This window comes from Leucoraja erinacea, chromosome 14 (assembly GCF_028641065.1).
Source record: "Leucoraja erinacea ecotype New England chromosome 14, Leri_hhj_1, whole genome shotgun sequence".
Classification (NCBI taxonomy): Eukaryota; Metazoa; Chordata; class Chondrichthyes; order Rajiformes; family Rajidae; genus Leucoraja; species Leucoraja erinaceus.
The window spans coordinates 567,429-683,610 of NC_073390.1; the positions used below are offsets into that span (position 1 = coordinate 567,429).

Genomic DNA, 116,182 nt, shown 5'->3' on the forward strand with positions numbered 1-116,182 from the left:
TCTCTGGAGAGAAGGAATGGGTGATGTTTCGGGTCGAGACCCTTCTTCAGACGGTCTGTTCTGCCATTCAATCATAGCTGATCTATCTTTCCCTCAACCCTATTCTCCTACCTTCTCCCCTTAACCCCAGACATCCTTAATAATCAAGAATCTGTCAACCTCTGCCATAAAAATATCCATTGACTTGGCCTCCACAGCCTTCCGTGGCAGTAGGTTATACTACCATTATAGAAAACATTTGTTAGATGGCAGCTGGATTGTGTATATCTAGTCTCCATACGAGAGGATGTGTTTAGACTGGAGAGGGTGTAGACAATTGATCAGGTTGTTGCCTGGGGTAGAAGGATTGACTTATGAGGAAAGAGGCTGGGTCTGCTTCCCTGGAGTGGAAGAGGCTGAGGTGGGTCCTGAGAGAGTTTTATCCCAATGGTATTACAATCACAGCCACAGAGGCCGATGTCAGAAGATCCTTCCGGGGGGTGAACCCCCGGAAAGCGTCTGAACCTGGTGCTAAACCTGGTTGTGTTCTTAAAACCTGTGCAGACCAACTGGCTGGAGTTTTTGCGGAAATCTTCAACCTCTCTTTACTGAGGTATGAGATTCGAACTCGGAGAATGTCCGTAGCGGGTCCATAGGAGTTCGTGGATGTGTTGTAAGTGGCTCGTACAAGTAAAAAGTAACAATTCTTTTCATCACGAGTATTTTTTTTCCTCGTGGACATTTTTTAGTGTTAAACGTCATGAGTTTACCTGATTTCCTGAGTACCTACCGTTACTCGTACAAGCCGCTACGTGACATCCACGAACTCCTACCGACCCGCTACGGACATTCTCTGAGTTCGAATCATGGGGAAACCCGGGTGAACTGTTGAATGACCTTGTACAGTGGGACAGGCCCTTTAAGGAAACAGGCCGTTGTTAGTTGTGTTACAATCTCAACAAGACGGCTTTGAAGTTGGTACGACGGGTGGAGGAGGGACGGAGAGAGAGGGTTGCTTGAAGTTAGAGAAATCGATATTTATACCGAAGATAGACACAAAATGCTGGAATAACTCAGCGGGACAGACAACGTCTCTGGAGAGAAGGAATAGGTGACGTTTCGGGTTGAGACCCTTCTTCAAATTCATACCGATGGGTTGTCTGCCCAAGGGAAATCTGAGACCAGTTTCCTTTCTGATCGTCACTTTTTTGCGTCTTTCATTGATTTGTCTAGTTACCCCATTTGTTAACCTGCTGAGTTACTGCAGCATTTTGTGTCTATCGTCAGTTACTGCAGTTCCTTCCTCTACATGTAGGTATGTTGCAAAACTTACCTTCAGCGACGCTGCAGTTTTGCCGCTGCCTGTGAGCGCTACTTTGGCGCCTTTGAGAGGGGGGCGGGTTTAAAACACGATTTTCTCTAGGCTGTTGAAATCGATGTTGTTCAGCCTAGTTAGTTGCTAACGAAAAATCGCTGCAAAATTAGTTTGCTGCAGATATTTTTAAACTAAATTGGGTTATTTAATTGTAATAGTAAATTAAAAATCATCCTCTAAAGCCGCGAACTCCGACAACGGGACGGATCTCATGTAGGGGACAAGGCAAGATAGGTTGTTTATTTTTACATTAAAAAGGGCTTCTTAAGATCCCTTTATACAAAATTTTATGTTGCGAGTAGCTGACTTGGGGGCCCATTCAATCCTGCAGTATCTTTCATGCCATATGGGCTTCAAATTCACCGCAATGACAGTGTTCCACTCGCAAGCTGATTTAAATGGTCATTAATTTACAGCAATTGAACACTATATCCCTTCCATTTGGCCTATAAATTAATGTCAATGAGATTTAAAAATCATGTTTTATGGTGAATTCTTGTGTGAATGTTCTTTGGACACTTAGGCTATTTAAAAATGTTAATCTTTCCTTAAGAAATGGATGGATGTTTAGATCTAGTAATTGAATTTTGGAATTAGCTACAATTGGGTAACTAATTATATGCTTTAATTGCAGGTCATCCAAGTAAGATTGTTTAATATTTGTTTCAGAATGCTTCAATCTGTAATCTGAAAATGTCTTTCTGTTCTCTTAATTTTTAATAACGTTATGGGCTTTTGACTGTCCTCGGTCACAGCTTTTGTGTTAAGTCAATGGAAAAGCAACTAGATGCTAATTTCCGAATATGGAGATGGCCATAACTTTTTTAATACTGAAGATATGAAAGTGAATTGGGTGACAAATTAAACTTCTTTTTATGCTTTATCTGATGGGATAAATTGCAGACTTGATTTTTTAAATCTCAACATTTTGTAACATTGCTACTACATGATGTCTATCCAAAAGCCTTGCAAACGCCACCGTGATGTGTGCCTCGACCCCCACCCCCACCCCCAGCAGCAGCAACGGTCCTAAAGATCCGCCCGCGATAGGAGGGAGGGAGGGAGGGAGGAGGAGCCGGGCCCGGGGACGGTGGAAGCAGCAGACACTCGCAAATGTGTTGGCGCCGGAACAAGCGCTGGAACACGGCACTAACTAACGGTGGTCAGTGTGGATACAGACACGGCCCGTCCCTTCACCACCCGGACTCTCTCTCTCCCTCTCTCTCTCCATCTCTCCCACCTTCCCTCTCTCCACTGACGTCGACGCTGCCCTCTCCGTCGGGGTCACGGCGCGTGACGTCACCGGGAATGGTGGCTTGAAAGTGGCTGAGGTGAGAAAAGAAAGAACGGGAGAGAGAGAGAGAGATGAGATATATATATATATATATGTGTGTGTGTGTGACAGAGGGTGTGTGAGGGAGAGGGATGTGTGAAAGAGGGAGAGAGAAAAAGAGGGGAGAGGGAGGGAGATATAGATACAGAGAGAGGGAGGGGAGAAGGGGAGAGGTGAAAAGCAAGACAGTGAGAGATAGAGAATGAAAAGGAGGGAGTGGAGAAAGAAACGATGGTGAGGCAGACAATGTCAGGGTGTGAATGGGGTATTGGATATTGGAGCCACAACACGGGAAGGGCAGACTGGCAGCTCAATGTGCCAGCACACAGATGCTAAAAAGCAGTAGGGGTGAAGGTAGAGGATGACAGGGTCCTTTGAAGAGGGAGGACATAACTAATGACAGACACAAAAAGCTGGAGTAACTCAGCGGGATATGTTTTCACACAGAGAGTGGTGAATCTCTGGAACTCTCTGCCACAGAGGGTGGTCGAGGCCAGTTCATTGGCTATATTTAAGAGGGAGTTAGATGTGGCCCTTGTGGCTAAGGGGATCAGAGGGTATGGAGAGAAGGCAGATACGGGATACTGAGTTGGATGATCAGCCATGATCATATTGAATGGCGGTGCAGGCTCGAAGGGCCGAATGGCCTACTCCTGCACCTAATTTCTATGTTTCTATGTTTTGGAGATGTTATCTTGAGGGATGATCCAATGTGGCTGTATGGGTAAAACCTAGAAACGGGGAATGTTCACTTTCACTTGCTCCACAAAAGGCAGCAAGAATCAAAGGGGCAGATGTGTAGAAAGAGTGCAGATAGCTGTATGAATAATAATAATAGTGGGAGATTTCAACGCCCCTAACGTTGACTGGGTCTCCCATAGTGCAAATGGGCTTGGTTGAGATGGAATTTCTTAAATGTGTTCAAGAAACTTTCATGATCAATATATATAGGCACTTATTAGAAAGGGCACTGCACTGAACCTCCTGTTGGGGAATGAGGTAAGGCAAGTTTCTGAAACGCCAGTTTTTTGTTCAAGATTCCAGCGTGTGCAGTCTCTTGTGTCTGCATGCTTAGGAAAAATTTGAAGGGATATGCGCCAGGCACTAGCAAATTCGACTACCTCAATTAAGCACCTTGGTGGGCATGAATTAGTTGGACCAAAAGTCCTGTTTCAGTGCTGTATAGATCTATGATAGCTGCTTATCCAATTACTTTTAATGTAGGTATTGTAGGAATTGAATGCCTTGGGATTCTCTTTAATATTATCGGTCAAGGACATTTCATGGCCCCTTTAGCCTTCCTGATTCCCTGTCAATTCATGTTGAGTTGAATTTATTGTCAAATACACATTCGGTGACAGACAGGTAGATTGAAAATCTTGCAGCTGCATCATAGGCACATAGACTCAGACAACATATAATCCATAAATTATTCCTTAAGTTATACAAGAGAGAGAAAAGATAACGACTGTACAAAATAAGACATTGAATAGAAACATAATTAGAAAACAAGTCCTTGGTAGTTCCAGAGGTAGTCTGTCAAGTCCATTGATGAGGTAGGACTAGGGTTGTGCAGGTTGTGCAGGTCCGTTCAAATATCTGATAGTTGTTATAATGTAGCTGTTCCTGAACCTGGTGGTGTGGGACATGAGACTTTTGTACCTCTTGCCCGACGGTAGCAATGAGAAGATGGCACGGCCCAGATGCTGGAGATCCTTGAGGATAGATGCTGTCTTCTAGAGCACGGTGCAGGAACAGCTACATTAGAGCAACTAGGTAGGACCAAATCATCCTTGCCGACCAAGATGCTTAAGCTAGCCCCATTTGCCCACATTGGACTCGTATCCCTATTAACCTTTCCTATCCACAAACCTGTCCAAATGTCTTTTAAATGCTATTATAGTACCCGCCGCAACCACTTCCTCTGCCAGATCGTTCCATATACCATCCACCCATTGTGTTTAAAAAGTTGCCACTTAGGATCCTATTAAACCTTTCCCCTCTCATCTTAAACTTATGCCCTTTGGTTTTCAATTCCCCAACTCTGGCTAGGAAACTCCATACATTCACCCTTGGTTTTCCCCTTGTGATTTTATCAGTAAAATTACCTCTCAACCTCATGCGCTCCAGGGAATAAAGGAAGCTGAATAAAGTACAATTAAAATGTTTAAAATACATTTGGACTGGTATATGGAGAGGAAAGGGTTAGAGGGAAATGGGCTAAATGCAAATAAGACCAGTTCAGGTAGACCGGCATCTTGGTCGGCATGGATGAGTTGGTCTTTTTTTTACTGGTGACTATATGTGTTTCATTGGAAACAATCTTATTTCAGAAGAAATGTTTTTACTGAGTAAGTTTGTTTGATTAACAACAGCTAATGGGGATGGAGATTAATGAAAAGTAGGAATTTTTAAATATCTTTTAATCTGAACCATGGTGAGCATTTCTGATGCGTTTACTGATTTGCAGCTTACGTCGGACCGCACTCTGCAGCTGCAGCAATGCAGCAGGTGCATCACTGCAAGCAGCTGCTGGACCAGCTGCAGCGCCAGCGCATGGACGGCTTCCTATGTGACTGCACTGTCATCATTGGCCAGTTGCAGTTCAAGGCTCACCGGAACGTTCTCGCTGCATTCAGCAACTACTTCCGAGCCGTTTGTGGGCACTCGCTGGACACCGATGTTGTGTTCCTTGATCACAACCGCGTCAGCTCAGATGGGTTTCAGAAGCTGCTGGACTTTGTGTACACTGGCAACATCCACATCGATGGGTGAGAATTGTTTCTCTTCACCGATCGGGTTAGAGTGCAGGGTGATGCATGGTTCAAGGTTTGGTGAGAGTGGGAAGTTGATGCAGAGGTGCGTGATGCTTTTAATTACATTGACCATCACAAACTGCACAAATTAAGAACACAAAACTCAGCGATGTTTCTGTCATTGCAACTACATCTCAATCCCACATGCCAATGGAGCCGCTGGTTAGCCAGTCGTGGCACACACGAGAACAGTCAATAAAGCCTTCCGCATCAAACTGCACTGCTGGTGTCTGAGTGCGAGTCTGGTAATAAGGGTCAGTGTGTGGTAACAAGGGCCCAGTGTGTGGTAACCAAGGGTCAATGTGTGGTAACCAGAGCCCAGTGTGTGGTAACCAGAGCCCAGTGTGTGGTAACCAGGGCCCAGTGTGTGGTAACCAGGGCCCAGTGTGTGGTAACCAGGGCCCAGTGTGTGTGGTAACCAGGGCCCAGTGTGTGGTAACCAGGGCCCAGTGTGGTAACCAGGGCCCAGTGTGTGGTAACCAGGGCCCAGTGTGTGGTAACCAGGGCCCAGTGTGTGGTAACCAGGGCCCAGTGTGGTAACCAGGGCCCAGTGCGTGGTAACCAGGGCCCAGTGCGTGGTAACCAGGGCCCAGTGCGTGCGTGGTAACCAGGGCCCAGTGCGTGGTAACCAGGGCCCAGTGGGTGGTAACCAGGGCCCAGTGTGTGGTAACCAGGGCCCAGTGTGTGGTAACCAGGGCCCAGTGTGTGGTAACCAGGGCCCAGTGTGTGGTAACCAGGGCCCAGTGCGTGGTAACCAGGGCCCAGTGTGTGGTAACCAGGGCCCAGTGTGTGGTAACCAGGGCCCAGTGTGTGGTAACCAGGGCCCAGTGGTAACCAGGGCCCAGTGCGTGGTAACCAGGGCCCAGTGTGGTAACCAGGGTCAGTGTGTGTGGTAACCAGGGCCCAGTGTGTGGTAACCAAGGGTCAATGTGTGGTAACCAGGGCCCAGTGTGGTAACCAGGGCCCAGTGTGTGGTAACCAGGGCCCAGTGTGTGGTAACCAGGGCCCAGTGTGTGGTAACCAGGGCCCAGTGTGTGGTAACCAAGTGTGAGATTCAAAAATCACAAATGCTCTTGAGACAAATTCAGACAAAGAAGTGTTTTTATTAATTTCATATTCTGCAGAATAGGTGCCTCTCCTCTGATGTCCACTGGAGGCACAAAGAAAATGGAGATGCTTTCTATCTTTATACAGTTCATTTCATTATTATCACATTCTCATCCCTCCCCATTGAGCTTCTTCCAATCATAACATAAAGCCCTGTTTCCCACGAGAACGTCTGGGAACGCCCACCTAACGTCAAAGACACCTCCCCTATCATGAGAATGTCTCGGAAAGTCTCCTGACGTCAAAGACTCCCAAGGCTTCTGCTGAAGTTGTTATCTGTTTGCTACTTTATCTAGAATTTCTCTCTGTTCTTATATCGTTACTTTCTAATCTACTAGCAGTCTGGTTTCTGCCTTATTTCTTTCTAAGTTATTTTTCTATCCCTAGTCTAAATCAACTATGCCTGTTAACTCTTTCCTCACACAAGGGTCAATGTGTGGTAACCAGAGCCCAGTGTGTGGTAACCAGGGCCCAGTGTGGTAACCAGGGCCCAGTGGGTGGTAACCAGGGCCCAGTGGGTGGTAACCAGGGCCCAGTGTGGTAACCAGGGCCCAGTGTGTGGTAACCAGGGCCCAGTGTGTGGTAACCAGGGCCCAGTGTGTGGTAACCAGGGCCCAGTGCGTGGTAACCGGGGCCCAGTGTGGTAACCGGGGCCCAGTGTGGTAACCGGGGCCCAGTGTGGTAACCAGGGCCCAGTGCGTGGTAACCAGGGTCAGTGTGTGTGGTAACAGGGTCAGATTGCTGAAGAAGCTGGATCTGTACTGATGAAGACTTGAGGAATGAGGGGCAACCTGTTGAAGCACGAGAGCCTCAGGGGACATGACGTCTACATTGAAATGTTTCCACTAAAGATTCTGGAATGTAGAGGCATAGTATAGGATCAGGGGACAGAAACAGATGGACAGGAAACTCCACTCATAGAGTGGTGAATTCCTGGAATTCTCTACGAGGGGGGTGGGGTTGTAGAGGCTAGATTATTGCAGGGAGATAGATTTTGGAAAGATGGGGGCAGTAAGGGTTGTGGGAAGCAGGCACAGGAGAGGAGTTGAGGCGAAGTGGAGATCGGCCGTGAGATGGCTGTGAGGGCTTGAGGGGGCTGATGGTGCCCTGTTCCTACTCTGTGTCTTGGATGTTCCTCTGCAGAACAACCACTGTCTTCTCCTAACTTCAGAGTGGTTTCTCCCTCCATCCTCTTCCAATTCCCAGTTCTCCCATTAGTCTTACTGTCTCCGCCTACATTCTATCTTTGGCCCGCCCCTGACATCAGTCTGAAGAAGGGTCTCGACCTGAAACGTCGCCCATTCCTTCTCTCCAGAGATGCTGCCTCGCCCGCTGAGTTACCCATTTTGTGTCTACTTTCGATACTCTATATTAACTATTTTTGTGATATTTCTGCTTTCTATCTATTAGTTGCCGTCAAACCTGTGAAAACGGAAAGGAGTTTGATGTGCATGGTTGTCAGAACCACACATTGTGTCTTGTGTCGCCTATACCGGAGTGGCCCGATCACTCCTGTTTCCAGAGTTGTTTGACTGACTCTGTTGTGATTTATCTGTTGTATCCACAGATGCAATGCTGCCGCGATCCAGGCAGCTGCTGGTTACCTGCAGATGGAGGAGGTACTGAGAATATGTGAAGCAAAGATGGAGCCGCTTGTTAACCTGGACACTGTTGTGAAAGCGCCATCTGACTTGCAGGTGAATGCAGAGCCAGGTAGCTACTTCCCCTCGGCAGGGACAAAGGTGGACATTGTACAGCAAGGACCAGCATCATTGCTTGGCTGTGAAGAAGGTCTGTTGCCTGTTCCTCAAGTTGATTGTGATCTCAAAATAGAGGAATTACAATTACATTCAAAAAGCTTGGACACATTGTCAGGAAGCAGAGAAACAAAGGAAGAAAAGGCTGACCTCAACCTGATCCTGCAAGTGAGTGACATCAGTGAACTGAAGTGTACAAGACTTAAATCAAGAAGTGTCTGCAGCATGAGGAAACCCGAGAGGAGAGTGAATTATGTGAGCACTCCACAGTCAGACACGATCAACACTGTCCACCCATCTAATGCTGTTTCGCACTCCATCTTGTGTAATGACTATCAAAGTATTTTTACTGAAAGCATAATGGTTCAGAAGACAAATGGGAAGCAGAATCGGAGACGCTTGCAACGAAACGGCTCGTTATCGGAAAAGAGTAAATCGAGACTGTCCGGTGGACATGGCTGTGCTGAGTCGGAACACAGCAGGAAGCACCTGAAGCTGAGGCCCATCTGTACCATGTGCGGCAAGGTCTTCTCTGAAGCCAGCAGCCTACGGCGACACATGAGGATTCACAAAGGACTGAAGCCCTATGTGTGTCAGCTGTGTGCAAAGGCATTTACTCAATGCAACCAGCTGAAAACTCACGTCAGAACCCATACAGGTGATCAGCAACCAGGCAATGAAATGCAATTTACATTAATAGAATTCAAATTGCATATTATTGTCACTGGGATTCCAGTAACATGGATGGTAGCGTTTTAATACCAAATCTTCAAAACCAGGATATACCATCAAATCAAGGATGGGTAGAAAACAGTCAGTGTATAACATGGGGGATCAGTACCGCATGGCACAGGATGACTGCATCAAACTGTGGATCTGGCAACAAAAAATCAAAGTAGATTGGTAGATACACATTTGGCACCGTATTACCGGGGTACAATGGTACAGGTCTATCACTGTATTACACTGGCAGAGCATTAGTGGAGATAAATCTGTCAGTGTTTAAAATTGGGGTACAGTACTGGTGGGGATGGAATTGTTGCTGCATAACACTGGGGTACAGTACTGATGTAGTGTAGTCTGGACAGTAGCTATATAACACTGGGATACAGTACTGGTGGGATCGGGGCAGTCGCTGTATAACACTGGGGTACAGCATCAGTGGGGAAGAATCTGTCACTGCATTAAACTGGAGTATAGTACTGGTGGGGACAAATCTGTCACTGTATAACCATATAACCATATAACAATTACAGCACGGAAACAGGCCATCTCGACCCTTCTAGTCCATGCCGAACACATAATCTCCCCTAGTCCCATATACCTGCGCTCAGACCATAACCCTCCATTCCCTTCCCTCCATATAACTATCCAATTTATTTTTAAATGATAAAAATGAACCTGCCTCCACCACCTTCACTGGAAGCTCATTCCACACAGCTACCACTCTCTGAGTAAAGAAGTTCCCCCTCATGTTACCCCTAAACTTCAGTCCCTTAATTCTCATGTCATGTCCCCTTGTTTGAATCTTCCCTACTCTCAGTGGGAAAAGCTTTTCCACGTCAACTCTGTCTATCCCTCTCATCATTTTAAAAACCTCTATCAAGTCCCCCCTTAACCTTCTGCGCTCCAAAGAATAAAGCCCTAACTTGTTCAACCTTTCTCTGTAACTTAGTTGCTGAAACCCAGGCAACATTCTAGTAAATCTCCTCTGTACTCTCTCTATTTTGTTGACATCCTTCCTATAATTAGGCGACCAAAATTGTACACCATACTCCAGAATTGGCCTCACCAATGCCTTGTACAATTTTAACATTACATCCCAACTTCTATACTCAATGCTCTGATTTATAAAGGCCAGCACACCAAAAGCTTTCTTTACCACCCTATCTACATGAGATTCCACTTTCAGGGAACTGTGCACAGTTATTCCCAGATCCCTCTGTTCACCTACATTCTTCAATTCCCTACCATTTACCATGTACGTCCTATTTTGATTTGTCCTGCCAAGATGTAGCACCTCACACTTATCAGCATTAAACTCCATCTGCCATCTTCCAGCTCACTCTTCCAACTGGCATAAATTTCTCTGTAGACTTTGAAACTCTACTTCATTACCCGCAACCCCACCTATCTTAGTATCATCTGCATACTTACTAATCCAATTTACCACACCATCATCCAGATCATTGATGTACATGAAAAACAACAGTGGACCCAACACAGATCCCTGTGGCACCGCACTCGTCACTGGCCTCCAACCTGACAAACAACCATCCACCATTACTCTCTGGCATCTCCCATTCAGCCACTGTTGAATCCATCTTGCTACTCCACCATTAATACCCAACCATTGAACCTTCTTAACCCACCTTCCATGAGGAACCTTGTCAAAGGCCTTACTGAATGCCATATACACAACATCCACTGCTTTACCCTCATCAATTTCCCGAGTAACATCTTCAAAAAATTCAAGAAGATTAGTTAAACATGACCTTCCAGGCACAAATCCATGTTGACTGTTCCTAATCAGACCCTGTTTATCCAGATGCTTATATATATTATCTCTAAGTATTCTTTCCATTAATTTGCCCACCACTGGCGTCAAACTAACAGGTCTATAATTGCTAGGTTTACTCTTAGACCCCTTTTTAAACAATGGAACAACATGCGCAGTACGCCAATCCTCCGGCACTATTCCCGTTTCTAATGACATTTGAAATATTTCTGCCATAGCCCCTGCTATTTCTACACTAACTTCCCTCAATGTCCTAGGGAATATCCTGTCTGGACCTGGAGACTTATCCACTTTTATATTTCTCAAAAGTGTCAGTACTTCCTCTTCTTTGATCCTCATAGTTTCCATAGCTACTCTACTTGTTTCCCTTACCTCACATAATTCAATATCCTTCTCCTTGGTGAATACCGAAGAAAAGAAACTGTTCAATATCTCCCCCATCTCTTTTGGCTCTGCAGATAGTTGTCCACTCTGACTCTCTAATGGACCAATTTTATCCCTCGTTATCCTTTTGCTATTAATATAGCGGTAGAAACCCTTCGGATTTACTTTTACCTTACTTGCCAAAGCAACCTCATATCTTCTTTTAGCTTTTCTAATTTCTTTCTTAAGATTCTTTTTACATTTTTTATACTCCTCAAGCACCTCATTTACTCCATGCTGCCTATAATTATTGTAGATCTCCCTCTTTTTCCGAACCAAGTGTCCAATTTCCCTTGAAAACCATGGCTCTTTACAATTTTTACGATTTCCTTTCAACCGAACAGGGACATAAAGATTCTGTACTCTTAAAATTTCACCTTTAAATGTCCTCCATTTCTCTTCCACATCTTTCCCATAAAACAAACTGTCCCAATTTACTCCTTTTAAATCCTTTCGCATCTCCTCAAAGTTAGCCTTTCTCCAATCAAAAATCTCAACCCTAGGTCCAGTTTTGTCCCTCTCCATAATTATATTGAAACACTGGGGTATAGTGCTAGTGGGCATGGGTTTGTCATTACATAACACTGGGGTACGGTATTGGTGGGGAATGATTTGCCAGTGTGTAACTTGGGCATGGTACCTGCGAGAACATGTCTTTGTTGGGCGCAGTACTTGTGGGTGAAGACCTTTCACCGTGTAAGCAGAAGTTCAGGGACAATGTCCCTGGTGGGTGGAACTGATAATGATGGAACTGTTGACAGAGGGCAGGTCACCACATGCTTCCCAGTCTTTATCGTGGGGAGTCCCCTATGACTAATGTAACTGCCATTTACCAACCTGTGACCTCCACCTCAGGACACACTCCGAGTTCTCAAAACCTCCAGCCCAAGTAGTACCTGTGGCTCCACATTCACTGTTCTTTGAGAACTGGTTGATGCCATTAGTCAGCTGGTTTGCTCTGTAAAATGAGGGTATGTTCTCATTTTCTAATGAGAGTTTCTGTTTGCACTGGCTGCCTACTGACTGACTTCTGTAACCTGTTGCAGGTGAGAAGCCCTATCAGTGTGACATGTGTGATAAAAGCTTTGCTCAAAAATGCCAGCTAGTCTTCCACAATCGCATGCATCATGGCGAAAAAAAGCCATACTCTTGTGACGTTTGCAACTTGCAGTTTGCGACTTCCAGTAACCTCAAAATCCATGCCAGGTAATGGAGGTGTAACGCCTCATGTGAAGCTTGTGTTCTCTCATCGGGGCAGCAGAGCTGCAGAATTTCTCCTGTTATTAAATGCATTCAAGGACCTTTTCTGTTGGTTTTGGGATTGAACTATATATTAATGTATAAAGAAATATATAGCAAAGGATTACTAATTTAATTAAGAAATTAATTTGAAATATCTGGTTAAATATTAAATAAAATAGTTAAATATCTGGGAAATTCTGGGCTTCTGAACACGGCTAGAAAGAAAAGTTGTGGAACCACATACCATGGAATTAGGCCCTTCAGTTTGGTTTTAGTTTAGTTAATTATCACGTGTACTGAGGTACAGTGAAATTCTTTTTTGTTGCGTGCTATCCAATTAGCGGAAAAACTATACATGATTACAATTGAGCCGTCTACAGGATGAAGGGAATAATGTTTAGTGCAAGATAAAGTCCAGTAAGCGCTGATTAAAGATAGTCCGAGGGTCTCCAAAGAGGTAGATGGTAGTTCGGAACCGCTATCTATTTGGTGGTAGGATGGTTCAGTTGCCTGATAACAGCTAAGAATAAACTGAATCCCTGAATCTGGGGGTATGCGTTTTCATGCTTCCATACCTCTCACCTGCTGGGAGAGTGGAGAACAGGGAGTGACTCGGGTGAGAAACCCTTGATTATGCTGGGGACCTTACCAAGGCAGCATGAAGTGTAGATTAAGTCATTGGAAGAGAGATTGGTTTGTGCGATGGTCTGGCTACGTCCACAATTTTCTGCAATTTCTTACAGTCTTGTATGGAGCTGTTACTAAACTATTCTATGATGCATTTCTAGAAATTGGTGAGAGTTGTTGGGGACATGCCGAATTTCCGAGGCCTTCTAAGGAAGTAGAGGTGTTGGTGTGCTTTCTTGGCCATTGCTTCAATATGGTTTGTCCAGGACAAGTTGCTGGTGATATTTACTCCTAGGAACTTGAAGCATTCAACCATCTCTACTTTGGCCCTGTCAATGTTTGTATACAGCTTCATTTTCTGAAGTTGATCACTATCTCTTTTGTCTTGCAGACATTGAGAGAAAGGTTGTTGTCTTGACGCTAGGTTATGAGATTCTCAATCTCCTTCCTAAACTCCATTGTGTCTTTATTTGACATCCAGCCCACTACAGTGCTGTCATCCCCAAATTTGTAGATTGTTAGATTTGTACTCGGCTGCACAGTCGAGGAAAGGAGAGGGCTGAGAATGCGGGGCACCAGTGTTGAGGATTATCATAGAGCCATGATTGAACAGCACAGTAGACTTGTGTATGAAGGAACTGCAGATGCTGGTTATCTCTGTTTGCATTGTTGTTACCTTCTCCCAGCTAGCAATGATCTATTCTACATTATCCTTGATCCCCATTCCCTTTGCCCTGTTTTCACACCTTCACACTTCCTTATCTATCTATCTCCCTACCCCCTGACGTCAGTCTGAAGAAGGGTCTTTACCCGAACGTCACCTATTCCTTCTCTTCAGAGATTCTGCCTGTCCCGCTGAGTTACTCCAACATTTTGTATCTATCTTAGTTTTTTAACCAGCATCTGCAGTTCCTTCATACACAAGTCTACACCGCTGTTCAATCTTGGCTGATCTGTCCTTCCTTCTTAACCACATGTTCCTGCCTTCTACCCATTACCCCTGACTCCCTTGGTAATCAGAGACCAAACAAGAAATCTACACAAGGTAGAGGGTACTGCTAAAGTATTAAAAGAGTCTTTTAAAAGGAGGTAGATTCTCCTGGAGTCTAGGCAAAGGAAAGTATAATTGCAGTTCTGACCCTTAAAAATGAATAGAATAAGTGAAAAGAAAGGCAAAATGATCTGGTTCAGATGGGATGTATCTGATTATTGTGGGAAGTGAGAGAACCTGTCCTTCCAAACAGCTCTACATTCAGGGATTCTCACAACAACAGTCCTGGGAGGACATTCAGTCCTCAAGCTGGCTTCCAGTCACCCTTTTTCCATTGACTCCTACAACATATTCTATTTCACCTGCCTATCAATTCACCTTTGATCCCATTAGTCATTAATCCAAGAAAAGCTGTAGTTTACGTTAGTAAATCAGTCTGCCAGCTCATTACTGTGACGAGGGAAGAATCGGGAGTACAGGGGGACACTGCATGGGCATGGAGGGGTTGCACAATCTGCACTGGCAGGTTGAAATCAAGACTGCATCCAGGTCCAAGCTGTAAACAGCAGCGTTAGCTGCAGCACAACCATGCTATAGCAAATGTTGCTGTTTACAGCTTGGACAAAAGCAGGTGCAAAAGCTCCTAAACAGTCAGAGATAAGATTACCAGTCATTTGAGCAAATGTGGATGGGCTATAGAAAGACAGCATGGAGTTATTAGAGGGAAGTGATGTCCCTGGATAGAGTTAACACAAGTGAAGACTATAATTAGCAGGCAGTAGCAGCATGGATAGAAAACTGGTCAAAAACACTTGTGAGCAAATGAATTGTGTTCAGCGGGAAGTAGATATGTAGTTCCCCAGGGCTGTGTACATACAAAACACTTGAGTTAAGAGCACAAAAGGACCCCTGTACCCTGCAGGTCTGCTCCAACATTTATTGAGGCAACCGAGGGATGTGGTGAGGGAAAGTGTGTCTGACGTAAAGGCTCAGTCCTGATCATATTGAAGAGTGTGACAACCACCTGCTTACATCAGGTCAACAGAAGGGCCAAAAGGCAGGAGGTGTAGAACCAATACACAAGTGATGTGAGGAAAATCATTTTATACGAGTTGTTGGAATCTAGACTGCATTAACGGGGTTTGTAAATGCGGATGCAGTGCAGTTAAAACGGGAGCTAGATAAGTGTTTAAAAGGAAATAATTTGCAGGGCCATAAAGAGGGGACAGGTGGTGGGACTATCTGAATGCTCTCATTTGGATGAAGCATTTGATGGGTTGAATGGCTTCCTTCCATGGGTAACCTTAATGCCATTCTGTGACTAGCTTCTAGTTATTTAGTTATGGTCAAGTTATGATTAAATCTACTGACAGCAGCGTATCCTAGCTCATGATGCATGTACTGTTTTTTCTGGATCTTTTGTCCATGTCCTCTGTTTCCCAGTGCTCAATCCCAGTGGTTTGTTTCTCTGTCTTTGTTTCTCCAGGAAGCACAGTGGGGAGAAGCCATATGTTTGTGACCGTTGTGGACAGCGCTTTGCTCAGGCAAGCACACTCACATATCACGTCCGACGTCACACGGGAGAGAAACCCTACATCTGTGATACCTGTGGAAAGGCTTTTGCTGTCTCCAGTTCTCTCATCACGCATTCACGCAAACACACAGGTACCATGAAATGGCCATGAGATTCCTTATCCGTCCCCACCATCCTGCCTCGGCCCTCTATTCCCCTCACGTTCCGCACCCCCCCCCCCCACCCCCCCTGCCGTACCCCCCCTCACCTGCCGTACCCCCCCTCACCTGCCGTACCCCCCCTGCCGTACCCCCTTCACCTGCCGTACCCCCTTCACCTGCCGTACCCCCCCTCACCTGCCGTACCCCCCCCTCACCTGCCGTACCCCCCCCTCACCTGCCGTACCCCCCCTTCACCTGCCGTACCCCCCTCACCTGCCGTACCCCCCCTTCACCTGCCGTACACCTGCCGTACCCCCCTCACCTGCCTACCCCCCCCTCACACCTGCCGTACCCCCCCCCTCACCTGCCGTACCCCCCCTCACCGTACCCCCCCCTCACCTGCACCTGCCGCCGTACCCCCCCTTCACCCGTACCCCCCCTTCACACCTGCCGTACCCCCCCCACCTGCCCCCCCCTTCACCTGCCGTACCCCCCCTCACCTGCCGTACCCCCCCCTCCCTTCACCTGCCGTACCCCCCCTTCCCTGCCGTACCCCCCCTTCACCTGCCGTACCCCCCCTCACCCCCCCACCTGCCGTACCCCCTCCCCCCCCCACCCTGCCGTACCCCCCCTCACCTGCCGTACCCCCCACCTGCCGTACCCCCCCTCACCTGCCGTACCCCCCCCCCCCCCCCCCTGCCGTACCCCCCCTTCACCTGCCGTACCCCTTCACCTGCCGTACCCCCTTCACCTGCCGTACCCCCCCCTGCCGTACCCCCCACGTACGCCGTACCCCCCCCTTCACCTGCCGTACCCCCTTCACCTGCCGTACCCCCTCACCTGCCGTACCCCCTTCACCTGCTACCCCCCACCTGCTGTACCCCCTCACCTGCCGTACCCCCCCCCCTTCACCTGCCGTACCCCCCTCACCTGCCCCCCTTCACCTGCCGTACCCCCCCTTCACCTCACCTGCCGTACCCCCCCCCTTCACCTGCCGTACCCCCTTCACCTGCTGTACCTCCCCCCCCTTCTTCACCTGCCGTACCCCCCCCTTCACCTGCCGTACCCCCTTCACCTGCCGTACCCCCCCCCTTCACCTGCCGTACCTTCACCTGCCGTACCCCCTTCACCTGCCGTACCCCCCCTTCACCTGCCGTACCCCCCCCACCCTGCCGTACCCCCTTCACCTGCCGTACCCCCCCCTTCACCTGCCGTACCCCCCCTCACCTGCCACCCTCACCTGCCGTACCCCCCCCCTTCACCTGCCGTACCCCCCTCACCTGCCGTACCCCCCTTCACCTGCCGTACCCCCTCACCTGCCGTACCCCCCCCCTCACCTGCACCTGCCGTACCCCCCCCCTTCACCTGCCGTACCCCCCCCCACCTGCCGTACCCCCTTCACACCTGCCCGTACCCCCTTCACCTGCCGTACCCCCCTCACCTGCCGTACCCCCCCCACCTGCCGTACCCCCTTCACCTGCCGTACCCCCCTCACCTGCCGTACCCCCCCTTCACCTGCCGTACCCCCTTCACCTACCCCCCCCTTCACCTGCCGTACCCCCCCCTTCACCTGCCGTACCCCCTTCACCTGCCGTACCCCCCCCCGTTCACCTGCCGTACCCCCCACCTGCCGTACCCCCCCCCCTGCCGTACCCCCCCTTCACCTGCCGTACCCCCCCCACCTGCCGTACCCCCCCCTTCACCCCCCCCCTCACCTGCCGTACCCCCCCCCTCACCTGCCGTACCCCCCCACCTGCCGTACCTCCCTGCCGTTCCCCCCCACCCCGCCGTACCCCCCCCTGCCGTACCCCCTTCCCTGCCGTACCCCCCCCTTCACCTGCCGTACCCCCCCCCTCACCTGCCGTACCCCCCCCGTCACCTCCGTACCCCCCCCTCACCTGCCGTACCCCCCTTGCCGTACCCCCCCCTCACCTGCCGTACCCCCTCACCTGCCGTACCCCCCTTCCCTCACCTGCCGTACCCCCCCCTTCACCTGCCGTACCCCCTTCACCTGCCGTACCCCCCCCCCCCACCTGCCGTACCCCCTTCACCTGCCGTACCCCCCCTTCACCTGCCGTACCCCCCTTCACCTGCCGTACCCCCCCTTCACCTGCCGTACCCCCCCCCTCACCTGCCGTACCCCCCTTCACCTGCCGTACCCCCTTCACCTGCCGTACCCCCTTCACCTGCCGTACCCCCCCCCTTCGCCTGCCGTACCCCCCCCCACCCTTCGCCTGCCGTACCCCCCCCCTCACCTGCCGTACCCCCTTTCGCCCTGCCATAACTTCCCATCCCCTGTCCTACGTCCCCCAACTGTTGTACCTCCCTCTGCCCTATTTCCCCCCTGCCCTCTCCCTCCCCTACCCTATCTCTCCTCCCCTGTTGTATCTCCACCTCCCCTTCCCCTGTCATACCTCCCTACCTGCCCTATCTCCACCACTCCTCCTACTCTATTTCCGCTTACGCTCTTTCCCCTTGCCCACTCCTATCTTCCCCCCCCCCCCCCCCCCCCCCCCCCCCCCCTTCTCTATCTCCCCCTCCCCCCCCCTGGTATACCTTCCCGTCCCTTGCTCACCCTGCCTGATGTTTGCCTGGGGCCTGTGGCCTGCTCTCCCTCCCTTTCGCTTTTTCTTCCCACCCTCTATCCCACTTCCTCACTCTTGCTCTTGCTGCCTCCTCCTTTGTCCGCCCTTGCTCATCTCTGTCTATCTCTCTCAGGTGAGAAGCCATATAGCTGTCGCTCATGTAATAAGAGCTTCATTTCTTCAGGAGAGCTGAATAAACACACCCGATCGCACACAGGTACGTGGCACCAGGAGCCAGCTTCATGGATCCTTACGCAGCAGAATTTATGAACTTAGATAAAGTAGTTATCTCGAAGCTTCCCAGCTTCAGTTGGTAAATGAATGGCAGCAGTGGAGCCCGGCACTGGTCACACGCACGATAGGCCAATGTATTCACGTAGTTCCTCGAGCAAACTCAAAACTGTTTGTTTAGCCAGTGAATTGCTTTTGAGCTGTTACTGTTTGTAATGTATGGAGGAGACCCTGAGTGTTTACAGCCTGCTTCAGTGTCATATTGCCGAGCTCATTGCAACAACACAACTCGGCAAGGAGTCCTGGTCTTCTTCCGTATGTCTGAACAAATGGAACAACGAGTTTAAGATGAAAATTGGACAGAGCCTTTCAGGGGCATTGATCTACTGAAGGGTTGAGGCAGATTAAATATTGAAGGTTGTAAAATCCGGAGCTTTCTGGAGAGGGAGTTAAGTTAAGTATCCTTTATTGTCATTCAGACATTTCAGTCTGAACGAAATTATATACCTTGCAGTCATAACATAGAACAAAATAACAAAGCACACACTTAACACAGTTTAACATCCACCACAGTGAGTCTACCAGGCACCTCCTCACTGTGATGGAAGGCAAAAGTCTTAAAATCCTTGTCTTCTCTTAAGGAAGTTAAGAAGAAGCACCGTTGCAAAAATATTCATTTGACTGAGTTTCTTTCAGGTGAAAAACCGTTTGTGTGCGAATTGTGCGGGAACTTGTACTCTGATGTGAAGAATTTAAAGAAGCACAACAGTAAAGAGCATGGTGCGTACTTCCAGCAACTCATCAAATGTCATTGCAAAAGTCCAGCGTGTCAGGGTTGGTGCTTAAAAGCTGCTAATATGTCCCTTAGCCTAGTTTAACCCAGTCAAACTTCTCAACACACATAGAACTGCCTCTAGAAGCATAACCTAGTTCTCCGCGTCTCTTTGGCAACTTGTTAAATGAAGATACATTTTGTGATCACCCATTCATGATGAAGTCTGTCTGAATGACATAGGATATAGAGCTGTACAGCACAGGAATAATAATAATAATAATAAATTTTATTTATTGGGCGCCTTTCAGACATCTCAAGGACACCTTACATAGGTTAACAGGAAATATAAACATATAATCAGAATAAAATAAATAATAAAGACATCACAGAAACACAAATTAAAAACAGAATTCAGTCCAAAAACAAAAATCAAAAACACAATGTGAAGAGAGAGCAGCGGCAGCTAAAGCGCGCCAGCGTCCACTCTCCCTTCACGGCAGCCATCTTGGACAAAGACTAACAGGATTACCTTACAGACAAAAAATCATCCCCCCACAATGGATACCACTGTGGGGGAAGGCACAATGTCCAGTCCCTATCCCAAGTTCACCCCAAAGTCAGGCCTATTGAGGCCACCGCAATTGCCTCTACGGAGGCCCGATGTTCCTGGCCGTTCTCACCGGGTGGTCTTGCCCTGACGTCGGGAGAGTCCTCTCAGCGGCTGGGCCACCTGGAACGGCCGCTATCTAGCTGGAGACCGCGGCTTCCGAAGCCGACAAGGCCATGCTGGTTTGGAGCTCCCAGGCTCCCGATGTTGAAAACGGCGCCGCCTGCTCTGCGGACCCGCAGCCCGGAGGTGTTGAACACGGCGGTCTCAGCTCACCAGAGCTCCAGCGCGGCGACCCAGGCAAGGCATCGCCCGCTCCGCTCCGCGATAGCGCTCCAGCGCTGTGCCGCCACCGAGGCCGAGGTGCTGGGCGGTCCCCGCCAGGAAACGGCGCTCCAAGCCCGCTGGTAGGCCACGAGGACGGGTCGACGGGCAGCCCGGAGAAAAAGCTGCCTCACCGACCAGGTAGGGACCTAGAAATAAAATTACCCCCTACCCCTCACATTAAAAAGTCCATTTCTCCAAACGGACGAGACAGGACTAACTAAAAACATTTTTTTTTAAAAAGCGAGTTTAACGGACGGCTGCTGGTTAGCAGCCATTCCTCCAAGATGGCTCCTCCTCCTCAGGAACAGACCCTTCAGCTCACAATGTCTGTACCGACCATGATGCCTAACTACACTAATCCAATCTGTGTGTACTTGGGACATATCTCTTTACTCCCTGCATATTCATGTGCCCGTGTAAAATCCTCTTAAACCTTGTTGTGGTGTCTGCCCCCAACATCTCCCCTCCCAGCACATTCCTGGCACCCACCAATCTCTCAGTGAAAAACATTCTTGCTTCATTAATCTACTTTCAACTTTTCCCCTCAGATTTTACACCTTTACCCTCTAGTATATGACATTCTCACCCTATCTAAACCTCTCATAATTTTATATCCTTTGATCGAGTCTCCCGTCTCGTGTTTAGAATCTCAGTAAATTGAAGTCTCGAATGTACTAATGAGGGATGAGTTTGTGAGAATATTGCCAGGATTCCTAATCTTGTTTGATCTGTTTTCCTAACCAGCTGTGAAGAGGACAGACAGGAGCGATCCAGGAGCTGACTTTATTGAGCATGAGCCTCACGAGGATTCTGAGCTGAACTTACCGCTCAGTGTGGCTGCGGGAGCGGGAGCGGACCAGCAACAAATGTTGCTTCCCATGAGCGATGGACCATCACTATCCACAGAGCACCTACTGCGACCACCCACGTATCCAGAGACACAACTCATCTTCTTCCAGCAGCTCTACTGACTGTTCCTGCTCACCACAGACAGAGCAAGTGAGAGAGGAAAGAGTAAAAGGGGGCAGAAAGGAGAGGTGAGGCAAGAGAGAGAGAGAAAACTAGTGTTACGAGAGAGTTGATATCCGCAGAAGATAGAAAAAACATGGAGGAAGAGAGAGATTGGGATGAGGGGCAGAGTGGTGAGGCTGAGGGGGAGAGTGGTGTGTGTGTGGGGAGACGGGGAGACGGGGTGAGGGGGTGAGACGGGGTGTGGTGAGAGTGGTGAGGCTGAGGGGGAGAGTTGCGGGGGGGTGGGGGGGGAGACGGTGCGGGGGTGAGGAGATGGGAGGGGAGAGTGGTTGGGGGTGAGGGGGAGTGTTGGGGGGTGAGGGGGGGAGACTTAGATGGGAGTTGAGAGTGGTGGGGGTGAGGGGTGCAACTGATGGAGGGAGAGTGAGAGTGCTGGTAGACAGGGTGAAAGGGTGGGTGTGTGAGTGTGCAGGGCAAGGAGATTTCACCTCCAGGCTGGCTGATGAGATTGTCACTTAAAGCACTGGCTCCCCCCCACACCATGCACTTGTGTTGCTACTAAATGGTACGGTTGCAATGTGACTAGTTATACATGTATTTAGTAGACCGGTCTGGGCCAAGCAATATAATCACTGTAACCAATGACATTTCATTGTTCTTGAAATGAATGTTCTTTTATTACAGAGTAAACATCTGTCCAGTTTTTGTCTGTCGTCTTGTCTCTGGCATTCCTCTGTATCACCAGCTGTATACTGTATTTTCAGTCAAACTGCACTCAATACCCCACGTGTGGTCTCACGGTTTCTACAGCTGTATCATGATGTCCCAACTTTTGTACTCATTACCTATCGCAATAGACAATAGGTGCAGGAGTAGGCCATTTGGCCCTTCGAGCCAGCACCCCCATTCAATGTGATCATGGCTAATCATCCCCAATCAGTACCCCGTTCCTGTCTTCTCCCCATATCCCCTGACTCCGCTATTTTTAAGAGCCCTATCTAGCTCTCTCTTGAAAGCATCCAGAGAACCTGCCTCCTCCACCCTCTGAGGCAGAGAATTCCACAGACTCACCACTCTCAGTGAGAAAAAGTGTTTCCTCGTCTCGGTTCTAAATGGCTTACTCCTTATTCTTAAAACTGTGGCCCCTGGTTCTGGACTCCCCAACATCAGGAACATGTTTCCTGCCTCTAGTGTGTCCAAGCCCTTAACAATCTTATATGTTTCAATGAGATCCCCTCTCATTCTTCTAAACTCCAGAGTGTATAAGCCCAGATGCTCCATTCTCTCAGCATATGACAGTCCTGCCATCCCAGGAATTAACCTTGTAAACCTACGCTGCACTCCCTCAATAGCAAGAATGTCCTTCTTCAAATTAGGGGACCAAAACTGCACACAATACTCCAGGTGTGGTCTCACTAGGGCTCTGTACAACTGCAGAAGGACCTATTTGCTCCTATATTCGATTCCTCTTGTTATAAAGGCTAGCTTTCTTCACTGCCTGCTGTACCTGCATGCTTACTTTGCAATGAAGACAAGCGTTTCCATATCATGATGATGTTGGAATTGCGGTAAGTGGGCCAACACTAATAGCTACAGTGCCCTCCATAATGTTTGGGACAAAGACCCATCATTTATTTATTTGCCTCTGTACTCCAAAATTTGAGATTTGCAATAGAAAAAAATCACATGTGGTTAAAGTGCACATTGTTAGATGTTAATAAAGGCCATTTTTATATATTTTGGTTTCACCATGTAGAAATTACAGCAGTGTTTATACATAGTCGCCCCATTTCAGGACACCATAATGTTTGGGACACAGCAATGTCATGTAAATGAAAGTAGTCATGTTTAGTATTTTGTTGCATATCCTTTGCAAGCAATGACTGCTTGAAGTCTGCGATTTCAGTTACTGGGCGTCTTCTCTGGTGATGCTCTGCCAGGCCTGTATTGCCACCATCTTCAGCTTGATTTGGCGGCTAGTCCCCTTCAGTTTTCTCTTCGGTATATAAAAGGCATGTTCAATTGTTTCAGATTGGGTGATTGACTTGGCCATTCAAGAATTTACCGTTTCTTAGCTTTGAAACACTCCTTTGATGCTTTAGAAGTATGTTTGGGATTATTGTCTTGCTGTAGAATGAACCGCTGGCCAATGAGTTTTGAGGCATTTGTTTGAACTTGACCAGATAGGATGTGTCTATACACTTCAGAATTCATTATGCTACTACCATCAGCAGTTGTATCATCCATGAAGATAAGTGAGCCAGTACCTTCAGCAGCCATACATGCCCAGGCCATAACACCCCCACCACCGTGTTTCACAGATGAGGTGGTCTGCTTTGGATCTTGGGCAGTTCCTTCTCTACTCCATACTTTGCTCTTGCCATCACTCTGATATAAGTTAATCTTCGTCTCATCTGTTCACAAGACCTTTTACCAGAACTGTGGTTGCTCTTTTAAGCACTTGGCAAACTGTAACCTGGCCATCCTATTTTTGCGGCTAACCAGCGGTTTGCATCTTGCAGTGTAGCCTCTGTATTTCTGTTCATGAAGTCTTCTGTGGACAGTGGTCATTGACAAATCCACACCTGACTCCTGAAGAGTGTTTCTGATCTGTCAGACAGGTGTTTGAGGATTTTTCTTTATTATAAAGAGAATTCTTCTGTCATCAGCTGTGGAGGTCTTCCTTGGCCTAACAGTCCCTTTGCGTTAATGATGTTCCAAAAAGTTGATTTTGGTAAGTCTGTTTGGCTGATGTCTCTAACAGTTTTATTCTTGTTTCTCAGTCTCATAATGGCTTATTTGACTTTCATTGGCACAACTTTGGTCCTCATGTTGATAAACAGCAATAAAAGTTTCCAAAGGTGATGGAAAGACTGGAGGAAGACTAGGTTCTGAGAACTCTCTTCTATCTGAATTAAGGACCCAATTAAACACACCTGAGCAATTACAAACACCCGTGAAGCCATGTGTCCCAAACATTATTGTGCCTTGAAATGGGGGAACTATGTATAAACACAGCTGTAATTTCTACATGGTGAAACCAAAATGTATTAAAATACCCTTTAATAAAATCTGACAATATGCACTTGAAGCACATGTGATTTTTTTTCTATTCCGAATCTCAAATTGTGGAGTTCAGAGGCAAATAAATAAATGATGGGTCTTTATCCCAAACATTATGGAGGGCACTGTATGCTGACCCTGTGCCCGTCTCCCTGTGCGTGCTGTGATTATGTGTAGTGGTTTCACGACGGTGGGACAGGGAGGACGTTCTGCACTACAGTATACAAGGGCCAATGTTACACTGGAGAACTCATGTACATTCCAGCTGATTAACAGATTCAGCCTTGTTAGAACTGGTGAGATGATGTAGAGATGTCAATCAGAGTTAAACAAGCTCTTCAGCCCAAATGGCCCAACCTAGCCCCCAGCCCAGGTACTTCAACATTGTTGCTCAGGTGGAACGTGAATTCTACGGCTGCACCTGATTGGACTGGAGAAGCTGACGTGGAACCAGTATCCAGGTGGGGTCAGGTGAATGCCTCCGGTGGCTTCCAGTGTCAACATTGCAGAATATAGTAGAGGAGAAAAGGGGCCAGTATATACACTGTGGCAGGCTGCTGTTAGCAGTGGGGTTCAGCTGGTCTTTTTGTGGTAGGAAATATGGAATTCGCTATTTTTCCACAGGGTATCGAGAATTTTGTAGCACGGGATGAAGTAAAAAATGTTGGTCATGGGCCGCCATGCCAGGCAGTGTCACGGACGACAAGTCTATGAATTTCGATCTGCCTTACCGTGGGGGGCAACTGCACGGACCTGGTCAGAGCAGCTCCCTACAGATTTAGGAGTAATTCTGGAGGAACTCAACAGGTCAGGTCGAATCTGTTCGGCATGGACTTGTAGGGCCGAGATGGCCTGTTTCCGTGCTGTAATTGTTATATGGAGTACTCAAGGCCAGTGCTATTTGGTAAAAGGTGAAACACCCTACTGATTTGGACAAAAGTGATACAGGGAGTTGATTGTGGGGATTGCTGGGTGGTTTTCTTGGTGTTATGGTGGAATTGACTGATGTGGGGTCAGATTATAGGAATTATTCTGGTGGTGAATTCAGCAAACATAATTTATCCTCTGGGACCCAGGTTCTTGAAATGTTTTAAATAAAACATTACTTCAGCAGTATAAAACAAAATGAAGGAGGAACTCGGTGGGCAGGAAGTATCTGGAGGAAAATGCCGACATCCTGGTGAATCTCTAAATGATCTCCATTGAAACGATCCTTTCTAAAACGTGATGGGAGCTACACATAATACTCAGTGGGGCCTAATTAGTGCTTTGTAAAGTTGCAAAATGGTGTTCCAGCTTTTATATTATACACCCCACTATGAAGGCAAGTGTTGCTTGCACTGTTTTTACCATCATTTCTCTCTTTGCTGCCACTTGAGGGGAGCTATGGATTTGAACCACATTCCCTCTGTTCATTACCATTCTTTTACTGTATATGGTCTCACTGTTATTTGTCTTCACAAAATGAATCACCTCACACTTTTTACAATTGAATTCCATCTGTCAACGCTCTGCACAATTTTTTAATTTGATCTATAAGCTGCCCCAAGTCTTAGACAACCTTCCTCAGTATCGACACCATTAACTGTCATGTCATCTGCAAGATATTACTCGTATATTCTACGTTCAATATATTTCATAAATTGCACCACTGGTCACAGATTTACAATCAAATGCCAATTTTGTGTTCCTCCACTTCTGGAGGAACTCAACAGGTCAGGTCGAATCTGTAGAGGGAAATGAACAGACAACATTTTAGGGTGGGGCCCTTCAGACAGAATCTGAGGAAGACTCCTGACCTGAAACATTGTCTCCCCATCTCCCTCTGCAGATGCTGCCTGACCTGACTTAATGAATTCCTCGTGCACTTTGATTTTTGCTCAAGATCCCAGCATCTGCAGTCTATTAGCCAACCAGCTTGGCCTGATCCCAGGATTCCCAGATGCCGTGTAAACTTGTGGATACCTTCTCCTTGCTGTGATAATTTATTCTACAACCTGTCATTCAATTTTCTAGCAGCATAAAATCTACCTTAATTAAAGATTAGAGATGTACAGCACGGAAACAGGCCCTTCGGTCTACCTTACGCATGCTGACCTAATTGGCATTCTGGGATGGTCCTGTTTGCTTGCCTTGGGCCCATATTCCTCTGACCCCATAATATTGTAGAGGTTGCCTAGCTTGTCTTCTGACCTAACTGTTTTGAACACATACATCTGTGCATTTCTATCTATTTAGGTGTTCCTCATTGTCTCCCTCAGCTTGCTTGCATCCAACGCTAAACTACCAGCATATTCATCCTCTATGCTGTTGTATCCTGGTTCCTTAATTCAAATTAGTTTAAACTGCTCCCACACTGACAATCCGGTCGTGTTAAAGTGCAATATCCAATATTAATAGGTCCATCCAGTTCGAGACAAACAAAATAGACGTAGGTACTGAGCAGCCTGGGAGTATCTGTGGAAAGCGAAACAGTGAATGGTTCAGCGGGAAGACCCTTCATATCTTCCGATGTTGGGTCATTGACCTGTTCATACATTTCCTCAGTGTTTCCAGAAACGTGGTTATTTCCATTTTGCCCCGTTAGATACAGGAAAAATGTTCCTGATTTTGGGGGAGTCCGGTGCCAGGTATCACAGTTTAAGTATAAGGGGTAGGCCAATTAGGACTGAGATGAGGAAAAACGTTTTCACCCAGAGAGTTGTGAATCTGTGGAATTCTCTGCCACAGAAGGCAGTGGAGGCCAATTCACTTGATGTTTTCAAGAGAGTTAAATTTAGCTCTTAGGGCTAAAGGAGTAATTTTAAACTATTATAACTATATTATCGAGGCCTATAAAATATATATAGTTATAATAATTTTAAAATTACTGTCTCATTCCGCAACCTCTCGCAGCCCCAGGGTTTTATAAAGCAAACAATTAAAGGTATGTACCTTATTTTTACATTAAATGGGGCATATATATAACCCTATATATCAAATTATCTATAACGAGTAGTTCATTTTGGGCTTTTTATATCCCGCAGTATTTTTCTCGGCATTTGAGGGCACTAATCCAGCGCGATGCGAACGTTCTAAACCAGCGCTTTCACATGAACCCACTAGAAAGCCGATTTAAATGGGCATTTATTTACAGCAATTGAACACTAAATTCCTTCCATTTGGCCTATAAATTAATGTAAATTAGATATAAAAATCATGTTATATTGTGAATTATTTGTGAATAATCTTTGGACACTTAGGGTATTTAAAAATGTTAATCTTTCCTTAAGAAATGGGCTTTTGACTATCCAAGATCACAGCTTTTTTGTAATGTCCATTGAAAATCAATAGGGAACAAGATGCTAATTTCCGAGTATGAAAATGGCCATAACTTTTTTAATACTTGAGATATGAAAGTGAATTTGGTGTCAAATTAAACTTATTGTTATGCTTTATCTGATGGGATAAATTGCAGACTTGAATTTTTAAATCTCAAAATTTTGTAACATTGCTATATAAAACTAATAATACCTTTTGCGACCGGGTCTTGCAGCGATTTTTCGTTAATGATTTACTAGGCTGAACATCTGCGATTAGTACAGCCTAGTAAAAATCGCGTTTTAAACCCGCCCCCTCCAAACAGCGCCAAAATCGCGGACCTGGCTGTGGGCAGATTCCCAATTGCGTTTCAGGTAGGTTTTGTAACATACCTAATCAAGGGATATGGGGGAAAAGTCAGAATGGCATACAGATTTTGGATGATCAGTCATGATCATATTGAATGACGGTGCTGGCTCGAAGGGCCGAATGGCCTACTCCTGCACCTATTTTCTGTTTCTAAAACATCCAATATCCATACCCTCTCCTCTCAAACCCCTGCTTACCCCACCCCTTCTCAAGCCTCCTCGCCTTGCATTCTGTAACATTCATCATCCTCTTCTCCCATTCCTCTTGTCAGCCCACCCCCTCTCCCTTCTCCAACTCTCACCCACCCTCACCCTCTCTCTACCTAGTCTCCTCGTCTCTCTCCCTCTCTCCCCCATCGCTGCCACTGTGCCTTTCCCCACGGGAGGGCGCGATGCTCCGGTCGCCACGGAGACGCGATAAACACAGAGCCGCTTGACAGAAAGACACCGAGTGCTGGAGGAGCGTCGCCCGCCCGTGTGGCCACAGACTGCGGGCATGGAGACGAAAGAAGAGGTGGCGGGGAAGCAGAGGGGCGAGTGGTTGGAGGAGGGAAGGGGGAGAGGAGGGTGGCGAGAAGTGGAGGCATGGATCGACAGAGACACTGACAGAAAGGCCTTTCCGCCCATCATCCGGCAGAACCTGTCTACACTATTCCCATTTTCCGTCACTGATCTCAACCCTTCGATTCAAATGCTAGACTAGATATTTCTCAACAGCGAGTCTGTCTCCTACATTCCAAACACCTTCACGGATTCCCTTTAAACTTCTTACCCCTCTCTCCTTAAACCTATGCCCTATAGTTTTGGATCTTTCTGCTAATTTACTAACTCTCCCACTTCATTCTCACCATCTCTCTCTGGTTCCCCCATCAGCTTTCTTTGCTCCAGTCATAACAAACCCAGCCTCTCCTGTCTCCCCTGGAAGGCAACATCCTGAGGAGCATCTTGTATTCCTTCTTCATCCCTTCCTTTTCTCTTTGGGATTCTGTAGTCTAGTACACCGAGGTTCCTTTCTTTCTTAACATGTTGTTTCTCCCAATCACTGTGTGAGTCCTACCCTTGTTTGACCCCACACAGCACTAATCAGCAATACATTATATCTACTCTCTCTCTGAGTTTCTCCAGCATTTTTGTGTACCTTCGATCTTCCAACATCTGCAGTTCCTTCTTGAACACATTATATCTACTCTAGCCATTTACCAAGTGATCAATATCTTCCTGTAGCCCGCCTAACCCCATCACTATCAGCACCACCAGCTTTTGTGTCATTTGTACACTGATTCTGACATCCATATGCAAATTGTCAAAATATATAACAGACACTATGGGTCTTTGTGGTGTGCCATTGATGGTGGGTTTCCAGTGCTAGAAGCTGCCCTTCATTACAAACCCAAGCTTGATCCTTGTCCTAGATCCCTTTGGTTTGGCCAATTTCTCATGTGGGACTGGGCCAAAGGCTTTATTAAATTATATATGGACCACAACACATTGTGTCAATGAGGGGGTGTGTCAGTGAGAGGAGGGGTTTTGGGTAGAAGGGGATGGAAGCGGAATGGGGGGGGGGGGGGGGGTGCCTTGGGGGGGGGGGGGGGGGGGGGGGAGGGAATATCCGGAGGGATTGAGAAAGGGAGAGTGATAGAAGAGGAACATTGAGGGAGGTGGTGAGAGAGGTAGTGCCTTGCGAGGGGTGTGATGGGATTAGGGAAAGAAGGAAGGGCAAGACAATATTTACAGTCAAGGGATTGGGAAGAAACGAGGGAAGAGAAAGCTGGGGAAAGGTGCAGCTGAGCATTACAGGAAGGGTTTGAGGTGGGTCAGAGATTGATGAATGTGGAGTGGGTGATCCGGGGAGATTGTGTGGGCACAGCAGTGTTCTGCCATCACTCATTGTGTGTTGTGTGCTGTGTTTCAGTCCAGGATGAGCACTCCCAGTGGACTGAAAGCTTCCTACGTGGACGCGTGCAACGAGCTGGATCAGGCTGTCAACCCATTCATCGAGTCCATGGTAGACCGGGCAGCAAGGTCCTCACGGTCAGTTCACCCACCACTTGGAAATATTCCCTGGGCCCCTCCCTCAGTAACCCGGGCCCCTCCCTCAGTAATCCAGGCCCCTCCATCAATAACCTAGAGCCCCTCCCTCAGTAACCCTGGCCCCTCCCTCAGTAATCTGGGCCCCTCCCTCAATAACCTAGAGCCCCTCCCTCAGTAACCCTGGCCCCTCCCTCAATAACCTGGGCCCCTCCCTCAGTAATCCTCCTGGCCCCTCCTCAATAACCTAGAGCCCCTCCCTCAGTAACCCTGCCCCCCCCCTCAATAACCTAGGCCCCTCCCCTTCGAGCAGTAATCCAGGCCCCTCCCTCAGTAATCCGGGTCCCTCCCTGAATAACCTGGGCCCCTCCCTCAATAACCCAGAGCCCCTCCTTCAGTAACCCTGGTCCCACCTTCACCTAGGCCCCTCCCTCAGTACAACCCAGGCCCCTCCCTCAATAACCCAGAGCCCCTTCAGTAACCCTGGCCCCTCCTTCACCTGGGCCCCTCCCTCAGTAACCCAGAGCCCCTCCCTCAGTAACCCTGGCCCCACCCTCAATAACCCAGAGCCCCTCCTTCAGTAACCATGGCCCCTCCTTCACCTGGGCCCCTCCCTCAGTACAACCCGGGCCCCTCCCTCAATAACTCAGAGCATCTCCCTCAGTAACCCAGGTTCTTCAGTAACCGCATCCCCTCCTTCAGTAACCGAGTCCTGTCCCTCTGCCTCAAAAACATTCCTAACCACTTTACATCAATGAAGTACTATGTAATGCAGTTACTACTGTTATGAAAGGAAATATGGCAGTCAGTTTGCATTGTGTACAAACAAGTGAGTGGGCAAGTTATTATTGATGGAGTTGCTTGAGGACTGAACATTAGTTAGAAGAAATGGCTGAACATGCGCCAGTAAGATTTTTGGCAATCACCCCACCATGCAGCTCCATTGAATATCCAATGAATTACTTTAGAAATGTTAGTTTCTGTATTGCAGTGCTTCTTCTAGAACATATCCAGGTGTCAGGGGTTATGGGGTGAAGGTAGGAGAATGGTGTTAGGAGGGAGAGATAGATCAGCCATGATTGAATGGCGGACTAGACTTGATGGCCACATTCTGCTCCTATCACTATGAACTATGAACCTGGAGCCTCCCCCTCAGTACACCCCGGGCACCGTCTCGGATGACGTTTTAGGTCGGGACATACAGCGCAGGAACAGACCCTTCCGCCCACAATATCTGTGCTGAACCTGATGGCAAATTAGACTGGCCTCCTCTGCCTATACATAATCTATATCCCTCCATTTCCTACATATCCATGTACCTGTAGAGAGTGAGGCCAAACACGAACTGGAGGAACAGAATCGCATATTACTTTGGGCAGCTTACCAGCCCAGTGGCATAAATATTGATTTCCCTCACTTCTGATAGCTCTGAAAATCCTCCTCTCTCTCTCTCTCTCTCTCTCTCTCTCTATCCCTCCTCCACCCAGGTCACACTCGCTTCTTATTTTCACGCTACAAACAGCAAACTATGGCCTGTTTCATAGAAACATAGAAAAAAATATAGGAAAATAGGTGCAGGAGTAGGCCATTCAGCACTTCAAGACAGCACCGACCATTCAGTATGATCATGGCTGATCATCTAAAATCAGTACCCCGCTCCTGCATTTTCCCCATATCTCTTGATTCCAAGAGCTAAATCTATCTCTCTCTGGAAACATCCAGTGGATTGGCCTCCACTGCCTTCTGTGACAGGAATTCCACAGATTCACAACTCTGAGTGGAAAAGTGTTTCCTCATCTCAGTCCTAAATGGCCTACCCCTTATTCTTAAACTGTGACCCCTGTTTCTGGACTCCCCCCACATCAGGAACATTTTTCCTGCATCTACCCTGTCCCATCCTCTAATAATTTTATATGTTTCTATGAGATTTCTTCTCATCCTTCTAAATTCCAGGGAATACAAGCCCAGTCGACCCATTCGTTCATCATACGTCAGTCCCGCCATCCCGGGAATTAACCTGGTGACCCTATGCTGCACTCCCTCAATAACAATAATGTCCTTCCTCAAATTAGGAGACCAAAATTGCACACAATATTCCAGGTGCGGTCTCACCAGAGCCCTGTACAACTGCAGTATGACCTTGCTCCCAAACTCAAATCCTCTTGGCTTTCTTCACTGCCTGCTGTGCCTGCATGCTTACTTTCAGTGACTGATGTACACGCACACCCAGGGCTCGTTTCACCTCCCCTCCTCCTAATCTGACACCATTCAGTTAATAATCTGCCTTCCTGTTCTTGCCACCAAAGTGGATAACCTCACATTTATCCACATTATGTTACATCTGCCATGCTTCTGCCTACTCACTCAACCTATCCAAGTCACCCTGCAGCCTCATAACATCCTCATCACAGCTCACACTGCCACCCAGCTTTGTGTCATCCGCAAACTTAGAGATGTTACATTTAGTTCCCTCGTCTAAATCGTAAATATATATTGTAAACAACTGGGGTTCCAGCACCGAGCCTTGCGGCACCCCACTAGTCACTGCCTGCCATTCTGAAAAGGACCCGTTAATTCCCACTCTTTGCTTCCTGTCTGCCAACCATGTGCTCTAACTTTGCACATTAATCTCTTGTGCTGGACCTTGTCAAAGCCCAGATACACCACATCCATTGGCTCTCACTTATCCATTCTACTTGTTACATCCCCAAAAAATTCAAAAAGATTTGTCGAGCATGATTTCCCCTTCATAAATCCATGCTGACTTTGACCGATCCTGTCATTGCTTTCCAAATGCGCTGCTATCTTCCACACTACCAATGTTAGGCTAACTGGTCTATAATTCCCCGTTTTCTCTCTCCCTCCTTTCTTAAAAAGTGGAGTTACATTGGCTACGCTCCAGTCGGCAGGACTGCAAGAGTCGAGAGAGCAATGGAAAATGCATCCACAATTTTTAGGGCCACATCCTTGAGTACTCTGGGATGTAGACCATCTGGCCCTGGGGATTTATCTGCCTTCAGTCCCAACAGTTTACCTCACATCATTTTCGGACTAATGTGGATTCCCATCAGATCCTCCCTCCCACTAGATCCTCGGTCCCCTAGTATTTCCGGGAGATTGTTTGTGTCTTCCTTAGTGAAGACAGAACCAAAGTATCGTTTAACTGTTCTGCCATTTCCTTCTTTCCCATTATAAATTCATCTGTCTCTGACTGTAAGGGACCTACTTCACTGAAGATTAGTCTTCACTAATCTTTTCCTTTTTACATACCTGAAGAAACGTTTAGTCAGATTTTATTTTTTCCGCAAGCTTTCTTTCATGTTTTATTTTATAGGTGCAGGAGGAGGCCATTTGGTCCTTCAAGCCAGCACCGCCACTCATCGTGATCATGACTAATCGTCCCCAATCAATAACCCCTGTCTGCCTTCTCCCCATATCCCTTGATTCCACTAGCCACTAGAGCTCTATCTAACTCTCTCTTAAATCCAACCAGTGATTTGGCCTCCACTGCCTTCTATGCAGGGAATTCCACAAATTCACAACTCTCTGGATGAAAACGTTTTTTCTCACCTCAGTCTTAAATGGCCTCCCCTTTATTCTAAGATTGTGGCCCTTTAATAATTGTCTCCAGCATCTTTCCCACCACCGAAGTCGGGCTAACTGGCCTGTAATTTCCCGTTTTCTCTCTCGCTCCTTTCTTGAAAAGTGGGATAACATTAGCTATCCTCCAATCCACAGGAACTGATCCTGAATCTATTGAACATTGGAAAATGATGCGAATTTTACTCACCTTGGAGAAAGCCTTCCTTCAGCCAATCCACTCACTCGCTGGTCTGGCTGCTGCTGCTGTTGCTGTGATCTTTCAGTTCTCCATCCATATCAATACCCTCCCGAGTTAAAAAAAAAATCAAACTCGTGGTACTTCATCACGAGTATTTTTTTACTCTTGGACATTTTTCACAGTGTTGAAAAAACTTCACGAGTTACCGCATTTCCCGAGTACCTGCCGTTAGCACTACGAGCCACTATGAGACATCCATGAGCTCCCACGTACCCGCTACGTACATTCTACGTACTTACCACGAGTTTCTTCTTTTTTTAAACTCGGGAGAGCTCTTGGGTAAACTCGCATCGTGGGACAGGGCCTTTACCCTTTTGCATATCTTTCATTCATTGTTCTTTATCTCTCCACATCACCTTCTATATCTCGTGTTTCCCTTATCCCCTACCATTCTGAAGAGGGTCTCGACCCGAAATGTCACCCATTCCTTCTCTCCAGAGATGCTGCCTGTCCCGCTGAGTTACTCCAGCTTTTTGTGTGTATCTACCTATCCAAAAGCCTATTAAATACCACTTTCATATCTACCTACACCACCACCCATGGTTCCAGATACCGACCACTCTGTGTTGAAGCTGCAGTATAGAACCTGATGTGCACCAATAGCAACAACAAGAAGTCTAATGGAGAATTCAGGGTACATTTCTTTAAGCTAAGAGTGGTGAGAAAGTGGAACTTGCCAGCAGAGGGAATGCTGAATTAGGAGGACAGCATTTAAGAATGGGCTGAAGAGGTATGGAATTGAGAGGGAGTAAAGGGTCATACTGATGGATTTGATGGGGAGAAGGTTCAAAAGGAGATCAAATCCTGGTAGACATGTCGAGCATATAGCAGGCACCTTTCAACAGGAAAGTGTTGATGTACAGAGAGATGTTGGAGTGCACGTCTACAGCTCCCGGAAAGTGGCAACAAGTTGAATGCAGTAGTGAAAAGGGCATTTGACATGCTTACCTTCATAGGCTGAGCGATTGAGTACAACACTTGAATTGTCCTGTTGCAGCTGAACTAAACATTGGCAAGACTGCATTTGGAGCATTGTTTCCATCTCAGGCCATCTCAGTACAGGAAGGATGTGAGTGAGTGTACATAGAGTAATAGAGAGTGTACAGAAGAGATTCACCGCGGTGTTGCTTCGAACAAGGCTGGGTTTATTGTCAGTGGAGGCTGAGGGTTGATAATATGGAAGTTTATAATATAAGGGGCAGATATGGGAGAGAGAGTATTTTTACCAGTGGAGGGTTACATGGGCCTCAGTCGGTCTCTGCATCTACATTGGTGATTTCATCTTGTAGTCTATTCCTGCAAACTAAGTTCCCATCTCCAGCCTTCCTTTCCTGTCGCAGAGCAGACATAGACCTCTAATGCATAGAAACAGGCCCTTCAGCCCGACCTACATCCAACATGAGGCAGATTGGCTTGTTATTGCCCTGACTTTCTTCACACAAAGGGTGGTGGGTGTATGGAACAAGCTGCCAGAGGAGGTAGTTGAGGCTGGGACTATCAGGTACATGGATAGGAGGACAGGTTTGGAGGGATATGGACCAAGCACAGGCAGGTGGGACTAGTGTAGCTGGGACATTGTTGGCTGATGTGGGAACGTTGGGAAGAAGGGCCTGTTTCCACACTGTATCACTCTATCATTCTCTGACTATGACTGATGAGTTTTGGTCAGATTATCATTCCTTGACTTGATTTATGCACCTGTCATCTAGGTCATTTTATGACGAGTTCACACTGATACTTAATGGAAACTCGACACTGTATCCAGTGCAGAGACTGACAGATGATGATGCTGCCGTTCTGGTCCGCCTCCTGAGGCGTAACATCCACATCACAGGTCCGTGCTCTGAGATTAAGTTTCAATTTATTTCCTTTTGTGAAGTGGCTTCAGTGCTTAAGGGAGAACAAAGAAATGAAAGAAAAAGTAAACAAATGCTTCATACTTCCATCTTCAGGGACCAGAACACAACTCTTCAAAAAGTAAATATCAAAAAAATACAGATGTGCAAAAACTGAAATAAAAACAGAAAATACTGGAAATATTTACTGCCAGACAGCATCTGTGGAAGGAGAAACGGTTAATGTTTCTGATCAAAAACCCTAATCACATCTGGAAATGTGGATGTAAATGGAAATAGTTGTACTCAATATTGTGTCAAAGGTACACTACCTTCTGGGTGAAAAAATGATTTCTCATCCCCATAGATAGTAACTTTCTTATTTTGAGGTTGGCATCATAGGTCCCAGAAATCTCACATCCACTGTGTCAAACCCCATGAGAATTGTATGTGCTTATATTATGTCATTGCTTATTCTTCTAAACTCATGAATGCATGGGCCTTACCTACTTAATCTCTCCACGTGAATAACCTGCGTTCACGGAGCCAATATGGTCAACCTTCACTGCATCTGTCTCTCGCAATTCACACTCCCACCTGTCTACACCTTTCCCTTCCTGATCTGTCATCCAGTTCCCATTTCCCTCCTCCTTCCACTCATCTCCCACCCATTCCTATTCTGAACCCACCCTTTTCTCCGAATCCATCCCCTTCCACCAAAGCCCTCCTTCAATCGACATTTCACTCTTCTCTCTCTCCTTATCTTGACACCCTTTTGTCTCCATGTCTGTCATGATCTCCAGCTATCTGCCAATCCATCCCTCCCCTCACCTGTATCCATCTAGCACATGTCAGTTTTTACCCCTCTCCCAGCTTTATCCCCTCTACTCAATCAGTCTGAAGAAGGGTCCTGGCTTGAAACATTATCTGTTCATTTCCCTCCACAGATGCTGCCTGACCTGCTGAGTTCTTCCAACAGTTTGCATTTTGTTCAAGATTCACTGCGTTCCCTTTATTGTAAATACACCCCCCGCCCCTCCCATTATGTGTGGAGAACAGACTTATGCGCAGTATTTCTGATGAAGTCTCAAGTTTCAGATGAAGTCTCAAGTTTCAGATGAAGTCTTAAGTTTCAGATGAGATCAAATTGTAGAGCGGGCTTTGAAATAGAAAGAGTTTTCAACTAGAGATACTAGGAACTGCAGATGCTGGAATCTTGAGCAAAACACAAAGTGCTGGAGGAACTCAGCACATCAGGCAGCTTCTGTGGAGGGAGTGGGTGATGTTTTGTGTTTCCTCCGTGGAAGACATGCTGCCATTTGTTGTTTCCAGTTATTAATTTTAGCCTCACATTTCTGAGTCCCACACTTATTGAGCTACCTTCTTCAGACAAGCCAACCCGTGACACTTCCAGCAAAAGTGGTCATCCACACCGCATCCTGCATCTCAGGATCCTCTCTACACGGCCTGAGCTCCCTCTAAAACCTTTACATTCTAAAACATCCACATTGTACCTAAAAGGTGATCCAAGTAGAAAATAATTACTTTTGAATTAAGCTCCCAGTTACCCTTTAGTTTAGTTTAGAGATAACGTGGGAACAGACTCTTCATCCCACTGAGTCCGCACCGACCAGCGATCCCCGCACACTAACACTATCCTAGGGACAATTTACACTTATACCAAGCCAATTAACCTTCAAACCTGCACGTCTTTGATGTGTGGGAGGAAATAAAAGATTTTGGAGATCACGGGGAGAAGGTACAAACTCCGTACAGAGGATGGAACCCAGATCTCTGGCGCTGCAAGTGCTGTACCTCTACCTCTGCGCCACTGTGCCACACAATATTAACCCTTCTTAATTATAGAATATTAATCACACAACCAATCACCTTATCGTTTATTTAGCTTAATGTCAAACTATGATGAGGTAGAAATCCTCACCTGGAATAATTGATGAATCAGCTTTCTGAAAGTCATCTCCATCTCTGCTGCTCATCTCGGACCGTACATAGTTCACCCACAGGGCTGGATGCAGCCTCCTGCTGGATTTATCCACTGCCAGGCTTGGCACTGTCTTGGGGATATGGGCAGTGGGGATCATGCAAGTCCAGCTCTGGTCTGCAGAACAAATGCTTTTCAGTGCATTATTTTGATTCAATGATTGGAAATGAGCAGTGGGATTGGTCAGGATTTTCTTTCTGCCTTTCTCAAGGCAGAAGGAGGATTCTGGTGACGTCGGAACAGAAATAAAAAGCTTTCACAATGTTTAAGAAGGAACTGCAGATGCTTTCACAATTTTCACTTTTGATTCTTCAGGTCTCGATTTAAGATTCAATAATATAACGAATTGTGGAGCAGAACTAATTGCAAAATTTCTACTGGTAAGTGAATGGTTACTGTAGCATTTGTTCTGGTTTGATGTGGGGTATGTGGGGAGCACATGAAATTGTGGCATTAAACTTTCATTATTGGGACAATTCAGCAGCAAGATGATTAAATCATAAAAGGAAAGTCAAGAAAGTGCAGATGCTGAAAATCTGAAACAAAAACAGACAGACAATAGGTCTGGCAGCATTGTGGAGTGAGAAGATAGACACAAAATGCTAGAGTAACTCAGCGGGGCAAGCAGCATCTCTGGAGAGAAGGAATGGGTGACGTTTCAGGTCGAGAAAATTCAGAGAAAATCATTTTTTACACTGTGGTGAATCTGTGGAATTTTACTTCGGAGTCACGTGAGTGACTACGTGAAGAACCCGCCAGCACGCATGCGCGACATTGCGTTCACACAGATGCAATAGTGATGAACGGGAGTACAGGCGCTCCCGCTACAAGCCTGAAGGAATGGACCGTTAGGTAAGTACTTAGGTAAGGACGGTGGGCGGCGCGACTCTCGTCAGCAGCGGCCTCTGCAGTCCGTCTGTCTTTTTATTATTTTTTGTCTCGTTTTTATGTAGTTTTTATTATTTTTTTTGTCGGGGTATGTGTGTGGGGGGGGGGGGGGGGGGGGGGGGGGGGGGGGGGAACTATAAAAATCTTTCCCCTGCACGGGAGACCCGACCTTTTCTGTGTCGGGTCTCCGTTGTCGTGGGGGCTGAGCAACGTGGAGCGGCCTCCAACAGGAAAGACCTGGGGCTCCAGTTGCAGAGCTGCGGACTACTCACCTCACCGTCACGGGGCTGGCCGAGTCCGGAGCGGGTGGAGCTGTGGTGGAGCGCTGCTGCGACCCGACCCCCGGAGATTCGGAGGCTGCAACTGCGGGTCTGGCGGACGGCAACACCGGGAGCCCACGGGTCCCTGGTGGGAGACCGCTTTTCGGGGCTTCCGCAAAAGCGACTTCTCCCGCCCGAATTGCGGGGTTGAAGAGCACCTGGAGCGGGGCCTTGCATCACCGCCCCGCACAGCTTGGAATGGCCGCGGGACTTTGCGAGCGCACGCCGGGGCTCCAACAACAAGACGCGGAGCGCGACCTTGCATCACCCGGCGTGGCTTTAATGGCCGCGGGAAAATCACCATCGCCAGCCGGGGGCTTTGACTTTGACTCTGACATCGGGGGGGAGTGCAGTGGAGAGATAAGTTTTTTTGCCTTCCATCACAGCGATATGATGGATGTTTGTGTAAATTGTGTTGTGTCTCAGGTCTTTTTAGTTTTGTAATGTATGGCTGCAGAAACTACATTTCGTTTGGACCTCAACGGGGTCCAATAGACAAATAAATTGTATTGTGTATTGTGTACCTACAGGTTAACTCGTGACTTTGCTTCTCTTTGTTGCTCCAGGGGAACTGGAGACAGCAAAGCAGCACATAGGGAAGCGGCCCCCGTTCGACTCCAAGGAAGGAGCGTTCCGTCAGTGGAGGGGGGAGAGGCGGCACCGGGACCGCACACGCTGCGGTCTAGAGTCGGGGTACTGAGCCGATGCCCAGTCTACTAGCGCTGCCTGACCAACAGCAGCGGACTGGAGGGAAATTCAAATACCGGCCGGTAATCCCTGCATACTCCCGACAAAGAGACTCGCCGCCCGAGAACCGCAAAATGCCGCCTGAAAATGGCAGGCAGCCTCTAGCAGCAAAGCCAGCAACCAAACCTCGGGCTGGAGACAGACACGGAAGATAGACTTGGCACATCAAACGAGAACAAGTAAGTGTCTGTCCTCCAAGCCAGAGTAAGGTCATGGAGCCAAAAACTCCAGCGAGACTTGCCTCGGGAGCTGGGGCAAGTCCACCAAGGGAGCATAACACTCCCACTCCAGTGCACTAACAGCACTGGCCATCTCCCTTGTCGAGGGAGCGATGGCGACCAGGGCTGGGCTGGTCAAGAAGAGGGGTCACTGGCTGAACAACATCGGGAGTATGCTTGAGGTACAGGATCAGGAAGAGCTGCTGGGTGTGGCCGCTATGTGGCTCCACCACTAGCGAGATGGCTTTTCAGTCTCAACTGACGGCCAGCTTACTACCTGTTCTTTTCAAAAAACCTCTCCAAGACAGGTAGTCATGAGGCGTTGGATTTCATCACGCCTCCCCTAAATTGCATTTACTCAAAGTGCCCACCGTTATTGGGGGGTACATTGAGCATAGCTTTTTAAAACCCAAATATCTTAAATTGCATTTGATACCCCTGACGTCGGCTATCATTTTCGCATGCTCATTCCAGAGGGGCAGGGTAGTATGGCAAAACACCTGACCCTACTGTTCACAGATGCTCCGCAACTTCTCAGTAAGTTATAAAACCTGCCCTCAACCTAAAAAATTCACAGGACTGTGAGAACGCCGACCTCACAACCACAGATCCTGCTATCTGGCTAAGTTATCAAACCAAGCCTAAAAACTGGACGAAGTATCCAAAATATTCGGCATCAAGAGGGCAGGGACTGGAATGAGCACCACACAAAACCAGACAGCAGTGCCTCTATGCGTCCACCAGTAGGCGTCTACTTAATAGTACTGGTGAAAGCTCGGGGCCCGCTTGCCAACCCCCAGTAAGCCCTTTCAGGCCAGGGTCCAGAGCGGCCCCCATGGACAATGCGCCACCCCCCAACAACACCATCCCTACAGACAAGGAACCAGAAACCGAGGCGATGAACACACCACTAAACAACAGTGAAGACAGATGAGTATGGTTTCTACCATCACATAAAAGGTGAAGGGTTTGTACTTACAGGGGGGGTGGAAATCACACCTGGGTTGGGAACATTAAGAACTATCACACTTGGTAGTCATATACTAAAGTATTCAAGGATAAAAATTGAATTAAGAACCCATCCCTTCTCGGCCTTTTGGCTAAGATCAAGTATAATATCTGTTTTTTCAGTTTAATATCTGATACGTCCCTTATCTAGGGACCATATATTACCAGTTCAGCATGCACCCCAAGGGGTCTACCCTCCCACTAAAAAGAACATGAGGGACTAGCAAACTGGAAAATAATACTAGGGGTCATAAAGAAGCCTATATGAACCTTTGGTACCAACAAACCAAGATGATGAATGTCGCACCATCATTGACTTTACCACGTGTATTTCACCAGGTTACACACTTATGGAATATTATACTACTAACCATGGATTTCCTAGGATACTTTATGGTAGACATCAGCTTAAAAGATGCATACTATTCAGTACCCATTCATAACATTTCGGAGATACCTATTTACCTGGATGGGGTAACTATGGCCGTATAAATTATCGACTTTGGCTAATATAAGCTAAACTGTTCCCAGATATCCAAACCAGCCCTGACACTATTAAGGAACAAATCGTCATGGCATGTCTCTATGATATTAAAGACTACATATCCATGGGAATAGCTAATCACCAGCTTTAGCTACTATACTTATTTAGCCGAGCCTGTCATACCATCCAGATAGATCTACGTTGCCACCATCCACAACTATTGACTATCTGGTATTCAATTAACTCCACCCACTCATCTACAACATTGCCATAAGGAGAGTCAGCATATGACACAACCTGTAACAATTAATTCAATTCAATTCAATTCAACTTTATTGTCATTGCACAGATACAAGTACGGGTACAACAAAATGCAGTTTAGCGTCAGTCCGTAGTATTAGTGCAATATAGAAATATAAATACAGAATAAGCAAACAATGTGGACGGAGAGACTGGAGAAATCTATCGGCGGGACTCCGAGTTCAGCAATGTGATAGTGTTGTTGTAGAAGCTTTTCCTCGTCCTACTAGTACAAGACCTGAGGCTCCTGTACCGCCTCCCTAGTGGGAGGAGGGCAAACAGTCCATGGTTGGGGTGGGAGGGGTCTTTGATGATCTTCCCGGCCCATCTCAGACACCGTTTTCGGTGGAGGGCATCCATGGCAGGGAGCGGGGCACCGATGATGTACTGAGCGGTTTTCACCACCCGTTGTAGTGCCTTCCTGCCCGCTACGGTGCAACTGCTGTACCATACCGTGAAGCAGGTGGTCAGGATGCTTTCGATGGTACAGCGGTAATGGTATCAATCAACCAACCACACAACAGTGGCTAGAGTAATTGGGAGTTAGTAGCAGCCTTTCCAGCTACTTAACTTGAACCTTTCCATTAAAACTAAGGTGCTAATGTTTTAAACTAAAAACCCACACCCAGAACATGGTGGCAAATGGACTAATCTGGAGTCGTCATCGCTATAGACACTGGGCGTAAAACCTAGTTGGAAATATTGAATACGTTCTATTGGTAAAGCATATTATTCTGTAGTGCACCATTTTGCATGTTCGTTTATAAATTAACAACATCACAGTGGTGGCATACACCAACCACTTGGGCAGAATAAATCGATATCATGTGACAATTTATTTAACAATTGGTAACCGTAGGTCGTCAAACATATTCGACCATCAGCAAACTTACCTACCAGGTGAGCTAAATACTGTAAACAGACATATTCAACCAAAGTATTTGCTGAAATTACAAAGCAATATGGAACACCAGATATCGATTTCCCTGTATTTCAATTGAATCACCACGTACCGATGTATGTCGCATGAAACCAAACTTGAGGGAGTGGCAATGAATTCATTCCCGCTGAACTAGGGGGGAGGGGGGGGAAATCTAATCTATGTTCTCCCCCTTTTTGCATTTCGTTGTCTCTGTACTGTACACTGACAATGACAATTAAAATTGAATCTGAATCTGAATTTTTTCCTACCTCACCAGTCAGGCACTATGGCCTCATCAGTCGGGTACTACGCACATGCCACGATAAATTAAACTACTGGGTTGCAGAATTGGGAAGACCACTGCTGGGCCTGGATTTGTCAGACAGCACTATCGACACGATGACAGCATCCCATCGCATATCCACTAGGGAACTTACTTGGTGAACATCAAGAAGTGGGAAGATACTGTTCAAATACAGGAACTACATATTCAACTACAACAAAACCTGTACTGGAGTTCCTGGCAGGTCTTCACCACAATGAAGGACTCAGCTACTGCGCCATCAACACAGCCAGAAGTGCTCTGTCAGCCTACTTAACTCGGGCACCAGGACAACAGGCTACAGGGAATTTGGTGATCAAATTCAGGAGAGGCAAATCCCCCAGACCTAGGTACACCCAAATCTGGGATGTCAGTGTGGTCCTGGCGTACCTTAGGGGATGGTCACCAGCCAGGTCCCTCAACTGGAACAGCCTACCCTGAAGACGGTCCTGTTGATGGCACTTGTCTCAGCACAAAGAGTCCAGTTTCCTCCATCTATTACGATTGGACAATATGGTCTACTAGACCATGTTACATTTACCATTAGGGGCTGGTCAAACAGAGCAGACCAGGAACATCAGGTCTAGTCATGGAATTCCGGGCATACCCACCTGAACCACGGTTATGTATCATGACCCACTTATTGAACTACATCGACACGATAAGTAATCCTCGAGGGAGAGAAAAAGCCGTATGGGTCAGCCACAAGAAACCTTATGGTTGGGTGATGAGCCAAACTATCTCAAGTGGCTCAAGCAGGTACTGGGAGTTGCTGGAGTACATACTAACGTGTATAAATCTTACTCCACCAGGGCAGCATCCACATCGGTGACTAAGAGGATGGACGTGCCTATAGGCCACATCCTGGCTACAGCGGGGTGGTCTAGGGAGTATACGTTCCAAACTTTTTATAACAAGCTGCTGGCAGAACCTGTATCATTTGCAGAAAAAGTATTAGAATCTGCAAATATATAATTTAAGCCCGGGGGAGCATTTGTCTTGTTATTGTTGATAACACCATTATTGTTTTTACAAACAGATTCATGGTTGATTACGATAACATACTTCCTCCCTCGAATGACTTCGGCAGCGAGTGAAGTATGAACTGTTACACGGTTTGAAATCACAGAGCTTTAAAATCTTCACGTAGTCACTCACGTGACTCCGAAGTAAAATAGTAAGATTAAACGGGAACTTACCAGTTTGAAGTTTGATCTGTATTTTATGAGGAGTTACGATGAGGGATTATGTGCCCTCTGCTCCCACTCTCAATAATAGAGATCAAACTGGTATCTAAGCTCTCCTTTTCTTTACTATATTTATTTCCATTACTGTGCCTTTCTGTGATTACACACCGCTGCTTTGAAGTATGTCGCGCATGCATGCTGGACGGGTTCTTCACGTAATCCCTCATCGTAACTCCTCATAAAATACGGATCAAACTGGTAAGTTCTCGTTTAATCTTACTATTCTCTGCCACAGAGGGTAGTTGAGGCCAGTTCATTGGCTATATTTAAGAGGGAGTTAGATGTGGCCCTTGTGGCTAAAGGATCAGGGGGTATGGAGAGAAGGCAGGGATGGGATACCGAGTTGAATGATCAGCCATGATCATATTGAATGGCGGTGCAGGCTCGAAGGGCCGAAAGGCCTACTCCTGCACCTATTTTCTATGTTTCTATCTATGAGACCCTTCTGTGGAGAGAGAAACAGTTAATGCTTCTGGTCTGAAAACTATAAAGTGTGAAAACAGGAGAGAGAAAAAAGGAGAAAGTGCCAAAGTAAATCAGCAGGTCGGGCAATATCTCTGGAGAATATGGATAGGTGATGCTTAGGGTCGGCACTCTTCTTCGGACCGATTGTGGTGGGGAGGAAGAAAGCTGGATGAGTGGAGAGGCAGGATAAAGCATGGATACAAAGAAGGAAAGTAAGTTAGTTTCCATTCGTAGAGAAGATATGGTTGGGTTGGGGTGAGGGTCTCTCTGAATGTATATTGAATGATGTTCATGTGGAGATGTATCTGATAACCTTCGGCTGTCTGTGGATGCAATTAATCTTCAACACAGAAATGTTAATCTGCCAGGAAACCGAAACATTCAGTGTCTTGAACCTGATGTGCAATGACATCGGCAGCAATGGAGCAGAATGGCTTGCCAAAGCCTTACAGGTAAAGAACTGAATCTCTCTCTCTCAGGCATAGATTGGTATTTGAAATACTCCCACCCTTTCAGATTCTTCAATCCAACAGAGGAAACTGTAAAAGCATGAGCAGTGAGTTGACTGTTGTTGATTGGGAAATCAGGTCAAATGTATGGCAGTGGGGAACGACTAACATTGCAAGAATTGATTCATAGGATGCAGTGGAGATTCACCATGACAAGAAAGAAACTGCAGATGCTGGAATCTGGAGCAAACCACAAGATGCTGGAGGAACTCCCAGTCCATCAGCATCAAGGGAGGGAAATGGACAGACACCATTTTGGGTTGGGATCCATTTTCAGTTATGAATGGAGTGGGCTACCAGAGAACATGGTGGAGGCGGGTATAATTCTAACATTTCGAAGACGGACAAACGGACGGATAGGAAAGGTTTGGAGGATTATAGGCCTGGTGCAGGTGTGGGACCAATTCATTTAGGTAATCCTAGGGGGGATCTCATTGAAACATAGTGCAAAATAAAGACCCAGATACAAGTGGACGTGGAAAGGGTGTTTTCTGCAATGAGAGAGTCTAAAACCTGAGGACACAGCCTCAGAGTAAAATATCCTACCTATAGAATGGATATGAGGAATAATTTATTTAGCCAGAGTATGGTGAATCTGTGGAATTCATTGTCTCAGATGTCTGTGGAGGCCAAGACATTGAATTGTTTAACATGGAGATTGATAGCTTCTTGATTAGTTAGGATGTCAAAGGTTACAGGGAGCAGACAGGAGAATGGGGTTGAGAGGGACAAATAGATCAGCCATGATCGAATGGAAGGGTAGTATCGATGGGCCGAATGGCAGAATTCTGCTCCTATGCCATATCTTACGTAACTTCATCGACATGGACAAGAGAAAGATACACGCGATCTATGTTATTCCATTCTCTCATTGACTTCCGGCACACTCGAGACAATTTACGGAGGGCCAATTAACCTACAAACCTGCACGTCTTTGGGATGTGGGATTTTTTTTTAAAATCTGTAACTGCCATGGTTTCACACTGTAATATTCTAGTGTGCACTCTTTGTACTGGCGTGGTGTGGGAGGGGCAATGCCTGACAACTGACAGGTGGTTATAGATGAGGGGGGAAGGGGTGATTGCAAGATGGGTGGAGTAAATGACAAAGAGAAGAGGTGAAAAGGCGACAAAAGGGTGTCAGTTAAGGAAAGGGGAGTGAAATGCATAAGCTGGAGGGAGGGATATAGCCGGAAGGGGACAAGATGAAGGGGAGAGAGGGGGCACATAAAGGGATATATGAGACTTTGGGGGATGGGGGGGGGGGGGATGGGAGATGAGGTATGCACCATGAGGATGGGGAGGGGAACGGGAGGGCGAGGGTAGGGGTGTATTACATGAATTAGAAAATTCAATGTTCATACTGTTGAGTTGTAAATTACCCAAGCAGATTAAGAGGTGCTATTCATTCAGTTTGTGTGGCTTTGGTCTGGCACTGGAGAGGCCAAGGACAGAAAGGCCGGTATAGGAATGGAAAAGGAAGTTAAATTGGTCAGGGGCTGAAATGTCCAGCAGGCATTGCCGGACTGTGTGCAAGTGGTGCACTAGCTATGCTGGATCTTGCCGATGCAAAGGAGGCCACATCAGTAGCATGACTAAATGCAATAGAGAAGGTTGAAAGAGGTGCATGTGACACTCTGTTTCACCTGGAAGGACTACTGGGGTTGCTAGATGGAAGGGAGAGAGGGACCAGGCGTTACATCTGCAATTATAGGGGTAAGTAGCTGGGTGGGGGGGGTGGGAAGAGATGAGCAAACCAAGTCGTGGAGGGAGTTGTCTCTGCGGAAGGTGGAACAAGATGGGGACAGCAAGATGTAACTGGTGTGCGATCACGTTGAAAGTAGTGGAAATGTTGCTGAATGAAGCGTTGGATGCTGAAGCTGAACGATGAGGACCAGGAGAACTCTATCCTTGTTCCATCTGTGGGGAGGAGGAGCAAGAGCGGGAGCTGCAGGACACAGAGGAGACACTGATGAGCCCTGGTTAACTCGTCCCTTCCCACCCAAACCACCCCCTCCTTAGGTACTTTCCCCTGCAACCGCATGAGATGCAACACCTGTCCCGATACCTCCCCCCTCGACTACGTCCAAGGGCCCCAACAGTCTTTTCAGGTGAGGCAGAGGTTCACTTGTACCTCCTGCAACCTCATCCACTGTATCCACTGTTCATGGTGTTGACTGCTAGATATCAGTGAGACCAAGCACAGGCGATCGTTTCGCTGATCACCTCTGCTCAGTCAGCCTAAACCGACGTAATCTCCTGGTTGCTAAACACTTTAACTCCCCCACCCATTCCCACACTGACCTTTCTGTCCTGGGTCTCCTCTATTGTCAGAGTGATGCCCAACGCAAATTGGAGTAACAACACCTCATATTTCGCATGGGTAGTTTACACCCCAGCGGTATGAACATTGACTTCTCTAACTTCAAGTAATTCTTGCTTTCCCTCTCTCTCCATCCGTCTCCCTTCCCAGTTGTATCTGTTTGCTTTGTTGTTACGTTCTCCTGGCTAACAATGACCTATTCTACATGTCCCTTGAACTTCATCCCCTTTGTCTCCTTTTCACCTTACATTTCCTTATCTCTGTATCTCCCTCTCCCTTGATTCGGTCTGAAGAAGGCTCTTGACCCGAAACGTCAACTATTCCTTCAATCCAGAGATGCTGCCTGTCCCGCAGAGTTAAAATTACTCCAGCATTTTGTGTCTATCTTTGGTTTAAACCAGCATTTGCAGTTCCTTCCAACAACAATAACAATAAACTTCCTGGTGTTTGATTTACTTCTTGCCAACCCATTCAGCAGATTTAATTACAAACTTGAACCAGAGAAATGAGGAGCGAGTGATTGGCCTTAACATCAAGGCTGCATTCGATTGAGTGTGACATGAAGGACCCCTGGAAGAGTTGTAGCCAATTAGCATAATTGGTGGTTTCAATTAGTGGGTATACAAGGGAAATTGTGGTGGCCATCATTCCAGCCCCATGTTATCACTGCAGGAGATCCCCAGAGTAGTTCTAGACCCAACTATCTACAACTTAAAGGAAGATTAGATCACCTGGGATCCAATGAGAGATAGCTGAATGTATAGAAAATTGGCTTCATGGAAGGAAGCAGAGGGTGATGGTGGAAGGTTGCTTCTCGGACTGGAGGCCTGTGACTAGTGATGTGCCGCGGGGTACGGTGCTGGGCCCATTACTGTTTGTCGACTACATCAATGAATTGGATGAGAATATACAGTTTATGGCAAGATTAGCAAGTTTGTAAATAATACAGAAGTGGGTGGTATTACATCTTGAAGGTTATCAAAAATTACAGCAGGATCTCGATCGGTTGGCCAGTTGCACTGACGAATGGTTGAATTTAATACAGAAAAATGTGAGTTGTTGTATTCTGGAAAGTCTAACATGGGTGTGACCTACACAGTGAATGGTAGGGATTGAGTAAGTGTTGTAGTGCAGAGGGATCTAGGAGTGCAGGTACATAGTTCCGTGAAGGTGGCGTCACAGGTCGATGGGGTGGTCAAAAAGGCTATTGACACATTGGCCATCATCAGTCAGAGTATTGAGTCTCCCCTAGTCCTCACCTTTCACCCATCAGCCGCCACATACAACACATAATCCTCCAACATTTTTGCCACCTCCAATGGGATTCCAGCACTAGTCACATCTTGCCATCGCCACCCCTTTCCATCTTTCGCAGAGACCGTTCCCTCAACTCCCTGGTTGACATCCCTTCCCACCCAAACCACCCCACCCCAGGTACTTTCCCCTGCAATCGTAGGAGATGCAACACCTGTCCCTATACCTCCCCCTCGACTCTGTCAGTGACCCCGACAGGAGAGGAGAGGTCCTTTCAGGTGAGGCAGAGGTGCACGTGCATATCCTCCAACCTCATCTACTGTATCCGCTGTTCTGTGTGGACTTCTATACATCAGCGAGACCAAGCGCAGACTCGGCGATCACCTCGATTAACACTAACCCTTGGCCCATTTTAGTCAAGGCGATCTCCCAGTTGCCAAACACTTTAACTCCCCCTCCCATTCCCATAATGACCTTTCGGTTCTGGGCCTCCTCCACTGTCAGAGTGAGGCCACACTCAAATTGGAGGAACAGCACGTCATATTTTGCTTGGGCAGCTTACACCCCAGTGGTATTACTATTGATTTCTCTAACTTCATAACCTTGCTTTCTCCCTTTCCGTCCCTCCTAGTTTCACTGTGCTCAGAATTAACGTTACTGTTTATATGCCTTGTTGTTATCTCCTCATCCAACAATGAACCATTTTACATTTCCTTGAGCATCGTCTGCTTTGATCTGTCCTTTTCACACCTTGCATGTTCTTTGTACCCTTTTCATACCTCGTTTCCCTCTCCCCTGACTCTCGGTCTGAAGAAGGGTCTCGACCCGAAACGTCACCCATTCCTTCTCGCCAGAGATGCTGCCTGGCCCACTGAGTTACTCCAGCATTTTGTAACCTTTTTACACAACGGGTGGGGTGTATGTAACGAGATGCCGGAGGAGGTAGTTGAGGCAGGGACTATCACAATGTTTATGAGGCAATTAAACAGGTACATGAATAGGACAGGTTTAGAGGGATCTGGGCCAAATGCATGTAAGTGGGACTAGTGTTGATGGGACTGGTGGGTCGGTGTGGGCATGTCGGGCTGAAGGGCATGTTTCCACACTATTTGACTCCAATGACTAAATGCTTCGTCGGCGACTTTCCTTACATCATGATAGGTGCATTCAGATTTGTTAATGATTTTGTCATTTTAATTTGTTTCATAGCTTCATGAATAATGAGGCAGTCCATGGTTTCCCATAGACTCGGACCCTTGGCATCTACCAGCGTTACAACGACTGTCACCATTAACGTCCTGTTTAGTTTTTGGTGACCATTGATCAGAAAAGCCCGGACCAGGCATGTAGATACATGGGTTGTCAGGTCAGATCACAGTTAGTTTATTATTGTCATGTGTACCAAAGTACAGTGAAAAGCTTTTGTTTGTGTGCCACCCAGTCAAAGAACAGACTATACATGAATACAATCAAGTTGTCCACAGTGCTCAGATAAAGGATACAACATTTAGTGCAAAGAGGCATGTATCAAGATTACATGGGTATGCAAAAAGTTCGTCAAAGGTTAAATGCTGGATCTAATCTACACTGATATCTGACAGTGAATATATCACTGCAGCCACAGGAGCACAAACTCATGTGAAAGCATCTGTTTACACAGTTGAACATATCAGTGAGGCATCTGAGAGTGAATGGAAATAAAATTGGCAGTAAAGGTGGAATGCACTTTGCGACAATGCTGCAACTTAACAGTACCCTCGAGTCGCTGGACATTGCCGACTGTGATTTGGTGAGTATCATTTGGTGAGGTCATACCGCACAGAAATAAACCTTGCAGCCCGACTTGTCCATGCCGATCAAGAATCCCATCTACACTCATCCCCTCTGCCTGCATTTTGCCCATGTCCCTCGAAACCTTTCATATTCATGCACCTGCCCAAATGTTTTTTTAAAAGTTAAAAGCATGGGATCCAAAGAGAGATAACCCAATGGAGAGAAAATTTGCTTCATGGAAGGAAGCAGAGGGTGATGGTGGAAGGTTGCTTCTCAGACTGGAGGCCTGTGCTTCAGTTTGGTGCTGGACACCATTGCTGATTGTCATCTACATCAATGATTTGGATGGGAACATACAGGGCAACATTAGCAAGTTTACTGATGATACAAAAGTGGGTGGTTTTGCAGATGGTGAAGATTGTTGTGAAAAATTGCAGCAGGATCTTGATCGGTTGGCCAGGGGGGCTGAGGAATGGTTGATGGAATTTAATACAGAGAAATGTGAGGTGTTGCATTTTGGGGAAGTCTAACATGGGCAGGACCTGAATGGTAGGGGTCTGTGGAGTGTTGTAGAGCAGAGAGATCTGGGAGTGCAGGTGCAGGTGCATGGTTCCTTGAAGGTGGAGTCACAGGTAGATCGGGTGGTCAAAAAGGCTTTTGGCACATTGGCCTTCATCAGTCAAAGTATTGAGTGTAGAAGTTGGGAGGTCGTGTTGCAGTTGCATAAGACTTTGGTGAGGTTGCGTTTAGAGTAAGTGTTCAGTTCTGAGCACCATGCTATAGGGAAGATGTTATCAAGCTGGAAGGGGTACAGAGAAGATTTACAAGGATATTGCCAGCACTAAAGGATCTGAGCTACAGGGAGAGATTGAGTAGGCTGGGACTCTGTTCCTTGGAATGCAGGAAGATGTCATCTTATAGAGGTGTACAAAATCATGAGAGGAATAGATCAGGTAGATGCACAGAATCGCTTTCCCAGAGTAGATGAATGAGGACCAGAGGACATAGGTTTAAGGTGAAGGAGAAAAGATTTAATAGGAATCTGAGGGGTAACCTTTTCTCACAAAGGGTGGTGAGTGTATGGAGCAAGCTGCAGAGGAGGTAGTTGAGGCAAGGATGATTCCAACATTTATGAAACAGTTAGACAGGTACATGGATAGGACATGTTTGGAGGGATATGGACTAAACGCGGGCAGGTGGGACTAGTGTAGCTGGGACAAGTTGGCCGGTGCGGGCAAGTTGAGCTGAAGGGCCTGTTTCCACACTTTCACTCTATAAATCTAAAAGATGTTATAGTACCTGCGTCAACTACCTCAGCTGGCACACCCTCAGTGTGAAAAATGTGTTCCTTCGCTTCCTGTTAAATCTTTTTCCTCTCACCTTAAATCTATGTCCTCTGGCACATGATTTCCCTACTCTGGGTTGAAAAAAAATTCTGTGCATTCACTCTATCTATTCCCCAGATTTTATATACCTCTATAAGATTATTCCTCATCCTCCTGCGCTCCAAGGAGTAAATGCCTAGTCTGCCTGATCTCTCTCTATAGCTCAGGCCTGCAAGACCTCGCAACATCCTTATAAATATTCTCTGCACACTTTCCAGGTTAATGGCATCCTCCCCACAGCAGGGTGACCAAAATACTCCAAGTGTGGCCTTACCAACCTGAGGGGTAACTGTTTTTACACAAAGGCTGGTGAGTGTATGGAACGAGCAGCCAGAGTAGGTAGTTGGGGCAGGTACCATCGCAAAGTATAAGAGACATTTAGACAGGTGCATGGATAGGATAAGTTTATAGGATATTAGCCAAATGAGGCATGTGGGACTAGTGTAGATGGAACATGTTGGTCAGCGAAGGAAAGTTGGGCCGAAGGGCCTGTTTCCACGCACTATGACCAATGTTGTACAACTGTCACATAACATCCTAACACTCAATACTCTGACTGATGAAGGTCAATGTACCGAGAGCTCCCCTATTTACCTGTGACGCCGCTTTCAGTGAAATATGTACTAGTACTCCGAGATTTCTCTGGTTTGCAACACTTCCCAGGGTCCTGCCATGTGAAGATACTGCCCTGGTTTGACTCCTCAAAATACAAAACCCCGCACTTAACTGCATTGAATTCCATTGGCCATTCCTTGCCCAGCTGGTTAAGATCCTGCTGTAACTTGTGATAATCATCTTTACCATCTACAATACCACACACTTTAGTGTCATCCCAAAACCTCCTCATTATGCCTTGTACATTCTCATCCAAACCGTTGATAAGAACCACAAGCAGTAATGGGCCCAGCACTGATCCCTGAGGCACACCATCAGTCACATACACCTAGTCTGAAAAACAACCTTCCACCATCACCTGATTCCTTTCACGAAGCCAATTCTCCATCCAGTCGGTTAGCTCTCCCTGGATCCCATGCAATCTAATCTTCCAGAGCAACCTAGCATGTGAAACCCTATCAAATGCCTTGCTGAAATACACCAGCAATCTACAGTGGACCAAAAATATTCAGTAGCATTTCGTTATAACATTCCTAACACCAACCAACACCTGGAGCACACCAATGCCTTTACTCCCTTAGAAGACTTAGGAAGTTCAGCATGTCCCCAATAACTCTGACCAACCTCTACAGATGTGCCATAAAAAGCATTTTATCGAGATGCATCACAGCATGGTTTGGGAACAGCTCCATCCAAGACCACAAGAAATTGCAGAGAATTGTGGATAGACAATAGACAAAAGGTGCAGGAGTAGGCCATTCGGCCCTTCGAACCAGCACCATCATTCAATGTGATCATGGCTGATCATCCCCAATCAGTACCCTGTTCCTTCCTTCTCCCCATACCCCTTGACTCTATTTTTAAGAGCTCTATCTAGCTCTCTCTTGAAAGCATCCAGAGAACCTGCCTCCACCACCCTCTGAGGCAGAGAATTCCACAGACTCACCACTCTCTGTGAGAAAAAGTGTTTCCTCGTCTCCGATCTAAATGGTATACTCCTTATTCTTAAACTGTTCTGGACTCCCCTAACATCGGGAACATTTTCCTGCCTCTAGTGTGTCCAAACCCTTAACAATCTTATATGTTTCAATGAGATACCCTCTCATCCTTCTAAACTCCAGAGTGTACAAGCCCAGCTGCTCCATTCTCTCAGCATATGACAGTCCCGCCTTTCCGGGAAATAACTTTGTAAACCTACGCTGCACTCACTCAATAGCAAGAATGTCCTTCCTCAAATCGGGGGACCAAAACTGCACAAAATGCTCCAGATGTGGTCTCACTAGGGCTCTGTACAACTGCAGAAGGACCTCTTTGCTCCTATATTGAACTCTACTGAATGTTTTTCCTTCCATTATTTATTATGTAAAAGAATATGTGTGTTATGATTGTGTTTATAGTTTGTTTGGTTGTTTGTCTTTTTGCACAAAAGTCCGTGAGCATTGCCACTTTCATTTCACTGCACATCTCGTATGTGTATGTGACAAATAAACTTGACGACTATATTGGGTTCCTCTTGTTATAAAGGCCAACATGCCATTCACTTTCTTCACTGCCTGCTGTAATGCATGCTTACTTTCATAATGCAGCACAGATAATATCACACAAACCAACGTCCCTTCCATTGACTACATTTATACCTCACACTACCTCGGCAAGGCAACCAGCATAATCAAGGACAAGTCGCATCCTGGCCACTCCTTATCTCCCCTCTCCAATCTGGCAAATGAGTGAAATCGTGCATCTCCAGATTCAGCAACAGTTTGTTTCTTGCTGTCATCAAGCAACTGAAACATTCTACCACAACTGGAGAGCAGTCCTGAACTACTATCTACCTCATTGGAGACCATCACTTTAATCTTGCACTAAACATTATCCACATTATTCCCTTCGTCATGTATCGGTACACTGTGATCATGTATTGTCATTCCACTGACTGGTTAGCTTCTTATTTCACCCATTTGCCAGGCTTTGCCCCACTCCTATCTCAGTCTGAAGAAGTGTCCCAACCCAAAACATCACCTGATCATTCCCTCCACAAATTCTGACTGAATGGCTGAGTTCTGCCAATACTGTTTTTTTCCCCTCAAGATTCTAGCATCTGAAATTTCTTATGTTTCCAAAAGTAATTGGAGGCGGTGTCAAAGAGCTGGCATCAGGCTTCGTGGATCTCAAAATATCTTTCAATGTAGATGATAGATTCCATTATCGTATCCAAACCTGCTAATAGGCAGTTCTTTCCCAGTGAAATACTAAGATTTTAAATCACACTGAGAATATGTAATAAATGTTTTGCCATAACATCTATCTATTCTTAAACATGGTTTATATTGCATTTATGTAGGGAAATGCTCTTTTTCTGCTGAAGAATTGAAGATTTCTGTTTGCTGCCTTTTCAGGGAATTCAATGTGTGATTGGATTAGCAACAGTTCTAAACCATAACAAAACGCTCAAATCCATCGATGTTGGACGGCCTTTAGTTTACACCCTTCAGGTATGACATGGGCTCAGTCAATGAAGGAACTTTACAATTAATCAGAACTTAGAAATTGGAATCTCTGTCAAAATTACCTGCCTCAACTACTTCTTCTGGCAGCTTGTTCCATATACCCACCACCATCTATGTGAAAACGTTTTGTCACAGGATCATTTTAAATCTTTCCCCTCTCACCTTAAATTTACGTCCTCTGGTTCTTCATTTCCTTACTCTGGGTAAAAGACTCTGTGTATTCACCCTGTCTATTCACCTGCATATGTAAACCCAGTTCTTGTGTACCATGCCCTTACTCAATCTATCCACGTACAGATAATAATTAGCCCTCCAGTTTGGAGTTGTGTAGCTATACAGAATGGAAACAGATCCTTCTGCCCAATGTGGCTATGCTGATCAAATTATCAAACTCAGTTATTCCCAATAGCCTATACCTGGACCATATCACTCTAATCCTTCCCATCTAGGTACCTTTTCAAGTTTATGTTAATGTCGTAATTGTACTTGCTTGCATCATTTCATCTGGCAGCTCATTTCATGTATGCACTACCCTCTGTGTAAAAAAAGTTGCCCCTCAGGTTACTACTAAATGTTTCTCCTTTCACATTAAACCTAAACTGCACAGTGTAATTGTACTCATGGATGGGAAAATTTGAATGGACAGCCCGCAATTTTCACTGCAGTACACATGACAGTATTTTGCCAATATCTACCTCCTTCCTAATTTATATATCTGTATGCTTAAAATCAGTTCATATTTTAGCTGATCGGTGTGGATGGTTTTGATGTGTCCTTCAACCTCTTTTTTGACGCTTTCAGGGATCCGCTTTCCTCTTTTGTGAAAATGCCTTTCACAAACTTAAATGATCTTTGTAGAAGTCTGTTCTTGCGTTATCCTTTTTGCGTTGTTTCCTTAAATTCTCCGCTCTGCGCAGCTTCGAGAGCCTCTGTTTTAGGTCCTCTTGAAGGAGGTTGAAGCCCTTCCTTTCTTCTGCTGTTGCGTTTTTCCACACCTTCCTCAGCATCTTCTTTCTTTAACAAAGTTGGATTTCCTGCAGACGACGGGACTTGGGTGGAGGAGGCCAACTCCTGCTAGGATTGTTCCTTCTCACCAAATGTCTCCTTTCCATAGCGGTAGACTAGATCACCCATCTTGTCCAACTTCTTTTCTGCTGATTCCTTGATTCCACTGAAGATTAAGTTCACATCTGCATTGATGGTTTGTTCGACTTTGGCCATTTCACTAACAGCTTGCGTCCTTGCATGTTCTCCACTTTACAATGTGCCTGGTTGCGTCTTGGACTGTTGCCTGAAACTTCTGCCACATCCCGTAGGGTGCTGATGCTCTGCGGATGTGGATTTCTTCCTGCCTCTGAGTTTCATCCGTCTGATTTGACCTTCCTCTTGACAGAATCTGGTCAATGTGGGGCCCTGGGTTGGGAATTTTCAAGCATTTCTTCTGTCCCTGATGAAATTTGAGACCACGAGTTGATGGTACTTTAGTCCAGCCACACCTACAAGTCTGAAGAACGTGTCCAGTTGCTCATTTGTCAAGAAGTTTGCCACTTACTTGATTTAATGTCGTGTCCGTTCCAAGGTTTGTTACCGGGTGGTCAGTTGATGAATCATCTTGAGCCCCCACTCTCGCAGACTTTGGCAGTGGGATTGGAGTGGTGAAAGGTAGGGTAGGTACATCATCAGGGTCATCAGGTGGGCACCCTCCTTCTTTGACATTTCATTGATAAGCCCACAACGTCTCCAGAGGGCTCAACGGTGATACCTGGTGTCCCAGTTACACCCCGGTCAATTCCATACCCTCCGGTCTTCATCTTGCAGCCCAATTGTTGTCTTTCCTTTTGATCCAACGACAATTGCTGCTTTTTTCGGCTGAATTTAATAATGAGCTGATTGCTTGTTGGAGGGAGCAACCCCACCCCAATTTTCTTCAATAGACTTGTCGTAGATGTAGCAACGAATCCCCTGCATCCCACTTCTACATAGAAAATCTTGGTCTTCCAGCCATTCTGCGCAGCTTCAGTTGCCAGTTCAGAGTACCATATAACCATACAACAATTACAGCATGGAAACAGGCCATCTCGACCCTTCTAGTCCGTGCCAAACACATATTCTCCCCTAGTCCCATATACCTGCGCTCAGACCATAACCCTCCATTCCTTTCCCGTCCATATAACTATCCAATTTATTTTTAAATGATAAAAACAAACCTGCCTCCACCACCTTCACTGGAAGCTCATTCCACACAGCCATCACTCTCTGAGTAAAGAAGTTCCCCCTCATGTTACCCCTAAACTTCAGTCCCTTAATTCTCAAGTCATGTCCTCTTGTTTGAATCTTCCCTACTCTCAGTGGGAAAAGCTTTTCCATGTCAACTCTGTCTATCCCTCTCATCATTTTAAAAAACCTCTATCAAGTCCCCCCTTAACCTTCTGTGCGCCAAGGAATAAAGCCCTAACTTGTTCAACCTTTCTCTGTAACTTAGTTGCTGAAACCCAGGCAACATTCTAGTAAATCTCCTCTGTACTCTCTCTATTTTGGGTGACATCCTCTCCTATAATTAGGCGACCAAAATTGTACACCATACTCCAGAATTGGCCTCACCAATGCCATGTACAATTTTAACATTACATCCCAACTTCTATACTCAATGCTCTGAGTTATAAAGGCCAGCTCACCAAAAGCTTTCTTTACCACCCTATCTACATGAGATTCCACTTTCAGGGAACTGTGCACAGTTATTCCCAGATCCCTCTGTTCACCTACGTTCTTCAATTCCCTTCCAGTACTTGTTCTTTTTCCTCTCATAAGCTTCTTTGACACTGAATCATTAATGGTAGTGAATCTTTGACCAAATATTAGATAGAGCTGAGGGTTTGCTTGATGATCCGGATGGAGGTGGCATCTGCAGCGGAATTATAGGGCCAACTGCAGCTTGGACATTGAAAATGGGCCAAACCTGGCGACTCTTCTATATGGGCTATTTCTTGACACTCTATATTTAATCTGGGATTGTGCCTATGTATACTAATAATTTACCAAACTGCATGCAAAAAATGAATTTCACTGCACCTTCACATGCGATAATAAAGAATCATTGAACATGTGGCCAAGACCATCACTTATCTACAGTGCCCTCCATAATGTTTGAGACAAAGACCCATCATTTATTTATTTGCCTCTGTACTCCACAATTTGAGATTTGTAACAGAAAAAAAATCAAATGTGTTTTGTTGCATATCCTTTGCATGCAATGTCTATGTGAAGTCTGTGATTCATGGATCGCTTGCTGGGTGTCTGCTCTGCCAGGCCTGTATTGCAGCCATCTTTAGTTTATGCTTGTTTTGGGAGCTAGCCCCCTTCAGTTTTCTCTTCGGCATATAAAAGGCATGCTCAATTGGCCTCAGATTGGGTGATGGCCACTCAAGAATTGTCCATTATTTTAGCTTTGAAAATCTCCTTTTTTGCTTCAGCAGTTTATTTGGGATCGTTGTCTTGCTGTAGAATGAACCACTGGCCAATGAGTTTTGAGGCAATTTGTTTGAACTTGAGCAGATAGGATGTGTCTATCCACTGCAGAATTCATTATACTACCACCATCAGCAGTTGTATCATCAATGAAGATAAGTGAGCCAGCACCTTCAGCAGCCATACATGCCGAGGCCATAACACCCCCACCACTGTGTTTCACAGATGAGGTGGTATGCTTTGGATCTTGGGCAGTTCCTTCTCTCCTCCATACTTTGCTCTTGCCATCATTCTGATATATGTTAATCTTTGTCTCATCTGTCCACAAGACCTTTTTCCAGAACTGTGGTTGCTCTTTTAAGTATTTCTTGGTAAACTGTAACCAGGCCAGCCTATTTTTGTGGCTAACCAGTGGTTTGCATCTTGCAGTGCAGCCTCTGGATTTCTGTTCACGAAGTCCTCAGCAGACAGAGTGTTTCTGATCTGTTGGACAGGTGTTTTGGGATTTCCCTTCATTATAGAGGGAAATCGTCTGTCATCAGCTGCAAATGTCTTCCTTGGCCTGCCAGTCCCTTTGCGATTAGTAAGCTCACCAGTGCTCTCTTTCTTCTTAATGATGTTCCAAACAGTTCTTTTTGGTAAGCCTAAGGTTTGGCTGATGTCTCTAACAGTTTTAATTTTGTTTCTCAGTCTCATAATGGCTTCTTTGACTTTCATTGGCACAACTTTGGTCCTCATGTTGATAAACAGCAATAAACGTTTCCAAAGGTGATGGAAAGACCGGGGGAAAGACTTGGTGCTGAGAGCTCTCTTATACCTGCATTAAGGGGGCAATTAAACACACTTGAGCAATTACAAACACCTGTGAAGCCATGTATCCCAAACATTTTGGTGCCCTGAAATGGGGGACTATGTATACACACTGCTGTAATTTCTACATGGTGAAACCAAAATGTATAAAAATGGGCTTCAATAAAATCTGATAATGTACACTTTAACCACATGTAACTATTTCTATTACATATCTCAAATTGTGGAGTACAGAGGCAAATAAATAGATGATGGGTCTTTGTCCTAAACATTATGGAGGGCATTGTACCAAACATAATCAAAATCCTTCCATATCCTGCATATTCACATGACTATCAAAAAGCCTCTTCAATACCATTATCGTATCTGCTTCAATCCTGGCAGCATGTTCCAGGCACCCACTGTGTAAACAATCTTGCCTTGAACATCTCCTTTAAACTTAGCCCCCCTCACCTTAAATGCCCTCTAGTATTTGATTTTTCCATCATAGGAATACAGTTCTGACTGTCTACCCTATCTATGCCTCTCATAATTCTTTTATCTGGTCTCCCCGTAACCTCCGCATTCCACAGAAAACAATGCAAGCCTGTCCACCCTCCACCAGTAGCTAATACGCCCTAATCCAGTAAACATTCTGCTAAACCTCTTCTGCACCCTTTCAAAAGCCGCTGTAAGTAATGTACATAATATAGTACTTCAATTGCAGCCAAAGCAATGTCCTATAAAGCTGCTTCACGACTCCATGACTCTTACACTCAATAGCCCGACCTATGAAGGCAAGCATACCATATGCCTTTTTTACTCTAGCTACTTGCCACTTTCAGTGAGCTATGGTCTTGGACCCCAAGATCCCTCTGTACTTCAATTGTGTCAAGCGTCATGACATTAATTGTATATTTTCCCCTTATGATTGACCTCACACTTGCTCGGATTAAACTCCATCTGCCATTTTCACCACCCATTTCTGCAGCTGATCTACATACCGCTGTATAGCTTGACAACCTCCTCACAGTCCGCAAGCCCAACAATCTTGGTGTCTGCAAACTTACTAACCAACCTGTCTACGGTTACGTCCAAATCATTTATATATATCGCAAACAGCAGAGGTCCCAGCATAGATTCCTGTGGAACTGAAGGTGGAGTCACAGGTTGACAGGGTGGTTAATAAGGTTTGACACATTGTCCTTCATCAGTCGGAGTATTCAGTATAGCAGTTGGGAGGTCATGTTCCAGTTGTACAAGACGTTGGTGAGACCGCATTTAGAGTATTGCGTTCAGTTCTGGGCACCATGTTATAGAAAATATGTTGTCAAGATGGAAGGGTACAGAGAAGATTCACAAGGAAGATGCTAGGACTAGAGGGTGTGAGCTACAGGGAGAGGGTTGAGTAGGCTGGGACTCCATTCCTTGAAGCACAAGAGGATGAGGGGTGATCTTATTGAAGTGTATAATATCATGATAGAATAAATCGGGTTGATGCACAGAGTCTCTTGCCCAGAGTAGGTGAATCGAGGACCAGAGGACATAGGTTTAAGATGAAGCGTAAAAGATCTTAGGAATCTGAGGACTAACATTTTCACACAAAGGGTGGTGGGTGTATGGAATAAGCTGTTGGAGGAGGTAGTTGAGGCAGGGATGATCTCAATATTTAAGAAACAGCTAGACAGGTACATGGATAGGACAGGTTTGGAGGGATATGGACCAAACACGGGCAGGTGGCACTACTGTAACTGGGACATGTTGGACGGTGTGGGCAAGTTGGGCTGAAGGGCCTGTTTCCACACTGTATCACTCTATGACTCTATAACTTTACTGGTCATTGACCAACCTGAACACTGTCCTTTCATCACAGCCCTCTGTGCATCAGTGCCAGTTCTGAACCCATACGACCAAGTCACAGTTAATCCCGTACATCTAATGTTCTGGAGCAATGTAGCAATGGGGCACATTGATGAACAGCCCTAGCCCTTCTGATCATTTTTATTGATGTTGAACTGCATTTTCTCCCATTACTTTATGAGAGCAATTCACGGCAGCTGCATCCATTGGGCTGGAGCATCTTCTTTGCTCGACTTTTACTCCCTTGTATTGTTTGATTTTAGGAAGAGATGACTGTGCACATGGCTGACATGCTGCACGTGAACCAATCCCTGCAGGAGCTGCACTTAGAAAGATTTGAAATGAAAGATTTTGGTGTCCAGCAACTTTGTGAACAACTGGTTAAAAACAAGACTCTGCGATACCTCGATCTTCGCTGGTAATAGACATACTTTTACATTTTCAGTCCAAACCAGGCATGTTGTGCAGCGGGTACACAAAAATGCTGGAGAAACTCAGCGGGTGCAGCAGCATCTATGGAGAGAAGGAAATAGGCAATGTTTCGGGCCGAAGAAAGGTTTCTGAAGAAGGGTTTCGGCCCGAAATGTTGCCTATTTCCTTCTCTCCATAGATGCTGCTGCACCCGCTGAGTTTCTCCAGCATTTTTGTGTACCTTCGAGTTTCCAGCATCTGCAGTTCCTTCTTGAACATGTTGTGCAGCGGGGCTGTTTCCCTTGTTATACATTTCAGTGATCTACTACAGTATGGTGGCAGAAAGGGATGGATGAAGAACTACTTATGTTCCAGTTCATAGCTAAACATTCTCAGTCCATGCATGAGAAGGTTGTTGTCAGTGTCAGGCTTCATTAACTATAATACAAATTGTGATGTCATGTTGCAGTTGTATAAGGCGTTGCTGAAGCCGCATTTAAAGTATTGTGTTCTGTCAGGCAACCATGTTATAGGAAAGATGTTATCAGGCACGTGCCATCAGGGTAGGCAATGTAGGCAGTGCCTACCCTGACTAAAATTATAAAATGGTAATTATTAAATATAAATAGTAAAGGCCCGGGAGAATTATGCCTACCTCCGAGATCGATCTCTTATGTAGGCATTATTCTCCCATGCCTTACATCCGCAGTACATGTAACACGCAAAACTATGTGCAACTCACGTGCTGTTGATGCTGCTTCATGCCTTCAATGACAACGGTCTAGAAAGGCAGCTGAAATTCTGCCTTTGCATCGTGGACTGCGTGCATGTGCCGCGCAGCATCGTACTGCGAATGCGCAACGCAAATTTCTTAGTGCGTTTTTACAAACATGGATTGTCATAATCTTAAGAATATATTAAGAAACAACGAGAGAAGAATGGAGTTTGTGTACAAATAATGCAAGTAAATTTCTTTGAGCTATATGTTTTTAAATACTTTATTAAGAGATAAGGCCTTTAAAGCAAATGCCTTTGTAAAGGTCGACTGACTGCCTAATGGAGAGGAGAACAATCTGTGCATGTGCGGTTTTCAAGATTTATTAAAAGCCGACTGACTGCCTACCCCAAGTAATTACTCATGGCATGTGCCTGGATGTTATCAAGCTGGAAAGGGTACACAGAAGATTCATGAGGATGTTGCCAGGGCCAGAGAGTCTGAGCTAAAGGAAGAGGTTGAGTAGGCTGGGAAGAAGAGGGGTGAAGGTAGACACAAAATGCTGGAGCAACTCAGTAGGTGAAGCAGCATATCTGGAGAGAAGGAATGGGCGACGTTTCGGGTCAAGACCCTTCTTCAGACTGATGCCAGGGGAAGAAGAGGGGTGATAGTGTTGAGGTGTATAACTTCATGAGAGGAATAGATCGGGTAGATGCAGAGTCTCTTGCCCAGAGTAGGCGAATCGAGGACCAGAGTACATAGGTTTAAAGTGAAGGGGAAAAGATTTAATAGGAATCTGAGGGGTAGCTTTTTCACACAAAGGCTGGTGGATGTATGGAACAAGCTGCCAGAGGAGATAATTGAGGCAGGGATTATCCCAATATTTAAGACACAGTTAGACAGGTACATGGATAGGACAGGTTTGGAGGCATATGTATGAAACGCAGACAGGTGGGACTTGTGTAGTTGGGACATGTTGGCCAGTGTGGGCAAGTTGGGCCGTAGGGCCTGTTTGCACACTGTATCACTCTATGACTATAATAACATGACTGTAAATAACATGCCAAACCACCTCTTTAAAAAGACTAAAAATGTTAACCATGTTCTCTTTCCACGACTATTTTCTGACCTGATCAGTATTTCCAATGGTTGTTGATTTGATTTTAGATTTCTGGCATCTGCCTGGTCCTGAGCTTTGAAAATGCCATGCTAAACCTCTGCACTTCTTTTCTTTCAAAGATACTTATTCAAACTTACATCTTCATTTTCCCATATTTCTTTATGACATAGAGTCTAGCGTCATACAGTGTGGAGACAGGCCCTTCGGCACAACTTACCTGCACCGGCCAATATGTCCATGCTACACTAGTCGCACCCGTCTGTGTTTGGCCCATATCCCTCCAAACCTGTCCTATCCATGTTCCTCTTTGTTTCTTAAACGTTGAGATAGTCCCATAGTACGGGTTGATTAGTACACGTGTCAGGGGTTATGGGGAGAAGCAGTGAAGGCGAAGGTACACCAGGCAATGAAGAAAGCGAATAACATGTTGGCCTTCATAACAAGAGGAGTTGAGTATATGCGCAAAGAGGTCACTATAGGTCCCTAGTGATTCCACACCTGGAGTATTGTGTGCAGTTGTGAAAGTCCCCTAATTTGAGGAAGGACATTCTTGCTATTGAGGGAGTGCAACGTAGGTTCACAAGGTTAATTCACGGGATGGCGAGACTGTCAAAGGCTGAGAGAATGGAGCGGCTAGGCTTGTATACTTTGGAATTTAGACGGATGAGAGGGGATCTTACTGAAGTAGGCCCACCTCGGTCCTGACTGACCATGGGTCATGCATCCTAGCTGTTGGCTGCTTGCTCCAAGCCTCTGCTGGAGCAGCGTCGCTTGTGGCTGAAGGGAACAATGCAGGAGTGTCCGTCTCTGTGGCAAAGGTCACATTTGTGTGTGGTCTCTGGTTTAGAAACATAGAAAATAGGTGCAAGAGGAGGCCATTCGGCCCTTCGAACCAGCACCGCCATTCATTGTGATCATGGCTGATCGTCCCCAGTCAATAACCCATGCCTGCCTTCTCCCCATACCCCTTGTTTCCACTAGCCCCCAGAGCTCTATCTAACTTGTTGAAGTTGCTGCGCTCCTTTCTACGTGCCCGCTTGTCTGCCGCTGCGTTCACCAGTTTCTCTTACCCTGTTTTGAGATGTTGCTTCAGGGTACCTCTCCACCTCGTGCGGTCGGCTGCAAGGCTGTCCCAGGACTCTACATCGATGTTGAGCGCCTTCATATCACTCTTGCGGACATCCTTGTAATGTAGCTGGGGGCGACCGATGGCTCTCTGGCCAGATGTCACCTCTCCATAGAGGATGTCTTTTGGAATATGGCCATCCTCCATGCAGTGGACATGGCCCAGCCACCGCAGTCTGCGCTGCCTGAGTCGAGTATACATGCAGGGAAGGCCAGCGCGAGGCAGGATCTCGGCGTTGGACACTCTGTCTTGCCAGGATATGCCCAAGATACGTTGGATGCATCTCAAGTGGAAGGTGTTGAGTCTTCTCTCCTGCCTGGCATATATAATCCACATCTCACTGCCGTACAGCAGCGTGCTGTTGACACAGGCGTTGTAGACTGCCTTCACCATCAGCTTTGGGTTGGTCCACACTCGAGTTGTGAGGTGAGCGAGAGTTGAAGCTGCCTTCCCGATCCTCTTATCAATCTCTGTGTCCAAGGAGAGGTTGTCGGTGATGGTGGAGCCGAGGTACGTGAACTGATGGACGGCATCGAGTTCATAGTCGTCGATGGTGATGACAGGCGGTGCCTCTATATCCTGCCCCAAGATGTTCATCTTCTTCAGGCTGATGGTCAGCCCGAAGTCCTTGCATGCTTGATAGAAGCGGTCCATCAGTGACTGTAGTTCCTGCTGGGCATGGGACACAACTGCAGCGTCGTTGGCAAACAGCGTCATGTACCTGTGTCTTTGCTCTGAGGCAGGTGAGGTTGAAGAGCCTGCCATCTGATCTAGTACCCAGGTAGATCCCCTCAGTTGCGGTGCCGAAGGCATGTTTCAGGAGCAGAGCGAAGAAAATCCCAAAGAGTGTGGGAGCGAGGACACAGCCTTGTTTGACGCCACTGCGGATGTCGAAGGGCTCCGAGAAGCTGCCACTGAACTGCACCGTCCCCTTCAGATTCAGATTCAGATTCAATTTTAATTGTCATTGTCAGTGTACAGTACAGAGACAACGAAATGCATTTAGCATCTCCCTTGAAGAGCGACATTGCAAACGATTTGAATAAAAAATAAATAATAAGTGTCCGGGGGTGGGGGGGGGGGGGTGATTGGCAGTCACCGAGGTACGTTGTTTAGTAGAGTGACAGCCGCCGGAAAGAAGCTGTTCCTCGACCTGCTGGTTCGGCAACGGAGAGACCTGTAGCGCCTCCCGGATGGTAGGAGGGTAAACAGTCCATGGTTGGGGTGAGAGCAGTCCTTGGCGATGCTGAGCGCCCTCCGCAGACAGCGCTTGCTTTGGACAGACTCAATGGAGGGGAGCGTGGAACCGGTGATGCGTTGGGCAATTTTCACCACCCTCTGCAGTGCCTTCCGGTCGGAGACAGAGCAGTTGCCATACCATACTGTGATGCAGTTGGTAAGGATGCTCTCGATGGTGCAGCGGTAGAAGTTCACCAGGATCTGAGGAGACAGATGGACCTTCTTCAGTCTTTCGTGTTGATGAGGAAGGATTCTATCATGCTCTCCAGTTTTGGTGGGCAGCCGATCTGTGGCAAGGCCTTAAATAGGCCATCTCTGCTGACGAGGTCAAACGCCATGGTGAGGTCAATGAAAGCAACATACAGAGGCATCCGTGTTCTCTGCACTTCTCCTGGAGCTGGCGAATGGAGAAGACCATGTCTACTGTTGACCTTCCAGCTCGGAAACACACTGTGACTCTAGGTAGACACGTTCTGCCAGCTTCTGCAGCAGGGTCAAGATGACCCGAGCAAAGACCTTGCCGACGATGTTGAGGAGGGAGATGCCTCTGTAGTTGTTGCAGTCGCTTCCCTCGCCCTTGTTCTTGTAGAGGGTAAATGATCGTGGCATCCCTCATGTCCTGCGGTACAACTCCTTCTTGCCAGCATTGGCAGAGGACTTCATACAACGGAAGCAGCAAGGTATAACATATAAGATTATTAAGGGTTTGGACACGCTAGAGGCAGGAAACATGTTCCCGGCATTCGGGGAGTCCAGAACCAGGGGCCAGTTTAAGAATAAGGGGTAAGGCATTTAGAACGGAGATGAGGAAACACTTTTTCCACACAGAGAGTTGTGAGTGTGAAATTCTTTGCCTCAGTGGGCGGTGGAGGCCGGTTCTCTGGATACTTTCAAGAGAGAGCTTGATAGGGCTCTTAAAGATAGCGGAGCCAGGGGATCGGGTTCAATTCCGGGCTCTGGTTGGGCCACCCAAGGACATTCACAGACTTGTCACTCCTGCGTTGTCTTGGCTGTGTGCTTAGGGTCGTTGTCCTGTTGGAAGGTGAACCTCTGCCCCAGTCTGAGGTCCAGAACGCTCTGGAGCAGGTTTTCATCAAGGATCTCTCTGTACTTTGCTCTGTTCATCTATCCCTCGATCCTGACTATTCTCCCAGTTCCTGCCAATGAAAAACATCCCCACAGCATGTTGCTGCCACCACCATGCTTCACCGTAGGTACGGTATTGGCCAGGTGCCTGGTTTCCTCCAGACGTGACGCTTGGCATTCAGGCCAGATTTCAATCTTGGTTTCATCAGACCAGAGAATCTTGTTTCTCATGCCCTTTGGCAAACTCCAAGCGGGCTGTCATGTGCCTTTTACTGAGGAGTGGCTTCCGTCTGGCCACTCTACAATAAAGGCCTGATTGGTGTAGTGCTTCAGATATAGTTGTCCTTCTGGAAGGTTCTCCCATCTCCACAGAGTAACTCTGGAGCTCTGTCAAAGTGACCATCGGGTTCTTGGTCACCTCCCTGACCAAAGCCCTTCTCCCACGATTGCTCAGTTTGGCCGGGCGGCCAGCTCTATGAAGAGTTCTGGTGGTTCCAGTTCTTCCATTTAAGAATGATGGAGGCCACTGTATCTTCGTGACCTGCAATGCTGCAGAAATTATTCTATACCCTTCCCCAGATCTGTGTCTCGACACAATCTTGTCTCGGTCTATGGACAATTCCCTCATCTTCTTGGCTCGGTTTATGCACTGTCAACTGAGGAACCTTATATAGACAGGTGTGTGCCTTTCCAAATTATGTCCAATCAATTTAATTTACCACTGGTGGACTCCAATCAAGTTGTAGAAACATCTCAAGGATAATCAGTGGAAACAGGATGAACCTAAACTCAGCTTTGAGTGTCATAGGAAAGGGTCTGAATACTTTCGTAAATGTGATATTTCAGTTATTTATTTTTAATTACTGCAAACATTTCTGAACACCTGTTTTCACTTCTTCATTCTGGGGTATTGTGTGTAGATTGATGATAAAAAAAATTGATTTAATCCATTTTAACATAAGGCTACAACGTAACAAAATGTGAAAAAGTGAAGGGGTCTGATTAATTTCTGAATGCACTGTATGTCCTCTGGTCCTTGATTCACCTACTCTGGGCAAGAGACTCTATGCATCTACCCGATCTCTCCCTCATAATTTTATACACCTCGACAAGATCATCCCTCAGTCTCCTGCGCTCCAAGGAATAGAATCCCAACCTCTCCCTACAGCTGAGACCCTCTAGTCCTGGCAACATCCTCATAAATCTTCTCTGCACCCTTTCTAGCTTGACAACATCTTAACAATAACATGGTGCCCAGAACTGAATACAATACTCAAAAAAAAGCCTCACGAATGTCTTGTATTTCTCCCAACTTGTTGAGGTGTCCTCCCAACGTCTTTACAACACTCTGACTGATGAAGGGCAATATGCCAAAAGCCTATTTGACCACCTAATCTACCTGCGACTCGACCTTCATGCAACCATGCAGTTGTACCCCTAGATCCCTCTTCTCTGCAACACTCCCCAGAGCTCTACCATTCAATCACTGTGTAGGTCCTACCCATGTTAGACTTCCCAAAATGCAAAACTTCACATTTCTCTGTGTAAAATTCCATCAACCGTTCCTCAGCCCACCTGGCCAATCGATCAAGATCCTACTGCAATTTTTCACAACCATGTTCACTATTTGCAAAACCACGCACTTTTGTATCATCTGTAAACTTGCTGATCTTGCCACGTACGTTCTCATCCAAATCATTGATATAGATGACAAACAATGTCTGGCCGAGCACCGAACCTTGAGGCACACCACTAGTCACAGGTCTCCAGAACAAGAAGCAACCTTCCACAATCACACTCTGCTTCCTTCCATGAAGCCAATTTTCTATCCCTTCAGCTATCTCTCCTTGGATCACATGCGATCTAACCTTCTAGAGCCCAGCATGTGGAACCTTGTCAAGTCCTTTGCTGAAGTCCATACATACATCTTTGGTCACGTTGTCAAAAAAAGGCTATTATTTTCGCACACTGAGCCTTTGTTGGCTCTCAGAATACCCCACAAACTTTCCTTGGGACAGATTCTGTCAGTTCCTCCCGACATGCCGCCAGGACAATTTACAGCGGCCAACTAACCTACAAACCTTTACCTTTTCTGAATGTGGGAGAAACTGAGAAATATCCAATGGAGTCACTGCCACAAAAAGGTAGCCAGCATAATCAGAGACTCACACCACCCTGGCCAACAGTCATTTCACCCCTGCCATTGGGAAGGCGCAGGAGCCTGAAAACTGTAACATCCAGGTTCACGAGCAGCTTCTACCAGAGTCATTAAACACGACAACCTCCAATAATCTCGGAACTACATAGACTATTATTGTTATTAATGCTTATATCGTTTATGGAAACGTATGCATTTCGTGTGTGTGTGTGTGTGTGTGTGTGTGTGTGTGTGTGTGTGTGTGTGTGTGTGTGTGTGTGTGTGTGTGTGTGTGTGTGTGTGTGTGTGTGTGTGTGTGTGTGACTTTTTTTCTCATTTATTATATTGTTTACAGTGTACTATGTTTACATATTCTGTTGTGCTTCTGCAAGTAAGAATTTTATTGTTCTATCTGGGATATACGACAATAAAATACTCTTGACAAGCCACATGTTCACAGAGAGAACATGTTGTCTCTACAGACACAACTCCAGAGGTCAGGATTGAATCCAGGTCGCTAGTACTGTGAGGGTTTCAGTATCAGAAGTTGCATAGTTGATTTGCTCAGTATTTAGGTTGAATATTAATTTCTGATGTTGTGAAAAAAGTCATTTAATTTGTTCCTACAGTAACCAGATATCCTGTGATGGAGCAAAATATTTGGCTGAGCTGCTGAAACACAACACTCCCCTAAAGATCCTGGATTTGTCAGCAAACAGAATTGGCGATGATGGGCTAGTGTACATTAGCGATGCCCTTCGTTACCTGAATGACCAACTGCAAGGGTGAGTTTGCCAGAATTCCAGTTTAATACATCCAATATCTATTGTGCTCTCCGTAATGTTTGGGATAAAGATCTATCATCTATTTATTTGCCTCTGTACTCCATAATTTGAGATTTGTAATAGAAAAAAATCACATGTGGTTAAAGTGCCCATTGTCCGATTTTATTAAAGGCCATTTTCATACATTTTGGTTTCATCATGTAGAAATTACAGCTGTATTTATACATAGTTCCCCCATTTCAGGGCACCATAATGTTTGGGACACATGGCTTCACAGGTGTTTATATCTGCTCAGATGTGTTTCATTGCCTCTTTAATGCAGGTATAAGAGTGTTCTCAGCACCTAGCCTTTCCTCCAGTCTTTCCATCATTGGAAACTTTTATTGCTGTTTATCATCACAAGGATCAAAGTTGTGCAAATGAAAGTCAAAGAAGCCATTATGAGACTGAGAAACAAGAATAAAACTGTTGGAGACATCAGCCAAACCTTAAGCTTACCAAAATAAAATGTTTGGAACATCATTAAGAAGAAAGAGAGCACTCGTGAGCTTACTAATCGTAAAGGGACTGGCAGGCCAAGAAAGACCTCCACAGCTGATCACAGAAGAATTCTCTCTATAATAAAGAAAAATCCCCAAACCTGTCCGACAGATCAGAAACACTCTTCGGGAGTCAGGTGTGGATTTGTCAATCACCACTGTCCGCAGAAGACTTCATGAACAGAAATACAGAGGCTACACTGCAAGATGCAAACCAATGGTTAGCTGCAGAAATAGGATGGCCAGGTTACAGTTTACCAAGCTGTAATTTCTACATGGTGAAACCAAAATGTATAAAAATGGCCTTTATTAAAATCTGACAATGTGCACTTTAGCCACATGTGATTTTTTCTATTACAAATTTCAAATTGTGGAGTACAGAGGCAATTAATTCACTGATGGGTCTTTGTCCCAAACATTATGGAGGGCACTGTAGTATCATAAATTTGCAAGAACGAGAAAAAGGGGCTTTCCACTGTTAAACTTCACCTTTCCAAAAAATGTCTGGGTAAACTATTTCATCTCCATAGTGTGTAAATGTGAAATTGATTCCATCCCATTTAGAAACTGCCTACGCCACCACGTGCCATGACATGCAAATGACGCCCAAGTGGGACAGGCCCTGAAGTAAACAACATCTACTGACTCTCCTTTGTCTGTCCTGCTATTTACTTATTCAAAGAATTCCAGCAAATTTGTCAAACAAGACATCCCCTTCACAAATCCATGCTGACTTCTGCCTATTTTATCATGAACTTTCAAGTACTCTGCAACCTCATCCTTTATAATGGACTTTAAAACCTTCCCAACCACCTGTGGGTCCTTGTACATCAGTCTATGAAAGCAAGCATGCAGGTACAGCAGGCAGTGAAGAAAGCGAATGGCATGTTGGCCTTTATAACAAGAGGAATCGAATATAGGAGCAAAGAGATCCTTCTGCAGTTGTACAGAGCCCTAATGAAACCACACCTGGAGTATTGTGTGCAGTTTTGGTCCCCTAATTTGATATTCTTGCTATTGAGGGAGTGCAGCGTAGGTATACGAGGTTAATTCCTAGGATGGCGGGACTGTCATATGCTGAGAGAATGGAGCAGCTGGGCTTGTACACTCTGGAGTTTAGAAGGATGAGAGGCAATTCTCATTGAAACATATAAGATTGTTATGGGCTTGGACACGCTAGAGGCAGGAAACATGTTCCCGATGTTGGGGGAGTCCAGAACTAGGGGCCACAGTTTAAGAATAAGGAGTAAGCCATTTAGAACGGAGACGAGGAAACACTTTTTCTCACAGAGAATGGTGAGTCTGTGGAATTCTCTGCCTCAGAGGGCGGTGGAGGCAGATTCTCTGGATGCTTAAGAGAGATCTAGATAAGGTTCTTAAAAATTGTGGAGTCAGGGGATATGGGGGGAAGGCAGGAACGGGGTACTGATTGGGGATGGTAAGCCATGATCACATTGAATGGCGGTGCTGGTTTGAAGGGTCAAATGACCTACTCGTGAACCTATTGTCTATTGTCTTAGTTCTTCAATCAACTAGTATTTGATGCAGATGTGGTCACCAGGATTGACCATGGTGTCCACCAGCTCCCACATCATGCAGCTGCAGCACATCGCGTGATCCTGCAAATTGCGTATCTCACAAAAGATTTTTGTGAAACTTCCTACTTGCTGTTGTTCTGCATCTTGCAGCTCCGCTCCTCTCTCTTCAGCTACTCTCCAAAGCCTCTCGAGACAAAGCCTCAAGATGAACTATTCCTCCGCACGGCACCGAACAAGTGTCGGGAAAGTGGGCTGAAGGTTTTATACATTGTCCCTAAACTTCTTGTGTAAATTGGCTGAATGACCAATAAGGGGCTGAGTATTGAAATATTGTTGTTCTTGCATAGGAGGTCATGGGTCACAGCCTTGTGGGAACAGTGAGAGACAGAGAAATATCTTGCAACATTTTAGTATCAATGCGTTGGATATATTCCAGGTTTCTCTGAAGCAGATCAGAAAAACGCAATTCTGTCTTTAAGGAGTATGTCTTAATGGGTGTCCACCACAGGATTTGGCTAAATGAATTGCTATCACCCATTAATATGAAGGTTTCTCAAATCAAAAATGTAGTTATACATCAAATATTGAAATCTATTTAATGGAATTAATGTAAATGTTTCTTACCAGGTTATCTGTGACCCGTAATAGCATCACTGGTGTTGGTTTGGTGGCATTCGCAAATATATTGAAGTCCAACAATTCCTTAAGCAATGTCTACATCTGGGGCAATGAATTCGATGAAGAAGCCTGCATTGTAAGACAAATATATAATTGCCTCTTTGAGCAGAATTTGTAGTTGTGTTCTGTTGTATTGAATGCTACTGGTGAAAGCGAGAGGAGTGCATTCAGCCCCTCTACATGTGGTGCCATTTGACTCCACATAATCTTTGCCACAGAAGGCTGTGGAGGCCAAGTCAGTGGATATTTTTTAAGAGGTAGATAGATTCTTGATTAGTACAGGTGTCAGGGGTTATGGGGAGAAGGCAGGAGAATGGGATTAGGAGCGAGAGAGAGATCAGCCATGATTGAATGGCAGAGTAGACTTGATGGGCCGAATGGCCTAATTCTACTCCTATTCCATATGACCTTATAATACCTTCTGAAGCTTGATTTCCCTAAATACACTTGTAATAAAAATAACTCAGTGAACAGAAATTCTCTCCAGCATAGGCTGAGGGGAATTGGGGGTATTAGGTAAATATTACTTTAACTAAAGGTAGGTACAGAACGCTGGAGTAACTCAGCGGGTCAGGCAGCATCTCTGGAGAGAAGGAATGGGTGACATTTCGGGTCGCGACCCTTCTTCACACTAAATACTTGAACTAATACTCTCTTAGTTGGTTTCGTTATGAGTCTTCAAGAATGTTGCAAGATTCTGATGTAAACTAAACAATCTACCCTTTGAACACGTTTTGTGTAGTGAAGCGCTGGAGAGCAGGGTATGGTGACTTTATATGAGTATAAATCAAAATCTAGGCTGAGAAGAGATTTTTGTCCTATGAACCCTAAGATAGCTGAGGGCTCTATTAGGGGTTCTCAGCCAACCTTTAAGCGATAGCATGTTGCCTCACTAAATCACCAAGAGATCTACCTCCCAGTGCAGTATAGGAACGTGGACCAATCACCTTCAATAGGCTTGGAAGATTCTCCTTCCCTCATTATGCGTGGATCTCCTGCCCTCAATCTGGGAAAGCTCTGTCCATCAAACGTGGATGGAAATTCCTTGCAATGCAAGCAGAAAGTTACCACTCACTTATCTCTCGCCAACCATCAGCATGGTGAGCACTATTTGTTCGCCTGCAATAAAAGCTTTTCACTGTACCTCGGTACACGTGACAATAAACTAAACTAAGCATAGCCAGATCTCAGCTGCCAGGCTTGGTTGACAACCTTTCCTTACCACGCAATATGGATGGGGATTTATTTCACCAGGTATTTTGAGTGTCCATTCCTTCTGCCTTTCTATAACCCCTCCTCCAACAGGTGAGTGTGTCATGAGAATCACTAGTCGAATTAGAGAAGGGTTAGGGGGTATGTTTCATGAATGATGAGTTTCCAGAGGATGAGGGGAAATAGGAAAGAAATTCCTGAAAATAAAATGGCATAAGCTGAACAGAGATTCTGTAATCATTATCTTTTAACACGTCACTTGGCAATCCCAAGAGATTTTACAAATACATTAAGGGGGAAAGGATAACCAGAGAGAGAGTGGGACCCCTCTGGAATCAAAGTGGTCACCTGTGTGGAGCCACAGGAGATGGGCAAGGTCCTCAAGGAGTATTTCTCCTCTGTATTTACTGATGAGACAGATAGTAGGATGGAGGAACTTGGGGCAGTCAATGGAAGTGTCAGAGGAGTCAATGTTCCAGTTGAAGAGGTGCTGAAGGTCCTGTTATGTATGAAGGTAGACAAATCTCCAGGGCCTGATAAGATTATCTGAGGATATTATGGGAAACTAGAGATGAAATTCTAGAGTGGCACAGTGGCACAGCGATAGAGTTGCTACCTAACAACGCTTACAGCACCAGAAACCCGGGTTCGATCCTGACTACGGGTGATGTCTATATGGAGTTTGTACGTTGTGCGTGGGTTTTCTCCGAGAACTTTGGTTTCCTCCCACACTCTAAAGACATACAGGTTTGTAGGTTAATTGGCTTGGTATAAATGTTAAAATTGTCCCTAGTTTGTAGAATAGTGTTAATGTGCAGAGATCGCTGGTTGGTGCGGGCCGAAGGGCCTGTTTCCATGTAGTGTCTCGAAACTAAGCTAAATTGCGGGAGCCATGGTTGAAATTTTACGAGTTGTCTTTACAAACAGGAGAGACGCCGTAAGGCTGGAGGGCGGCAATCGTTGTGCCTCTATTGAAGAAGGGCTGTAGGGATAATGCTGGGAACTATAGGCCAATGAGCTTCACATCTGTAATTGGAAAATGACTGGAGAGTATTCTAAGGGATAAGATACACAGGCATTTAGATGGACAAGGGTTGATTAAGGATAGTCAGCATGGTATTGTATGTGAGAGGTTGTGCCGTACAAATTGAGTTTTTTGAAGACATGACCAAAAAGGTTGATGGGGGAGAGCTGTAGATGGCGTATATATGAACTTCTGCAAAGTATTCAACACAGTTGCGCATGATAGGCTGCTCTGAAAGGTTAGATTGCATGGGATCCAAGGTGAGTTAGCTGAATGGATAGAAAATTGGCTTCAAGAAAGGAAGCAGAGGATGATGGTGGAAGGCTGCTTCTCGGACTAGAGACCAGTGACTAGTGGTGTGCCTCAAGGTTCGGTGCTGGGCCTGTTACTGTTTGTCATCTATATCAATCATTTGGATGAGAACATACATGGCAAGATTAGCACGTTTGCTGATGATACAAAAGTGGGTGGTCTTGCAGATAATGAAGATGGTTGTGAAAAATGGTATAGATTAATTGATTGGCCAGGTGGGCTGAGGAATGGTTGATGGAATTTAATACAGAGAAATGTGAGGTGTTGCATTTTGGGGAGTCTAACATGCGCAGGACCTACACAGTGAATGGTAGGCCTCTGGGGAGTGATGTAGAGCAGAGGGATCTAGGAGTGCAGGTGCATGGTTCCTTGAAGGTAGAGTCGTAGGTGGTCAACAAGACTTTTGGCACATCAGCCAGAATATTGAGCATAGAAGTTGGGAGGTCATGTTGCAGTTGTATAAGATGTTGGTTGTCGCATTTAGAGTATTGTGTTCAGTTCTGGGCACCATGTGATAGGAAAAATGAAGTCAAGCTGGAAAGGGTATAGAGAAAATTTATGAGGATGTTGCCAGGACTAGAGTGTCTGAGCTTTAGGGAGAGGTGAGTAAGGTGAGATTATATGCCTTGGAGCACAGGAGGATGAGGGATGATCTTATAGGGGTCTATAAAATCATGAGAGGAAGAGATCAGGTAGGTGCACAGGTAGTCTCTTGCCCAGAGTAGGTGAATCTCTGACCAGAGGACATAAGTTTAAGGAGAAGGGGAAAAGATTTAACTGGAATCTGAGGGGTAATTTTTTTCACACAAAGGGTGATGGGTGTATGAAACAAGCTGCCAGAGGAGGGTGGGACTACTCCAGCATTTAAGATAAAGTTAGACATGTCCATGGATAGGACAGGTTTGGAGGGATATGGATGCAGGCAGGTGGGACTAGTGTAGCTGGGACATGTTAGCCGATATGGGCAACTTGGGCCGAAAGGCCAGTTTCCACGCTGTTTCACTCTATGACTATGACTTGTCATTTACATTTTTAGGAGTTTGCGAATCTTTTAAAAGTTGGGCGTCTGATGCCAAAGCAGACAGATGTCAGTCCCTATTGGATCGATGGACATGTCTACCTGGCTGAGCTTGCTCACGGGCTCCAAATGTTCTATTACTGGATACCTCAATATGGACTTCAGGATGAAGCAGCTTGTAACGCTAGTATGGCTCTACTGCAGGAACCACAATCTTCCATGAGCCAGTTCAACTTGGAAGACACTGAATCTTCAGGCACAGACAAAGCCCATTCATCTGGTAGTATCTCCGGTGACTCTTTGCGTCTGCAAAATAATTGACCCCTCTGCTCTCTCTCTCCAATGTCCTGCATATATTTATCCAGTTCCCTCTTAAAAGTTACTCTTGAATCTTCTTCCACCAGTCTTTCAGGCAACACATCCCAGATCACAAAATGGTCAAGTAAAGAAAGGAAGACCACTTTTTTAATGATTATCTTAAATTAGGACCTTTGCCATTATTATTTACTCTTATCAAAATCCCCGTGACTCTGAAGACCTTCAGAAATAACAATCCCAGCTTCTTCAGTTTATCTGTAAAACAGAAGTCCCACATCTCGGGATCTTTCTATTAAATTGCTTCATCAGCTTCATCAAGACATTGCTTAAAGAGTAAGAATTACTGCGATTGAATTTGATGAAGTTGGATCTAATATTAGATAAGAAATGGGTCTAATAATACATTACAGATTCAGATAAAAACCTTGTGTATGTATTTTGTGTCAAGATCTTGCCCCATCACCTTACAAATTTGTCTTTAATCATCTTTAACCTCCTTCCTCAACCTTTAACACTTTATCATTTAAAGATTTAGAGTTGCTGATTATTTGAAGCAATTAATTGAATTGGGACAGATTATTATTGCCAAAAATGATGATTCTACATGTGACCACTCTCCAAAAATGAGCCTGCACATCTGAACACTGATGTTTAGTTTTTGAATTACAAAATACAGAATAGGTTAAGTAACCTTCACAAGTTACACTAGATTATATGGAATTTTAGGCCATTCTATCAGAGATACTAAAGTCTCTGATCTCTGACATTATCTTTACAAATCTTTCCTAACGACATTCTTCAGACCCCTTAAACATTCACCCAAAACTGAACTCGATAAGAGCCAAGCTGAAGATTGTTCCGATTTTGCCTCACATCTTTAGCTTACTCTTTACCATTACATGCGAAGATCAGTACAGTTGTACAGAATGATAGAGATTTGTGGACTGAATAGGCTGTTCAACCCATCCAACCATTTACACTGCTCAGCTCTCACTGCTTAATCGTGACACACCCATAGCTGATCAAATGTGGTGACCCACCAAACACCTTAATCTATGCTCAGTAGTTATTCACCTCTTTACTACAGAAATAAAAGCCTCCTTTTTCATCCGATGCAGTCCTTTCGCAAGAAATATATCCAGATTGTTCCCTCTCAGCTTTCCTTATTCCTGAGCCTGCCTAATATTTCAGCATGGTTACCCAGCTTACTCATCCTCTGAGAATCTCCTCTGTAATCTCTCCAATGCTACCACATTGCAGAGTGGTGACTGGAACTGTGGCTTGAGAATGCTTAGTACAGTTATGGTATAGTTTCCTGAACATTTAATTTGTTCCTCATGCCGCTCTCCATTACTAATCTAATACTAATGATCTGATGTATTTTCCCAGTGATACAAACATTATCCAAAACAATACCTCCAATCATTGGGACTGTCACCCATTCCTTCTCTCTGGAGATGCTGGCTGTCCCGCTAATTTACTCCAGCATTTTGCATCTACCTCCAATCATTGAGTTAGAAACATGTTGGGGTTAATAAGTCATACAGCATGGAAACAGACCCTTCAGCTCAAGGTCAAGGTGGTTTACATTTCAGGACTTCTCCCCTTTGCCCTTTATTCTAATATTATTCCAATCAATATTAGTTAACCGAATCCCCCAAAATCTACAATTCTTGGACATTTATGTAATTTTCCTGCAGCTGTGGTCTTCCATTACTCTATCGCCATCTTGCAGCATTTAGAATATCTTCTGTTGTATTTAACCAAATGGATGTTGTCATTATTCCTCAAGTACATTCTCTCTTTACAGCTTTACAATATCCAGCATTAATGTCACTCTATTTCCCCCTTATCAATATTTTCTGAGGACTTTGAATTTCAGAATAGTGAATGTCTGCCCCTTTAGAACCAGGTTTTAGTTATTACCACTACATCATAGATCTGTGTGGCTAGTTTGCCCAATTTATTGCCATACTTCATGCATTCATACGCATGTATTTTAATGAGTTTTTTTTGTTGCAATTCTCATAATTTCATGGTGACTACTCACCCCAACAATCTGCTACATTGCACACAGAGTAATCAGCCATTACCATTATGCATCCTGTTCCTCTCACATCATCAACAATTGACCACCTCACTGTCACTTTAGTTTTACCCTCCCAAAACCATATTAGTCAATGTCCCCTCATAGACAAAGATCTGTTGAAGTGCAACCTGCATATCGAACAAAAGTGGAATCAATGCCTCATATATATATGTTTTCCTGGTCATGTGTTAATCTGCCTACCTCTCTATTTTAATTCTAGGCTGTTCCCATTAATTACATGTTATATTTTGTCCTTAAAAGACTAATTCCAGGACCTCCATTCCTATCCGCTCTGTTACATTGTGGAGGAATTGCAGGCATTTGTCTTAGCTGTCCATTACTATTTAAAAAGCTTTATTTATTTTTTCTCTATTTTTGCTTTTATACATTATTAACTGGTTACACTGATTGAACTGCTCCTATCCTTTTAACAATGACTTACAAGTTTGATATGTTATTAGTCAATAACCTTTTCATATATTGTTTTGTAATTCAGTCAATAAATATTATTCGATTGGTTTTCTAATTTGTTTAATTAAATAATATTTTCTTCCTGGTTTTAATCTCACGCAACACCTCTTCACACATTTCTCTTCATTACCAAATTACCAACGATCACCTTTTGTTGCAGTTGCAGTTGGTGCATTAGAAAGTTGTACGTAGTTATATATTTTTAAGCCATACCTGCTAGCAAAGTGGGCAATCAAAGATGGTCATGGTGGCGCAGCGGTAGAGTTGCTGCCTTACAGCAAATGCAGCGCCGGAGATCCGGGTTTGACTGGTGTTTTCCTTTCCCGACTACTGGTGCTGTCTGTATGGAGTTTGTACGTTTTCCCTGTGACCTGCGTGGGTTTCTCCGAGCTCTTCCGTTTCCCCCCACACTCCAAAGACGCACAGGTTTGTAGGTTAATTGGCTTGGTAAAATGTAAAAATTGTCCCTAGTGGAGGTAGGATGGAGTTTGTTCGCTCGTGTGTAAGACGTGTAGCTCGTTGTTGGCATCTGTCATCGTCCAACATGTTGACAGAGTTGATCGCCCGAAGTGTCACAGAGTGAATCGTGTCATCGTTTCTGGGGCTCGCCACGAGGAGGCTTCTGTCATGATCCCCAGGTTGGTGTTAATGTGTGGGGATCGCTGGTCAGCACGGACCCGGTGGGCCGAAGGGCTTATTTCCGCACTGTATCTATAATATAAACTAAAATGCATGGCTTGCATTGTAAGAAAAACTAAAAAGCAATCCATGATTTATATGATGATAGATTGGGAAATGTTGATGCCGAAAACAAGCCCCCAACTTGTCCATGAGGAGAAAGATGACCCATCAATGCTTGTACAATTTGCCTGCATTTCATCCATTTCACTCTTAACCTTTCCTATCCATGTACTATATAGAAGACAATATAGAAGTAATATAGAAGATTAAAACGGTTACTTCTCACCTTTACTTTCTGCACCATTTGCATCTTTGTGTGTAGACATATAACCAATATGTTTAAAAACATTTAGTAAAGCTCGCAGATGTCAGCTATTTTTATGTGATCAGAAGTCAAGGCCCAAAAACATGTTATTGTTTAGTTTATTTTGATTCAGTTAGAACATCATGGTAACTCAGAGATTGGAGATAAAGGGCAAGGATAGTGAGAGGTTAAAGTTAGTAGAAACATGCATGCTAAGCAGCCAAAGTTAAGAACTGAAATTATAATAAAATGCTGCTTGAAATTATGGATCAGAGAACATTTGGAGAGTGGCCGAGCTGTACTATCTCTGAATGATTCAGGCCCAGATTTGTGCAAATTAAAGGCTTCTCGTCTTCTTGAAGAATTCTCCGTGTCTGTGTCATCTTATCTTTAATTTGAGTCTGGTAAACCACAACAGTACCTGCTCCCATCCATCCATCCAAAACTGATCTTGTTATCTTCCATTTTGCAAGGTCTTTCTATTTGCGCAAAAATGGTACGCGCCAGCACTACGATTTTTTGCCAGCTCACTCGACGTTCTCCTGTGCTGCAAGTGCACCAAGTTTGGTTCTAATCGGTGGAAGATTGTAAGAGTTAGTGAGGTTTTAAAGTCTTAAAAACTGCAAGTGCACAGATCAATCTCCTCTCCTGCCAGTCAGCGCCACGTGGATTGGTCTTTTCTCCTGTCACTCCCCGGGATGGTCCGCCCCTTCCTGCGCCATCGTGTCTTTACTGGAGCTGAGGATGGCCGACGGAGGTCTCCAACCTGACACAATTTTCGGTGGGACCGTAAGCGGCACGGCGCAGTGTTGCGCAGTCAGAAATGTCGCCAAACGGAAAGCGGAGATTCTGATCCCAGCAGAGGAGATCGACCAGTGACCAGTGCCTGCTGTGAGTCCACATCGCACCGCCAGCTCTAGTGCCCCCTCGCTGGCACCTTCCCCCCTCCCCCTTGATATCCCCACCTCCCTCCCCATCCCTGGCTCATAGAAACATAGAAATTCTCAGGAGTAGCTCTATCCGCTATCCTGCACCGCACAATATGATCATGGCTCCCCCAAGCCCCCCTGCCCTCTCCACCCCCTGAGCCCCCTAGCCCACACCCCTACCCCCTCCACACTAGCCAATCCCCTCACAACCCCCTGTGGCAGAGAGTTCCCAGATTCAACCCCTCTCTACCCCCAAAAAAGTTCCACTCACCTCGGTTTTACATTTCCCCCTTATCCTTAAGCTGTGACCCCTCCCCTGGACTTCCCAACATTCAATCTTCCTGCATCAAGCCCACCCAACCCCAAAGAACCTCCTGACCCCATCCCCTCCTACTAGAGATTGTGTGTTGATGGACCAGACCTACTGTGTGAGGGACCAGACAGGTCCCACTTAGTTAACAACGGAAATTGTGTTTTGCCTGCTTTGTTTAACATGCCAAGAAGAGGGAGAAAAACAGCTGCAGGATGGTCAAGAAATAATGCAAAGGGACACAGAGAAGCATCAAGAAGCAGAAGGGAACAAGAGACGCAACAAGAGAGAGCTCAATGGATCAACGAGGAAGAACGCAAAAAAGAAAGGATGAGGAGGCGCAACCAAAAAGACTGCACATCTCAAGGATCAACGAGAAAGAACCCAACGTAGAAGGGATGAAGAGACGCCACAAAGAAGAAGTTAGCGTCTCAAGGATCACCAAGAAAGAATGCAACAAAGATGGCATGAATAGATGGGAGATGAAAAAACTAGAAGACTGGCTGCACAGCGGACCAGAGGTACAACAAGACGAAATGTACAACTCGCAAGGAGAAATCTTTCTCCTGATGTTGGTGTAATGACCAAGGTTTGCCCTCAGTGTCGAGCATACCGTTTCTCTGGAGAAACCGCCAACTTTTGCTGCATGAAGGGTCAGGTAAACTTTGCTCCTCTGCGGGCACTACCTGATGAAATGAGATTGTATACTTATGACACACCACAAGCAAACGAGTTCAGAAAGAATATTAGACAATACAACTGTCTCTTTCAAATGACGTAATTCGGTACCAAGGAAGTGATGCCACCCGGATGGAATCCTTCAGTGATCAATCAAGGCCAGATTCATCATTACCTTGATTATTTGATGCCTGACCCACTCAATTCTTGACAGCAAAATCAATTCTTGCAGATCTATTTCATGGACCCCCAAGACAGCAGTGAAGGGGCTGCTCCTTGCCTTCTGGCTGCATGTTTCACCCACCATCCTCATCTTTGGACACCCTGTGGGTAGGGGAGAGGGTAGGGCTGAAGATGTCCTGGTTGGGTTGCTCCTGGGCCTGGCCAAGCTGGCCATCCGCGAGTCACGGCGCCAGGCGGCGGAGGGCTCTACCCGAGCCAGCTGCCTGCCCCTTTTCCGGGGTTACGTCCGTGCCCGGGTGAGATTAGAAAGGGAATACGCCCTGTCTGTGGGCACCCTGAGGGAGTTCCGGGATCGCTGGGCTCCGCAGGGTGTTGAATGTATCCTCAATAAGGATTGTATCATAGTTGTATAGTAGTTTATTATGGATACATGTTTGTATTGTATTATGGTGGTGGGTTCTGGCTTGTTTTATTGTAGTGTAAATATTATTTTTAATAATTTAATAAATTTTGTTGTAATAAAAAAAAAAGACAGCAGTGAATTGCGAATGGGTACATTGCGAAATGCTGGTATTAAAAGGGAAATTGTTACAATGCTTGAAAACTTAACAAGACAAAAGAATCCTTACATTGAAACATTTAAAATTGTAAAGAAAAGAATTCAAGGATGCCCAGAAGGCACGGCTCAATGATCCCGACTGGGTGGACGCTCTGCCGTGGGTTTTGCTGGGGATCCGCACCGCACCCAAGGAGGACTTGGCCTCCTCCTCAGCCGAGTTGGTGCATGGGTCCCCCTTGACAGTGCCCAGGGAGTTCATCCCACCAGCACGGGGCTATGTGGAGCAACCTTCAGACGCTCTGCAACGTCTTCGGCAGACGGTGGGTAAGCTGGCGCCTGTTCACACGGCGGGCAAACTGGCACCTGTTCATCATGGGTCCTTCCATCCACACGTTCCCAGAGGCATCAATCATCATTCATCCAGAACGTCGGCCAGCATTGGAACACAAAAGGCGGTTTAGCAAACAAATTGCCAACAAAGTTGCCGTTATAATACCAAAAGATAATAACCCTCAGACACGGCACATTATCTTGAAAGAAAGAGGAGGAGGCCTGAAAATCATTTAAGAGTCTCATAGGTCGTTTCAATACGTTTTCAATACGTCCTTTTTTTCCACATGGAGATGACGGATGGCATCACCAACTTCAAATTAGGTCAACACAAGAAATTGACAGCAATGTGATATTATGCCTATAGGATTATGAATTATGATAATGAATTAAACCACCTTTTGAATGACTTGGATGAGAGGAGGATGACTCTTTGAACAATATGTGGATGCTATGGCAGCTAAGAATCAGACTGATAGGCTCAATTATATTTGCATGAATCAAGCATCGTTGAGATCAACAACTTACAGATGCCTCACGGATGCATTAAACGATAATGATGATTTGGAAAACATCAGAAAGCACATTGTAATGTATTCATGCATATTCATGTATATGCTAATGAGTTGGTGTTGTATATAAGTAGGGAATGTTGGGTAATAAACTCTCTTGTGATCCAGCCAGCCTGCGTGTAAGTTGTTATTCATTCTGCCGTCCGGAATATAACAAAATTGGCGATGAGGATGTGATAGAGTTTGTGAACTCATCCTTTAAATACAGTGCAGGACTGTTTTACAACACGCAGGATTGTTTAACAGTTTAAATAGTAAATACGGAGTTGTGTCGCAGTTGTTTGCGAGCTGGACACGAGAGGCCTGCAGATCCGTCTATGCAGGGGACTGTAGTTTAAAACAGCAGCTGGATAAATCGGCAAGAGTTTGTCAGGCTATCTCTATGTTGTGTCTATGCGGCAAGATTTCATCCTTGGGAGTGTATAAGATTTTAGACTGAGTTTTTTTTTGTCAAATTCCTCAAGCTGAATAGTCTTTGTACAGCTAAGTTTTAGGTGAATTGTTACACCAGAACAGACAGGAATTTGGGGTTTTGGAATGGACCTTTTATTTAATTTAAAAAAAAAAGAGAACGGCACGATGGCAACGTCCACAGGCTACATTGGGAACCTTGGAACCTTTGACAAATGTAGAGAGTCATTCAGCTCCTACATGGAGAGAGCAAACATGTTTTACACGGCAAACAATATATTGGAGATTAGTGGTGAAGGAGAGATAGTGGCTGAAACAAATAAGGCTGTTTGCGAACGCATGAAAGCGATTCTGCTCACGGAGTTCGGTCCTGAAGTGTACGGCACACTCGTGAATCTCCTTGCACCCTTAAAGGCAAAAGACGCGCCATTCAATGACATTATAAATAGGTTGGAGGAGCACTTCAACCCAAAGCCTCTGGAAATTGCAGAAAGCTATAAATTTGGCACTAGAAACCAGAAGCAGAATGACACAATCAATGAGTACATTGTTGCCTTGAAAAACTTAAGTTTACACTGTAACTTTGGAACCTTTCTTGGACGAGCACTACGAGACAGATTTGTTTGTGGTCTAGTGGATGAACAAATTCAGTCTAAACTGATGAACACTCCAGATCTCACATTCAAGAAAGCATGCAAGATTGCTACCACAATGATGATGGCATCAAAGAATGCTCGCAAGTTTTGTCCACCACGTACTGCAGTAGCCATTTACAGTCACAAGGCTGTACCTCATGGCCAAACCAAGAGGCGCTAAACCAAAACCAAAGTATGGCGGGGAGCCGAGTTCAGCCAGTTGTTATCGTTGCAACGGTAATCACTCATCCCAATTTTGTCAGTTCAAAATGGCCAAGTGCTATAACTGCCAGAAGAAAGGCCATATCGCCTCAGCATGTCGGGCCAAGTTTAAAGCAGGAAATCAACAATCTGCGGGAATCAAGCAACAACACCGGAGAGGAGTTCACAACTTGGAGATGAACCCAGATGGAAATGAACTTGGGTTGTACACCATTTATGCAACCTACATCGATAAGCCTACAACCAGCCAAGGCAAGGATTTTCGACCTAAACTATTGATTAATAAACAGTTAATCGATATGTGTATTGACACAGCAGCAGATTGTTCGGTCATGAGCAAAGATCTGTACGAAACAGTTTACACAGACACCATTGTTTGAGAGTAAGGCCAAGCTGAGAACTTACTCGGGCGAAGTTTTGGAGACTTGTGGACAAATGAACTGTAAAGTTCAGCATAATGGTCAGTCAGTAACACTGCCCATCATAGTAGTCAGCTACAGAAATAAACCAACCCTCCTTGGAAAGGATTGGCTGAGTGGAATAGAATTAGACTGGAAGAACATTTTCAGCGTCAATTTGCCCAAATCACGTCTTGAAAACGTCATAAGCAAACATGCAAATATTTTTGCTGACAGTGACACGGGAATAACAGGGTACTCTGCACACATTCGACAAGCAAGATGTGAGGCCTGTGTATTGTCGACCAAGACCTGTACCATATGCACTAAAGCAACACGTGGAGGTAGAACTGACAGATTAGAGCGTAATGGAGTACTTGTGAAGACAGACCAGAGTAACTGGGCACCGCCAATTGTGGCCGTACCCAAGGCTGATAAAACTGTTCGACTATGTGGTGATTACAAAGTCACAATCAACCAAGCCGTTGATGATGAACAATATCCGTTACCAACCTCACAAGATCTGTACGCAGAACTTAGCAGAGCAAGAGTCTTCACTAAACTGGATTTGTCTCTCGCTTACGCCCAACTCAATGTTGACAAGAAAAGTCAGCAGTACTTGACTATCAACACACATAAGGGTTTAAGAAAGAACTGCAGATGCTGGAAAATCGAAGGTACACAAAAAAGCTGGAGAAACTCAGCGGGTGCAGCAGCATCTATGGAGCGAAGGAAATAGGCGACGTTTCGGGCCGAAACCCTTCTTCAGACTGATGGGGGGTGGGGGGGGGAGAAGGAAGGACAAGGGGAGGGGGAGGAGCCCGAGGGCGGGCAGATAGGAGGGTGGGAGGAGACAGCTAGAGGGTTAAGGAAGGGGATGAGACAGCAAGGGCTAGCAAAATTGGGAGAATTCAATGTTAATGCCATCCGGACGCAAGGTCGCCAGGCGGAATATGAGGTGCTGTTCCTCCAATTTTCACTGTTGCTCACTCTGGCAATGGAGGAGACCCAGGACAGAGAGGAAAGGTCAACACCTTTCACCCCACCAGCCGGCAAACACAACACATCATCCTCCGCCATTTCCGCCACCTCCAACGTGACCCCACCACTCGCCACATCTTTCCATCTCCCCCCATGTCTGCCTTCCGCAAAGACCGCTCCCTCCGCAACTCCCTTGTCAATTCTTCCCTTCCCTCCCGCACCACCCCCTCCCCGGGCACTTTCCGTTGCAACCGCAAGAAATGCAACACCTGTCCCTTTACCTCCCCCCTCGACTCCATTCAAGGACCCAAGCAATCGTTCCAGGTGCGACAAAGGTTCACCTGCATCTCCTCTAACCTCATCTACTGCATCCGCTGCTCTAGGTGTGAGCTGATTTACATCGAGGTGACTAAGCGTAGGTTGGGCGATCGTTTCGCCGAACACCACCGCTCAGTCCGCAATAACCTACCTGAACTCCCGGTGGCTCAGCACTTCAACTCCCCCTCCCATTCTCAATCTGACCTCTCTGTCCTGGGTCTCTTCCATTGCCAGAGTGAGCAACAGCGGAAATTGGAGGAACAGCACCTCATATTCCGCCTGGCGACCTTGCGTCCGGATGGCATTAACATTGAATTCTCCCAATTTTGCTAGCCCTTGCTGTCTCATCCCCTTCCTTAACCCTCTAGCTGTCTCTTCCCACCCTCCTATCTGCCCACCCTCGGGCTCCTCCTCCCCCCCTTTTTCCTTCCTTCTCTCCCCCCCCACCCCCCATCAGTCTGAAGAAGGGTTTTGGCCCGAAACGTCGCCTATTTCCTTCGCTCCATAGATGCTGCTGCACCCGCTGAGTTTCTCCAGCAATTTTGTGTAACTTCGATCTTCCAGCATCTGCAGTTCCTTCTTGAACACACCTAAGGGCTTGTATTCATATACAAAGCTGCCCTATGGTGTGAAATCCTCCCCGAAAATGTTGCAGTCTGTCATGGATAAAATGTTACAATGCATTCTACACTGTGTGTGCAACCGGGATGACCTATTGATATTCACGGAAGGCATGGTAGAACATCTGGAAATTCTCGAGCAAGTTCTCACATGACTGAACTGTCACGATGTCAAACTGCGTCAAAGTAAATGTGCATTTGCGCAGTCAGACGTGGTCTACCTTGGACTCAAAGTAGACGCCAACGGACTTCGCCCTGTGAAGGCAAAAGTTGAAGCAATTGTGAATGCTCCAAAACCCAACAATGTGTCAGAGCTACGATCATTCATTGGGATGGTGCAGTTCTATGCACGATTCCTTCCAGATTTAGCAACTGTGCTAAAGCCACTACATCATCTGCTACAAAAAGATGTGAAATGGACGTGGGGAAAGGAACAGCAACGTGCATTTGACATCTGCAAGGAAAACTTGACAAGTGACAACTTCTTGTTCACTATGATACGACACGTGAGATGAAACTTGCTTGTGATGCTTCAAGTTATGGTGTAGGTGCAGTGATCTCCCACGTAATGAATGACGGACAGGAAAAGCCTATTGCTTTTGCATCCCGCACCCTGTCATCGAGTGAACGCAACTATGTGCAGATAGAAAAGGAAGCACTCAGCATCGTGTTCGGAATCAAGAAATTCCATCAGTTTCTTCTCGGCAGACCATTCACCCTGGTAACTGATCACAAGCCACTATTAGTGATACTGGGTCCCAAGTCAGCTATACCTTCCATGGCGGCATCAAGGATGCGGCACTGGACAATTTTGCTGTCCCAGTATGACTACAAGGTGGAGTACAGGAGCTCCAAGTGCAACGCAGTTGCAGATGCGTTGTCCTGGTTGCCCCATGAGAACTCTGACGTGGGAAGTGAGAACTCAACCTCCACAATGCAAGTGGTAGATATATATAACATATATATATATAAAACATAACATATAACAATTACAGCACGGAAACAGGCCATCTCGACCCTTCTAGTCCGTGCCGAACACATAATCTCCCCTAGTCCCATATACCTGCGCTCAGACCATAACCCTCCATTCCCTTCCCATCCATATAACTATCCAATTTATTTTTAAATGATAAAAACGAACCTGCCTCCACCAGCTTCGCTGGGAGCTCATTCCACACAGCTACCACTCTCTGAGTAAAGAAGTTCCCCCTCATGTTACCCCTAAACTTCAGTCCCTTAATTCTCATGTCATGTCCCCTTGTTTGAATCTTCCCTACTCTCAGTGGGAAAAGCTTTTCCACGTCAACTCTGTGATGAAGATGAAGATTTTCCAGTGAATGCAACAGAAATTGCAGCTAGGAACAAAGAAAGACAATGTGCTGAAGTGGGTTTATGAACAGACATTGACCGGATGGACTGAAATCGATAGTGGATTGAACTCAGTTCTGAACTCAGAGCTGAAGCCTTTCCATAATCAACGCCATGAAATATCATGTGAGCAGGGATGCGTTAAGTGGGGTTACAGAGTGAATGTACCAGAGTCTTTGAGAAACAAAATTATGAACGAACTTCATGCCGAACATCCTGGCATAGTAAGCATATAACCATATAACAATTACAGCACGGAAACAGGCCATCTCGACCCTTCTAGTCCGTGCCGAACACGTATTCTCCCCTAGTTCCATATACCTGCGCTCAGACCATAACCCTCCATTCCTTTCTCGTCCATATAACTATCCAATTTATTTTTAAATGATAAAAACGAACCTGCCTCCACCACCTTCACTGGAAGCTCATTTCACACAGCCACCACTCTCTGAGTAAAGAAGTTCCCCCTCATGTTACCCCTAAACTTCTGTCCCTTAATTCTCAAGTCATGTCCCCTTGTTTGCATCTTCCCACCTCTCAGTGGGAAAAGCTTATCCACGTCAACTCTGTCTATCCCTCTCATCATTTTAAAGACCTCAATCAAGTCCCCCCTTAACCTTCTGCGCTCCAAAGAATAAAGCCCTAACTTGTTCAACCTTTCTCTGTAACTTAGTTGCTGAAACCCAGGCAACATTCTAGTAAATCTCCTCTGTACTCTCTCTATTTTGTTGACATCCTTCCTATAATTAGGCGACCAAAATTATACCCCATACTCCAGAATGAAGTCAATTGCCAGAGGTTTTGTGTATTGGTCTGGTATTGACAGTGACATTGAGTCACTGGTGAGCGAATGTAGCGTCTGCCAAAATTGCTGGAGTAAACCACCAAAAACTCCACTGCAACCCGTCATGGCCAAGTTGACCTTTTCACAGAGTTCATGTAGATTTTTGCGAAAAGGGTAATGATCACTTTCTGGTGCTGGTAGATAGTCATTCCAAATGGATTGAGGTTAAACATATGGGGTCAAGCACTACTACTGAGTGTGCCATAGATGAGTTTAGATCAATTTTTGCATGCCATGGTTTATCGGAAGAACTTGTTTCTGACCTCAGTTTCGTTCAGAACAGTTTAAAGAGTTCATGCAGCGGATTGGTGTAAAACACACACTTGTTCCCCCATACCATCCAGCCTCTAACGGGGCAGCGGAAAGGTCTGTTAGAGTTGTCAAAGATGCTCTCAAGAAACAGGTTTTGCAGGGTAGTTCAAAGCTCAGAATGAATAACAACTTACACACAGGCTGGCTGGATCACAAGAGACTTTATTACCCACCATTCCCTACTTATATACAACACCATTGGCATATACATGAATATGCATGAATACATTACACTCATCATCTTCTCGACATTTGTCGGTAGACCAAGATACATGATGGAACGATGCCAGGACGCCATGATATACGTTCGGAAGTATGGCAATGCTTCATTCTTCATTACGATTACTTGCAATGCGAAGTGGAGTGAGATGCAACAGTGCCTCTTTCACAATCAGCAGTCGTGTGATAGACCAGACTTGATTGCAAGAATATTCGATCTGAACAGAAAGCTATTCATCAAGTACCTCACTAGACTATATAGCATCAACTGTATAGCTTTTGGCTCAATTGTGGAATGTCAGAAGAGAGGCCTGACTCATTTGCACTGTCTGCTGTGGCTTGATGAAATGAATAAGCCAAGACCAAAACATTTTGACCCGCATGTTGACTCTGAGCTGCATGAATTGGTACTCAAGCACATGATTCATGGACCATTCTGCAACCACACCTCTCCATGTTGGAAGGAGTGAGGTTGCAGTAAGAGATTCCCAAAGCCATTTTTCGAGAGGACAAGATGTGGATATGATTCATATCCTCTGTACATGAGAAGATTTCCCGACAATGGAGGATTTCAGGGACATCAAGAGGAACCCCAGCATCGACCTATTACTTCTGATTGGGTGGTGCCCTATAATAGTCAACTGTTGAAGTTGTTCAAATGTCACATCAACGTTGAGACATGCTCCTCTGTAAATTTGGTCAAATACGTCATCAAGTGCCTTGAAGGGAAGTGATCAAGCTGTTTTTGGAGTTAACAGGTATGATGAAATTACACAGTACTTGACTGGCAGTGTAGTGGCCTGGATGAGGTCAGGAAAAAGCCAGACGGCAGGCAAGTTCAGAAGTCATTTAATGAATCATGGCAAACACACAGAATGCCCGCGAGCAGCTCCTGCGCAACCCCGTGGCCAGACAATCGTCCCTATCCCTCAAGAGCCAAGGGGGATGACCCAAGGAGTGGCCTAACCCCCAGGGACTGCCGCAGGACCCCCCCCCCCCAAGAACCAGAGGCATGAAACGGACAGGAGGGCGCATGCAGCGACCAGCCCGGGTGCGCACTATGCCCGGCACAGGAACGGGCAACCGAGCAACAGATGCAGGGGATGGAGTAGCCAGTGGAGGAGGTACCCCAGATGGAGTGCGCCATCGCTTGAAGCGCCACGCTACCAGCACTGCCGATCAATGTCGATACGCACCGGCTTCAGCTGCACAACCGACACAGTCTCACGCCGACCCCCCATTTCCAGGACAAAATTAGATGAGCCATGCTCCAGGACTCGGAAGGGACCCTCGTACGGCAACTGGAGAGGTGTCCGATGAGCATCCCTGGGCATGAAGATGAACTGGCAGAGGGAAGTGCGGACGGAAGGACCCTTGATGAGATGTGGGCACCGGCGCCAGCTTTCCCACCGTCTGCCGAAGACGTTGCAGAGTGTCCGAAGGCTGCTCCACCTGGCCACGTGCTGGTGGGATGAACTCCCCGGGGACCATCAACGGAGAGCCATACACCAACTCGGCGGATGATGAGGCCAAATCCTCTTTCGGTGCAGTGCGGATCCCCAGCAAAACCCACGGCAGAGCGTCCACCCAGTCCGGATCATTGAGCCGTGCCTTCAGGGCATCCTTGAGTTGACGGTGAAACCGCTCCACCAGGCCGTTCGCCTGCGGGTGGTACGCCGTTGTGTGGTGTAGGCAAACCCCCAGGAGGCATGCCATGCCGACCACAGTTCCGACGTGATCTGAGGCCCCAGGCGGATGTTATGTCCAGTGGCATCTGGAACTGGGCAATCCAGTTGAGCAATCAGCCAGCGGAATGGCTTCAGGCCACCGCGTGAAACGGTCCACCACGGTGAATAGGTAGGTCATGCCCCGGGACCACGGCAGCACACCCACGATGTCCTCGTGAATGTGGTCGAACCACTGCCGAGGGATGGTGAACTCCTGCAACGGCTCACGCATGTGTTGTTGCACCTTGGCGGTTTGACACGGGATGCAGGCGCGCGCCGAATGTCCAACCTCCTTCCGCAGCCCATGCCACATGAAGCGGGAGGCTACAAGGGCCGTTGTCGCCCGGATGGAGGGATGCGCAAGCCGTTGAGCACCTCAAACACCCTGCGCCGCCAGGCGACGGGGATGATGGGTTGTGGAAGTCCAGTGGAGACATCGCACAGCAGCGTTGCACCCCCAGGACCACAGACAACGTCCTCCAACTGTAAGCCCGATAGCGTCATGCTATAGGCGGCCATTTCCTCGTCGACCAGCTGTGCAGCTGCCAGGGCGGAATAATCAATACCCTCAGCGACTTGGAGAACGGCATGAACCGCAGGTCGCAAAAAGGCGTCGGCCACCCTATTGTACTTGCCCTCGATCAAACGGATGGATGTGGTGTACTCCGCCCCGTACGCCAACTGGCTCTGCTGCCGCATAGACCACGGGTCTGAAACCTTGGCAAACGCGAAAGTTAGCGGCTTGTGATCCGTAAATACAGTAATAGTCCTCCCCTCCAGGAAATAGTGCAAGTGGCGCACGGCGAGGTACAGGGCAAGGAGCTCATGGTCAAAAGCGCTGTAACGGCGCTGAGCGCCATTGAGATGCCTGCTGAAGAAGGCGAGTAGCCGCCAGCATCCGTCAACGAGCTGTTCTAACACTGCCCCAACCGCAAACTCAGAAGCGGAGCGGGGTCAGGGGATATGGGGAGATGGCAGGAATAGGGTACTGATTGGGGATGATCAGCCATGATCACATTGAATGGCGGTACTGGCTCGAAGGCCGAATGGACTACTCCTGCACCTATTGTCTATTGTCTATTGAAGCGTGCCACCGTCTGGGCGGTCGGGGCATCCTACAGTGGGTAGACGAGTATCGTGGCCCCAGCCAGGCCCTCGTTAGCACTCTCGAAGGCTGCTGCTGCTTCTTCAGACCACTCAACCTCCTTGCAATGACCAGCGATCAGGTGGAAAAGCGGGCGCATGATTGCACCCGCCGCAGGCAAGAAATGGTGATAAAACCCAACCTTCCCCACGAATTCCTGGTGGCCCTTAACTGTGGTCGGACGGGGGAACCGGCGGACAGCATTCTCCCTGGCCGGAAGAGGCACCACACCTTGTGGAGTTACGTGGTGGCCAAGGAAGTCGATGGCCGTCATCCCAAAACAGCACTTGGACGGGTTGATAGCCAACCCATAGTCACTGAGGCGCTGACACCGCTGGAAGGCCTGCGCGGCGTTCTTCAACCCAAACAGCCTCCGCAAAAATTCAAACAGTCCAAATGGTGTAATTAATTGCCGTCTTAGGGATATCATCGGGGTGGACCGGAATCTGGTTGTACCCTCGCACGAGGTCCACCTTGGCGAACACCGAAGCTCCCGCCAGATGGGCATTGAAGCCCTGAATGTGCGGGACCGGGTACCAGTTGGAGACGGTCGCATCATTCAGGCGACGGTAATCCCCACACGGGCGCCAGCCCCCTCCCGATTTGGGGAACATGTGGAGCGGTGACACCCATGGGCTATCGGGGGGCACACGATGCCCATCGCCTCCATCAGGCAGAACTCCTCCCACGCGCCACATGCTCCCACTCCAGACGACGCGCCCGGGCATGCACAGGAGGGCCAGTAGTCAGAATATGGTGCTCCACCCCGTGCTTGGGGGCGGAGGGGCGGAAGTGGGGTTCGAGGATGTCCGGAAAATCCGTCAGGATACATGCGAAATTCACATCCACGGACGACGGGGCCATCAGGTCATGCAACCGGATCACCAATGCAGAGGAAGACTGGCTCTAGTGTGACGGAGTGCACCAGGCACCACCACTTGACATCCAGGAGCAGTGAATGGGCTCAAAGGAAGTCGGAGCCCAGCAGCGGCTGGGGAATCATCGGCGATGATGAACTTCCATGAAAAGGAGCTGAGGCCAGAGTTGAGGGAGATGGTGCAAACTCCGTAGGTGCGAATAGAGCTCCCATTCACTGCGGTGAGGAGGGGGCTGCGTTTGCCCACACGGATGTCAGCAATGGAGGAAAGCAGAACACTCACTTCCACACGGGTGTCCATGAGGAGTCGACCCCCGGTGCATTGATCCCAGGCGAAGACGCAATGAATATTGCCGGCCGTCGAAGGAATCACTGATGACCGGCCCCTGCGTCCCTGGGAATAAACAGGGTGGGCGACATTGCCTGGCTGCGGCTCCCAAGCAGCGGTGATAATAGCACCAACCCCCTCTGCTGGCATCTGGTGGAACTGCAGGTGAAGTTGGCTGGACTGAACTACAATGACATCTGCTGGCATCGGGTGGAATTGCAGACGGGCCGTGCTGGAGAGACGTACCTGCGCTGGAATGTGCGATGGCGGCCGGGTTTCGCCGCAGCAGTCGTCCGGGAGCAGCGGTGACGCGGTCGATAGCTGCCCCGACCTGCTCCATGCATCCCGATGCCACAGGAAGGACGACCAGCGCTTCCAGGTCCAGGTCCCACTGACGGCTAACCACAGCTGTCGGTAAAGGGATCGGTGGTGAGCTACAGGTGGGTGTCGGGCGGGAGCTGCTGCAGGTAAGCATATTTAAATAAAAAACAAGGTTCGTGGTCACTCATAATGGCGAGCATGTTCTCCAGGAGGGCCGATGGCCGGTGGTCACCTAGGCTGTCCATTCGGAGAATCCAGGTTGCCCGCTCAGACTCACTAGGGCCAAACCTCCTGATAAGCATTTCCTTAAGGCCCCTATATTTGTTAGTTAACAGGGTGGTAGGGCTGAGGTAAGGTTTAACCCGCCTCGCAGTCACCTGGTCAAGAGCGTTGACCACGTAAAAGTACTTAATTTCATCTACCGTCACCCCTCGCAGAGCAAACTAGGCCTCTGCCTGCTGGAACCAGATATCAGACTCTTCAGTCCACAAAGTCGGGAGCTTCAGTGCAACTGCGTTGTTTTCCATCACGATGCCTGATGAACGTCGGGGTCACCAGTTGTAGTGGCCTGGGTGAGGTCAGGAAAAGGCCAGATGCCAGGCAGGTTCCAAAGTTGTTTAATGAAACATGGCAAACACACAGGATGCCCGCGAGCAGCTCCCGGGAAACCCCATGGCCAGACAATTGTCCCTGTCCTTCGAGAGCCAAGGGGGGTGACCCAAGGAGTGGCCTAACCCCCAGGGACCGTCACAGCAGATACATTGCTCCATCAGAAGCAGTGGCATCAATCCTTGGATTCCCGACATGAGAGAAACCCCGCTGACTTTTAAAGGTTCAAAGGTTACTTTACTTCGGAGTCACGTGAGTGGCTACGTGAAGACCCCGTCCAGTACGCATGCGTGCCATATCGTCTATCGCATTGCGTGACGACTGGCAGGGTGAACGTGATTCTCCTGCCAACAACAGACCTGAGGTAAGTTTTTAAAATACTTTCAGGTTAAATCTTCTTGCAGGAACCTCTACTTAGAGGTCCTGCTTAAAGTCCGGGGCTAAGTCGGGACGGAGGGGAAACCCCAGTCTTGAACTTCAGGGAACCCCAGTCATGGGGAATCCCGCCCACGGACCTAGACACTCTGAACCGCGGAATGCGGGTAATGAGCGGCGGTAAATTCACCATTGAGCCGCTGGCAGCAAACCAACGGCTTCATATGGTGGAGAACCGGCTCGGGAGACCGCGGGACGCGGGGAGCGGACGGCGGGGATTCGACTTTGAGCCGCTGGCTGTGGAGCCAGCGGCTTCATATTGGTGCCGGGGAGGGCACCTGCATAGCCGCTCCGGAGATCGCGGGGAGCGGACGGCGGCAGATTCACCTGCATAGCCGCTCTGGAGACCGCGGGGAGCGGACGGCAGCAGATTCACCTACATAGTCGCCCCGGAGACCGCGGGGAGCGGACGGCGGCAGATTCGCCTTCGAGCCGCTCCGGAGACCGTAGAATACGGGGAGCGACTGAGAACCCGCTCTGTAGACTGCGGGATGCGAGGAGCAGATGGCAGTAAGTATACCCCCCCCACCCCGGAACAGGATAACCCCCCGACTTTGTAAATTGTGGCTATCCCTTTGATAGGGACCGCGGGGATATCCCGGCTGCGGTTACTGTGGGGATACCCAGATGGGGGGGGGGGGGGGGGGGGAAGAAAGCCCCAGCTGGAGAACACCGTGGAGAAGCCCTGTTATAAGGGACCGCGGAGAAAAAGCTGGGGGGGAGAAATAACCCGCAATGGAGTGTTTCTACAAGGACCACAGAGGAACCCCACCTGTAACAAACCACAACCACGAGACCAGGCTCGGGAGGAGTGTTGCCCCGCAGCAGAAGGTTTTAAAAGGACATGCAGGTAAATTCCTTACTCGAAAGGTCGTTGTGTGCTATTTTGTAAGAATATGTTACAGGAATGGACGCCGGCGGGAGCAACTGTGATCGCATATCCCGCATGGAGCGGTTGATGGATCAGAAGCTCCAATGTGACATGCTCCGGTATATGGAGCCTAGTCACCAGGGGGTCCTGGGACGCCCATGGCAGCACCTTATTGAGGGCTGCATAATGCATCTCCCTCGACAGAGGGGTGCATTAGGAGTCACTTCTGGGCTGACTCTGAAGACAGGGGTTTGGCTGAAGAAACCACAAGTATGCAGGGGGTGCAGGAACAACACTACCAGCAGCAGGAGCTCGACGAGTGGCCGTCGGGTTCAGGAAGGCCACATCATCAAGCAAGACCTCACATCTTCGACGGCAGCACCCCTACGCACCCACCAGCAAACCACGATGAACTGAAGCCGGTGAAAGCTTGAAGGCCATACAAGCAGGACAAAGGTCTTTTTTAGGCCACAGCCCAGAACGGCCTTCCTGGAAGATGCGCCAACCTCGTACACGAGCTCCTCTACCTCCAGGAGCAGATGTAATCATGCACACATGTTTGAGGCAGCTCCTGGTCGGGTTGCATAAGTCCTCCCATTCAGATAAAAGTATGGAACCTCACCGATGATGTCTCCAGTCACGGATACAAGTTGGTAATATTAAACTGGTTTGAATATTTACACTGGTTTGAGATAGCACTAGATTAGTTTATACTGCACACAGGTATGGTTGGAGTTGCCTTTCAAGACAAGGCTCACAAGAATGGGATGTGGACTGATCATTGTCAACAGCCTCAAACCGCATGTGCAGTATAGACTTTTCTGAATAACTTCCATGTGATCATTTCCACTCACAGGGTTGAAGATATTTGAAATTTAACTGGATGAGGCAATGATACACTCAGTAGCATTACAATGGGCTAACTCCAGTTTCCAGATTATTTACCAATTCACTACTATCAGTGCTTCGGCTGCACAGAGCTAACAAATAAGTAGCATGGCCAATCTGGATGATATTGAACATACTGTATTTTACTAAATTAGCCTTATCAGCCACATAGCTATATTTGAGGAATTGGTTCACACCCGTCCAGTTAAATTTAAATTAAGTTGATACCAACTGAAACTATTGATTGTTGGGATACAATTGTCCATTTATTCGTCTGGGATCAGCTCTGAGATAAAAATTAGACCTCTGCTATTTTTAGCTGAAACAATCAAAGTCACTATGATGGACAGCTTTGCTCCACTAAAACCTCTTATCCGTAAATCTTCAGTCATTTCCAAACTGATGCTATTGCCCAAAGATGGGTAATTTACTAATACCATCTCTAGTTACGGAGGCAGATGGGATTAGCATGAATTATCAAGTGTTCAGTAATGGTATCAACTGCCAATGGACACCAGGTGCATTCTGGGCATTAAAGAGTGTGTAGATATGCATATAAGGCATGCACAACTCCAAGTCCACGTTGGAGGTGGTATATGTTAATCATCAAATCAAAGTATCCGGTGATAGTTTTACCAAACCACATTTAGCACTGGTGTATTATTATGCAAAATCAATGACAACACAGAATGACTGTGTGATCACAAAGTATTTAATGACAATGTGGATTGATAGAACACTAACTATTGAGTTGCTTGCATCCAGTTTCAATCAACAGTGAACGAGCCATACAGTGACGAAGGGTGCATTCTCGCTACACTAGGGAGGAATGTTCTTTTATGTCTTCCTCCATTTGGTCTCAATAGACGGGTCTTGCAAAATTCAGCAAGATTCCCGCTTCCGGGTTTTCATAGTGCCTGCCTGGGTTATATACCTATGGCTCCTGCTGAGGCAAAGAATTAACATAAAACCTTACATGGTTAATTCCGGATAAAAAGATGCTGGTTCAGTTGTGATGTTGAAACCTTCCTCTGCATGATATAATCAATCATAGACTCACAGACTCTGAGAGATTGTTTCTGCGGCTCGGGTTGTCAAACCATAAGCGTTAGAGTGCTCACTACAGATTGCAGGGATAGCACCAAATAGCAGCTATCTGCAGAGGAGATGGGAAGCATTGTTTTTGATTCCTTGCGTTTAACACGGCACGGATGACTGACACATTAAAATTCAGTTTTATGGGATTATAACATTAAGTTACTATTCCATTACTGTACCTTAAGTACCTCATAATCATTTGGCTGATGAGTACATAAACCACTCTGTCCGGTTCTCACCCTCTGATATCCAGAGAATGAAGGTACCGTCAGCTTAAAACCTCCCAGGCTTAGGGACGCAGAGATATGGGTTGTTAACATTGTACTACGTCACTTCACCGATGGGCATCAGCAACATCCCTGCCCATGGTCATACTCACGTACTAGTAATTACGCCATGACTCCGAGTACAGGGCTATGGGTCCAGTCATTGCAACACTGGATAGGATGATCATATCTGCGGGCATGTTTGTTTATAATTAATCAAGCAGATTAGACAGGGACATAAGACCAAACTAGAGTTGCATACCCCATGGACCTTGGGTTGCGTGTGATCACGCATTTACACCAGTATGTCAAGGTTTCTAAGAGCTTTATAGACTGACAGCAATATTATAAGTTACATAAAATCTTGTTAGAAGGTATCACTACGAACCTTCTCCAGATGGTTATATGGGTCTGGCATATACAGGAGTGTACATTGACATTGAGTCTCACTCCACCAGGACCGCTATACCTCAGCAGCAGGGATGGACCACATCCTAGCGGTTGCAGGATGGTCAAACTATTGATCTATCCAAATATTCCGAATAAACCTATTGCCAGAACAGGGGTATTTGCCAACTCTATGTTAGGTATGGTTCATACTTCCTCCAGGTTGAGGGAGGTTACTATTGCCACTATTATTCATTAAAGCTTCAACATGTCTATATCTATGTCATGTCTGAATGCATTCTTAATGCTCACTCATCATTGGCCTACTGATGCAGAGTATGACGCGTGGACTTGGTTCCACGGCATGAAATCATAGAGCTTTAAAATCTTCACATAGTCACTCACGTGACTCCGAAGTAAAATAGTAAGATTAAACGAGAACTTACCAGTTTGAAGTTTGATCTTTATTTTATGAGGAGTAACGTTGAGGGATTACGTGCCCTCTGCTCCCAGCCCTCTATCATAAAGTTCAACAGGTATTATGGTTCTCTTAACTTACTATGTTCATTTCAACAAGTGTTTTCTGTGATTTCACACCGCTGCTTTGAAGATTGACACGCATGCGTACTGGACGGGGTCTTCACGTAATCCCTCAACGTTACTCCTCATAAAATAAAGATCAAACTTCAAACTGGTAAGTTCTCGTTTAATCTTACTATTTTATTGATCACATACACCTAGATGTAGTGAAATGCTTCTTGCCAATGCAGCACATACAGAAAGAATACAGACATAACAGTAATAAAGAAATTTAAACATAAAAACATCCTCCCACAATGGTTCCCATTATGAGGGAAGACACAATGTCCAGTCCCCATCCCGTGTCCACCCATAGCCGGGCCTATTGAGGCCTCCACAGTTGCCTTTATGGAGGCCCGATGATCTAGGCCGTTGTCGCCGGGTGATGGTGCTCCAGCATCGGGAGAACCCTCTCAGTGGCATGGGAACCTTGGAACGGCCGCTTCCCTTACTGGAGACCGCGGCTTCCGAAGCCAACAAGGCCGCGCCGGATGGAGCTCCACTACTGGCGATCTCGGCGAGAAATCCCAGGCTCCCGATGTAAAGTTCAGCGCCGCCACTCGCAGATGGCCGCTCCACTGTCCCGCTGCTCCGCGATGTTTCAACGGCGGGCTTCAGCTCACCGGAGCTCCAGCGCGGCAACCCGGGCAAGGCATCGCCCACTTTGCAATAGCGCTCCACTGCTGTGCTGCCGCTGCCGCTGCCGCTGCCGAAGCCGAGGTACTGGCCGGTCCCCTCAGGAAACGCCGCTCCAGGCCCGCTGGTAGACCACGAGGACGGGTCGAAAGTGCAGCCCGGAGAAAAGCTGCCTCTCCAACCAGGTAGAGACTCTGAAAAGTAGTCCCCCCCCCACCCCCCCCCCCCCCCCCCCCCCCACACATAAAAGGACTAGAGCTTCAAAAACAAAATACTAAACTCACTAAAAATTAAAAAAAGAGTGAAAAACTAACAGCTGCAGGCTGGGCAGCCATATCACACAGGCCGACTTTCAACACTAGGTACATCTACAACAAGAACAAGAAGTCGTTATCAGAGTCAATGCTGCTCAGTGAGTGAAGAATGATGATATGGCGAGAATGACATTAACTGAATTCATGGCATTGTGTTCTCAAGAGCCATTTGCAAGAACACTCTACTAAGCTGATGTTCCCCGATTTTACACATGGAACAATAGGAGATGGCAAAGAAGGAAGGCTGGTAAGAGAGTGGAAGATCATCCAGGTATCTTTGAAGCCAGCGTTCTGCGACAAGTGTATACTGTGTCCCCAAGAGGTGGTTACAACTTGAGACTGCTTCTCCATCACGTAAAAGGCCCAGGATCATTCGATTCATTGAAGACACATGATGGAGAAATTCATCCTTTCTTCAAAGACGTCTGCAGAGAAAGAGGTTTGTTGCAGACTGACGACCATTGGCTACAAACGATGGAAGATGCTGAGAAGACAAGACTTCCCAGTGCAATGAGAAATTTGTTTGTTGTTTTGCTGACGAATACTGAGGTCAACAATCCTCAACAATTATGGGATTGCTTCAAGAATTCAATGTCTGAAGATTACCTTGAAAGAGAACGGAGATTAATGAGTGATCCTAATATCATGATTGATGAGAAGTATCATGATCAGGCTCTGTTGTATATTCAAGGCAAGCTTGAGAATTACAACAAAACAATGGAATGCTTTTATTTGACACAACCAAGGAACCCTGATGGTGACAATCCAGAATTACTGCAGGAATTACAATACAATAGAACTGAACAACAGCAATATGTTGAGGAGAATGAGCTCCTGCTGAATGCTGGGCAGAGAGCAGTGTATGGCCAGGTGTGCAACTGCTTGAAAAGGAATCTTCCATCAATGTTTTTAATTGATTCACCAGAAGGAACGGGAGAAACATTTATCACTAAGTTAGAAGTCAAGGTGATGTTGCTATTGCTGTAGTATCCTCAGGGATAACAGATACATTAATGCCTGGTGGAAGAACAGCACCTTCTCAATTCAAGACACACATCCAAGTGACCCAGGATACATTCTGCAACATTGAGAAGAATTTGAACACAGCACGTTTGATGAGGCAAGTGAAACGCATTGTTTGGGATGAGTGCCCAATGATTAGCAGGGAGAGTTTGAAGCAGTGGACAGAAGATATATGCATCGACACTAAGTCTTTTGCTTGGATTCCTATCATATGTTGTGCCGATTTCCGCCAACTACTTCCTGTAGTGAAAAGGGGAAATTATGCTGATATTGAAAATTCCTGTGTCATGAAATCCTACTTGTGGACACTTTTCACCAAGTTTCAATTGCAGACGAATATGTGATTGAGAGGTGCAGAAGGTGACTATTCTCAATCTTTGTTGAAAGTTGGAGAAGACGACATTTTAAAGAATGAAGACGATGAAATTGAAATGTCACAAGATATGGTTTTATCAACAAAAACTCTGGAGGATTGTATTGATTTAATCTATCGCACATTTGACAATCCTGCAGAATTATTCTCTGACAATTGTATCTTGGTTCCACACAATGATACCATGAGAAGCGTCAATTCTACATGTATCAGATGCTTTCCGAGAATACTTTTCTTTCAATGCTGTCACTCAGGGAACCAATGCTACTCACTTTCCAACGGAATTCCTCGATTTACTCGAGATCTCTGGATTACCACCACACAAATCGAAGTTGAAAAAAGCATCTCCAATCATGTTAATGAGAAACTTAGAACCCCCAAAGCTATGCAAAGGAACGAGGATGATCGTGGAAGATCTATACAATAATCTGATCTTTGCAATAATCTGATCTTTGCAAGAATTGCAAGAAGCATGGGAGCCTTCAAAGATGACATTGTTCTCATTCCTTGGATAACACTCAATTTGACAGAAGGTGAAGACATTTCCCTTCAGCGGAGCCAATTCCCAATTCAGTCAAGACGATGCTATGACGATCCATAAAGCACAAGGACAAACCATGGAAGAAACTGGTATCTCAGCATGTACTACTATATGTGGCTCTTAGCCGAGGAAAGGTGAAGGAAAATGTCAAAGTTTTCCTGAATGATGGAACATTGACCAAGAATGTTGTCATTAAACGCGTGCTTGGTTGAACGATGACTTCTGAGGTCAATTCTCAGAATTTCTTCAATGTTAAAGTTTGACCACTCAATAATGTCTATATTAAAATTGTGTGTCTTTGTTTTTCATCAACAGCAAAGAGATATCGAGCCGCAGTGCGCAGCCGAACGCAACAAGAGATGCAACAAGAAAGAACTGACTGAATAAATCTCCTTTAACATTTAAATTGTTGCAGAGAAGGAATTTGATCAGGTAGAATGGCAGTATTTATACAAGGTACTCCAAAAATTTAATACGAGAGAGAATTTTATTAGATGGGTTAAACTACTTTACGATAGACCTACGGCAAGAATATTAACTAACAATATGCTATCTCCAAAATTTTAATTATCAAGAGGTAATAGGCAAGGTTGTGCCTTATCACCATTGCTATTTGCCCTTATGATAGAACCGCTGGCCGAAATGATTAGAAATCACCCGAATATTCACGGATATAACACTAAGGACTCGAAGAATAAAATTTCATTATACGCTGATGATATCCTTTTATATATTACTAATACACAAACGAGTATACCCACATTATTAACATTAATTGAGGAATTCGGCTCTTTTTCAGGATATAGAATAAATTGGAATAAAAGCGAAATTATGTCTTTAAAACCACAGGATTCGAGACACTTACTAAAATTCCCCTTCAAAATTGCAACAGAAAAATTCAAGTATCTGGGTATTCAAATTACGAGAAGACACAAATCATTATTTAGTGCCAATTTTATGCCACTACAGGGTATTAAATAAACTGAATGATATGATTAAATTTTGGAAAACGCTCCCGCTCTCATTGATAGGTAGAATTAACCTCCTCCTCTGCTCCTCTCTCGTGTGGGGTCCCACAGGGCTCAGTTCTTGGCCCTCTCCTCTTTTCTCTCTATTTGCTCCCACTTGGTTCCATACTTAGGAAACATGGAATTTCATTCCACTTTTATGCAGACGACAGTCAGATTTATGTGCCTCTTAAAAAGAAGGATGAACACTCTGTCGGACTGTTACTTGAGTATCTCAACGACATAAAGGCCTCGATGGCTCTGAACTTTTTAAAATTTAATGATAAAAAGACGGAAGTAATGGTTTTTGGTGGCACCACTGGGGCCCCCCCTGTAGATCTGGGCTCCCTGGCCCAGTATATCAGACCAAGCATCACAAACCTAGGGGTTAAAGTGGACCCTGAGCTAAAATTTGACAGTCAGATCAAGGCTGTTGTTAAATCAAGTTTTTTCCATTTGAGGCAGCTGGCCAAAATAAAGCCAATTCTGTCAAGGCAGCACTTTGAGACGGTAATCCACGCCTTTGTTACCACTCGGCTGGATTACTGCAATGCACTGTATGTGGGGGTTAGTGGGTCCTCCATCGCCCGTCTCCAGATGGTACAGAATGCAGCTGTACGTCTTTTAACTGGCACACGTAAATATGAGCACATTTCGCACATTTTAGCCTCACTCCACTGGTTGCCTATTCAGTTTAGGATCCATTTTAAAATTCTTTTATTTGCTTTTAAATCCCGAAATGGTCTTGCCCCGCCCTACCTATCTGAGCTTCTACATCCTTATACACCCGCCCGCTCTCTCAGGTCAGATAATCAGCTGCTCCTGAGTGGGCCTAAAACTAAGCGGAAGCTCAGAGGGGACTGTGCCTTTGCTGTGTCGGCACCCAAATTATGGAACGATCTGCCTCTCCATATTAAACAGGCCTCTTCTCTGTCTGTTTTTAAGTCACTTCTAAAAACCCATCTCTTCTCCGTGGCCTTTGATACACAGTAAGATGTCGACTTTATTTACTTAATTTAATTTCTTTTTTGATTGCTTTATTGCGTGGTTATTATTTTTACTCATGTTTTATGTCTTTTAATTTATTGTTGTATTTTTGCGCTTTATGTGAGCTGTTATGTTATGTTCTGTTATGTTGTCTGTTTATGATGTCTTGTTTATTCCACTGTACAGCACTTTGTTCAACATTGGTTGTCTTAAAGTGCTTAACAAATAAAGTTGGATTGGATTAACGCTATAAAAATGACTTTCTTACCACAATTAATATATTTGTTTCAAGCGATCCCAATATATATTCCAAAATACTTTTTCAAAAAACTAGATTCTACTATCACTAATTTTATATGGGATTACAAAGCACACAGAATTCAACGAAAGCATTTGTGTAAACCTAAAGAAGTTGGGGGTTTATCATTACCTAACTTTATGTATTACTACTGGGCAGTGCATATTAAGAATATAATGTACTGGTTGGATAGTTCCACTCAGCAGTTGGAGTGGATAAGAATGGAGAAAGAGGAGTGATATCCGCACGATGTAGGAACGATCTTGCTCTCACTGATAAAATTGAATAGTATAATATATAAGAACCCAATTATTCACAATACAAAAAGAATTTGGAAACAAATAAAAGTGTCCTTGAAATTAAATAATTTATCAGTACTAACCCCACTATTGAACAACCCTGGATTCAAACCATCTCTAATCGACAAAACATATCAACAATGGGATAGACTGGGGATTAGGAAAGTAGGGGATATGTATGAATTGGGCAAACTGTTATCATTTCAACATTTAAAATTAAAATTTAAACTGAAGGATAATCAATATTTTAAATATATATAGATATGTGACTTTATGAAGAAATATATACATAGATTTCAAACTATATTTTTAGACCCATTAGAAGAAGCAATGAATATTAAGGCTGAATCACAAAAACTAATATCATACTTTTATAATAATACTAGACCAAGTGCAGACCCGTTGGGTCTGTTTCCCCAATGGCGTTTGCGGGGGGGGGAGAGAGGGCTGCGGCATCAAACTCACATTAACCACCCCCCAAACACACAGGTGGGGGGAGAGGGGGATGAGAAGAGGGGAGGGAGGGGAGAGTAGGAGGAGGAAACGGGACAGATTTGGGAGGGAAAGGAGAGCGGGGTAGGGGGTGAGAGAGGGGGATGGGGCGAGAGATGTGGGGGGGGGGGAGATGCGGAGGTAGGGGAGGAGGGAGGGAGGGGGGGGGAGAGGGGTGGGGGGAAGAGAGGGGAAAGAGTGGGGAGGGAGAGTGAAGGGGGAGAGGTGGAAGAGTGGGGGGGAGGGGAGGAGAGGGGTAGGGGGAGTGTTGGAAGAGGGACAGAGGGGTAGGAGGAAGGGGGTGGGTGGAGGAGAGAGGGAAGGGGGTGGCGTAGAGAGGGAAGGGGGGTGGGGAAGAGAGGGATGGGTGGGAGAGGGAGAGGGGTGAGGAGAGGGAAACATAGAACCATAGAAATTAAGTGCAGGAGTAGGCCATTCGGCCCTTCGAGCCTGCACCACCATTCAATATGATCGTGGCTGATCATCCAACTCAGTATCCTGTACCTGCCTTCTCTCCATACTCCCTGATCCCTTTAGCCACAAGGGCCACATCTAACTCCCTCTTAAATATAGCCAATGAACTGGCCTCAACTTCCTTCTGTGGCAGAGAATTCCAGAGATTCACTACTCTCTGTGTGAAAAATGTTTTTCTCATCTCGGTCCTAAAGGATTTCCCCCTTATCTTTAAACTGTGACCCCTTGTTCTGGACTTCCCCAACATCTGGAACAATCTTCCTGCATTTAGCCTGTCCAACCTCTTAAGAATTTTGTAAGTTTCTATAAGATCCCCCCTCAATCTTCTAAATTCTAGCGTGTACAAGCCGAGTCTATCTAGTCTTTCTTCATATGAAAGTCCTGACATCCCAGGAATCAGTCTGGTGAACCTTCTCTGTACTCCCTCTATGGCAAGAATGTCTTTGAGCATTGGACATTGTGACATCACACGATGGAATGTTCACCATGGGCTGGGGCTCCTGCAAAGGCATATGTAAATGAATCCATTCCGATTGGACATCTGTGAACATTGGGCATTGTGACATCACACAATGGAAACCTTCACCAGGGGCTGGGGCTGGTGCTGCTTCTATGGGTGAGAAGCCAGTTTATTTTTGAAATATTGGGGGGTGGGGGGAGGATTTGATTAAAAACGTGTACTTAAACACGACGAAATGTAATGAGGAGCGGATACTTAGAAAGAAAAGTGAAATCTCTACCGAAATGGAAAAGATGTCGGCGATTCTGCGTCTGGTTTCGGAGTTGCAGGGAATCAAAGGAAGAAAGGCGGCCGGCAGCCGTCCATGTAAATGAATCCATTCCGATTGGACATCTGCGAGTATTGGGCATTGTGACATCACACGATGGAACGAATCAAAAGACAGAAAGGCAGCTGGACGTCAGACAGAGGGCACACAGTTTTAATATATAATAGATATTAAATAGAGAATTACCCTCAACAGAAGCACTAAGAGAAGATTGGGAACATGAGCTAATGATAAAGATCTCGAAGGGGATAGATGGGAAAAGTATCTGATGAACACACATAATTGTTCTATTAATGCAAGACATAATTTAATTCAATTCAAATTATTACATAGACTATCTTATTCAAAAACGAGGTTGTATAAATGTTATCCAAACGTCTCTCCCAGATGCGATAAATGTTTGTTTCAAAACGCTAATATAACACATTCATTTGTAGGATGTACAAAGTTGAATAAATTTTGGAGCAATATATTTGATATATTTACAAAGCTTTTCAAGTCCACAATAGAACCTAAAACGGAATGGATTATATTTGGAATAATAGGAGAAGATATCAATTTAAATAAAGACCAAAACGTTTTTTTACATTATGGGTTAATAATTGGAAAGAAATCGATACTTAAATTTTGGAAAAATACAACCATACCAACTGTTAAAATGTGGATTAGGAATATGATGGACATAGCACGCCTTAAAGAAATGAGACTCCGACTAATAGATAAATATGACCAATTCTTAAGGAGTTGGTCTCCTTTCATCGACTTTTTGGAATCATGTGATGCAGCGGTACCGTAAAGATTGCTGATTTCAGTTCATGACGCGGATAGATTATACATCTCCGAATAAAGATTTGAACATTTCTTTTTAAGGGGTCTTCTCTCCTATTTCTACTTTCCACTTTTTCTTTTTTTTATATACACACTTCACGTTTTTCTATTCTTTACCATCTATTTTTCCTCTTTTTCCCCTTTCTATTGTTTTCTTTATCTTGTCGCTTACTTCTCAAAACATAAAATTAGAGGTTGTACATAGAATGGATTACGGTATGACATAGTTGGCACCTAAAATTAGGTTCCACTGTACTGTTTTGTACTGTATTAACTTCTAATAAAATAAACAAACAAAAAAAAAATTAATTAATAAAGAAACCATTTAAATTGTTGTTATATATTAAGTTAGTCACATTTTAAGCTTTAATAAATCCCTTTTCCACTTGCCGTGCCCTTCATTGTGCCTGCGCAGTAATACCTGTGTGTTCTACGTCACAATGGGAACCCAATGGGCAGGAATGGCTGTGCTGCCGGACATTGCTAAGTGGATGAGGGGTTGAGGGGGGGGGGGTGGAGTGAGTGCGTGAGAGGGGAGGGTATGAGGCGGAGGGGGGGGGGGGGGGGTGAGGGAGGAGGGGGGGGGCAGGCTCGTCACCATGGGAACCCATCAGCCACGCCTGTGCAGTTGGGGGCAATGGCTCAGTGGTGGAATATTGCATTGGGGTCCCACTTAATCTAGTACATAACTAAAACTCTGATCTCGTGCTCCTCCGGTTTGCGGGGTTTTTCTATTTGCGCAAAAACGATACACAATAGCACTTGGATAACTTACCGTTCTCCTGTGATGCAAATGCAACAAATTTTGTTCCGATCGATAGTATATTGTAAAAGTATTTAAGGTATAAAAATCGTAAAAAACGTGCATGCGCAGATTGCTGTTAATCGCCGCCACGCAGATTGGTCTCCACTATCACTCAGGAAGGGGCACCGTGGGTACAGCAGACATGGCCGTACAGATTGGCGCGTCCGCTGTCCTTCACCGGTGGTGCCCGCCTCGTCCGGCGTTGCATTGCCACAGCCAGTCGCGGCCCGGCATGAGGTGAGGGAGAGCCATGCAAGGAGGGAAGGGAGTGGCACCCTCAAGATCCTGGGGAGGTGAGGAGGGAGAGTGGGGGGGATTAAGGGAGAGGAGGGGAACAGGTTTCGTTGGGGGAACGAGTTGCGTTGGGGGAAAAACTAAGTGAAAACTGAACGCTGGGGGGAAAGGGGTGAAATGTGGCCTCACCAATTGTGTTGTACAACTGTATAGGGTTCTGTACTCAATGGGAAGGCCCCATATACCTCCCACCTTCTGACAGGCCTTATCCAACGGGTCCCACTTAGTCAGGGAACTAATACATGTACCTTAGCCTCAACCCCCAGGGCTTCCATTCACAGGAATGTCCTCTTGGTTTGACTTCCCAAATGCAACACATGCACCTCTGCATTCAACCATTAGCCATTCCTCTGCCCAAAAACCAGGTGCTCCCAGATACCAGATTAAATCATTCCCCTTTGGACACCCTGAACCTCCAAACGAAATCTGGTTTCTTGTTACAAACACATAGACCCAAGACACAACATATTCCTTCCTGCATCACATCGCTGACCAAGGCCTAATAAACTGAACACAACTATTCCCCCCCCCCATGTCAAGTGTCAAAGCCTCCGGCTGGCGATGGCGGTTGTACAGCCACTGTAATAGGTACACATTCTTGGTGTTAGAGCCCCCAGCTTCTGTTCTCAATACCCGCGGGGCAGTGCTGAAGGCCAATATACTGAAAACCTTCTTGACCGCCTTATCTACTCATGGCACTGCTTTCAGGGAACTATATACATGTACTCTTAGCTCTACAACACTCCCCAGGGCCGTGCCATTCACAGTGAATGTCCTGCCCTGGTTTGACTTCCCAAATTGTAACACATGCACGTATCTGCATTCAACCATTAGCCATTCCTCTGCCCACTTAACCAACTGATCAAGATCTTGCTATAATTTTTGATAGCCATCATCACTATTTATGATACCATCTACTTTAGTGTCATTGGCAAACTTTAGTAATCATGTCTTGTGCATTCTCATTCACATCACTGATATAAACCATAAACAGCAATGGGCCCAGCACTGATCCCTGAGGCTCACCATTAGTCACAGGCCTCCTGTCTGAAAAAGAACCTTCCAGGGTCACCCTCTGCTTCCTTTAATGAAGCCAATTGTCTATCAAGTCGCCGGAAACACTCAAATGTCACCTAATCATGTTCTCCAGAGATGCCGCCTGACTTACTGAGTTACTCCAGCAGTTTGCGTCTTTGTTTATAAATCAGCATCTGCACTTCCTGTGTAGGAAAGATCTGCAGATGCTGGTTTAAATCGAAGGTAGACACAAAATGCTACAATAACTCAGTGGGAGGCAGCATCTCTGGAGAGAAGAAATGGGTGACGTTTCGGGTCAAGACCCTTTGTCCCTATTGATTTGTCTGAATCCAATGTGATCTAATTTTCCAGAGCAGCCTACTATGTGGTCTGAGACTTTTTGTCAGAACTGGGAAAGAGAGAAAACAATTTGCCTATGCTGACCTTAATGCCCCATCCAAGTTAGTCCCTGTCTCTCTCAATTTTTCCGATGCATGTACCTGCCCAAATGTTTTTAAAATATTGTTATTGTACCTCTTTCAACCGGCAGCTTTGTGGCTGGACTTTCTCGTGAGGCTGCTGACGAGTCACCCACCTTGGTTTTACATACAGCCTGTCAGCAGCCTCACAAGAAGGTTCAGTCACAAGACCCCAACACTTCCTGTCAAAGACCCACACTACAGTAGCAAACAGCAGCAGGCCGTAAAATCAACTCGCCAGACCAGTACGGGGCAGGACAAAGCCAGGCAGTCGCTACCTTGTATGACTCAGTGGCTAAAGGGGGAGCTGTGATGGCTTCATGCACACGTTGGGTTTGTGTACAGCCTGTCTCCGCTGGCGACTCGCCAATAGCCTCACGAGTAGATCCAACCACAAGAGCTCAATAACAAATCTAAGGTCAGACGCACTCATTGGCCTTATCTACACACGGGTTATAATTGGTGAAAAGGGGCTTTTGGAAAAAAGGAGACACAAGGTGTATGGCTCAGAGAAAGTGGTGTTTGTTCTTTACTTTCTGTCGTGGGATTCAGTAGATTCTACAACTTGTTCCATTCACCCGCCATCCACTAAGTGAAAAAAGTCACCCCTCAGGTTTCTATTAAATCTTTTCCCTCCCACCTTAAACTGGAAGTTTCCCCTCCCCCTAAACAGGAAGTGGATAGAGAACTTATCAGGAACTTATCAGGTATCAGGACAACAACCTGTCCCTGAATGTCATCAATATGATGAAAGAGCTAATCATGAACTTCAAGAAGCATGCTCCAATCAGAATCAATGGTGCCAAAATGGAAATGGTTGAGAACTTAGTCCTGAGCATGAGTATTACCAATGGTCTGTCATGGACTAGTCCCACAGAAACGACACCTAACAAGGTACATTCACACTACTTCCTCAGCTTCACCTCACCTCTACTTCCACTTCTACAAATGTGCCATTGAAAGCATACTGTTAGGTTGCATCACAGCTTGGTTTGGGAACAGTTCAATCAAGACAAGAAATAGCAGAGAGTACACAAAAATGCGGGAGAAACTCAGCAGGTGCAGCAGCATCTATGGAGCGAAGGACATAGGTAACATTGCCTATTTCCTTCGCTCCATAGATGCTGCTGCACCTGCTGAGTTTCTCCAGCATTTTTGTGTACCTTCGATTTTCCAGCATCTGCAGTTCCTTGTTAAACAAATAGCAGAGAGTTGTAGAAATAGTCCAGAGATGTAGTGCAGCCCACCATTTATACCACAGCCTTGGAAAAGCAGCCAAAAAATAAAAAACATCCATTCCCAGTTATTCCTTCTTCTCATATTGAACAGAAGGTACAGAAACTTGAAAGCACTCACTACCAGACTCAGGAGCAGCTTCTTCCCCTCTGTTATTAGGCTTCTGAATGGCCCTTCTGTAAGCAAAATTACTGTCCAATTCACCTCCACCCCGTTGCAGATGTAGCACTATCTCTGGAACTGATGAGCTACAATACGGAGACCTTCTGCACAATGTATCTTCCTCTTTATGTATAGTATTATCTGGTAATACTAATTATGTATAGTATATTGTCTGATTAAATAGCATGCAAAATAAAACACCTCACTGTATCTCGATATACACAATAATAAATCTAAACCTATGTCCACTAATTCTTGATTCCCTACACAGTCTATCTATTCCCCCTCATGATTTTATAAAAACAAGATGCCAATTTCCGAGTATGAAAATGTCCATAACGTTTTTAAATACTGAAGATATGAAAGTGACTTAGGTGTCAAATTAAACCTCGTTTTATGCTTTATCTGATAGGATAAATTAAAGACTTGATTTTTAAAATCTCAAAATGTTGTAACGTTGCTAAGTGTAGCTGGGACATTGTTGACCGAAGGGCCTATTTCCACACTGTATCACTCTATGACTATGACTCAATTTCAAATTCCCAACTCACTCTTTCTGCCCATATCGGTACATCATATCAGACATTTACTTCAACAATGTTTTACCCAGACTTGCTACCACAGCTGTGTGTTCATTGTCCACCCATCTGCCAATCAAACACCCTCTCCTGCAATAACCTATCAGTTGTTCCCACCCCACCTCTTTTCCAGGTTTCTCCCCCTCCAAAACTATAATCAGACTGAAGGATCTTGCCCCAAAAGGTCACCTATCCATGTCCTCTGGAGATGCTGTCTGACCCAATGAAGTACTTCAGCACTTTGTGTTGTTTTGATTAACCAGTATCTGCAGGTCCTCGAGTCAACGTTTAGGTTCCATTTTTGTCCACAGATCGCATAGCTTATCTTCCCTGTCATGCTGCTCCATCTTGCAGCACAATACAAAAGCAAAGAGGCAGAATGTTGTTTCCCTTTCCCCTGACTCTCAGTCTGAAGAAGAGCTTTGACCCAAAATGTCACCCTGTAGAGGCACCAAACGTCATGAACAAACCGGTTACTTTATTCAGGCATAATAGGTTTGAAATACATACATGTTGGTCCTCTAACACAAAGTTGTTGCTGCTGCGAAGCCGTGCCTCGTGGGTTCGAACTGAGCTCCTGCTGAGGTGTCAGGACACTCACACAAAGCGAGTGGAAGAGAAAGAGAGAGAGTTGACCCGGGGTTGGTTATATATACCAGGACACATCCCTATAACCTGTGACAACTTCTTCCTGCCATTGCCCAATCACGTGACCGTACTCCCGACTGCTGAGGGTTCGTGTAGCAAGTGGGCCGGCACAACCTATTCCTTTCCTCCAGAGATGCTGCCTGACCCACTGAGTTACTCCAGCATTTTGTGTCTATTTTAGGCATAACCTGATGCTAGCTGCTCCTCAACCAGATGCATTAACTCATTTGGTCAGAGTCATAGCACAATGCACCAAGCAGCCACGCCCTTCAGTTTAAATTGACCATGCTGTCCGTTGTAATTCTGTGGTGGTGTGTTGGGGGTGGGGAGGGGGGGGGTGGGGGGAGGGGTGTGTTGTGGGGTGGGGTTACATCTAGTGTGGGGATTAGGAAGTTGTGAGGGGCTGGTGTGGGGTGGGGGTTGGTGCTGTGGGGGGTCTGTGCAGTTCATGGGGGGGGGGAGTGGGGGTGTGTGGGGGGCTGGGTGTTGGGTGTGTGGGGGGTGGGGGGGTGTGTGTGGGGGTGGGTGTGGAGGGGTGTGTGTGGGGGGGTGTGTGTGGGGGGGGGTGGTGTGGTGTGGGTGGCGCTCACCCGCGGGCCGGGATCAGGGGTCTGTCGGCCCGGTCGCACTGGGAGTGATGACGTCACCGTGCGGCGGGAGAACCCGTCGGTCTCCCAGGACGCGTCACGGCGCCGCCGGTTCCCATGGTGACCGCTGTCCGCGGCCCCGCAGCGCCGAGAGGGAGGGAGGCGGCGGCGGCGGTGGAGGAGGAGGTAGGTGACGGCCATGTAGGGAGAGGGAGAGGGAGGTCAGTGAGGGAAGGGGTGAGGGGTCAGTAATGGAGGTGGAGGGGTGGTGGGTCAGAGGGAGGGAGGGGGGATCAATGAGGGAGGGGGGTCTGTGGGGCTGAGGGGAGTTAGGTGGGTGGGGAATAGAGAGGATGCAAGGCCTTGGTGGTCTGGCGGTGAGGCGTGGGGAGGGAGCCAGGGCAGGTGGCAGGAGAAGGGGAGAACTGAGTTTAAGATATGGAGCTGGCGCGTGAGAGATGGTAGAGTTGACAGAGTGAACTGGGGAGAGTACATTGAGGGGGGTTGATGGGAGGGGCAGTGGGTGCTGGGTGTTGTGAGTGACCAGAGAGGGAGGGATGGGTGGCCTCATTCTGGGGAGGGATTTGTGCAAAGGCACGGGAGTTGGGTGGTGGTTGTTGAGAGAGACAGAACAAGGACATGGTGCTGCTATTTGGAGTGGAATAGGGTCATTAGGGAGTGTATTTGTGGTGGGATGGAGGGAAAGGTTATTGGATGGTCATGTTTGTTAGTGAAATTGGAATGGGGTTGGTGAAGGTGAGAGGGAGTGTTTGAATGAGTGGTGGTGGTGGTGGGTTAAAGAGACCTGGAAAGGAGCAAATGCAATTCATAGGAACCAACGAAGGTCTGGCTAATAGGTGTAAGGGTTGGTGAAGGAGATTGATAACCAGTGGGTGGAGGAGGTATAAAGAAAAGGGGAGAGGGGATGCATGAAGGCGGAAAGATAAGTGATGGGGAGAGTTTTTGGAACAGTTAAATATGAGATGGAAGTGGACGTGATGTTGATTGTGAGTATTGTGTGTTGTGGTAGTGGAGGTGGGTGGATTTTGATTAGATTACAAGGGAGCAGCTAAAGAGTCATGGAGTGATACAGTGTGAAAACAGGCCCTTCAGCCTAATTTGCCCAAGCTGTCAATAGACAATAGGTGAAGTAGGCCATTCGGCCCTTCGAGCCAGCACAGCCATTCAATGTGATCATGGTTGATCATCCACAATCAGTACCCCGTTCCTGCCTTCTCTCCATTTCCCTTAACTCTGCTATCCCTAAGAGCTCTATCTTGAAAGCATCCAGAGAACAAGCCTCCACTGAGGCAGAGAATTCTACACACTCACAACTCTGTGTAAAATGTACTAGACCCACCTATCCATTTGGTCCATATCCCTCCAAACCTGTCCTATCGATGTACCTGCTTAACCGTTTGTTAAATGTTGGGATAGTCCCAGCCCTTACTACCTCCTCTAGCAGCTTGTTCCATACACCCACCACCCTTTGTGTGAAAAAGTTATCCCTCAGATTCCAATTAAATATTTTTCTCTTCACCTTAAACCAATGCCTACTGGTCCTCAATTCACCTTCTCTGGGCAAGAGACTGTGTAATTACCCAATCTATTCCACTCATAATCGTATACACCTCTATAAGATCACCCCTCATCCCCCTGCACTCCAGGGAATAGAGAACCAGCCTACTCAACCTCCCCCTATAGTCCCTGGTAACATCCCCATAAATCTTATCTCTACCTTTTCCAGCTTGACAACATATTTCCTATAACGTGGTGCCCAGAACGGAACACAATACTCGAAATGCAGCCTCACCAACGTTTTATACAACGGCAACATGACCTCCCAACTTCTATGCAATACTCTGACTGAAGGCCAATGTGTCAAAAGCCTTTTTGACCACACTATCTACCTGTGACTGCACCTTCAAGAAACCATGCACCTGCACTCCTAGATCCCTCTGCTCTACAACACTCCACAGACCCGTACCATTCACTATGTTGGTCTTGCCCATGATGTGGATAGAGAACTGGCTGGCAAACAGGAAGCAAAGAGTAGGAGTAAATGGGGTCCTTTTCACAATGGCAGGCAGTGACTAGGGGGTGGGGGGAGTAGGTGGGGTACCGCAAGGCTCAGTGCTGGGACCCCAGCTATTTACAATATATATTAATGATCTGGATGAGGGAATTGAAGGCAATATCTCCAAGTTTGCGGATGACACTAAGCTGGGGGGCAGTGTTAGCTGTGAGGAGGATGCTAGGAGGCTGCAAGGTGACTTGGATAGGCTGGGTGAGTGGGCAAATGTTTGGCAGATGCAGTATAATGTGGATAAATGTGAGGTTATCCATTTTGGTGGCAAAAACGGGAAAGCAGACTATTATCTAAATGGTGGCCGATTGGGAAAGGGAGAGATGCAGCGAGACCTGGGTGTCATGGTACACCAGTCATTGAAGGTAGGCATGCAGGTGCAGCAGGCAGTAAAGAAAGCGAATGGTATGTTAGCTTTCATTGCAAAAGGATTTGAGTATAGGAGCAGGGAGGTTCTACTGCAGTTGTACAGGGTCTTGATGAGACCACATCTGGAGTATTGCGTACAGTTTTGGTCTCCAAATCTGAGGAAGGACATTATTGCCATAGAGGGAGTGCAGAGACGGTTCACCAGACTGATTCCTGGGATGTCAGGACTGTCTTATGAATAAAGACTGGATAGACTTGGTTTATACTCTCTAGAAAACCTTTAGGAGATTGAGAGGGGATCTTATAGAAACTTACAAAATTCTTAAGGGGTTGGACAGGCTAGATGCAGGAAGATTGTTCCCGATGTTAGGGAAGTCCAGGACAAGGGGTCACAGCTTAAGGATAAGGGGGAAATCCTTCTATTCCAAACCGAGATGAGAAGAACCCCTTCACACACAGAGAG

At 46.1% G+C, this 116,182-nt stretch overlaps 2 protein-coding genes and 1 pseudogene across 4 annotated transcripts; all 3 read left to right on the plus strand.

The window, feature by feature from the left end:
• The first annotated feature begins 2,562 nt into the window (after window positions 1-2,562).
• Window positions 2,563-21,529, plus strand: LOC129703177 (myoneurin-like). Of its 3 annotated transcripts, none has more exons than XM_055645347.1 (8): window positions 2,563-2,685; window positions 5,158-5,458; window positions 8,178-9,025; window positions 12,355-12,514; window positions 15,655-15,833; window positions 18,561-18,644; window positions 19,355-19,438; window positions 21,112-21,529. In XM_055645347.1, the coding sequence occupies exons 2-8, from the start codon at window positions 5,190-5,192 to the stop codon at window positions 21,336-21,338; spliced, it is 1,851 nt and encodes a 616-aa protein (XP_055501322.1). In that variant the 5' UTR covers window positions 2,563-2,685; window positions 5,158-5,189; the 3' UTR covers window positions 21,339-21,529. The 3 variants fall into 3 exon arrangements, with proteins under 3 accessions (XP_055501322.1, XP_055501324.1, XP_055501323.1); XM_055645348.1 differs by lacking the exon at window positions 2,563-2,685 and adding an exon at window positions 3,668-3,686; XM_055645349.1 differs by lacking the exon at window positions 5,158-5,458 and having other exon boundaries at window positions 2,591-2,685.
• A 7,034-nt stretch (window positions 21,530-28,563) lies between these two features.
• On the plus strand, window positions 28,564-77,824 carry lrrc34 (leucine rich repeat containing 34). The gene is made up of 11 exons (XM_055645350.1): window positions 28,564-28,584; window positions 29,983-30,101; window positions 35,649-35,773; window positions 38,092-38,156; window positions 45,066-45,149; window positions 50,443-50,571; window positions 54,952-55,047; window positions 61,440-61,594; window positions 69,640-69,795; window positions 72,500-72,626; window positions 76,135-77,824. The coding sequence occupies exons 1-11, from the start codon at window positions 28,567-28,569 to the stop codon at window positions 76,435-76,437; spliced, it is 1,377 nt and encodes a 458-aa protein (XP_055501325.1). The 5' UTR covers window positions 28,564-28,566; the 3' UTR covers window positions 76,438-77,824.
• On the plus strand, window positions 41,030-41,142 carry LOC129703815 (U2 spliceosomal RNA; annotated as a pseudogene).
• Window positions 77,825-116,182: the final 38,358 nt, after the last annotated feature.

Excerpts from the sequence above, each read along its gene's own strand:
- lrrc34 (XM_055645350.1), top strand. Across the intron at positions 35,774-38,091 it reads GCGTAACATCCACATCACAG|GTCTCGATTTAAGATTCAAT; the intron begins GTCCGTGCTCTG and ends TTGATTCTTCAG. Across the intron at positions 50,572-54,951 it reads ACATTGCCGACTGTGATTTG|GGAATTCAATGTGTGATTGG; the intron begins GTGAGTATCATT and ends CTGCCTTTTCAG.
- LOC129703177 (XM_055645347.1), top strand. The coding sequence starts at position 5,190 with ATGCAGCAGGTGCATCACTGCAAGCAGCTGCTGGACCAGCTGCAGCGC. Across the intron at positions 12,515-15,654 it reads AACCTCAAAATCCATGCCAG|GAAGCACAGTGGGGAGAAGC; the intron begins GTAATGGAGGTG and ends TTGTTTCTCCAG. Across the intron at positions 19,439-21,111 it reads GCACAACAGTAAAGAGCATG|CTGTGAAGAGGACAGACAGG; the intron begins GTGCGTACTTCC and ends TTTCCTAACCAG.